The sequence below is a fragment of the Hevea brasiliensis genome, chromosome 2, assembly GCF_030052815.1.
Source record: "Hevea brasiliensis isolate MT/VB/25A 57/8 chromosome 2, ASM3005281v1, whole genome shotgun sequence".
In the NCBI taxonomy this organism is placed as follows: domain Eukaryota; kingdom Viridiplantae; phylum Streptophyta; class Magnoliopsida; order Malpighiales; family Euphorbiaceae; genus Hevea; species Hevea brasiliensis.
In genome coordinates, this window is record NC_079494.1 from 94,701,738 (window position 1) to 94,845,916 (window position 144,179).

Genomic DNA, 144,179 nt, shown 5'->3' on the forward strand with positions numbered 1-144,179 from the left:
AACATTCTTTAAAATTTCTTTGTAAAGTGCATGAAATGATTTGTGGTTTATTTGTATTGCAAAATAATGATTGAAATGTGCACTATGCTTTTGATCTAAATTGTTAAAAATTTGATGATATGTGATTTAATTGTCAGTAAATGTTTGATAAATTGATAAGATAGTTTTGAAACCATAGTGTCATGACCATATATTTAAATGTCTCACTAGTATGACTAGTGGGAGAAATTAGTTTTGAATTTTGATTCCCTCTCTAGCTGAAGTGTTGAGGTGTGTGCCAGTAGAGGAAGAAATTTGAATGGGTACCCATAGATTGAGCTAGCTAGTCTTGTGTTTTCTCATAAGCCTCTGATTATTGAGATGAATATTATTTCGAATGGCATGATATAACTGTGTTTTTATGAAATTTGTTTTAAGACTTCCTAAATGAAATTGTTTGGACTAAAAGTTTATAAATCATGTTTTGTATCTATCTTTCATTTTCAGTACTGTATTTGAATAAATGTGATTTTGAATTATGCATAAATGTTATTTTAGTATGTTGTGCACCACTGAGTCATAGTACTCACCGATGGCTGTTATTACTATCGCAGATATAGAAACTAGAGGAGCAGCAGAGTGAGCTGCTGAGGATTTTGGAGCTACGTCCCTGAAGTTCTGTCGGGTATATTTTATACCCTGCTTGTAATACTTATTTTGATGTATGTAAATGTATGTACATATATAAACTGGTCATGAACAGTTGTATAGAGTTTGTAATAATATTAGTTTGGATTTTCTTATGTATATTTTGGATGATGAATGTAATTTGATTTTACTTTAATGAAAAATGAATGAAGTTATTTAGTGATATATTTTGAAGACAATTGATATGAGAATTATTTGAATTTTGGAGTTGGGAAAAAATTGATGTTGATTTGTTATGGTAATGTTTGATTTGATGAAATGAGATATTAGAAGTGTTTTTTACAAATTTTTGAAGAACTATTTTCTCAAAATACAGACGGCACTCTGCCGAAATTTTTCCAAAAATTTGCGTAAAAATAAAATGGACAAAAATTTTAGCTAGCTTTTAAACTTCTATTAAATGTAAAAAAATGCTCACCACTTCCAAAAAGTAAGAAAATGGTTTTTAATATCCCTTGTAGGGCACTTAATGAGTTATCGGTAGGTGAAGTTCTGTAGTTCATTAGGTATTCTACGGGATCATGCTATGCCTTACAGAGGGGTAAAGTGTGATATGTTTTAGTGGTATCAGAGCAAATTTTTTGAAATATGTTTTGATTTGTGAATTTGTGTCTTTTATTTGACAAGTATAACTACTCAATGTCCTTATTTGTTACATACAGTACATTACATCATAAATATTAACTAACGGAGGGAAACCTCCTTGTGTATTTATTCAGGAGATATCTTAACTCTAAACTAAAATGGAAGAAGGGGATCGCTCAGTTGAGCAGTCGGTAGAGGTTGACGCCCAAGGGGAAGCCCCCGCTCTTCAAAATGTCAGTGGTTCGGTGGCACCAATCCCACAAATACCACAATTTCTGACACAGTTCGCCCAGCAAATGGCTGCGATGTTCCAATAGATGGCTGGGGGTATGCCTGCTCAAGCTCCACCCCAGACTCTATGGTACAACCTCAAGCTCCAATCAAACAATATGACAAGATGTTGAAGTATGGGGCGATAGAATTCAAGGGTACAGTAGACCCTTTAGAGGCAGAGCAGTGGCTAGAGAGGATAGACCAAGTGTTCAAGAAACTGCACTGCCCGGATGAACTAAAATTCGAGTATTCAGTGTCTTTGTTGCAAGGGGATGCGTATGAATGGTGAAAAACCATCCCCCACAGTTTGGCAAAACCACCAGTATTGACCTGGGACGACTTCATCAGAGAGATCATACAAAAATATGTCCCAGATGCATATGTAAATCAGAAACTGCAAGAATTTCTGAGTCTGAAGTAAGGCAACAGATCAGTAGCAGAGTATGAAAGGGAGTTCTCCCACTTAAGCCACTATGCTAGGAGTCTCCTGTCTACCAGCAAAGAAAGGTGCAAGAGATTTGGGACGGGTTTGAAGCCCAGCCTACAGATGCAAGTAGTGGGATTCAAACACAGTAACTTCTCAGAGCTCATCTCTCAAGCACTTGAGTTAGAAAGAATTGAATTAGAAGCAACACCAGTGAAAGAGGAAGCTGAGAAGACTGAAAAATCAGAGAAAGAAAAAGGTGAAAAATCAGTTGAACAAACTCCTAGTGGTACATCTAGAAAAAAGAAGAAATTTAGGGGACCTAGCAGAGGTAGAGGTAGAAGGTTTGGAAGGGGCAGATTCTCTGGACAGAGACCCCCTAGATTTGGTCAGCAGTCGACTAGGGGTTCATATCCTCCCCGCCCCTGTGAAACATGTGGCAAGATTCATGGGGGAGAATGTTATTGGGCAACAGGAGCTTGCTTTAATTGTGGAGGTAAGGGCCATCTTGCTAAGGACTGCACTAGTGCCCCTAGATTTGGTCCAACTCTTACTACTGTAAAAGGATCCTTTCAGAGTCCTTCTACTAGAGGTTCACAATCGATTAGCAGAGGAAGAGGCAAAGGTAGACGCAATGCTTCTGGCAGTCAGGGTACTATTAGCCAGTCAGCACAAGGGAGTGCTCCAGTCAAGGTTTACACGATGAGACAGTAGGAAGAGGCTGAGACTTTCGATGTTATAGCCGGTACATTCTCTATCTCTGATCAAGATGTATTTGTACTGTTTGATCCGGGTTCAACCCACATGTTAGTGGTAGCATAGTCAATTCACTTGCTGTTCGTGTTTCAAAATGGGTTTTGAAGTGCTAGTAACTAGTCCGTTAGGACAAGAGGTCTGGGTCAACAAAATCTATAGAGACTGTCCTTTAGTGATCCAAAGACATGTTTTTCTGTCAGATTTGATTGAAATGCCCTTCAGAGATTATGATATTATCTTGGGCATGGATTGGTTACCTAGGCATCATGCCATGATTGACTGTAGACTAAAGAAAATCACTTTTAGTCTCCCTCTGTACGGTGATGTGGTAATACATGGGGAGAGGCAGTTACTACCATCAAACATCATTTCGGCTGCACTAGCCAGAAGGATGATCAGAAAGGGGTGTGAAGCATATTTGGCACATGTGATAGACACTCAAGTGGGGAGTCCAGCACTGAGGGACATCCCTACAGTATGTGACTTTCCGAATGTATTTCCTGATGAATTGCCAGGATTACCTCTAGAAAGAGAGGTGCAGTTTGAGATTTATGTTATGCCTGGTGTGGACCCAATCTCGATAACACCATATATAATGGCACCTGCAGAATTAAAAGAGTTGAAAGTGCAATTGCAAGAGCTGTTTGATAAGGGATTTATCCGCCCTAATGTGTCACCTTAGGGAGCGCCAGTGTTGTTTGTAAAGAAGAAAGATGGCACTCTCTGGTTATACATTGACTATCGGCAGTTGAATAAGGTGACAATAAAGAATAGATATTCATTGCCCCGCATTGATGACTTGTTTGATCAGTTGAAGGGTGCAGCTGTGTTTTCTAAAATTGACCTGAGATCTGGTTATTATTAGCTGAAAGTACAAGAGCAGAGTATTTCTAAAACTACCTTTAGAACCCATTATGGCTATTATGAGTTCTTGGTCATGCCATTCAGGTTAACTAATGCTCCAGCTGCTTTTATGGATCTGATGAATACTATCTTCAGACCATACCTCGACCAGTTTGTTGTGGTATTCATAGATGATATATTGGTCTACTCGAGGAGTGCAGAGGAGCATGATAAACATCTGTGGATTGTACTACAGATTTTGAGGGAGAAACAACTATACGCCAAATTGTCAAAGTGTGAATTTTGGCTGAAGGAAATATCCTTCTTGGGGCACGTAGTATCGGTAGAGGGCATCAAGGTAGATCCAAGTAAGATAGAAGTTGTTCTTAATTAGAGACCACCCAAAAATATCACAGAGATTCGCAGTTTTCTGGATTTAGCTGGATACTACTGTCGATTTGTGAAAGGGTTCTCCATGTTGGCATCTCCATTGACCAAATTACTTTGAAAAGATGTGAAATTTCAGTGGACGGATAAATGCCAATAGATTTTTGATGAGTTAAAGAGGTGTTTGACTGAAGCTCCAATCCTTACTTTACCTACCCCGGGTAAAGAACACACAGTTTACAGCGATGCTTCTCATAATGAGTTAGGTTGTGTACTGATGCATGAGCGGAATGTCATTGCCTATGCATCATGCCAACTGAAACTACATAAGAGGAACTATCCGACACATGACTTGGAGCTTGCAGCTATTGTGTTCGCTCTTAAGATCTAGAGACACTATTTGTATGGGGAGAAGTGCTACATTTACATATATCATAAGAGTTTGAAGAATCTGGCACTCAGAAGGAGTTGAATTTGAGACAAATGAGATGGTTAGAGTTGATAAAAGACTATGATTGTCTGATAGACTATCAGCCAGGGAAAGCTAATGTGGTGGCTGACGCCTTAAATCACAAAACTATGGCAAGTCTACGGGTTTCTCCTTTGTCTATGGTACATGAGTTGAGAATATTGCATGCCAGCTTAGAGATTAATGATGAGGGGCAGACAGCAATTGCATGGCATGTACAATCAGTATTGATTGATCAGATCAGAATGGCTGCTCAGAATGATCAGAAGTATCAGAGGTTGTTAGAAGAAGTCAGTCAAGGCAAGAGACCAAAATTCTCAGTAAGAGATGACAGTCTACTGCTTCATCGGGGTAGAATGTGCATTTCTAATGATGTTGATTTGAGGTAGATCATTTTGAGAAAAGCACATGAGTCTCCTTTTACTATGCACCCTGGTGGCACAAAAATGTATAGAGGGCTGAAAGAGCACTACTAGTGGATGGGTATGAAAAGAAATGTAACAGAATTTTTTCCTAAATGCCTAACTTATCAGCAAGTAAAGGCAGAGCATCAAGTATCAGCTGGTTTGTTACATCCATTACCAGTACCGAAATGGAAATGGGAGAGAATAACTATGGATTTTGTGATGGGACTTCCGAGAACACAAAAGAGCCATGATGTAGTATGGGTCATAGTTGACAGACTAACCAAGTCTGCTCATTTTCTGCCAGTCCAGATGGACTACAGTTTAGAAAGATTGGCCAAGTTGTACATTAATGAGATAGTAAGACTGCATGGAGTGCCAATATCCATCGTATCTGACAGAGATCCTAGGTTCACTTCTAGATTCTGGGGTAGTCTTCAGGGATCCCTAGGAATTAGATTGAACTTTAGCACGGCATTCCACCCACAGACAGATGGCCAGTCTGATAGAGTAATACAGATATTGGAGGACATGCTATAGGCTTGTGTGATTGAGTTTGAGGGCAGTTGGGACACACACTTGCCTTTGATTGAGTTTGCTTATAACAACAGCTACCAATCAAGCATTGGAATGTCTCCATATGAAGCTTTGTATGGCAGAAAGTGCAGAACCCCGTTGTGGTGGGATGAGATAGATGAAAGAAAGATGATTAGGCCAGAAATTGTTCAGCAAACTGAAGAGAAAGTCAGATTGATCAGAGATTGACTTAAGACTGCATTAGACAGTCAGAAGTCCTATATTTATCTGAAGAGAAGGGATATTGAATATGCAGTGGGTGACAAAGTATTCCTCAAGGTTTCCCCTTGGAAGAGAATTATGAGATTCAGCAGAAAGGGGAAACTGAGTCCTTGTTTCATCGGGCCATATGAGGTTCTGGAGAGAGTGGGTCCCTTGGCATATCGTTTGGCACTACCTCCAGAGTTGGAGAAGATACATAACGTCTTCCATGTGTCTATGTTGAGGAGGTACAGATCTGACCCATCTCATGTACTACCACTAGAAGAGATTGAAGTGAATCCAGACCTCAAATATGAGGAAGAACCCATAGAGATTTTGGCTTATGAGGTGAACAACTACGGAACAAGCAGATACCGTTAGTGAAAGTGCTATGGAACCATCATTCGAGCCAAGAGGCTACTTGGGAATGAGAGGAGGACATGATGAAACAGCACCCATAGCTATTCAGAGATTGATACCAGGTAAAATTTTGAGACTAAATTTATTTTAAGGGGGGGGGGGAGAATTGTAACACCCCTATTTACATAGCCTGGTACATTTTACTATTCTGATGACCGGTGTCGGTCCGAACAAGTAAGAGAAGTAGAACCACGTCTAAGACACCTAGTTAAGCCCTGAACGCAAATAATTAGTAATTGCCAAATAGTTAAGTATAAATAAGAAAAACAAAACACAAGAAGTTAAATGAGCCGAGAGTCATAGCGATGGGTTACCTTCTCGGGAATGACTGCGAGGTCAGTCTAAACTCAAATTTCGAATTGTAAAATGTGACACCACGGTCCTTAAGACCATTGTGAACACAGTGGAAAAGAGAAAATCACAAAAAAGAATTGTTAAGCAGCTCAAATAATTAGGTCAGGGATCTAGAAGAAATATTAAATTACTTGCAAACTAGATTGAACTGGCGAGGGGCAATTTGGTAAATTCACCCCTAGAGCTGACTCCTGACCTAACTGTCCAATAAAATCGGAGAAAAGAAAATTTTGGGATCAAGAATTAAATTAAAGAAGTAAATGGAAAAGAAATGAAAAAGAAATCAAAAATCCAAAAATAAAAAAGTTTATGACATCATGCATGACATAAGCATAATGCAATAAATCAAATATTTAAAATTTGAAATTTGTGGGATAATTAGGTATTAATATAGTTAAAATTCAAAAAAAAAAAAAAAAGAAATTACATCTTCTTCCTTTATCCATTTCAACCGCCCCATTTCTCCCTCACATCTCCATTGATGACCACCATGGATGAATTAACCAAGCTTGCATAACTTGATTTTAACCTCCCAAAGTGAACCCTAAACACCAGAAAGCTTGCTATCTCAACTAGACAAGAGGACTGAAGAAGAAAAAGGGAGGAGAAAATGAAAGAATTGAGCAAGTGGAACTCCAAAGTTGAGGTAAGAATTTAAATTAGAATTTTTAGTTTAAAACACATGTTTTGAGTTAATTTAACTTAGATTTGAACTTAAAAATCAAAACAAAACAATTGTTGGGGGAGTAAATAGGAAATTCGTCTAGCTAGGGTTAGGGTTTAATATGAATGAGTTTGATGGTTTTGAATGGTTATTTGAGGTGAATTAGGTGTGTAGAACATGAATACACACTTTAAATTGTATTAGATTGAACTTTGTGTGCAGATAGGGTTTTGAACATGTGAAAAATTGAAAAAAAATTTAAGAATTGGGCAAATAGGACCCATTCCACCCTTTCGTAATAATACTGGTGGAAATAAATCAAGTTAAGCTATTTTAGGTTTGCCTAATTTCAGTTTGATTTAGTTTGTTTTTTAAATAAGTCAAGTTTGAGATTCTGCTTCTTAAAACTCGCGAGCCGACTCGTTGAACAAGCTTGCGAACTAACTCGTTCAATAGACTCATGAATATGCTCATTTCCAAACTCGTGATAAAGCTCATTTGTAGACTCATGATAAAGACTTGTTTATAGACTCAGATGAAGCTTGTTAAAAAGGCTCATGAGTCGGTTCATTTGCAAACTTCAAATGTTGTAAATATATTTATTATATTTATGGTTGTTCTAGAAATAATATGTGATTTAAAATTATGATAGAATAAATATATAAAATATGTTTTGTAAAAAATAGTTGTTTGTAATTTAAATTTATAAGTTAATTTTTTTTATGAGAATATAATTAAAATATTAGATAATAAATATTTTGTCAATATAAAATAATATATCATTAAATATTAATTATACTATTATTTAAATTATCATATAATCAATAAAAAAAATTGTATTTACAAAATATAAGTATTTGTAGTTTAAATTTAAATTTTGGCAAAAGGCTTATTATGGCCCTTAAATTATTGCCCACAAGTTAAATAAGCCTTTAAGCTATTTTTGGATTCAAAGAAGTCCCTCAACTATATATTTAAAATAAAGGCAAAAGGCTTATTTTGGCTCTTAAAGTATGAGCCCATAGTCATATAAGTCTTTAAAAATATTTCAAGGTCCAAACAAGCCATTCAAATTTTAAAAAATATTAAATAAGTCCTTCAAATTTTAAAAATATGCCAAATAAGTCATTTTACTATTTTAGGAACAGATAAGACCTTTCATTTTTAAAAAAAATATTAAAAAAAAAAACTAAACTATAATTTGCCTCTATTATAAATCCAACCAAAGCCGTGAATGAACATCTTTCAATGTGTAGAGTCTCATCAATAATCCTACGTACTTAATTTGAAACATTCCTATAAGTATCTATTACATCCTGTAGTATGTTGATAAGTTATTATTTGCCAAATGATTCAAGAAGCTTCTCTATGGATTCATTATCTTTGTCATAGTTTCTGTAGATAAGTTTCTTGAATCATTCTATAAAGAATAACTTATCAATCCATTACAAGATGCAACAAATATCCACTGGGTTGCTACAAATTAGATATGCTAGATTGCTGTTGAGGACTTATGCACTAGAAGACCTTTGTGCACGGCCTCAACTGGATTTATGTTAGAGATAAATTATAATTCAATTATTTTTATATATTTTTAAAAGTTAAATGACTTATTTGTCTAAAAGGGCTTATTTGATCTATTTTTAAAAAATTTGAAAAATTTATTTGATCTTTTTAAAAGTTCAAGGACTTAATTAGACCCTGAAACACTTTAATGATTTATGTAACTATATGGCATAAGAACCTAAATAGGTCTTTTACCAAATTGAAACATTTGAAAGTAAATTTAATAGAAATACATATTGTTAACTTGAAAAATGCTAGCACCAATTGCTATCACTGTAACACCCCCGTTTGCATAGCCTGGTAGATTTCACTGTTCCGATGACCGGTGTCGGTCCGGACAATTAAGAGGATTAGAACCACATTTAAGACAACTAGAGAAACCATAAACACAAATAATTAGTAATGTTCAATTAGTTAAGTATAAATAAGAAAAACAGAACATAAAAAGTTAAACGAGCTGAGAGTCACAGCGATGGGTGACCTCATTGGGAACGACTGCGAAATCATTTTAAACTCAAATTTCGAACCGTAAAATGTGACGCCGCGGTCCTTAGGACCCTTATGAACACAGTGGAAAAAAATCACAAAAAAGAACTATTAAGTCAGTCAAATAATTAGGTCAGGGAGCCGAAAGAAATATGGAATTATTTGCAAACCGGGATGAACCGGCGAGGGGCAATTTGGTCAATTGACCCCGAGAGCTGACTCCTGACCTAACTGTCAAATAAAATCAGAGAAAAGAAAACTTCGGGATCGAGAATTAAATTAAAGAACTAATAGAAAAAAATAAATAGAAAAAAAAAAAAGAAAAGAAGAAGATGGAAAAGTCAAAGGTGATGACATCATGAATGATGTCATAAAGAAATTAATTAAGTTACTTATTAATTTGGAATTTTTGGTCTTCTTTAAGCCAACATTAGATAAAAGAAAATAAAGAAAAAAAATTTTCATTTTAGTCTTCTCCCTTCCCAACTTGCTGCCCCACTTCCTTCCCTAAATCCCCCATGGAAGCTCTTTCTTTAAGCTTACACTAAGCTTAATTTCTCCTTACTCAACCTTAATAACCCTCATAAAAACTTCATTAGAGCTTGTTATTGCAACTTAGGAAGAAGAATTACAAGAAGAAAGAAGAGTTAAAGATAGGGTTTGGAGGATTTAAGAAAGGTTAGTGTGCTAACTTACCATTTTACTTCTTTAAATGCATAATTAGTTGTGAAAGTGAGCTTAGAACTTGATTAAATGAAACAAATATGGGAAAGGACCATTGCTGAAATTTTGGCCTGGTTGAAGGGAGTATGAATTGCATGAATTTAATGGGTTTGAATGAGTTAGAAACCTTCCTTAGTTGAATGATTAGCATTAAAACCATTAAGTGTGATTGATTGCAACAAAGTAGTGAGATTAGGGTTTGAATGTTAGGGTTTGTGAACCAAATTTTGGAGAAATGCATAAATGATATCTTTGACCAATTGTGGACTGAAAAATGGTCAATAATGACCAAAGGAAATGTGTGGGAATTGTTAGAATGGAAGTCAAATTCGTAGGTCAAATGGTCATGCTGCTGGCAGCATGACCAAACCAACTTTGAAGGACCAAAACGGAAATTTTACAAGTCCAATTGATATGCCACCAATTGGGGATGAAAATAGACATAAAATAGCACAATTTTCATTGAGGAACCATGGCCAAAAACTGACTAAAACTTGGTGAACCAATTGACCAAAGTGAAATGAGAGCAAGCTGCCACTGCACCAAACTGACCAAATGAACAATAACTGTTCATTTGGTCATAATTAGAGCTAGACAGGTCAAATTGACCTAAAATTTTACCATCAATTAGATAAGATATAGATCTAAAACCTCCATGAAGAACACCAACTCAAATTATGCCATTAACCCATTCAAATTATTGAGCAAAGTTGAGTTACTGTACCTGCAAAACTGCAGGATTGCCATTTGAGCAATAATGGTTGAATGGCTATAACTCTCTCTAGAAAACTCTGATTTAGGTGATTCTTAAACCGATGGAAACCTAAGACATAGTAGAACATTTCATATGAAGAAAGTTAGACCAAATTATGAACTTAACTTGATCAAATTACTGAACAAAGTTGGATCAAAAACCTGCCAGAACCATAGTTGCAGTATGAGCGATTGCGTGAGCGATGGCTGTATTTTGGCTATAACTTGAGCTACAAAACTCCGATTGGGGTGATCCAAAAATGAGAATACACTTAAGACAATAAGGAACATTTTCTATGAAGGAAGTTTTGCCAAATTCCAACAGTAGATTGACCAATGGAACAGTGCAACTTCGGAGCACCAAAACCGAAAATTGGCAATTTTGCCAAAATGACCTAAGCTTTGAGAAAATGACCAAAACCAACAATTTTAGTGACCAAGATGTGGTATGTGGGTGAAGTTGGAATTCTCATACCTATTAAGCCTTAGAAAGTCAACTATTTGACTTGAATAGTGCAGTGAATAGTAACCCGAAACACAAAATTTAAAGAACGTCGAATTTAGCACGTTAGAGCTAGGTAATTGTGAAGCTAAATTTATTTTGGATTTATGTTGAGTTCTAGTACTGAAACATTGTAAAATTGTGTGTTTCAGTTGAAAAGAATATCGGGAAGGAACCCGAGGAACCGAGTCGAGGCTAAGGGACGACTCGCTTGAGGTTTGTGCACAATAAACCCTATTTAAGCATTTTATCCTTGAAAATTTGATTTAGTACGCATTATGAATTTATGAACTTTTGTGTTGCCACCTTGTGATCAAATTGTAACTTTGGAAATTGATTTGATTTTTGTATGCAATATTTGAATGAAATGTTTGAAATGGATTTTTGATTCACACTTAGCATGACAGTTACTTATTATTCCTCCTCCATTTATGGGGTTGAGATCGTTTATTTTCCTCCCTCTCTGGCTTGCCAATTGAGGTTGTAGATCGGATGAGTATTCATTAGCTAGCTAGCCACCTCCCTCATTGATTTCGATTAATGGGGTTGAGATTGCTTTGTCGTGGTGTACAACGCGGCATTGATCGGAAATTTTGTGTCATGGCTTAAGTTGTATATGACTTTGGCAACACTGTGTTTATGAAATTGTTTGACTGAACTGTGTTTAATAGATTATTTGACCAAATGATGTTATTATGAACTTTAATATTTGTGAAATGCGATTGAGAAACATTTAAATTGTGTTTGGCAATGAATGATTTATTTATTGCATTTTAAATTTTTATTGTGCACCACTGAGTATTTTTATACTCAATGACTTTTATTTATCATGTCGCAGATAAGAGCAAAGAAAGCAGTGAGTCATTAAATCGAGGACTACTCTGACCATTTTGTATGGGTATTATTTTATACCCTTATAGATAATCTTGATGTAAATATAAAACTGTTGTATGTATCAATGTAGTTGAGCAGTTGTAAATAAATTGTAATAATATTTTTTTTGGATTTCCTTCTATAAATTAATATTTGTACTTATGAATTTCTTACTTTATGCTTTGTGATTGGAGATATTAAATATTTTGAGATGATAAGTCTTGAATTGTATTGTGAAATTATTTTAAAGTGTGTTGAACTGGGTTGATTGAGTTATTGAAGGTTGGGAGTTGTGAAATATTTTTGGAAGTGTTTTTTTTTAGGTAATTGAAGAACTGTTTTCTCCAGTTTTCAAACAGAACTCTGTCAAAATTTTTATAAAATTTGCGGCAAAATTTAAAATGGACAAAATTTTTACTAGTATTTAAGCTTTGAATAAATGGTTTTTAATTCTCACTAAAATGCTCACCACTTCCAAAATGTAAGAAAATTGTTTTAAAATCCCTTGTAGGGTACTTAATGGGTTATCAGTAAGCGAAGTTCGGTAGTTCATTAAGTATTCTACGGGATCATGTTATGCCTTACGGAGGGGTAAGGTGTGACATGTTTTAGTGGTATCAGAGCATGGTTTTTCAATAAATTTTGACTATATGTATGAACATTTTATCGATAAGTACAACTGCTCAAGTGTCTTTAATTGATACATATGACATATTTACATCATGAATATGCACTAACTGAGGTCAACCTCCTTGTGTTTAATCTCAAGAAGTAGAAAAATTTGAGAAAACGGAATGGAAGGAGGAGATCATTCCGAAGAACAATCTGTTGAGTCTAAGGTTCAAGGGGAAGCCCCAGCACTCTAGAACGTGAGTGGGTCAACCACTCCAGCTCCTGCTCCAGCACCGCAGTTCCCTGCTCAATTTGTACAGCAGATGGCTGCGTTCTTCCAGCAAATGGCGGGTAATGTGCCACCCTAATCTCAAATGCCAGTACCTGTAGCACAACCACAGCCCTCAGCTCGGTAATATGAAAAGTTGATGAAATTTGGGGCCACCGAGTTTAAAGGCACTGTGGATCCACTGGAGGCAGAACAGTGGTTGGAAAGAATGGAACGAGTTTACAGAAAACTGCAGTGTACGGAAGAGATGAAGTTTGAGTATTCAGTATCTCTTCTTCAAGGGGACGCATATGGATGGTGGAAGACCATCCCCCACAGCCTGGTCGAGCCACCTGTGTTGACATGGACAGACTTCCTGAGGGAATTCAGGCAGAAATAGGTTCCTGATGCATATGTAGATAAAAAATTACAAGAATTCCTGAGTTTGAAACAAGGGGACCGAACCATAGCAGAGTATGAGAGAGACTTCTCAAGGCTAAGCCACTATGCTGGAAGCTTAGTCTCCACCCCCAGAGATAGATGCAAGAGGTTTGAGTCTGGGCTAAGGCAGAATTTGAGAATGCAAGTAGTGGGTTTCAGACATCAGAATTTTGTTGAATTGATCTCACAAGCCCTAGAACTGGAAAGGATAGAATCAGAAGGGGCAGTGAAGAATGGTCCTCAAGAGAAAACTGAAAAGACTACGGGGCAAGCATCTGAAAGTGGTTCTGGGAAGAGGAAACAGTTTGGGGGATCCAGCTCCCATAGATCCGCGGCAGATTTTACGGCCAAAGACCACCGATGCAGTCAGCAGACCTAGCAGACACCCCGAGGAGCTCTATCAGTCCGACAGTGTGAGACTTGTGGGAAAACTCATGGCGGGGTTTGTTTTAAAGCTACTGGCGCATGTTTTAACTGTGGAGGGAGCGGACATTTCGCGAAGGATTGCACTAGCCCGTGCCGGTCTGGATCTTTCACTACATCTGAAGGATCAGCCCAAGTCTCTGCACCCGCAGGGTCACGATCACCGCTAGAGGCGAGGCAGGTAGGGTCTGGTAACACCCACGGAAGTCAAAGCAACATTAACGGCCCGGTACCCAGTGGCGCACCAGTCAGAATGTATACCATGCGCCAGAGGGAGGAGGCTGAAACATCAGATGTAGTAGCTGGTATTTTCTCCATCCTTAACCAAGATGTGTATGTGTTATTTGATCTTGGCTCCACACATTCGTATGTTATTGCTAGTGTGATGTGTTCTACTACTGTTCAATGTGTACCAATGGACTATGATGTGCTAGTAACTAGTCCATTAGGCCAGGAGGTCAGGGTAAATAGGCTATATAGGGACTGTCCTTTGGTGATCCAAGGACATACTTTTCTATCTGATTTAATTGAAATGCCCTTCAGAGATTATGATATTATCTTGGGCATGGATTGGTTAGCTAGGCATCATGCTATGATTGACTGTAGACTGAAGACAGTCACTTTTGGTCTTCCTCAGTATGGTGATGTAGTAATACATGGGGAGAGACAGTTATTGCCTTCAAACATCATTTAATTTGCTGGCCGGAAAATGATTAGAAAAGGGTGTGAGGCGTACTTGGCACATGTGATAGACACCCAAGTGGGAGTCCGGCGAGGACATTCCTACTGTATGTGACTTTCCGGATGTGTTTCCTGATGAATTGCCAGGATTACCTCCAGAAAGAGAAGTGCAGTTTGAAATTGATGTTATGCCTGGTGTGGACCCAATCTCCATAACACCATACAGAATGGCACCTATAAAACTAAAAGAATTGAAAGTACAATTGCAAGAGTTGCTTGATAAGGGCTTCATCCGCCCTAGTGTGTCACCTTGGGGAGCGCCAGTATTATTTATTAAGAAGAAGGATGGCACTCTCCGGTTATGCATTGACTATCGGCAGTTGAATAAGGTGACAATAAAGAACAGATACCCATTATCCCGTATTGATGATTTGTTTGATCAGTTGAGGGGTGCAGCTGTATTCTCCAAAATTGACCTGAAACCAGGTTATTATCAGCTGAAAGTACAAGAGCAGAGTATTGCTAAAACTGCCTTCAGAACCCGTTATGGCCATTATGAGTTCTTGGTCATGCCATTCGGGTTAACTAATGCTTCGGCTGCTTTTATGGATCTGATGAACACTATCTTCAGACCATACCTCGACCAGTTTGTTGTGGTATTTATTGATGATATATTAGTCTATTCGAGGAATGCAAAGGAGCATGATAGACATCTGCGAATTGTACTGCAGACTTTGAGGGAGAAACAGTTATATGCCAAATTGTCGAAATGTGAATTTTGGCTGAAGGAGATATCCTTTTTAGGGCACATAGTATCAGCAGAGGGTATTAAGGTAGATCCTAGCAAGATTGAAGCTGTCCTTAATTGGAAGTCACCCAGAAATGTCACAGAGATTCGCGATTTTAAGTTAATGGATACTACCGTCGATTTGTGAAGGGATTCTCCATATTGGCATCTCCATTGACCAAGTTGCTTAGAAAGGATGTGAAATTTCAGTGGACAGACAAATGCCAGCAAAGTTTTAATGAATTAAAAAGATGTTTGACAGAGGCTCCAGTCCTGACTTTACCTACAAGTGCAGAATATACGGTTCTGATGCTTCTCACAATGGGTTAGGTTGTGTGTTGATGCAAGATCGAAATGTCATTGCTTATGCATCACGCCAGCTAAAACCACATGAGAGGAATTATCCGACACATGACTTGGAGCTTGCAGCTATTGTGTTTGCTCTTAAGATCTGGAGACACTATTTGTATGGGGAGAAATGTTACATCTACACAGATCATAAGAGTTTGAAGTATTTGGGAACCCAAAAAGAGTTGAATTTGAGACAGAGAAGGTGGTTAGAGTTGATAAAAGACTACGATCGCCTGATAGACTATCAGCCAGGGAAAGCTAATGTTGTGGCTGACGCCTTAAGTCGTAAGACTATGGCAAGTCTACAGGTTACTCCCTTGTCTTTGATACATGAGTTGAGATCATTACATGCCAGTTTAGAGATTAATGATGAGGTGCAAACAGCAGTTGCATGGCATGTACAGCCAGTGTTAATTGATCAGATCAGAATGGCTGCTCAGAATGATGAAAAGTATCAGAAGCTGTTGAAAGAAGTCAGACAGGGCAAGAAACCAAAGTTCTCAATCAGAGATGATGGTCTATTGCTACACCAGGGTAGAATATGTGTTCCTAATGATGTTGATTTGAGGCAGATCATTTTGAAGGAAGCACATGAGTCTCCTTTTGCTATGCACCCTGGTGGTACAAAAATGTATAGAGGGCTAAAGGAGCATTACTGGTGGATGGGTTTAAAAAGAGATGTGGCAGAGTTTGTATCCAAATGCCTGACTTGTCAGCAAGTAAAGGCAGAGCATCAAGTATCAACTGGGTTGTTACATCCACTACCGATCTTGAATGGAAATGGGAAAGAATAACTATGGATTTTGTGATGGGACTTCCGAGGACACAGAAGAGTCATGATGCAGTATGGGTCATTGTTGACAGACTAACTAAGTCTGCTCATTTTCTGCCAGTCCAAATGGACTACAGTTTAGACAGATTGGCCAGGTTGTACATTGATGAGATTGTGAGACTTCATGGAGTGCCAGTATCCATTGTATCAGACAGAGATCCTAGGTTCACTTCTAGATTCTGGGGTAGTCTTCAGAGAGCCCTAGGAACTAGATTGAACTTCAAGATCTTGCATTCCACCCACAGACAGATGGCCAGTCTGAGAGGGTAATTCAGATCTTGGAGGACATGCTACGGGCTTGTGTAATTGAGTTTGAGGGTAGTTGGGATACACACTTGCCTTTGATTGAGTTTGCTTACAACAACAGCTACCAATCAAGCATTGGGATGCCTCCATATGAAGCTTTGTATGGTAGAAAATGTAGAACCCTGTTGTGTTGGGATGACGTGGGTGAAAGAAAAATGATTGGACCCGAAATTGTTCAACAGACTGAAGAGAAAATCAGGGTGATCAGAGATCGACTTAAAGCTGCATCAGACCGTCAGAAGTCCTATATTGATTTGAAAAGAAGGGATATTGAGTATGCAGTGGGTGAGAAAGTTTTCCTCAAAGTTTCTCCTTGGAAGAGGATTATGAGATTCGGCAGAAAGGGGAAACTAAGTCCTCGTTTTATTAGGCCATATGAGGTATTGGAAAGAGTGGGTCCTTTGGCTTATCGTTTGGCACTACCTCCAGAGTTAGAGAAGATACATAACATCTTCCATGTGTCGATGTTGAGGAGGTATCAATCAGACCCATCTCATGTACTACCAGTAGAAGAAATTGAAGTAAATCCAGACCTCACATATGAAGAAGAACCCATAAAGATTCTAGCTTATGAGGTGAAGCAGCTACGGAACAAGCAGATACCATTGGTAAAAGTGTTGTGGAACCATCATTCAGGCCAAGAAGCTACTTGGGAAAGAGAGGAGGACATGAGGAGACAACACCTACAGCTGTTCAGAGATTGATACCAGGTAAAAATTTCGAGACGAAATTTATTTTAAGGGGGGGGAGAATTGTAACACCCCCGTTAGTATAGCCTGGTAGATTTCACAGTTCCGGTGACCGGTGTTGGTCCGGACAATTAAGGGGATTAGAACCACACTTAAGACAACTAGAGAAACCATAAACACAAATAATTAGTAATGTTCAATTAGTTAAGTATAAATAAGAAAAACAGAACATAAAAAGTTAAACGAGCCGAGAGTCACAGCGATGGGTGACCTCCTCGGGAACGACTGCGAAGTCATTTTAAACTCAAATTTCGAACCGTAAAATGTGACGCCACGGTCCTTAGGACCCTTATAAACACAGTGGAAAAAAAAATCACGAAAAAGAACTGTTAAGTCAGTCAAATAATTAGGTCAGGGAGCCGGAAGAAATATGGAATTATTTGCAAACCGGGATGAACCGACGAGGGGCAATTTGGTCAATTGACCTTAGAAGCGACTCTGACCTAACTGTCAAATAAAATCAGAGAAAAGAAAACTTCGGGATCGAGAATTAAATTAAAGAACTAATAGAAAAAAATAAATAGAAAAAAAAAGAAAAGAAGAAGATAGAAAAGTCAAAGGTGATGACATCATGAATGATGTCATAAAGAAATTAATTAAGTTACTTATTAATTTGGAATTTTTGGTCTTCTTTAAGCCAACATTAGATAAAAGAAAATAAAGAAAAAAAAATTTTCATTTTAGTCTTCTCCCTTCCCAACTTGCCGCCCCACTTCCTTCCCTAAATCCCCCATGGAAGCTCTTTCTTTAAGCTTACACTAAGCTTAATTTCTCCTTACTCAACCTTAATAACACTCATAAAAACTTCATTAGAGCTTGTTATTGCAACTTAGGAAGAAGAATTACAAGAAGAAAGAAGAGTTAAAGATAGGGTTTGGAGGATTTAAGAAAGGTTAGTGTGCTAACTTACCATTTTACTTCTTTAAATGCATAATTAGTTGTGAAAGTGAGCTTAGAACTTGATTAAATGAAACAAATATGGGAAAGGACCATTGCTGAAATTTTGGCCTGGTTGAAGGGAGTATGAATTGCATGAATTTAATGGGTTTGAATGAGTTAGAAACCTTCCTTAGTTGAATGATTAGCATTAAAACCATTAAGTGTGATTGATTGCAACAAAGTAGTGAGATTAGGGTTTGAATGTTAGGGTTTGTGAACCAAATTTTGGAGAAATGCATAAATGATATCTTTGACCAATTGTGGACTAAAAAATGGTCAATAATGACCAAAGGAAATGTGTGGGAATTGTTAGAATGGAAGTCAAATTCGTAGGTCAGCAGCATGACCAAACCAACTTTGAAGGACCAAAACGAAAATTTTACAAGTCCAATTGATATGCCACCAATTTTGGATGAAAATAGACATAAAATAGCACAATTTTAATTAAGGAACCATGGCCAAAAACTGACTAAAACTTGGTGAACCAATTGACCAAAGTGAAATGAGAGCAGGCTGCCACTGCACCAAACTGACCAAATGAACAGTTTCATTTGGTCATAATTCGAGCTAGACAGGTCAAATTGATCTGAAATTTTACCATTAATTAGATAAGATATAGATCTAAAACCTTCATGAAGAACACCAATTCAAATTATTCCATTAACCCATTCAAATTATTGAGCAAAGTTGAGTTACTGTACCTGCAAAAGTGCAGGATTGCCATTTGAGCAGTAATGTTTGAATGGCTATAACTCTCTCTAGAAAACTCTGATTTAGGTGATTCTTAAACCGATGGAAACCTAAGACATAGTAGAACATTTCATATGAAGAAAGTTAGACCAAATTATGAACTTAACTTGATCAAATTACTGAACAAAGTTGGATCAAAAACCTGCCAGAATCATAGTTGCAGTATGAGCGATTGCGTGAGCGTAATAGTATTTTGGCTATAACTTGAGCTACAAAACTCCGATTGGGGTGATCCAAAAATGAGAATACACTTAAGACAATAAGGAACATTTTCTATGAAGGAAGTTTTGCCAAATTCCAACAGTAGATTGACCAATGGAACAATGCAACTTTAGAGCACCAAAACCGAAAATTGGCAATTTTGCCAAAATGACCTAAACTTTGATAAAATGACCAAAACCAACAAGTTTAGTGACCAAGATGTGGTATGTGGGTGAAGTTGGAATTCCCATACCTATTAAGCCTTAGAAAGTCAACTATTTGACTTGAATAGTGCAGTGAATAGTAACCCGAAACACAAAATTTAAAGAACGTCGAATTTAGCACGTTAGAGCTAGGTAATTGTGAAGCTAAATTTATTTTGGATTTATGTTAAGTTCTAGTACTAAAACATTATAAAATTGTGTGTTTCAGTTGAAAAGAATATCGGGAAGGAACCCGAGGAACCGAGTCGTGGCTAAGGGACGACTCACTTGAGGTTTGTGCACAATAAACCCTATTTAAGCATTTTATCATTGAAAAATTGATTTAGTACGCATTATGAATTTATGAACTTTTGTGTTGCCACCTTGTGATCAAATTGTAACTTTGGAAATTGATTTGATTTTTGTATGCAATATTTGAATGAAATGTTTGAAATGGATTTTTGATTCACACTTAGCATGACAGTTACTTATTATTCCTCCTCCATTTATGGGGTTGAGATCGTTTATTTTCCTCCATCTCTGGCTTGCCAGTTGAGGTTGTAGATCGGATGAGTACTCATTAGCTAGCTAGCCACCTCCCTCATTGATTTCGATTAATGGGGTTGAGATTGCTTTGTCGTGGTGTACAACGCGGCATTGATCGGAAATTTTGTGTCATGGCTTAAGTTGTGTATAACTTTGGCAACACTGTGTTTATGAAATTGTTTGACTGAACTGTGTTTAATAGATTATTTGACTAAATGATGTTATTATGAACTTTAATATTTGTGAAATGTGATTGAGAAAAATTTAAATTGTGTTTGGCAATGAATGATTTATTTATTACATTTTAAATTTTTATTGTGCACCACTGAGTATTTTTATACTCAGCGATAGCTTATTTTGCTATCGCAGATAAGAGCAAGGAGAAAGCAGCAGAGTGAGCTGCTGTTAAATCGAGGACTACTCTGACCATTTTGTACGGGTATTATTTTATACCCTTTTGGATAATCTTGATGTAAATATAAAAATGTTGTATGTATCAATGTAGTTGAGCAGTTGTAAATAAATTGTAATAATATTTTTTTTGGATTTCCTTCTGTAAATTAATATTTGTACTTATGAATTTCTTACTTTATGCTTTGTGATTGGAGATATTAAATATTTTGAGATGATAAGTCTTGAATTGTATTGTGAAATTATTTTGAAGTGTGTTGAAGTGAGTTGATTTAGTTATTGAAGGTTGAGAGTTGTGAAATATTTTTGGAAGTGTTTTTTTTAGGTAATTGAAGAACTGTTTTCTCCAGTTTTCAAACAGAACTCTGTTAAAATTTTTATAAAATTTGCGGCAAAATTTAAAATGGACAAAATTTTTACTAGTATTTAAGCTTTGAATAAATGGTTTTTAATTCTCACTAAAATGCTCACCACTTCCAAAATGTAAGAAAATCGTTTTAAAATCCCTTGTAGGGTACTTAATGGGTTATCGGTAGGCAAATTTCGGTAGTTCATTAAGTATTCTACGGGATCATGTTATGCCTTACGGAGGTGTAAGGTGTGACAATCACGACCCAACTTCGCCCTCCCTCTCACTCAGTCACTTCATAGCCCCTCTTCAACTCCACCATCTCCATTTCCCTGCAAAAATTTGAGTACCCTAGTAAAATTAGTAGTAGCCTAACACTCCAAATTCTTGATTTCGCATAAATATTCCCAAAATCATTTTTTAATCTCGGGGGAATCTCATCTACATGCAACCCTTATGTTTTTTTGTGATTCTTTCTATACACTAATAACTTATTCATCAACTTAAAAAGATTGGAAGCCAATTAAGTGTATATGTGTCACTTTCTTGAAAATTTCTTACATGAGAACTGAAGTGAAGATTGATGTGCATGATAAGGGATGAAGCTCATATATATATATATATATATATATATATATATATATATATATATATATATTGATTTCGCATAAATATTCCCAAAATCATTTTTTAATCTCGGGGGAATCTCATCTACATGCAACCCTTATGTTTTTTTGTGATTCTTTCTATACACTAATAACTTATTCATCAACTTAAAAAGATTGGAAGCCAATTAAGTGTATATGTGTCACTTTCTTGAAAATTTCTTACATGAGAACTGAAGTGAAGATTGATGTGCATGATAAGGGATGAAGCTCATATATATATATATATATATATATATATATATATATATTGTTAAGGGTGTCCAGCATCTCTGCTGTGGCGAAGGCTTGGTGGGCCGAGTCACATTCGAAACATGGTGCTAGCTGCTATACAATAAGTAAATTGGTTGCGCCTCTGCTAACAGCTTAAGCTTTTGGCACGGTGGTAAGCGCACGATCCTACAATTGGTATCAGAGCAGGTCGCGTGTTCGAATCTCGAAAGTGTGCTGGGGGAGAGATTGTTAGGGGTGTCCAGCATCTCTTCCTTGGCGGAGGCCAGGTGGGCCGAGTCACATTCTAAACGTGGTGTTGGCTACTATGCAATAAGTAAATTGGGTTGCGCCTCTACTAACCACTTAAACTTTTGATACAGTGGTAAACGCTCGATCCTACACACACACAGATATGTGTGTGTGTGTGTGTGTGTGTGTACATATATATATATATATATATATATATATATATATATATAAGATCAGTTTCATTTAGGATCTTTGTCAAAGCACTCAACAATGGCAGCCAAAGTTGGTCACAGGCACAATTAGTTAATGTGCTTCAATTTTTGTTTTTGATTGTCTCTGTGTTTTTTAGCTTAATGGTTTTGGATTTTAGTTTAGTTACCATATGGGTTTCATGTGAACTTCTAAGCAATGAAATTTTGCTCTGAAAAATCTCTCAAATCCGCCATTAATGAGTAAAATCTTCTAATGTTCGGAGAATATAATTGAGGAATGGAGCTAAGAAATCCCTAATGGCTCTTTCAATCTACCATTATCAATTAAGGAGGTGATGGTAGCTCTTTTTGTCGATTGTAATATGACCACATGACTCACTTCTGGTTCAAGGGGAACTGATTTCTATTAAGTTTGGGTTTGAATGTTCCATTTTAAATAGTTAAGGGGTTTCTTTGGGCCCAAAAATAGTTTAAAAGGTTATTTAACTTTTGGACAATAGTTTAAGGGCCAAAATAAATCTTTTTCCTTAATTTTTTTATGTAAATCAAGTTAATTTTTATATGAGAAAATATATTTGAATTAAAAATATATAACCATAAAAAGAAATATTTTAACACATTTTATCCATATTAAATTACTTAATATTTTAAAACTACAGAGTTTTAATTGTGATGGAATTTGAAACATGAACCCATCTCTTTCTCTATAAATTTTGAACTTCTAAAAGTGATAGTCTTGAGATCTAAAGCGTATTTAGATGAGTGCCATGTATGCAAGAACTATTAAGTGATGTATGTAAGGGAGTCCACCATTCTAATCAAACTAGTCGACCTCTTTTCAACCTCTTCTAAGGGTGGATCTTGGGGTATCTGCAAGACAAATCAAAGTTGGAGGGTTTAGTTAAGTGGGACTCTCTTACTTGGCACTTCGATCTTTAAGTTTATGGATATAAAGGTTTGGGACAAACTAAATGCTAGATAATAAATGAACTAGAGATTATGGGAGTTAAAGAATGAATATTTACCTAATATTTACAAAAAAAAATGTATTTCTTCTAAAACAATAGTGTTGTGCCAAGTGTAATGTCAATGCAAGTGCGCAACTAGTGAGTGGCTTAAAGTTTGGCAACTTATCAGCTTGTTTGGGTGTTGTTAGGATCATATCAAACTTTCTCTCAGACAGTTAAGCAATCAAATACGTAGGGTGTCTAAAACTACAACACATTTAATATGTGCTATTAAATGTTTAGTCTTAGTCAGCTAGAGAAGACTTACTAAGCAAGGTACCAACACATAGACATTAGGATACTCATTGATTTAGGTAGACCTTATTGGCACATTAATTAGGTCAAGGTTAGTTGAGAAAGAACTCAAAACTAAGCATATGGACCCAAAAATCCTTCCACAACCTATGGCCCTATTTTAATGGCTTATAGATCATTGAGAGATCATAGCCAGGTTAGATCTACATTTCTCTCAATCTAGTCATATTTCTTGACCTGTGGATGGTCATACGATACAAAGGCACATGTCATCATTTAGAGGGTTATTGATTTCATGTTATATTAAAAAAATTAAACTTCAAGTTTAGCATTAAGTTATCTAATTATTATTATTATTACTATTACCTTCTCTTTCTGTGAATTTTAAACCTTTAAAAGATTAAGTTTCAAGTTTAATACTAAATTATATAACCATTACTATTTCTCTATCTCTATCCCTCCTTATCTCTTTGAATATTTCTCTTTGTGCCTTAAACATTTTAAAAAAATAATATTGAAGTTTAACACTAAATTACACAACCATTACCATTACTATATCTCTCTTCCTCCTTATCTCCTAGACTATGTCTCTTGTTGCCTTAAAACTTTAAAAAAATTAAAATTCATGTTTAACACTAAATTATACAATCATTACTATTACTATATCTCCCTCCCTTCCCATCTCTTAGACTATTTCTCTCTTAGCCCTAATCCTTTTAAAAAATTAAGATTCAAGTTTAACACCAAGTCATCCAACTATTATTATTACTCTCTTTCCCTCTCATTATTTGCCTCTCTTTGAGCACGTACTCTCTTTCTCTCTCAAACCTTTAATAATTTCTGCCATGATCCTTTAAATGTAACACTCAAATTATGACATATTTATATAAATAAATTAATAAATTAATAGTAAAAAGTAATATATTTTATTAGAATAAAATTAATAAAATAATAAATTTTAATTATTAAAATTAATATGTGGGAAGGAGGGGCAATGATAGGATGAAAAAAAAAATGACAAGATTATTTTGGATTATGACAAATTGTCCTCTGTTTTAATTGGCTACAAAATAGTATAGAAACTTATTATTATTTAAAAGTTTTTTTAGTTTAATTGTTTGAATTGATTTTCTGTTTAATCTAAATTCTAATAGTATAATTCTATTAAGAATTTTTTTGGCCCGGGAGCTGGGTCGTGTTATGGACTACAAGCACCCCATTCGTGACATGTCTGCCATTCCATGTTGATCGTGGTATAAGTTCTTTGCCACAATAATAATAATCTTGGTTATTTCATGTATTCTCACCATTCTAGTCCTCGATTTTTCACTTTCTTGGTGACTCGATCGTTCTCCAGCAAGGCCAGGGCAAACCGTTACGCATCCCAACTTCAATTATGTTGCCTTCAAAGCCCCATATCTTGTTCCTTTGCCCGTACTGTCCATGCCCACATGATAGCTTCTGGGTTCAAGCCATGCGGTCACATCCTCAATCGTTTGATCTATATCTATTGCAAATCATCAATGCTCGCTTACGCTCGCCACCTGTTTGACGAAATTCTCCAGCCAGATATTGTTGCAAGAACGACGTTGATTTCTGCATACTCTACCACTGGGAATCTAAAACTTGCGAGAGAAATATTTTGTGAAACTCCGTTACATGTGCGAGACACTGTTTTCTACAACGCCATGATCACTGCCTACTCACACAACAATGACGGTCATGCTGCTATCGAACTATTTCGTGACATGAGAAGGAATGACTTTAGCCCTGACAATTTTACCTTTACCAGTGTCATTGGTGCATTGGCGCTTGTTGCTGAAAATGAAAGGCAGTGCCTGCAGCTGCATTGCGCGGTGGTGAAGTCAGGGACGGCGTTTGTTACTTCAGTGTTGAATGCGCTAATATCTACTTATGTTAAGTGTGCATCCTCGCCGTCTGTGATATCATCGTCCTTGATGGGCGTAGCTAGGAGATTGTTCGATGATATGCCTGAGAAAGATGACTTGTCGTGGACTACTATTATTACTGGATATGTGAAGAATGATGATCTCGATTCAGCAAGAGAGCTTTTTGATGGGAACGGGATGTGTGAGAAAATGGTGGTGGCGTGGAATGCAATGATTTCCGGCTACATGCATCGTGGGTTATATAAAGAAGCGTTAGAGATGTTTAGGAAGATGTATTTATCAGGAATGCAATTGGATGAATTTACATTTACTAGTATTATTAGCGTTTGTGCGAATGCTGGTTTCTTTCAACTTGGTAAGGAGTTGCACGCTTACATATTAAAAACTGAGGTCAACCCTTCACCAGACTTTTCGTTGCCTGTGAATAATGCATTGATCACTTTATATTGGAGATGTGGTAGAGTTGATGAGGCCCGAGAGATATTTAATTATATGCCGGTGAGAGACCTTGTATCATGGAATGCAATTTTATCCGGCTATGTGAACGCTGGGCGGATAAAAGAAGCTAAATCCTTTTTTGAGGAGATGCCTGAGAAAAACATATTGACATGGACTGTAATGATATCGGGCTTAGCTCAAAATGGGTTTGGGGAAGAGGGTTTGAAACTGTTCAACCAGATGAAAATATTAGGCTTCGAACCATGCGATTATGCATTTGCTGGAGCAATTACTTCTTGTGCTGTGCTTGGAACATTGGAGCATGGACGACAGCTCCATGCTCAACTTGTTAGGTTTGGGTTTGATTCAAGTCTTTCAGCAGGAAATGCACTCATAACAATGTATGCAAGATGTGGTGTTGTTGAAGCTGCTCATTCTTTGTTCCTTACTATGCCTTGTGTTGATTCTGTATCATGGAATGCTATGATTGCAGCACTAGGGCAACATGGCCATGGTGGTCAAGCAATTGAGCTTTTTGAAGAGATGTTGGCAGAAGGCATATTGCCTGATCGGATAACCTTTCTTACAGTACTCTCTGCTTGTAGCCATGCAGGTTTAGTTAAAGAAGGTCACCATTATTTCAATTCAATGTATGCTGTTTATGGTATAATCCCAGGTGAAGATCATTATGCCCGTGTTATTGATTTGTTATGTAGAGCTGGAAAATTCTCAGAAGCAAAGAGTGTGATGGAGTCAATGCCTGTTGAGCCCGGTGCTCCAATTTGGGAGGCTCTTCTTGCTGGCTGTCGGATACATGGGAACATGGATATTGGCATTAAAGCTGCCGAGCAGCTTTTTGAGCTGAAGCCTGAACATGATGGAACCTATGTACAGTTGTCAAACATGTATGCTGTAGCAGGCAGATGGGCTGATGTGGCGAAAGTGCGGAAGTTAATGAGGGACCGAGGGGTTAAGAAGGAGCCTGGTTGTAGTTGGCTCGAGGTTGAAAATATGGTCCATGTCTTCTTGGTTGATGATGCTGTGCACCCTGAGGTGCATGCAGTTTACAATTATCTTGATAAGCTGTGCCAGGAAATGAAAAAATTAGGGTATGTCCCTGACACAAAGTTTGTGTTGCATGATATGGAGTTTGACCAAAAAGAATATGCCTTGTCTACTCACAGTGAGAAGCTTGCAGTTGCTTTTGGGCTTATGAAACTTCCCCGTGGAGCCACCATTAGGGTTTTCAAGAACCTTAGGATCTGTGGTGATTGCCATAATGCGATCAAATATATGTCAGAAGTTGTTAGGAGAGAAATTGTTGTGAGAGATGGAAAGAGGTTTCATCACTTCAAGGATGGTGAATGCTCTTGTGGTGATTATTGGTGAGCAGTTTCTTATAAAATGTGAGACAGTTAGGGTTCAAATAACAAATTTGTTTGGCTTTTGATGGACTTCTGAGGTACAACCTCGCCTTCAACTACATTTCAAAAGTAGTATGGGGGGAATTTTTGTGAGAGATAGAAATAGGTTTCATCACTTTAGGGATGGAGAATTGCAGTTATTATTTGTAATAGGTTGCTGTTAAATCTGAGACTGTTAGGTTTCAAAACAGAATTTCTTTGGATTTTGGTGGAATTGCAAAGTGCAATCTTGCTAGTTGTCATCAACATTACAACTTCTGATGTATGAAATTATTTTCAAAGGATCATACCACAATGTGAAGCATACCAAAGGTTATTTTCTGCCTTTCCGTTTATTTTCAGAGTTTCTTTCAAAAAAAAGTAGAAGCTCAAGAAGAAGTAACTTCTCATACCATCTCCAATATGATGATTAATTCTATCCAATACTTCACTGGCATTTTGGTATTGTAACTGAATGGAATATTATAACTGCTTGGTAAAAGTCTTTTTTCTCAAGTAATGCATTTCACACATCATTTCTACCCATTGCAATGATTGCATATGTTATAGCTTTGGTCACACTGGAGTAAGAATGCTCTTTGTCAATGCAGAAAGCGTGATAACTATCAGAATGATCAAGGGCTTGTTTTTGCAATTGCCTCTCAAGGATAAGTAAGAATGATTCTCGCAAGTATGAAAAGGTTAGAATTTAGATATATGGAATGTGAATCAGGTAATAAATCTGATTGTAGCTTAATCTCTAAAATCGAATCAGCTGAAGAGTATATATGTATATGTTTTCTTAAGCATGTTTAATCATTCCTAGATGCTTTCTAGCAGACTTATCCATTTAGTTTTATGTTTTTCCTGTTCATGTTCGTAAATCGATTTTTCAGTTTTGTTTGCTGCGATTTGAATAAGGTATATGTTACTTTTGCTTGCTTTGATAAATTTGCTTTTGTTTGCTTTGATAAATAATCTTACTTTTGCTGGTGTTAACTTGTACTATCCATTAATTGTCTTTTTATAATCGTGCCTAGTTACTGGTGATTTTAGATGTACTCTAAATATGTTGTTGAACTTAGTGACCTGTGCCTCTCCAGTATGCCTTTGATTGTGTAGTATTACTTATGAGTTTGTTATCTAGATTTGAGCTTGAATTGAATTTCATGTGGTGTACAGGTTTTATTTTGATTGTTCTAGTGACATTTAAGGACTAGCATGTTCAGTTTGTTTTGTATCCATTAGAGTTACCTTTTTTTTTTGGGTGGTTCAATTAATGATCCTATTTACTGGTTTACTTGATGGTTTATTTGGAACTGTTCTTGTTTGCAGAAGAACTTCACCTGGCAATATGCATGAAGGATTCGAACCCTATTGTGTCCTTCCATGAGGCTGTCTTTGAGAAATCTTGCTGTAGTGCTGTGTGGTGATGAGCAAGTCTCCCAATAAACACAACCTTCTTTACATGGAGGCAAGGCCTACTGAGAAGGGGCTTGCTGAGTCCATTGATGAGAGTCATATTGGTCCAAGGGATGATCCCAAGGCACGAGCAAAGATATTGTCTGAAGAATTTGGTCGGGATAAATGATCTTGCCAAGAAAATTTGGTGTTTTGGTCCTGAGACTAGTGGACCCAACATGGTTGTCGATATGTGCATGGGAGTACAGTACCTCAATGAAATAAAGGACTCTCTTGTTGTTGGCTTCCAGTAGGCTTCAAAAAGAATGTGCACTGGCTGAAGAAAACATGAGGGGTATCCGTTTTGAAGTCTGTGATGTGATCCTTCATGCTGATGCTATTCACAGAGATGGTCGTCAGATCTTACCCACTGCTAGGAGGGTTATCTATTTTGACTGTGAGCATAGATAACTGGACAAATTTGAAGATTTAACATTATTTAAAGATAATTTTAGACAGCCAAGGAACTAAATTCTGTATGTACATGTTACTGCAGAGCAAGTTATTCAGACACTTGCAGTTCCATTCACCAAGAGGGGATTGTTGCTCAAGTTCTTCATCCTGGGAGGTGGCTCCACCCTACCTTACCCGAGTGCTACAGCTTCTGGTGACATTATACCAATCAAGGACCCTCAACTTCCACCAAAGCTGGGGCTGCTGGCAAGATCTAATTTAGCTTTTTCATTTGTTAAATTGATTACCTTAAGTTTTATTATCATTAATATCAAGCTCATTTAAGTGAAGAAGCCAACATTTTGCATTCTCAACACAAAAATAATTTAAAAATAAAAAAAAAGGTATCCGTCTTTTTATGAGAAAATGATAAAATTTATTTTATTTACAAATAAATTTTATAATAGAATTCATTTACAAATAAATTTCTTTACTTACTATATTTTATATTAAATACAAAATTCATTTCATAATTTTGTGTTTATAATAAATAAAATAATATATAATAAAAAGATTTATTACTTAAAATATATATGATTTTAAATTTAAAATTCATTTATAAAGTTTATCAATTTTGATAAAATTTAATGTAATTATAATAAATTTTATTAAATTGATTATAAAAAATTTTAAATAAATTTTTATTTAAATTAAATACTAAAATTTTAAATTTATAAATAAATTTTATAAAATTTTGTAAAATTCTTTTATATTAAACATTATTCTAAATATTTAATTCAAATTATTCATGAATTTTGATATCTCCAACTCTCACCATAAGACACCTGCCAGCCAGAGATATTCATCTGCAAAGAAACTCTTTTTCTATGCCTAGAGGCCGTTTGGATAGTTATCTGTTTTTAATTTTTAATTTAAAATATTTTTTTAATTTATAAATTAATTTAAAAATAAATAATTCATCATTTAATAAATTATTTAAAAATAAATTATTTTATCAAAATCACAAAGGATAAGTGACGGAATGTTGTAGTTACTAAAATATGACAATATTAATATTTTAAAAATTATTATAATAATATAATCTCTTACTTAGATAAAAAATAATTTTAAAATAAGTAAATAATTTATTTATAATTTTTAATTTATTTTAAATAATTTTTTTAAAATTAAAAGTTAATATATATATATATATATAAATGAAACTTTTTATTTTTTATATTATTTATAATATTAAAATTTTAATTCTATAAAATATAATTAAGCTAAAATATTAATAAAAAAAACTAAAATAAATACATTACTAAAATTTAAAACAATTGAAAATTATTTTCCTAATGTAATTCTATTTTAACTTGATAATAATACAAATAATATTTTAACTTGAATATAATATAAAAATATTTTTACAAAAAAAATTAAATACTACCAAACTTTTAGCTAACATCAAGTTAGCTTATTAAATTAATCATTCCATTTAAAAAAAATACATATTAAATATATTCAATAATGCAGTAAATAGGTTTTAAAATTTTTTACCTTCTTAATCTTGCTTTCATATATGCTAATATGGTAAGTATTATTATTATTATTATTATTTAATGCATAATTTGTTGATAATTATTATTTAAAATTATTTAAATAAATATAAAAATTAGAATTATAGAAAATTACTACACATAATGTACATAGTGATTAATAAAACTTTTTATTTAGTGTTATTATTTTTTATCTTTATGATAATATGAAGTAAATACAATTTTTTTTAATATTTAGCATGAGAGTATTTATATAATTTTTTTTAAAAATAAAATCTTCTCCATTTTATTATATCATTACATGAACTATTTGTGAATATAAATATATTTTTAATAAATAAAAACATTATTTTTATATAACTTAATTATTTTTATATAATAAATTTATTTTATTAATTAACAATTCATCACAAAAAAATTATACTAAGATTTAGACTATAATTTTAATTTCATTTAATATTTCTTTTTAAGTAAATAGTAATTAAAACTTTTAATATTATTATCTGTTACATCATTTTATTATTTTAACATATAACTCCTTATCAAAATATAACATAAAGCTACAATAATTTAAGTTAATTAATAAACATTTTATTTATATGATAAACTAATAATATTAAAATTAATTTTAAATTTATTTAGCTAATTTAATTTTTAATATTTATTTTTTTATATAAATAAAATAATATAATCACATATTATAAAAATATCTGATGCAGCAAAAAAACTAGTTATATATTAAATTACCCTTTTCCATTCCTGTGTTTAAGAATCATGACTGTTAGTGTCAGCTCCAGTATCAGTAGTGGTTTTCCAACTTCAAAAACTTTCACTGAAGTTCTTCCAAAGATCAGGAAAGCATAGCATTTAGCAGATCTGAATGTAGTGAAACAGGCAGCCATACCTAAAATCGACGTGGATGCAAAGAGCTTTTAAGGGACACGAAGAAGGCTTTAAAGTGTGTAGCCCTCACTCTCACAAAATGGGAACCCATCATTCATCCATCAATTCAAACCAACATCAATATTACAGCGGAAACTCCTTCTGCAGTAAGTCTATATTCCAACGATCACAAGCTTCCAGCATGTCATTCCTAGAAGCACAGCTGCAAAGAGAAAAGGACGTTTGATATTGTTAAACTAAACATAAATTACAAAAGAATCATCATATCTCAAACTCAGTAGCATACCTTAATGAAATTCTCAAATATTGCCAGGCATTATCTGCCTTGGGATTCATAGCAAGTGCACGCACATAGTAACGAATGGACTCCTCGTACATACCCTGGAGGCAAAAGGAAACGCTTGTCTGATCATTTCACTACAATATACAAATCCCATATGGCAGTGTAAATAGTCATTCAGAACTTCACATGTTCTGATAGTGACGAATGATTACATTTTTAAACTAGACATGTGAAACTAAAAGTACACATATCTTGTCCTGAAAATGAAATAAGAGGTTGATCCTGAAAATAAAATAAGAGGTTGAATATCTCATTAAAACCAACTGAAATGGGAACAAAAATGAACATATTCACTCGCATATTCTGTCCGCAGAAGCACAAATACAACTCAGTATAAATGAGAGTCCACTCTGCATTTTCCTGATATGAGATGAGCTCAACAGTTTAGGATAGCGCTCTGATGTGGGACTGTTGCAGATTTTATGGCCACATATTTTGGAAAGAGATCTAGAAACATTTGGTTTACCTTTATATTTTAACTGTTTAGGGTATTTTTGGCACTTTAACTCTGTTATTAGGGTTGTAGTTTATCTTATGGTACCTATATAAGTAATTATTATAACCTCTTCTGAGTTCTAATCTTAGGTTGTATTTTGGATGATTAAATCTCAACTTCGATTTCTGTTTTATGTTTTCAACTGTCTTCTCGTGATTCTACACACTTTCAGTACTAGTAATAATTATGACTAGTTTACCATCAGATTCCAGTAATCGCCCTCCCCTACAAAGTGTTGACACGATACTAGATCTCTTTGACCAATGCTGAGTGACTTAAATAACTAAGATGACTGGTATTCTAAATTCTAACACAAGAATATTGTCATTCATAAGATTTGCCCTAGTGCCAGTTCCTTCCCGTTCTATTCTACATCAACCTTTAATACCATTCGCAGTTTACAATCTTTCATTTTTAAATTGTCATTTCTTCATTAAGTATAGCAACCACAAATTTGTTCAGCATGTTTATCTTTAAACTCTTTTAAGGAAAATTATTTTCATATTAATACTGCCACAAATAGCTGTCCTGGTCCAAAAATGACAGTCTCACCCAATATACATGAAAAACTTTAAGATCATCCGTTAGACAGACATTCCGATCTTATAAAATGCCAAAGATGACAATAAGAGCGGACAATCAAGCAAGGGTAATAACCTGGTTGGCATAACTGATTCCCATGTTTGCCCATGCACGAACATAGTTGGGCTTCAAATCAAGTGCCTGGAAAACCAGAAAGAGATGCTCAGATGTATAAACAAGAAATAGATTAACAATAAAAACAAAGTTGATGCCAAGTACTAAAGACATGTTGCAAACAATATGAAAAATCACCATACTGATAAAATACATAGTTTTCGCCATGCTTGTCCCCTACCAAGACAAAGCCATTAAAAGGCAAGCAACCAAACTCTAAAATGGTATTCCCCTACTTCAAATAATAAAATCATTGTTAGAATTGATGAGATTTTACCTTAATTTATGGGATATGCTTATGAGAAAATCATGTGATTGATTAACTTAATTAATGCTTATATTAAAAAGCGATTAATTAACTATACCTAACTAGTTTGTGCTTAGTCAGTCCCAAGCCAGGATAAAAGAGGAGAGTTGTGGTAGATGACAACCAGCGTAAAAATTTTGTCACACCTCATTATATGGATTCAAATGATATAAACGTTGGAGCGTTCTCTACTTACGAAGCGTTACATCGAAGCCCGGGTACAGTGAGAAATATGTAAGGGTGTAGGGCGTTCACCGAAAGCGACGCGCCATGCTGGCGCCCGGGTATGGTGTTAAATGAGTAAGGGTTCCCACATCATTGATGGGTGTGGGTAAAGAAGTTAGTCCATAGGACAGATAGTAGAACAGATAGTGGAACAAAACACAAGATAAGCATAGAAAACAATAGAAGATATCATAGAAGGAGATTAATTAGGAAGGAACAGGATAAAAGGAGAATCAAGGTTGATACTTGGGATGTTGGATCACTTACAGAAAAATTAATGGAGCTTGTGGATACCTTGAAAAGGAGAAGGGTAAATGTTGCTTACATGCAGGAGACTAAATGGATAGGAAAGAAAAGTAAGTAAGTGAGTAATTCAGGATACAAACTATGATTTACTGAAAAGGAGAGAAACAAGAACGGAATGGACATAATCATAGACAGGTCATTAAAAGGTGCTGTAATAGCTGTGAAAAGAGTAAGAAATAGAATTATACTAGTAAAGCTAGTACTAAAAGGAAAAATAATAAATGTAGTTAGTGCTTATGCCCCACAAATAGGACTAGATAGTGAGAGTAAACAAAGGTTTTGGGAAGTTATGGATGATCTAATGCAAAGTATACCGAATGAAGAGAATGTTTTCATCGGTGGAGATTTGAATGGACATTTAGGAAGTGATAGGCAAGGTTATGAGAATATTCATGGAGGTTTTGATTTTGGCAGCCGAAATGAAGAGGGAAAAAGTATCCTGGGTTTTGCTATGACATTTAACCTAATACTAGCAAATACCTACTTTATAAAAAGAGAGCCACATTTAGTGACTTTTAAAAGTGGACAACATAAAAGCCAAATTGACTTCCTCTTAACCAGGAAGAAAAATAGAGCTCTATGCAAGGATTGCAAGGTCATTCCAGAAGAGGCCTTAACAAGTCAACATTGGTTAGTGGTCTTGGATGTCAAGTTTAGGAATAATTCAATTAAGGTTAGAAAAAATAGTGTAGCTCGAACAAAGTGGTGGGAGTTCAAAGGAGTAAAGCAAGTGAAGTTCAAAAATGAGCTTCTCGAGTCCAAAGCATAGAAGCTGGATGTGGAGGCCAATGATATGTGGATACAGATGGCATTAAAGATTAGAGAAGTAGCTAGAAAAGTACTTGAAGAGTCTAAATGACATGGACCACTCTTAAAAGAGAGATGGTGGTGGAATGAGGAAGTCCAAAAGGCAGTGAAGAGAAAGAAAAAATGGTATAAGAAATTATCTAAGTGTGATAATAATGAGGCATATGAACAGTACAAAATAGCAAAGAAAGAGGCAAAAAAGCCAGTTAGTCAAGTAAGATCGCAGGCCTTTGAAAAGTTATATGAGAAACTTGAAACTAAAAAAGGGGAGAAAGATATTTATAGATTAGCAAGGAGCAGAGAAAAGAAATGTCAAGATCTCAATCAAGTTAGCTGCATTAAGGATAAAGAAGGAAAAGTATTGGTGAAAGATAAGAACATTAAAGAAAGATGGAGAAATTATTTTGATGAACTCTTTAACAATAGTCAAAGTGGTAATAACGTAAATATAGACAACAAATCAATAGAAAAGAATGTAAATTATACTAGAATTATTAGAACTTTAGAAGTAAAGGAAGCACTTAAGAGAATGAAAGTGGGTAAAGCCTGTGGACCTAATGGAATACCAATTGAAATGTGAAAGTGTTTGGGAGATATAGGAGTGGCATAGTTAACTAAATTATTTAATAAGATTCTAAACTCAAAGAAAATGTCTGATAAATGGAGGAGTATTTTAGTACCTATTTTTAAAAATAAGGGAGACATACAAAGTTGCTCAAACTATAGGGGAATTAAACTCCTAAGCCATACTATGAAGTTGTGGGAGAGAGTTGTGAAACATCGACTACGTCATGACACTTCTATCTCTCCCAATCAATTTGGCTTCATGCCCGGTTGTTCAACTATGGAAGCGATCTTTCTCATTAGAAGCTTGATAGAGAAATATAGAGATGTGAAGAAAGATCTACACATGGTTTTTAACGATTTGGAGAAAGCTTATGATAGTGTTCCAAGAGATGTCTTATAGAGAGTGTTAGAACAAAAGAGGGTATCTATTAGGTACATACAAGTGCTAAAAGATATGTATAAAAAAGCAACTACTATTGTGCACACAGTGGGAGGGGACACAAGAGATTTTCCTATCTCAATTAGATTACACCAAGGTTCAGCTATAAGCCCTTCCCTTTTTACATTAGTTTTAGATGAATTGACAAAACATATACAAGAGAGTATCCTTTGGTGCATGATGTTTGCAGATGGTATAGTTCTAATATATGAGACGCGACAAGGAGTCAATAAAAAGCTAGAGCTTTGGAAAAGTACTCTAGAGTCAAAGAATTTTAAGTTAAATAAAACGAAGACAGAATACATGCATTGCAAGTTCAGTGAAGACCGAACTGATGATAGAGAAGGAGTTAGTTTGGATGGAGTGGTACTGCCCCAAAGTAATCACTTCAAATATCTCGGCTCAATCCTTCAAGTAGATGGGGTATGTGAGGAGGATGTTAGTCATAGGATTAAAGCTGGATGATTGAAGTGGAGAAGTGCCACGGGAGTTTTATGAGATCGCAAGATTCCCAATAATTTGAAAAGAAAATTTACCGTACAGCCATACGACCGGCCATGTTATATGGTAGTAAGTGCTAGGCACTGAATGAGTCGTATGTGTCTAAGATAAGAGTTGCGGAGATGAGAATGTTAAGGTTGATGAGTGATCATACTAGACTAGATAAAATCCGTAATGAGAGTATTAGAGAACAGGTAGGAGTGGTACCAATTAAGGATAAGTTGAGAGAGGAGATTGAAGTGGTTTGGTCATATGAAGCGTAGACATACGAAGACTCCAGTTAGACAAGTAGAGCACATTAGATTAGAGGATAGAAAGAAAAGAAGGGACACATAAATTGACTTGGAGGAGAGTAATACAAAATGGCCTAGAAGCATTACAAATTTCTAAGAATTTAACCCAAAATCGTTTAGAATGCAGAAAGAGAATTCATATAGCCGACCCCAAATTCTTAGGATAAAGGCTTAATTGAGTTGAGTTGAGTTGAGTATTAAGAAGCGATTAATGGCATGCCATATATCTTTTATCTCCCATTATAAATATAGACTCTTATGTTTTATGCTAAAACACAAAAAGTAAATGAAAATGTAGCCATTTAAGGTTCATTCCAATTCTCATCCCATTCTCTTCCCACTCTTTCTTCTCATTCTTCTTCTTCTTCTAAATTTTAACATGATATCAGAGCCCACCCTGTTTTAATGTTGGGCAACCCATAAATATTCATGCTTGTAAACTTCACACTCCAAATGTACATATCTAAGCGTGAGGGAGAATATGTTGTCCCACATTAGTTTGAGATAAGAAATTTGAGCTAAATATAATATTTGGGCATACCTCCTCCCCTTCAGCTAGCTTTTAGACTAAAATTAGGCTTGATCCATTTTCTCTACATTCCATCAGAGCCTGCAAAAAATTCTATGGTTTCTTTTTTTCTTATTGTCGTCCTTCACAAAGCTATGAGTTTGGGTCCCAAAAGCTATGGGTTTTCCCAAACTATTCATCTTACCCTTCTTCTTTTTCTTCTTGATTTGCAAGCCAAGGGTTGAAGTCCCTACTTTCTTCTTCTCCTTCATTAGTGCCTAGGTTTTGAGTCCTAGAGCCATTTTTCTCTTATATTCTCATTCTTCCTCATTTTAGCCTAGGGTTTGAGTTCCAAAGCTATTTTTTTGCCAAATTCTCTTTCTTCTTCATTATAGCCTATGATTTAAGTCCCAAAGCTATTTTTCCCCTTAAAAACAAAAAAGGAAGCTTGATGATGGATCCATAACATCAACAAAACACTCATCAAGGGACAAGGGGGAGTGTTAGAAATAGAATTGATGAGATTTTACCTTAATTTATGGAGTATGCTTATAAGAAAATCATGTGATTGATTAGCTTAAAGAGTGATTTATGGGATGTCATATATCTTGTATTGTATATTATAAATATACTCTCATGTATCATGCTAAAACACAAAAAGTAACTGGAGCTAACCCTTTGAGATTCATTCCAATTCCCATCCCATTCTCTTCCCTCTCTTTCTTCTTCTTCTTCTTCTTCTTCTTCTTCTAAATTTCAAAAATCACTATTCATGAAGTGCTAGCTCAGCACTTGCTTGCCTCAAAAGGGCATGGTATTTTCGGGCAAAAAGCCCAAAGCCTCAGAATTTAACAAGAAGACAATTCCCCACTGCTTGATGGCCAAACATAGCACCTTCCCAAGGCTAGCAACTGTGTGGAGAAAGCCAAAAAATTACAGCAGTCCAGAGGTATATAAGAGGAAGAACAATGCTGAATAAAAGAAAAAAGAAATATTTAATTCAAGAAAAGCGATTGAAGCAGCACATGTATAAATGGCTCCTAGGTTATCAAGCTTTGACGGGACCAAAGAGGTGGAGTTATTATAGTTTGCAAAAACTAATACATGGTACACCCGACTGCAAATACCAAAAGAAAGTGAAAATGGCTCTTGAGCCGGCACCTAAACCACATTCACATCCCCACAAATTAAACTATGGAACCATCTGTATTACATCCATATCTCATCCACATAGCACCTATTACTCTGTATCTCATCTACATGGCACCTATTACTTTACATCTCATCCACATAACACCTATTACCTGACATCATAATTTATGGTCCCCTCATGTCACATGTGAATGATGTACTTAAATTCTTGAACATAAACAATAGTGATGGAAGAGAAATCTAAACTGAACAAGCCAACGTTAGCAAAAGCCACTATATTTTCCTATCGTAATCGAAGTGCATATATTCTGCAAGATATGGAAATACTAAACCATAATAAGGCAAAAGTACAGTTTATTATATTTACCTGTTGATAAGCCAATATTGCATCAGCACTCTGAACACTGTTGGCTTGCGTTGCACCAAGCTTGTTCCACAGGGAGTAATCCTGTGGCTTGAGCTTCAAAGCCATTTGGAAGGAAGCAATGGCTCTGTCATATTCCCTGGATAAATTATATAGCACGCCAAGTACAATGTGTACATCAGCATCCTCAGGTGACATCTGAGAAGCTTCATTGAATAATCTAGCAACCTGCAGAAAAAGGCAGAATTTTGAAAAGCACCATAAAGTGAACAACAATAACTAAGCCTTAGTCCCAAACTAGTTGGGGTCGGCTACATGGATCATTTTTCGCCATTCAACTATATTAGACACTAAGTCCGCATCAATAAGCACCACAAACTGAACAATAGAGTAAAATAATCAGAAGATCCCAAATAAAAACAGAGAATTGTTGTTGTTAAGATATGTACCATAAATAGCTAGGATATGTGTATCTGCAGTGATTGTGTGAATATATTTAGATGCTAGAATCGTGGCTATAATTATGCATTTAATTAGAACTGTATTTCCTATTTAGTTGTCCTGTACAAATTATAAATTGACACCATTAGCTTGAGAGAATAATCAAGCTCTTCAATCATTCTCAATATTCTTCTTTTGTTCTATTTTCTCACATGGTATCAGAGCCCTCGGTGGGTCTGATTTGAAATCTGAAACAAAGTCCTCACAGGAAAGAACTTTCCCTCTTGATTTGAAATCTGAAACAAAGTCTCGTCACCTGTTTCTTACTTTTTTGGTCACTACCTCTTCATACAGTAGGCTTTTCTGATGTATTTCAGTGTGCTTCTCTTGCCAATATGTCTGAGATTAAGGAGTCCTCCAATACAGCCTCCAACACAAGTTCTGAGACTCTCAAACCCATATCTAACACAGGTTCTGAGATTCTCAAACCCATATTTTCTTCCATTGGTAATTCATCAGCTATTACTACTATTAAATTAGTAGGAAGTCAAAATTATGTGTCTTGGGCTACATCAGTGGAATTATGGTTTATGGGGCAGGGGTATGATGACCACTTGGTTAAAAATGCCATAGACATAGCTTTAACAAATAGAGCTAATTAGACTAAGATTGATGCTCAATTATGTAGTCTCTTGTGGCATTCTCTAGACCCAAAATTACTTAATATTTTTCATTCTTGTAAAACCTATTGCAAAATCTAGACTAAGATGAAAACTTTATATACAAATGATGTGCAACGTATTTATAAGGTAGTATCAGATATAGTTCATCTACAACAAAATCAACAAGATATGTCTAGTTATTTGGGACAGGTAGAATCACTGAGAGATGAATTTAATTCTGTCACGCCAAGTACTGATAATATTTCTGAGCAACAGCGGGACAGGTTCTTCAAGGTTTTAGCATTGATTGGGCTAAAACCTGACCTTCATTCTGTTAGAGATCAGATATTAACTAGTCCGGTTGTTCCCACTCTAGAGGATGTGTCTGCCAGGCTTCTACGCATCTCACTCAATAACAATAATTTCTCCGGAATTGAATCTTCAGTTTTAGCTGCACAAAGTGAAAACCAACCGAGACAGGGTACTTATCAGAAAGGCAAGGGTAAAAAGCTCCATTGCACTTATTGTGATAAGAGTAATTACACTCGAGACACTTGTTAGACCCTTCATGGCCGACTACTACGCTCCATTCAGTCAAATAATGTTGGCCAATCAACTGCTCATATGGCTCAATCTGGTGAAAGTGGTATTCTTCCATTACCTGAGGAAAAGGATCAGGTGTCAGATTCTATCTTATTAACTGGAGCTGATTACAAGGAGTATTTGCAATATCAAATAGCCAAACAATAATCTTCTAGTAGTGCTCATTCTGGTAATCCCTTTGCTTGTCTAACACAATCTTCGCTAACTGCTCCATGAATCCTAGACTCTGGTGCTTCTGATCATATATCTGGTAACAAAAGTCGTTTCTCATCTCTAGTTTCTCCTTCGGTTTTGTCTAAAGTTAATTTGGCTAATGGTTCACAAACTTTAGTTAAAGGCATAGCAAAAGTAAAAATATTTCCATCTATTCCTTTAACCACAGTTTTGTTCACTTCAGAATGCCCATATAATTTAATCTCCATTAGTAAATTGACTAAAAACTCCGCCTAAGTAATTTGCGCTTAGCCGGTCACAAGCCCGGATAAAGGAGGAGGATTGCGGTAGGTGACAACCAGCATAAAAATTTCGTCACATCTTATGATATGGATTCAAATGATATAAACGTTGGGGCGTCCTCTACTAACAACGCGCTACATCGGAGCCCTAGTGTAGTGAGAAATATGCAAGGGTGTAGGGCGTTCACCGAAAGCGACGCGCCATGCCGGCGCCCGGGTGTCGTGTTAAGTGAGCAAGGGTTCCCACATCATGGACGGGTGTAGGTAAAGAAGTTAGTCCATAGGACAGATGGTAGAACAGATAGTGGAACAGAACATAAGATAGACATAGAAAACAATAGAAGATATCATAGAAAGAGATCAATTAGGAAGGAGCAGGTTAGGAGGAGAATCAGGGTTGGTACTTGGAATGTTAGATAACTTACAGGAAAATTAATGGAGCTTGTGGATACTTTGGAAAGGAGAAGGGTGAATATTGCTTGCATTCAGGAGACTAAATGGGTAGGAGAGAAAAGTAACGAAGTGGATAATTCAGGGTACAAACTGTGGTTTACCGGAAATGAGAGAAATAAGAACGGAGTGGGCATAATCATAGACAAGACATTGAAAGACGCAGTAATAGCTGTGAAAAGAGTAGGAGATAGAATTATACTATTAAAGCTAGTACTAGAAGGAGAAACAATAAATAAAGTTAGTGCTTATGCCCCACAAATAGGACTAGACAGCGAGAGTAAACAAAGGTTTTGAAAAGATATGGATAATTTAATACAAAGCATACCGAATGAAGAGAATGTTTTTATTGGTGGAGATTTGAATGGACATGTAGGAAGTGATAGACAAGGTTATGAGAATGTTCATGGAGGTTTTGGTTTTGGAAGTCGAAATGAGGAGGGAAAAAGCATCCTGGATTTTGCTATGGCATACGACCTAATGCTAGCAAATACCTTCTTTATAAAAAGAGTCACATTTAGTGACTTTCAAAAGTGGGCAACATAGAAGCCAAATCGACTTTCTCTTAACCAGGAAGACAAATAGAGCTTTATGCAAGGATTGCAAGGTCATTCCAAGAGAGGCTTTAACAAGTCAACATCGGTTGGTGCTCTTGGATGTCAAGTTTAGGAACAATTCAAGTAAGGTCAGAAGAAATAGTATAGCTCGAACAAAGTGGTGGGAGTTCAAGGGAGTAAAGCAAGTGAAGTTCAAAAATGAGCTTCTCAAGTCCAAAGTATGGAAGCTGGATATGGAGGCCAATGATATGTGGATACAGATGGCATCAAAGATTAGAGAAGTAGCTAGAAAAGTACTTGGAGAGTTTAAAGGACATGGACCACCCTCAAAAGAGAGATGGTGGTGGAATGAGAAAGTACAAAAAGCAGTGAAGAGAAAAAGGGAATGGTATAAGAAATTACCTAAATGTGATAATAATGAGGCATATGAACAGTACAAGGTAGCAAAGAAAGAGGCAAAAAAGGCAGTTAGTCAAGCAAGAGCACAGACCTTTGAAAAGTTATATGAGAAACTTGGAACTAAAGAAGGGGAGAAAAATATTTATAGATTAGCAAGGAGGAGAGAAAGGAAATGTCAAGATCTCAATCAAGTTAGGTGCATTAAGGATAAAGAAGGAAAAGTGTTGGTGAAAGATGAGGACATTAAAGAAAGATGGAGAAATTATTTTAATGATCTCTTTAATAATAGTCAAAATGGTAATAGTGTGAATATAGATTATAGAGCAATAGAAAAGAATGTGAATTATACTAGAAGGATTAGATCTTTAGAAGTAAATGAAGCACTTAAGAGAATGAAAGTGGATAAAGCCTGTGGACCCGATGAAATACCAATTGAAGTGTGGAAGTGTTTGGGAGATATGGGAGTGACATGGTTAACTAAATTATTTAATAAAATTCTAAACTCAAAGAAAATGCCTGATGAATGGAGGAGAAGTATCTTAGTACCTATTTTTAAAAATAAGGGAGACATACAGAGTTGCTCAAACTATAGGAGAATTAAACTCATGAGCCATACTATGAAATTGTGGGAGAGAGTTGTGGAGCATCGACTACGTCATGATACTTCTATCTCTCTCAATCAATTTGGTTTCATGCCCGGTCGTTCAACTATGGAAGCGATTTTTCTCATTAGAAGCTTGATGGAGAAATATAGAGATGTGAAGAAAGATCTGCACATGGTTTTTATTAATTTGGAGAAGGCTTATGATAGTTTTAATAAAATTATATATATTATATGCAATTAAGATTGTTATATATATAGTTTAATTTGTTATTAATTATAAGTGTGTATATGTAACCTAATATTAACTTATTATTTTCAATTATAAATATATTGTAATTTGAGGTATTTTCTCATATATTCAAAGGTGTTAATACACAGATATATATATATACAATCACCTCCTATTCTATATGGATTGAAATCCTACTTCTACATGGATTAGGAGTCCTTTTCTTACAAGGATATCCTATAGGAGTCAGTCTCCTAATTGAAAAAGACTTCTATAACACTCCCTCTCAAGTTGGAGCATAGATATTAATCATGCCCAACTTGTTACAAATGTAGTCAACTTAGAGCTTTTGTAAACATATCTCCTCATTGCTCTCTAGTTTTGATGTGTTGTGTTGAGATGATCCCTTGTTGAAACTTTTCACAGACAAAATGACAATCAATTTCAATATGCTTGGTCCGTTCATGAAACACAGGATTAGAAGTAATATGGAGAGCAGCTTAATTATCACACCATAATTGCACAGGCAAAGAGGTCTTAAGGCCAATCTCATCTAATAACTGAAGTATCCACACTATTTCACACACTGATTGTGCCATAGTCCTGTATTCCAATTCAGCACTAGATCAAGAGACTACACTCTGTTTTTCACTTCTCCAGGACACCAAATTACCTCCAACAAAGACACAATATCAGGTAGTTGATCTTCTATTAGCCTTAGAACTTGCTCAGTTTGCATTTGAAAAACATTCAACATTCAAATGCCCATGATTACTATATAATAAGCCTCGCCCTGGAGCTCCCTTCAAATAACACAAAATTTATTCCAAAGCTTCCTAATGAGCAACAGTTGTAGAAGACATAAGCTGACTTACCACACTAACTGAGTATGCAATATCAGGACGAGTTATTGTAAGACAGTTCAATTCACTGTTACGTATTATAGGAGAAGGAGGAGGAATAAGTAGTTAAGAGTAATGGATAAGGATAAGGTTGGAGGGAAATATTGTTAGTTAGTCAGTTACACAACTGATAAGATACTCTATTATAAATAAGAGATATTGCTTGTATCAAGGTATTCAATTGTAAAATCAATAACAAGATATTTTTCTTCTCTCAAGATTCTATTCTTTTCTCATCTCATTCTTCTTCTCTCTCTCATCTCATTCTTCTTCTTCCGAGAATTCTGTTCAATGTCTATGTTCAGTAACTAATCTTGGACCGATATCTAACATTTTGGTATCAGAGCCAGGTTGCATGAGGGATTGATCTGATTCTAGATCTGGAGCTGCTAATTGTAGATCTGGAAACTGCCGAGATGACCAGATCTGGAGTAGTGGCTCAAGAATTGGCTAATGCAACCAAGATAACTAGTTAGAGGAGCAAATCAAGGTTATGCAAGAAGTTGCAAAAAAAGATAATGATAATATGATGGAGAAAATGAGGCAAAGTGCAGAGGAAACTAGAAATGTGATATTGGAGCAGATGCGATCTTTATTTGGGACAAATTTGGTGGATAAGAGTAAAGAAATCAATTCTGGAGAAAGTGCAAGGGCAGCCGCTTCTACTGGATCTTTAGGAGGCAAGGGTATTTTACCTATACCTAAGGAGAAATGGAAATCAGCCTCAAAAGGAGTCCCACAGTGCTAGATCTATGATTGCAACTGATGGTATGCCTAAGAATTTACCTAAAGTCAAACTTGTTACTTTTGATGGTAAAGAACCAAGTGCTTGGATTAGGAAGTGTATAAGTATTTTGAGGTCTATAGAATACCCAAGGATCAAATGGCGGGAATTGCTAGTTTGTTTTTAATGGATAGGGTTGATGCTTGGTATCATAATTGGGTTAGGGGAGTTGGATCTCATAATTGGGAGGATTTTGAGAGGGAATTATGTGCAAGATTTGGGGAAGATGGATTGGAGGATGTAATTGAGGAATTTATGAGGATAAGGCAGGAAGGAACAATTGAAGAATAACAAGATAGGTTTGAAGATGTAAGGATTGGACTTGAGAGGGTTATGCCTATCTTGGGTGAAGCCTATTTTCTTTTTGTATTCATGGGGGGATTAAAAGATGATATCAGGCCTATGGTTAGACTGATGAAACCTTCTACACTTTCCCATGCTTTTGAGATTGCTAAGTTCCAAGAACAATTATTGAATAGTAATAAGAAAAATTTTGTTTACACCAAACCCTACCAAAATAATTTTAGATTTGCTTCTTATACTTCTTCAACACCTTCTTACAGATCTGCACAGTCCCATTTCACCAATTCCTATACACCTAAACCAATCAACTCAGATCAAAATTCTGTCACCAAACAACCTATGACTGTCTAGAAACCTTTACCTACAACCAGCCAAGTATCTGTTACTCAATCTGTATCAAAACCCAACCCTGTTGCTGGCACCAATAGCAATACTATCAGACAACCCAGGCCATGTTTTAGATGTGGAGAGAAGTACTTCCCTGGACACCAATGCAAGCAGCAGAAATCCGTCATGGCTATGCAAGGATGTGAAAATGATGGAGCTACATTTCAGTTGGAAGGACAGGAAGTGGGTGACGAAGGTGAAGTGTGGCATGATGTGTCTGAGGGTGACAATTTCAGTCCCATGGATGAGGTGACTCTGTCAGTACATGCGATGGAAGGCAATCAAGGATCAAATACAATTAGAATGAGAGGGCTATATAAAAATAGGGAATTACTGATTTAATTGACAGTGGAAGCACTCACAGTTTTCTGGATGCAAGGATAGCCAAGGAATTGAAACTTTCTGTGGCAGATGTACCTCCATTTGACGTAGAAGTGGCGGATGGAAGGAAAATTTCTAGCACCAGCATGTGTCTTGCATTCAGTTGGAAGATCCATCATTATCCCTTCAACTTTGATTTCAGGGTACTGAAAATGGGCAGCTTTGATGTGATATTGGGGGTAGACTGAATGAGAACCTTCAATCCTGTATTGTTTGACTTTGACAATTCTACAATATCCTTTCCGAAAGGGAATATTAAGGTAGTTTTGCAAGGAATCACTGACGTGGCCTCTTCTTCCAAGCTATTGCATTGTCTGCATAGTGGGCAATTGGGTATTGAGTATGGAGGAAGTTTTCAAACTCCATTATTCTACATTCACTCCTCTGAATTACAATACAATGATTATCAGCAGTGTATGATGGATGGAATTTCATTTGCTGTTACTTATCCCTCTGATCTGCAACTATTGTTAACTAAGTATCATTGTACTTTTGAGGATGCAAAGGGTCTCCCAACATTTAGATCTCATAATCATTCAATTCCATTGCACCTTGCTTCTCAACCAGTGAATATAAGGCCTTACAGATATCCACATTTTCAGAAAGCTGAGATTGAGAAGCTTGTAAAAGAAATGCTGGATAGTGGGGTCATTTAATCTAGTAATAGTCCTTATGCCTCTCCAGCGTTATTAGTTAAAAAGAAAAATGGAACCTCGAGATTTTGCATTGATTACAGAATGCTTAATGACCTTACTATTAAGGATAAGTTTCCAATACCTATTATAGATGATCTCCTTGATGATCTTCATGGAGCAACAGTATTTTTCAAAATTGACTTGAAGGCTAGGTATCATCAGATAAGAATGAATCCTGTGGATGTGCATAAGACTGCCTTTAGAACACACCATGGACACTATAAGTTCATTGTCATGCCCTTTGGACTGACTAATGCCCCTGCCACCTTTCAGGGACTTATGAATCATATTTTCCAACCCTTCTTGAGGAAGTTTGTCTTAGTTTTCTTTGATGACATTTTGATATATAGCAAATCTTGGGAGGAGCATTTGAGACACTTAGAAAAGGTTTTCAAAGTGTTGCAACAACAGCAGTTATTTGCCAAACTGAGCTTTGCTCCTTTGGCAAAGCTGAGATTGATTATTTGGGGCATATTATTTCTGGCAAAGGGGTTGCTACTGATCCTACCAAGGCTCAACCTATGGTTTCTTGGCCTACTCCAACATCAGTAAAAGATTTAAGTTTTCTTGGACTGACTGTATACTATAGGAAATTTGTGCATCATTATGGCATAATTAGTAAGCCTTTGACTGATATGCTTAAAAAATATGCCTTTCAGTGGGATGATAAGGCTCACTAAGCATTTGAGCAGCTTAGTGAAGCTATGTCCACAGCACCAGTGCTAGCCTTACCAAATTTCTCCAAACCCTTTGTGGTAGAGACAGATGCTAGTGGCATTAGGATGAGGATTGTGTTACAACAAAATGATTATCCTATTGCTTTTATTTCCAAAGCTTTTGGAACAAGAACTAGAGCTTTATTAGTATATGAAAGGAAATTACTTGCCATTACATTTGCTGTCCCCCTCAAGTTGTTTGCTCCAGTACCTTAACACCTCTTGAAGCTTATTGTAGATTGGGTCATCCTTCTTTGTCTACCATGGTATCAGAGCAGGTCATCAATCTAGGGTGACTATTTATTCTCACCACCTAGCTCAGGAGAGACCTTTGCCGCCGCTCGACTGTTTCAACCCTGATCAACATCGCTGGCGTCGCCTCAACCCCATTCCACCACTGTGTGTTGTTGCCTAATCCAGTACACCATTAAAGGACTTCTGAGGTTTGGCTCGCAAATCCTATTTCGGTATTTGCTTGATTTGTGATTTTGAGTTATTTTGCTGCTATAAGCACTTTGGATTAGCGTTTCGGTTAGTTTTCTTTGTCTCAACAAATGGCAGACAATAAGAATGTTATTTCTGATGTGATTCCGGTGATGACTAAGATCACGGAATACAAACTTAATGGATCGAATTACCTGGAGTGGAGTAAGACTGTTAGGGTCTATTTGCGTAGCATTGATAAGGATGATCACCTTACTAAAGATCCACCCACTGATGATACACGACAAACTTGGCTAAGGGAGGATGCTCGGCTGTTTTTGCAGCTTTGGAACTCGATTCACAGTGAGGTAATTAGTTTAATTAATCACTGTGAATTTGTTAAGGAATTGATGGATTACTTAGATTTTCTATATTCTGGTAAAGGGAATATCTCCCGTATTTATGATGTTTGTAAGGTATTCTACCATGCTGAGAAAGAGGATAAGTCTCTCACGGCTTATTTTATGGATTTTAAACGGGTATATGAGAAACTTAATGTATTGTTGCCTTTTAGTCCTGATGTGATAGTTCAGCAGGCCCAACGGGAGCAACTGGCTGTTATGAGTTTTCTTGCAAGCCTTCCTTCAGAGTATGAGACTGCTAAATCTCATATTCTCTCCAGTTCTGAGATTTCCTCTTTGTATGAAACGTTCACACGGGTCCTTCGTACAGAGAGTACCCAATCTTCACAGCCTGCCAGTAGTGCTCTTATTAGCCGTAATCCAAATGGACAACAGGGTAATAGAAGAGGAAGTAGAGGAGGAATTAAGGACTCAAGAGGAGTCATTTGTTATTATTGCCATGAGCCTGGCCATACAAAATATAATTGTCCGCAACTTCAGAGAAAAAAATCAGCGATCACAAATGGCAAATATGGCAACAGAGAATTCTACAGTGTCTTCCTCTGAGAAAACTATTTTGGTATCTGCTGAGGATTTTGCACAATTTTCCCAGTATCAGGCATCTCTAAAGCCTACCAGTTCCCTTGTCACTGCGATCGCTAAGTCAGGTAAATCCACTACATGCCTTGTGTCTTCCTCATCCAAATGGGTTATTGATTATGGTGCGCCAGATCACATGACAGGTAATTCTAGTCTTCTATCTGCTTTTCAGTCTAATCTCACTTCCTCTACTGTTACTTTAGCTGAGTTCTACTTCTTGTGTCATGGGTTCTGAAACTGCGAACCCGACTTCGTCAATTTTTTTATCTTTTGTTTTGTGTCTACTAAAATTCTCTTTTAATCTACTTTATGTTGGTAAACTTACTCGTGCCTTAAATTATTCTGTTTCCTTTTTTCCTGACCAGTGTTTATTTCAGGATCTTACTACGAAGCAGATTATTGATAGAGGACACGAGTCAGGTGGTCTCTACATTCTGGAAAATCATGTACCGCGGTCGCTTGTTTGCTCCAGTACCTTGACACCTCTTGAAGCTCATTGTAGATTGGGTCATCCTTCTTTGTCTACCATGGAGAAGCTGTGTCCTCAATTTCAGTCTTTATCAGTACTAGAATGTGAGTCGTGTCAATTTGCAAAACATCATCATTTGCCTTCTGTGTCTAGAGTCAATAAACGGGCTTCACCCCCTTTTGAGTTAGTTCATTCTGATGTTTGGGGTCCTTGTTCTGTTACCTCTAAAACTGGATTTCGTTATTTTGTTACTTTTGTTGATGATTACTCTCGTGTTACCTGGTTATATTTAATGAAGAATCGTTCTGAGTTGTTTTCTATCTTTTGTGCATTTTGTAATGAAATCAAAACTCAATTTAATATTTCTGTGCGCATATTAAGAAGTGACAATGCCAAAGAATACTTTCAGTACAATTTCAATCTTATATGACACAAAATGGCATTCTTCATCAGTCTTCCAGTGTGGATAGCCCATCCCAAAATGGCGTAGCCGAAAGAAAAAATCGGCATCTTCTTGAGGTAACTCGTGCTCTTCTTTTTCAGATGAAAGTTCCTAAACACTTTTGGGCAGATACAGTTTCTACGGCATGTTTTTTTATCAATCTTATGCCGTCTTCTGTCCTTAATGGGGATATTCCTCATACTGCTTTGTTTCCTACAAAATCTTTGCTCTGATACCATGTAGAAAGAGATGATTCTCCTTAATTTCAATTAATCTGTACATGGGTATATATATACAATTGATTCCCATAATTGTGTTCTACTAATTAGGAAGAAATCCTAAATAAGAAATCCTAAATAGAAATACAGAATACAGAATATACAGAGAAATAATATAGTGATTGACTTTCCATAACATTTATTAAGACAGACCATGAGAGAGTCAAACATCTCTTGGAACAGAGATTGCACACTAATTTGCAGCTCAGAGGAGTTTCAAAATTGCTAGGGCTGCAATACAACATATTATATAAGAGAGGGGTTGACAATAAGGTTGTTGATGCTTTATCCAGAAGGCCTGGAGATTCTGATAGCAAACTGATGGTTCTTACTTCTTCTTTACAACCCACTTGGATGGTTCAAATTATTCAAAGTTACTCTGAGAAAAAACAAGCACTTGATTACATTGCTCATTTGTCTATTGATGATAAGGCATCTTGGATTTTCTTTCAAGAATGGACTGCTATTCTATAAGGACATATTATATGCAGGAAGCAGTGGTAATCTTAGGAACCAATTACTGACACTATTACAACTCTCAGTTGGGAGGCCATTCTGGCATTAATGCCACCTATGTCAGACTCGGTAGACATTTCTACTGGCCTAATATGATGAAAGGGGTATTGACTTGGATTAAAAGCTGTGACATTTGTGCAAGATGTAAAAGTGAGACTTATGCTTCTCCTGGACTCTTACAGCCCCTTCCTATTCCATCTCAAGCTTGGCAGCATGTCACTATGGATTTTATAGAACAATTGCCAAAATCCAAGGGAAAGGATACTATTTTGGTGGTGATTTGTAAATTCACCAAATATGCTCATTTCGTGGCCTTGCAGCACCCTTTTTCAGCAAAAGATGTTGCCAAAGTCTTTCTAGACAACATCTTTAAGTTGCATGGATACCCTGTGCTTGTGATTTCAAATAGAGACAAGTTGTTTACTAGTCTCTTTTGGAAAGAACTTTTTAAGATGATGGGTATTCAGCTAGCTTTTAGTACAACTTATCACCCCCAATCTAATGGTCAATCAGAAAGATTGAATCAATGTTTGGAAGGCTACTTGATGTGTTTATGCTTCCAAAAACCCCATTCTTGGGAGCATTGGTTGTCATTAGCAAAATGGTGGTATAATACTAGTCACCACAGTGCCTTAAAGATGGCTCCATTTGAAGCTTTATATGGGTATAAGCCTGCTCCTCTGAATTTTTTGCCAATTGATTCTACTTCAGTAGGAGCCGTATCTAATTTTGTGAAGGAAAGATGGCAAGTGTCTCAGTTGATCAAGGAAAACTTATTAGTGGCTTAGAACCGGATGAAACAGTATGTAGACAAGAAGAGGACTAACAAGGAATTTAATGTGGGGGATTGGGTGTATCTCAAGCTCCAACCCTATAGACAGATTTCAGTAGCTATGAGGAAGAATTTCAAGTTGGCTGTAAGATACTATGGACCCTTCCAGATTGTTGCTAGAATTGGGAAAGTGGCCTACAAGCTTCAGCTTCCTGATTCAGCTACAATACACCCTATTTTCCATGTTTTCTTATTGAAGCAAAAGGTTGGTGATGGAATCACAATAGTGCAGACCATGCCTTCCCTACAAGAAGCCAATATGGTGGTTCCTCCTGAAAAAGTTCTTCAGACAAGAGTAATTTCTAGGGATTCTCAAAAGATCCTTCAAGGACTCATCAAATGGATTAATTTGCCTGAGGAGGAAGCTACTTGGGAGGACCAATCCTTTATATTGGCCCAATTTCCTGACTTCAAATCTTCTTGGGGACAAGAAGATTCTCTTGGGGAGCGTATTGTTACGTATTATAAGAGAAGGAGGAGGAATAAGTAGTTGAGAGTAGTGGATAAGGATAAGATTGGAGGATGTAGAAAGAGATGATTCTCCTTCATTTCAATTAATTTGTACATGGGTATATATATACAATTGATTCCTATAATTGTGTTCTACTAATTAGGAAGAAATCCTAAATAAGAAATTCTAAATAGGAATACAGAATACAGAATATACAAAGAAATAATATAGTAATTGACTTTCCATAACACTCTCCCTCAAGTTGGAGCATAGATGTTAATCATGCCCAACATGTTACAAATGTAATCAATCCTAGCTCCATTCAGAGCTTTTGTGAAAATATTTCCTAACTGCTCTCCAGTTTTGATGTGTCCTGTTGAGATGATCTATTGTTGAATCTTTTCACGAACAAAGTGATAATCAATCTCAATATGTTTGGTCCGCTCATGAAATACCGGATTAGAAGCAATATGGAGAGGAGCTTGATTATCACACCACAATTTCGCAGGCAGGGAGGTCTTAAAACATGTCTCATCTAGTAATTGAAGTATCCATATTACTTCACATACTGATTGTACCATGGCTCTGTATTCGGATTCAGCACTAGATCGAGAAACTACACTCTACTTCTTGCTTCTCCAAAATACCAAATTTTCTCCAACAAAAACACAATATCCAGTAGTTGACCTCCTGTCAACCTTAGATCCAACCCAGTCAGCATCTGAAAAACATTCAACATTCAAATGCCCATGATTACCATATAACAAACCTCTTCCTGGAGCGCCCTTCAGATAACACAAGATTTGTCCCAAGGCTTCCCAACGAGCAACAGTTGGGAAAGACATAACCTAACTTACCACACTAACGGCATAAGCAATGTCAGGACGAGTAACTGTAAGAAAATTCAATTTTTCTACCAATCTCCTGTATCTCTCTGTATCTTCAAACAACTCACTATCATCTGCTAATAGTTGTAAATTTAGAGTCATTGGTGCATTACAAGACTTAGCACCTAATTTTCTTGTCTCTGTCAATAAATCGAGAACATTTTTTTTTTTTTGAGACAAGAAAATACCCTTCTTACTTCTCATAACTTCAATACCCAAGAAATACTTTAACAATCCCAAGACTTTGGTCCGAAACTAGGTTTGGAGGAAGATTTTAAGAGATGAAATACCTGTAGAGTCACTCTCAGTTATGACAATGTCATCCACATAAACTACTAAGAGAATTAGACCAGCCTCAGATTGCCTATAAAATACTAAGTGATCACACTTACTCTTTTGCATACCAAATTCCTGTACTGCTTCACTAAATCTCCCAAACCAGGCCCTAGGACTTTGTTTCAAGCTGTAAAGAGACTTCCGAAGCCTACAAACTTTACCCAACTCTCCCTGAGCAACAAACTCAAGTGGTTGCTCCATATCCAATTGGTGCAGGAGCCAATCATATGTAGCTGCTAAAGAGATAAACAAGCAAACAGAAGTAAGTTTAGCTACAAGAGAAAAAGTGTCAGAGTAATCAACCCCATATGTCTGAGCATATCCTTTTGCTACAAAGCGTGCTTTTAATCTATCCACAGAACCATTAAGATTTACCTTTACTGTAAATACCCATTTACAACTAATAGCTTTCTTACTAGTGGGCAAAGGCAACAGTTCCCATATACCATTAGCATCTAAAGCCTCCATTTCCTCTTTCATAGCAGCACACCAGCCAGGATGAGACAATGCCTCACCAGCAGTATTAGGGATAGGAACAAAGTCTAAAGAAATAACAAAACACCAAGAACAAGAAGACAATTGATTATAAGAAACAAAAGAAGAGATAGGGTAAGTACATGAACGTTTACCTTTACAAAGAGCAATGAGTAAGTCTATATCAGAATCATGATCAGTATGAGGTACAAGATCTCCTAACGAAGTAGCTGGTGGAGGATCTGAGTCAGGAATCTCCAATCTCCTGGAATAAACATTAACAACAGGAGGTCAAGTAGGTCTAAAGACAGAAGGAACAGGCTAATGAAGAGGACTAGACATTGGTTGGATAGACATTGGTTGGACAGTATATATTAAGAGATCATCCTCCTCCCCCTGACTCTCATACACAGATGATTGAGGAAAAAATGAAGTTGACTAAAAAAATGTGACATCTGCAGAAACAAGATAACGATTAAGAGTAGGAGAGAAACAGCGACACCCTTTTTGCAACCGATAGTACCCAAGGAAGACACATTTGAGAGACTTTGGATCAAATTTAGTAACCTGTGGACAAACATCACGCACAAAACAGGTACAACAAAAAATACGGGGTTCAACAGGGAACAAAGATTTTGTAGGAAACAAAGCAGTATAAGGAATATCCCCATTAAGGTCAGAAGACGGCATACGATTGATCAAAAAATATGCCATAGAAACTGATGAAGAATGCCATTTTGTGTCATTGGAATACAGAATACAAAATATACAGAGATATAATATAGTGATTAACTTTCCATAACAGAGGAAAATATTGTCAGTTAGTCAGTTACACAACTGAATCAGTTAGCAACTGATAAGATACTCTGTTATAAATAAGAGATATTGCTTGTATCAAGGTATTCAATTGTAAAATCAATAACAAGATATTTTTCTTCTCTCTCTCATCTAATTCTTCTTCCGAGAATTCTGTTCAATGTCTATGTTCAGCAACTAATCTTGGACCAATATCTAACATTTACCTACCAATCTCCTGTATTTTTCTGGATCTTCAAATAGCATACCATCCTCTTATCCAAGTTGCAGATTCAGGGTTATTGGTGCATTACAAGGCTTAACACCTAATTTCTCAGTTTCTGTCAGTAGATCAAGAACATACTTCTGCTGAGACAAGAAGATACCTTTCTTATCTTGAGTGGGCCTAAGTCTTTTGTTTGAAACTGGGTCTGAAGGAAGTGTTTAAGGGATGAAATACCCGTAGAGTCACTCCTAGTGATAACAATATCATCAACATACACTACTAGTAAAATTAGGCCAGCCTTAAACTGTCTATAAAACACCGAATGATCGCACTTACTCTTTTGCATACCAAAATCCTATGCTACTTCACTGAATCTCTCAAACCAAGCCCGAGAACTTTGTTTCAAGCCATGAAAAGACTTTCGAAGTCTGCAAACTTTATCCAACTCCTCCTGAGCAACAGACCCTGGTGCTTGCTCCATAAATACCTTCTCCTGAAGATCACCATGAAGAAAGGCATTATTTATATCTAATTGGTGCAAAGGCCAATCATATGTAGCTGCTAGAGAAATGAACAATCAAACTGAAGCTAATTTAGCTGCAGGAGAAAAAGTACCAGAGTAATCCACCCCATATGTTTGAGCATATCATTTGGCTACAAGACGTGCTTTCAATCTAGCTATAGACCATGAGGATTCATCTTTACCGACAAAACCCATTTGCATCCAATAGCCTTCTTAGCAGTGGGCAAGGGCACCAGTTCTCATGTATCATTTGTATCTAAGGCCTCCATTTCCTCTTTCATAACGGCACACCAATCAGGATGGGATAATGCTTTAATTACTGTTTTAGGGATTTTTATAGAATCTAATGAGGTAACAAAACATCGAGAAGAAGAAGACAAATGATTATAAAAAATCAAAGAAGAAATAGGGTAAGTACATTCACGTTTACCTTTGCGAAGAGCAATGGAAAGATCTAAAGTAGATCATGATCGGTGATAGTAACTAGATCTTTCGACGACGAAGATGGTGGAGGATCTCAATCTGGAGTCTGCAGTCTCCTTGAATAAACATGAACAACAAGAGGTCTAACTGAAACTGGGATAGGGACAGAAGGAGCAAGAGGAGGAGGACGAAGATTTTGTTTAACAGTGTAAACTAAAAGGTCATCATTCTCCCCCTGATTCTCATACATAGATGTTTGAGAAAATAATGGAATAGACCCAAAAAATATAACAGCAGCAGAAATAATATAACGATTAAGAGTTGGAAAAAAAACACCTGTATCCTTTTTGGAGTCACGAGTATCCAAAGAAAACACATTTAAGAGACTTTGGATCCAATTTAGAAACTTATGGATGAACATCTTGCACAAAATAGATGCAACCAAAAATCCGGGGTTCAACAATGAACAATGATGTAGATGGAAACAAAATAGTATAAAAAAGGTCCCCATCAAGGATAGAAGATGGCATGCGATTAATCAAAAAACATGCTGTATAAACTACATCAACCCAAAAATGTTTAGGTACCTTCTTTTGGAAAAGAAGTGCCCTAGCTACCTCAAGAAGATGTCGATTTTTTCTTTCAACAACACCATTTTGAGATAGTGTATTAACACAGGAAAACTGGTGAAGAATACCATTTTGAGTCATATAGGTCTGAAAGTGCTCAAAAAAATATGCTTTAGCATTATCGCTTCTTAACATACGTATAGATTTTCTAAATTGAGTTTTAATTTCAACACAAAAAGCATTAAAGATAGAAAATAACTCAAAACGATTCTTCATTAAATATAACCATGTAACACGAGAGTAATTATCTACAAAAGTAACAAAATATCTAAATCCAAGTTTAGAAGTAATAGAACAAAAACCCCAAATAACAGAATGAACTAATTCAAAATGGGACAAAGCCCGTTTATTAACTCTAGACACAAAAAGTAAACGATGATATTCAGCAAACTGACATTCATATTCTAGTACTGACAAAGACTGAAACTGAGGACATAATTTCTTCAAGGTAGATAAGGAAGGATGGCCCAATCTACAATGAACTTCAAGAGGAGTTAAAGTACTAGAGCAAGCAATAGATCGTGGTTCACATTTATGAAGGATGTAGAGACCACCTGACTCATACCCTTTACCAATAATCTTCTTCGTCGTAAGATCCTAAAACAAACAATGGTCAGGAAAAAAAGAAATAGAACAATTTAAGTTTCAAGTGAGTTTACTAACAAAGAGTAAATTAAGAAAGAAGTTAGGTAGACATAAAACAGATGACAAAGACATAAATGTTGTTGGATTCACAGTTCCAGAACCAATGACACACGATGTAGATCCATCAGCTAAAGTAACTGTGGAAGGAGTAGTAAAAAACTGGAAATCAAATAAAAGATCAAAATTACCTGTCATATAATCTGTAGCATCATAATCAATGACCCATTTGGACAAGGAGAACACAAGACATGTAGTGAATTTACTTGACTTAGCGATAGCAGTGATTGAGGAATTGGTAGACATTAGAGATGCCTAATATTGGGAGAACTGTGAAAATTTTTCTGCAGACACTGAGATAGTCTTCTTAGAGGAGATAGAAACTTTAAAATTTTCTACTACCATATTTGCCACCTGGGATCGCTAATTTTTCCTATTAAGTTTCAAACAGTTACGTTTTGTGTGTCTAGGCTCATGGCAATAATAACAAATGACTCCTCTTGAGTCCTGATTAGAATTAGCCTCCACATTACGTTGATTATTTCTGTTGTTAGTAACCCCTCCTCTATATCCTCCTCTATTTCCCTATTATCCACTTATATTTCGACTAATAAGAGCATCGTTAGTGGGTTGTTAAAAATGAGTGCTTTCTGTATGAAGGACACGTGTAAAAGTATCATGAAGAGAGGAAATCTCAGAACCAAAGAGAATCTGAGATTTAACCATTTCATATTCTGAGGGTAAACTAACAAGAAAACTTATAACAGTCATTTGCTCACGTTGAGCTTGTTGCACCTTTACATCAAGATTGAATAGTAATAGAACATTAAGCTCTTCATAAATACGTTTAAATTCCATAAAATATGTTGTAAGAGTCTAGTCTTGTTTTTCAGGTCGATAAAATGCTTTGCCAATATCATATATGCAAGAAATATTGCTTTTGCCTGAGTACAAAAATTCTAAATATTCCATCAATTCTTCAACATACTCACAGTAATTAATGAGGCTCATTACCTCATTATAAATTGAATTCCGAAGCTGTAAGAACAAACAGGCATCTTCCCTCAACCAAGTTTGCCTAGTATTATCATCTGGTAGATCTTTTGTGAAATGATGATCTTTATCAATGCTCCTCAAATAAATCCGAACAGTTTTGCTCCACTCCAAGTAATTCAAGCCATTAAGTTTGTTTTCGGTGATTTTAGTCATCACCAGGACTACATCAGTAATTATAGACTTGGTCTCACCCTCAGCCATTGCACTTTAACTGTCAACGGTCCACAAATAGCCCAAGCTGTCGAATGTTAACAGATCCAGTGACCTAAAAGAGAGGATCTTCAAGCACCACCAAGAACGAAGCCTCAAAACCAAACACAGCCTGCAGGGATGGAATCACAACGTTGGGGTGATGTCGGGGAAGGGGGTTCGGCCATCGAACGTTGCCAGAAAACACCAAGCGGACGTGCCAGCTCGTGGAATAGGAACCAGAACAAAGAAGTGGCGCGTGGAGGCCACTCACTCCAAGTCCAATCACCGTACTTTTCGGGAGGTCGATCGGCACTTGGGTCACCTCCTAAGGGTGGCTGTGAGGTACCGTGATAGCCCTAGGGAGTTCTCCTAGGTTACAGTTAGTGGAAGGAAAGAACAAGAGAACGGGAGGAAATTCTCAAAAAAAGGGGCTTCGAGACCAGGCTCTGATACCATGTAATTTGAGGTATTTTCTCATATATTCAAAGGTGTTAATACACAAACATATATACAATCATCTCCTATTCTATATGGATTAGTATTTAGGAGTCGTTTTCTTACAAGGATATCCTATAGGAGTTAGTCTCCTAATTGAAAAAGACTTTAATAACATATGTTAAATCACTTTATAGTAATTAATTATCTTATTAAATCACCTTTTAATCATGTAGTATACTTTCTTGTTAAAAATTATACAATTAAAAAATATATATAATATAGTAAAATATATTATTAAGATATATATTATGAAGTGACTTAATTTATGTATGTATTGTTTCATAGGATTGAATTATGACCCACCGATCCAAATAAAATATTGTGATGTCTACGGTGATAGTAGAGAGCATAGGCCAAAACAATATTTGAAAGTGAGTATTAATAATTGAATTCATTAATTTTAAAATTACATTAGCTATCTTATTTTTAATTTGAAAAAATTTTAATTATAATTTATAAAATTTTTATAAACATCTACTATATTAAAATTAAATTTATTTTTAATACTTAGTATTGTGAATTAAAATTTAAATTAGTAAAAATTATACATTATGCAAAAAAATTTTAACTTTAAAAAGTTGAATGAAAATATAATAAAAAATTTCTCTAAAGCCAAAAATTGCATAGTTTTGTGCTCTTGGCTTAAGTTACGTTAATGCTAACTCATATAATACTCGTTGATTTATATTATTTTATAGTTTTTATAGAAATATTATATAACTTACCATGTGCAAGATCAAGCGCTTACCACCCTATCAACAATTTAAAATTTTAGCAAAGATGCAACTCTAACTTCTTATAACGTAGTAACCCAAGCACAATGGGTTGAACGAATCTAGGCAGACTCACTGAGCTATCCTCACTCAGTGCCAACAATCCAACCCCAATACCTACCAGGGATTCGAATCCATGACCTCAACTCTGATACCAATCATAGGATTGAGCGCTTACCATCGTGCCAAAAGTTTAAGCTTTTAGCACAGGCACAACTCTATCCTCTTGTAGCATAATAACCCAAGTGCCATAGGCTGAAGGGATCTAACTAAAATTCTGGCCCACTGAGTTATCTCCACTCGTTGCCAAAATTATAGATATTTGGTGTTATTTTGTATTTTTATGTGAGAATTGTTATTTTAATTTTAGTATTTCTCTTAAATAAGTTATTATATTTATGTTACTTTATTGATATTTTATTTTGATATTAGTATTGATATTTTAATATTAGTACTATTATTTTTATTGATATTTTGATGCTAAAAATATATAATTGTTTTTATTCTTTTAAAAGAAATACAATAATACTGCAATTTTAAGCGTAGGAACCAAGAATTAAACCGAATTGGAACTAAAATCGAAACTAGAACCGAACCAAGACTGAAAGCACTTAGAACCGAACAAGAACTGAAATTTGGTTCCAAAAAATGAAAGAACCGAAGTTCGGTTCTGATTTTAGTTCTTACAAAGAACCGAACCGAAAACCGAAACTACATAGCCCTATTCCCAGTGACAAATAAGATGATCATTTTGGGAAATTTACCTATTAAAAAGTTCAAAACTTACCAAGAAAATTATTTAAATAATAGTTCCCACTGAATAAAATGTGAAGTACAAGTAGGACCAAGAAAGAGAGATACCAAAAATAACACTTACATTTGCATAATGTAATGAATTAGCAAGCTCTGTAGTGGCAAGCGTTCTATACTTTGAATGATTATGTAGCCATCCATATAAGTACTTCAAGGCAGCTGCTTGCTCCAACTCTACAATTAAAAATACAAGTAATTGTTCGTTCATTCTCTTAAATTCAATACTTTAACAACTATTATATAATATAATATATTTTCAAGAGTTCTGATACAAAATAATAATAAAATAAAAATATAAAAAAAAAAACCCTAATGGCCCCAAAAATCCAAACCTTTGAGACTTTTGGCGTTTTAATCTAAATCTTTAAATTCTGGATTGATTGTTTGAATTTTGAAAATTTGTTAAATTTTATCCAATTTTAACATTGAAAATGGGGGCAGAGTGCACTTTTGCTGATGTGGATTAGCATGTGGTATTTTTTATTATTTATGGGTAGGTCCCACATAACAAATAAGATTAAAAAATATAGGATAAAATTGTAAAATGAAAAATTACATAAACCCTAAATTAAAAAATTCTCTACAAATTAGTTCCATCTTTGCTTGTTTTTTCTTTTATGTTGAAGTTTTCTATTCTTTTTGATCAATGATCTGGAAGTTAATCATGGGGTAGAGAAAGTGTGGATTTTTATGTTGCTTGGCATTCCAGTATTTCAAAAACTAGCTAAATTGGTGGGGATCCATTCCTGGATTTGAGGTCTTAGGTAGATTCTGAATTGTGTTTATTATGCAGCTTTCCAGATGCAATTTCTTTTTTTTTTTTTTTTTGCTTCTTTGCTTCTAGAGTTATGTGCGACCTTTTTCTAAATTTGAATTTCCACTTATGTGGTCTCCTTTGGACTCGAGCTCAAAATGTATTGAGTTATCTAGTCATGAACTTTTCATATCTCCATTCAGTAGCTTTCTCCACTTTAGGCAGGTAGATTGCTGTTCGTGCTCTTCTGTTCCACTATGCATCAATTATTATCACAACAGATCTACAATGCTTAACCAATTGGGTAGTTCGTCAACTTAGGACAAGCTAAAAATGCTCGATAGCACTTGCGTTTTCACGAGCGATAACCAGGACCGAGTTGCAAAAGTTGTAGTCATTGGAGAAGCATGTAAATCCTTTTGCAAATGCACAAAAGATTGGAAATTGGAAGAGTGCGCTTAGGGATAGGGGTGTTCGGTTCGGGATTTGGCTAGGAACCGAAACCGAACCGAAATTTTGATACAGTTCTCGATTCTTCGATTCTGGTTCGGTTCGATACTGTTTCGGTTCGATTCTCCTTTCTTAAAATAATTTTCTATAATTATTTCTTGAAAAAGTCATTCTTGAATTGACATTTAAGTTTTAAATTAGATTATTAATATATAATATATCATATAATATATCTTTTGGCTATACCTAAACTATATAATTTTTAACTATAAAGTGTATATATAATTTAGGTTAAATATATTATATAATATAATAGTATAAGTATATCATATAATCACTAAAATTATTGAGAAAATATAGAAAAATGAAATATAATATTAGGTTGTATTTAGTTTATAATTATATGTACATATATAAATATATATAATTATATTGAAAGTATATAATATATCTAAAAAAATATAGAAACACATATGTATAAGTTCGGTTCTCAGTTCGATTCCGGTTCAGTTTCAGTACGGTTCTGGTTCGGTTCTTAGTGAAGAACCTAAAGCAAACCAAAGTATCAAAATAAATTTGGTTCGATACGGTTCTTCGGTTCGGTATGGTTCTTCGGTTTGTTTCGGTTCCCCCAAGAACCGTGCACAGCCCTACTTAGGGAAACTTATTACATTTTTCTATTTGACCAAGGAAGCAATTTGGATTCCTCAATTTTTTAGGATGTAATTTACAGCTTATTGCTTGTTAAGCAAAAGCCTTTTTGAAACTTCACCAACTTGAAGATGCAAATTCAACCATATCAAACATTCCTAATTTTGAATATTATCCTCCACAAACATAGCTTTCTTTATGTAATTTTTCATTTTATAATTTGGTTAGTTTATTTTGTTAATTTTTTTAATCCTACGTGCCATATGCGACCCACCCATACAACTCAACTCAACTCAACTAAGCCTTTATCCCAAAAATTTAGGGTCGGCTATATGGATTCGCTTTTTCCACTCTGAACGATTTTGGGTTAAATCCTCAGAAATGTGTAATGCTTCTAAGTCATGCTGTACTACTCTCCTCCAAGTCAATTTAGGTCTACCCCTTTTTTCTTTCTATCCTCTAGCCTAATGTGCTCTACTTGTCTAACTGGAGCCTCCGTATGTCTACGCTTCACATGACCAAACCACCTCAATCTCCCTTCTCTCAACTTATCTTCAATTGGCACCACTCCTACCTTTTCTCTAATACTTTCATTACGGACTTTATCTAGTCTAGTATGGCCACTCATCCACCTTAACATTCTCATCTCTGCAACTCTTATCTTAGATGCATACGACTCTTTCAAAGGCCCAACACTCACTACCATATAGCATAGCCTGGTCGTATGGTCATGCGGTAGAATTTTCCTTTCAATTTATTGGGAATCTTACGATCACATAAAACTCCCGTGGCACGTCTCCACTTCAACCATCCGGCTTTAATCCTATGACTAACATCCTCCTCACATCCCCCATCTACTTGAAGGACTGAGCCTAGATATTTAAAGTGATTACTTTGGGACAGTGCCACTCCATTCAAACTAACTCCTTCCCTATCACCGGTTTGGCCTTCACTGAACTTGCAATGCATGTATTCTGTCTTCGTTCTACTTAACTTAAAACCCTTTGACTCTAGAGTACTTCTCCAAAGTTCTAGCTTTCTATTGACTCCTTCTCGTGTCTCATCTATCAGAACAATATCATCCGCAAACATCATGCACCAAGGAATACTCTCTTGTATATGTTTCGTCAGTTCATCTAAAACTAATGTAAAAAGGTAAGGGCTTATGGCTGATCCTTGGTGTAATCCAATTGAGATCGGAAAATCTCTTGTGTCCCCTCCCACTGTGCGCACAATAGTAGTTGCTCCTTCATACATATCTTTCAATACTTGTATGTACCTAATAGATACCCTCTTTTGTTCTAACGCATTCCATAAGACCTCTCTTGGAACACTATCATAAGCCTTCTCCAAATCAATAAAAACCATGTGTAGATCTTTCTTCCCATCTCTATATTTCTCCATCAAGCTTCTAATGAGAAAGATCGCTTCCATAGTTGAACGACTGGGCATGAAACCAAATTGATTGAGAGAGATAGAAGTATCATGACGTAGTCGATGCTCCACAACTCTCTCCCACAACTTCATAGTATGGCTCATGAGTTTAATTCCCCTATAGTTTGAGCAACTCTGTATGTCTCCCTTATTTTTAAAAATAGGTACTAAAATACTCTTCCTCCATTCATCAGGCATTTTCTTTGAGTTTAGAATATTATTAAATAATTTAGTTAACCATGCCACTCCCATATCTCCCATATACTTCCACACTTCAATTGGTATTTCATCGGGTCCACAGGCTTTACCTACTTTCATTCTCTTAAGTGCTTCCTTTACTTCTAAAGATCTAATCCTTCTAGTATAATTTACATTCTTTTCTATTATTCTATAATCTATATTCACGCTATTTCCATTTTGACTATTATTAAAGAGATCATTAAAATAATTTCTCCATCTTTCTTTAATGTCCTCATCTTTCACCAACACTTTTCCTTCTTTATCCTTAATGCACCTAACTTGATTGAGATCTTGACATTTCCTTTCTCTACTCCTTGCTAATCTATAAATATCTTTCTCCCCTTCTTTAGTGTCAGGACACATCAGCATGGGCACACTCCCCTTAATTCCAATTTTAATTTTGGATAAAATTTAAACAAATTTTCAAAATTTGGTCAATTGATTCAAAATTAAAAGATTTTGATTAAAATGCCAAAAGTCGCTAAAGTTTGGATTTTTGGTGCCATTAGGCCTCAAAAAAAAAAATACATACAAAACACGAATGTTGTAAAAGCACTATGACCAAAAATAGCTTAGAAATTTAAGATTATATGTCTTGATTCTAAACATGTGAAGAAGCAATGGCTTACCATTTGTATGACTCACACCAAGGGCAAGAAGCACTTCAAGATTTGTGGGATCAGCCTCCTGTGCACGCATCATTGCTGCAATAGCCTGTACAGATATCAATGTATTTTATCATAACAATACCACATCGAAACCTCAACTAGGCAGACTCTTTCATTTAACAAACAGAACAATACTTGAATTCAGAATACAGGATTGATGAAAAATCAAGTTTTTGCAACTTGTACCCCTTTACTAATTATTAGGTCAAGAATTACCAAGTCGGCTAAATTAATTAATTATGCCTATTACATTAAGATAAAAATGATCATGACATCAAACATGTCTAGTTCTTGCAATGTTAAAATTTAATCACCCAAAACCAACATCCCCAGGAAAATTTTAGGGATTTTAGAAACTCAAATGCTCCACATAAAATTTATGCCAGATAAACATCCAAATAATTAGAAAGGCTTCAAAATTCAATGCTGATTGAGAAGTATTTATGGAAGTTCATAGAGGAAAACAATAGATGAGGTAGAAAATAGCTGCAGATGCATACAAAATATACAAGAACAGTGTAAATCGTCACCAAGCAGCCACATGATTATGGACATATTTCCAAGACAAAATATGATTCTAGAGAGAAAGCCAAAAAATGAAACAAATTTGGTATGTCTCCTAGCAAAACTTAGCTTCTTGTCATAAAAACTTCTCATGAATGGAATATGAAATATTGTGTTTGTTGCAACTTGATACACCTAAAAGGCAAAGGATTTTCTACATCAAGGATTGGAGGAAACAGCCGATAGGTAAAAATGGAACTCCCTCTAATATTGCTGTAGGTGAGATTTCTGGATCTGTTCCACTTTCTAGTTCATAATAATGACAAATATATCCTACGACAGACAATATAGAAGCCCCAATATAATCAATAGCAGTGCCTTCATGAAAACAAGGCCTACGACATAACATTACATGTCAACTTTGCAAAGACAAAGAGATATAATAAGGAAATGATAGGGGCAAGCCTGTGGTAACTATTTTGAGAAGTTATTGTAAAGTAAGAGAAACCAACTATGTTGACGATTACAGAAGATGTAAAGAAACTTCATAATCCAATAATTTAGATTATAAGTTGAATAACCTGTTGATCATCATCATTTTCTGCATGTGCTATTCCAAGTAACCTCCAACCTTCAGCGTTATCTGGGTTTTTCAAGACTTCAGCCTCTAAAGCAAGCACCGCTTCACTCAAAAGCCCTTTGCGGAATAGCTCCTGGCCCTCTCTTAAGGGATTGGGGTGACCAACATAAGGATTCATATCAGAGAACACATAAACTCCCCTTGAAGCTTCTGACTGCTTCTTGACAGCTACTTGTTCATTGAGGTACCTGTACATTGTTATAATACACTCATCACCAAAAACAGAATAGAAAAGAAATTGCACTAGCAATTGGCACTCGGTCAAAATTTCATTCTCTTATATTATATCATGACCAAATATTTTCAAAACAAAGCAATTCCTCTAAAAAAAACTGATAAAAACAAAAAACATATTCAGGTAACAGAGACCCAATGCTCAGCATTCGTTTGCGTGTGTATCAACACCTTCGAAAGTAAAATAGTGAAAATAAAAAGAAAATAGCAATACACAAGTTATCCAACGATGCAAATAATGACTTAAAAAGCAGAAATTAACAAGAAAAGTAACTAAAAGGATGAACGGAAATGTAGCACCTAATCTAGAAGTTCTCAATCAGTGGAACTGGAGATTGCCCCCAACCTGGCAAGTAATAACTATAACAATAACTCAGGAAAAGAAAAAAAAAATTCATTGCCCTTATTCAATGTGGACAGTGACTCTAGTTGAAATGGTTAAAGTAGTAGGACAATGCAGATGTTTAATATGAGATAAAAGAGGATCTTCACTGAACACCACCAAACCCACAAAAAATCCTGCTCCCCCCCCCTCCCCAACCAACCTACCATGATTAAATAACACAAAACAGCCTATTAATTGCCATGTTTGAGTGTCGATCCATATGAAAAACTAATTTCTCATAAGTTTCTATTTTACTTACTCATCATAGGCATTTGCCCAGGCATCAGCAGAACTATCCCCCAATGCTCCTTCCTCTACCTGCTGCCCAAATTCTTCTACCCAGTCATTAACATGCAACTTTGAGAATTCATTTACCCATTGATCATCAACAGACCCATTTTGCTCTCTTTCAGTGGCAAACTCATTCACCCATCGATCAGGTCCATGTGAAACCTAAAAGAGATAAAATTAGTTGCTAGAAAATATAAACAGAGGCCAACTAATAATTAAAAGGTACATGCTCTTTAAACAAATTACCGACAAACAGGCCATCACACATACATAGAACCTTAGCTGCCCCACACAGTTCTGCCCTCAAAAGTAGAAGTTTTAACAACGACTACCATAAAATTTCAAGTTTGATAACCACTCTGCTCTGCTCAAGAAAGCCATATCCCAATTACTTTTCAGTTTCAAAATTAGACTTTTCACCTCTCTGATCTTGAAGAGGAAAAAAATACAAAGAAGTAGAGAAAGATACATTGCCTAATTTGCTAACATGGTAACAACTATGTCTTGCTAGCATTGCTAAATGAGTGCTCCAGCATGTCTTGGTCTCTGTTATTAGAAGAATTTAACTAATTGGTTACTTCAGCAGGATATTTGTTGAATCAAATCACACTTGCATTTTTAGGTGCATAAAATAGACATATTTATACAATTGTTGCATCATCTCCCCACAGGTGTATGGCAATGGTACTGTCAATGTGTCTTGGGTTTGCCTAAAGCTCAAACCCAAGACCACCAAGACTTGGATAGGGGCCTTGCATAAAATGAAACTTTAGCACCTTGCAGAACACAGAATTTCATGCATATATTAATTCTCAAGCTAAGCAACAGCAATATCTGCTATCTCTTTCTAGGTCTCATTCCCTTCTGCAATTGTCCGACTGTCCATGTGCCAAAACTGTAGACCTGATTTCTTGGTCAATAAACTTTGACTTTCAAGCGTGACTATTAAAGAATTTGAAACTGGAATGCAAAAGGCGGAATAAATTAAGAATACCCTCAGTATTTGATAATATTACAGATATTCCATGTAGGCTATTAATAACAACTTAATGGAGTTTCCCAGGCATATCATCTTCTTGTTGTATAACCCCATCCAGCATTGAGATTCAGGGTGATAAAAGCACCATTTTAAATGATGTTGAAAAAAATATATTTTGTTATTTTATTGTTCTTATGGCTAAAACATATCAAATTCAATTTTAAATCAATTTTTAGTACTCTTTAACTAATATATTTAAAAAGGTGCTTCTTTTAATAGTAGATCCAACAACAATGCCAAACAGACCCTATGTTAATTGTATTTCTATCATGGCCTCTTCTTGCGAAGAAGAAGATAGGAGGAAACAAATAAAAATAAATATATATGTGTGTGTGTGTGTGTGTGTGTGTGTGTGTGTAAGAAAGTTATTTTCAAGAAAATGAGAAGGATAATGGAAGAAAGTTCTTTAAAATTACAATTTTTGACCTTAGCTTTTTGGATAACAAATGGCTAGTACAGGTTAAAGAAGTAATATTCAAAGTCCCCATCCCCTTTCTCTAGACTAGTTTTTGTGGGCCATAGAGAAAATTTTGAGCTCCAGTTTCTCTCCCCTTCCCAAACTAGGTAAAGTGACTTTCCTCTCTTCCAAACAGTACAAGAGCTGCCATATCAGGGAAAAAGCCCACACCTGTAGCTTACTTATTAGTTAAGTACCTCAATGAAGCCCACTTCACTCTATGCAAAGCGAAATCAAGAGAAAAGAGAACACTCCCAAATCCCAATCCACCAAAAGGATGGAAAAAGATAGGGAGAACGGAGAGGAGAGCATGACAGCTATTACGAGAAAAAATCTTATCTATTATGAACTTCAATATAATTTAATACTGCAAAACTTTTTGCAAATCATACAAGTCACACAGGATTACTATACATACACCATTCTCTTAAGTTTTAATATTTAGGCTTCAAAATGTACATTGTTACATTCAAGTGTATGAATAAGTACGTGCATACGATTTGGCAATCAAAAAACATAATAAAAATCCCTTTTTTCGTGCTATCTGTAAATCTTTACTTGCCTCATCACGTACATATTCATCAGCCCAAGAAGTACCCCCAGTATACTTTTGTTGATATTCTGTTGCCCAGTCACTAGGTCCAGCGGCTGGCTTGACTTGATTATCATCAATAATAAGTTCACCACGACTCATCTTTGACACAAATTGAAGAAACTTTGAATTCTGCATGCCATTGGCATTTGATAAATATTCTAGCATAAATAGCAATAAAGACAGAAAAAGTACACATACAAATACATAATATAAGTCCTTCAGTGACGAATATTTCTTAATGCATAGTGATGTAACCATGTTTAAGGCTTTTGTTCTCAAATATGATTGTGCCAATCACGTGTTATAGCTGGTTTGAAGTCAGTTGACCATTACCAATCAATCACTAACAAAAAGCTACCAATCCAAATCCACTTGTTTCCATCATCCAATAACATCTTCTTCGGTATAATACAATTAATGCAATTGCTCAAAAAAAATACAAATAAGGCCTCAATCACTTTTCACTACCACTTTTAGAACTGGAGAAATAAATGGCCATGCAATAATGCATGAATAAGACAGGATCTAATTTCCAGTCTATGGACATCTAAGAGTGTAAAACTGGTGGCATATGCATACATGACATATAATTAGTTGAATAAAACCTACTACACCATTTTAAATGACAGTCTGAAATACACTGTTCTTCACCACTAAAATTATTAACACTTAGAAATGCCCCAGCATTGATAAGCACTAAATAAGACTCAATGCTTGAATTTCAAAACAATAGGATCAAAGGTTGCTCTAATTTTCTCAAAGAAAAAAAAAATGAAGGTTTCAACAATTCCAACTTAGGTGCTATCACGCTGATTGAAAAGAGGGAGTCCTTTGCTTAAATTGATTCCACCAAAAAATGGATCATATACAAGATGCAAATGTTTATTAGGAACCAGAGTATACTGTTAATTCTAATGTGCATATCCGTTATTGAGTCTCCACAATACAAAAACCATAAGCAACCAGAAACAGGAAAGAAAGTGCACACAATGTGGAAAATTTGCGTGATCATAGAGCATAAAAACCTGAAATTTAGGGTCATTATTTTGAGCAAGTGTGTGGGCAAGCATACGAGTCTGTTCCATTGCTGCTAAGTTTGGGATATTTGCCCCTCTTATTTGATCCATTGATGCCAACAGTTGTTCCTATAACCAAAAATAAATAAGACAAGATAAAATACATCATTCATGCCATGTCCAAATATTCATACAACCAATTTTCAGGAATCATATCTTAATGAACCTACAATTTCAAGTCCACCTTTGACAAATGTATAAGTGAGAAGATTCCAAGATCAACCATGTGATGTTCAAAACAATGAGTGTGATCCATCTGCAAATTTAAAGATTAATGCCAAATGCAAGTACCTGCTCAAATTCAGAGACACAACTATTAGCACCATGTTGCCGTTCAAATGCATGAGCCCAAGCATCAGGATCACTATGGTCTAATCTGTGCTGGCTAAATTCTGAAATCCACCCATCAGCAAGATGAGGACCTGGTCTCAAACTACCTTGTGACTCATTCCAGTAATCCTCCAAGTCTCGAAATCTCCTAGGTAGACGCCCCTTTGCATGGGCATCACTATCAATGTCTAATGAAGACAATAGCGCATTCACCTGGAGATAAAACCTAAGTCAAGACATGCCTATAGTTTTGCTCAAAGAATGAGAATGAAAATTTAAGAGAGAATAATAGCTTGCATACTTCCTATAACAAATAAAAGGAAAAGGACCTGTGCATTAATGAAATCTTCATTCTTATCAGCAAAAAAGTGCCTAGCCATTATGCTGCTACGATCACGTATGCATTGTTTGTCGCCTTCAGATAATCCTAACAATGGCAGTGGAGCAGGACGAAAAGGGATTCCACCATGGCTACTTTCAACAAACGAGTGTAAGAAGTTTGACAACACTCTTTGGGGTGGTCCTGCAATATATTAAGTACAAAACATACCCCAAAAAGAAAAAAAAAATGCACATGAGAATTCTTTCTCAATCCTGTGCTACAGTGTTTATTTAATACTAGACACTAAAATACTGCCACAGCTGATATAGATGAACGGTATGTAATGTAGATATAAAAATATTATGTTATGCAATATTTTGTTACTGTTTTAATGGATCCTGTGGTGTGAGTGGTGTGAGTGATATAGTGGAAGCGCTTCCATGATATGCATTGAATTTTAAATCATTCATACAACTTGGGCGAATTTCTTACTATGGCACAATGGTGACTTGGTCTAGCATGATCTTGAAAGAGACATTCTTTATAAATTATATAAGTCATGACCCATGAATTTAGCACCAAAATAATCTATGCAACTCAGAGAACCTAATTTGATATTATATTGAGATAATTTCCCGTTCATCAACCATTACTTTTCTTCGAACTTGCAATCATATAGAACTACAAGCACACATAATTCCATCCTCTCATCACTCAATTCTGTACCTCCATGGCTATTACTTCAACTTCTCTAAGGAATATTCTACTTTTAATATGATACCAGTTAATCTTCTAGTACAAAACATGATTTCTGAAACTTCAAATACTCTATCCTCCTAATCACCTTGTCTTACTTCACCATCTGTTAGTTTCAACTCTTTAATAAGCAAAGGTAATGGAACTAATTCACACCTTTAAATTTCTTTTATCATGAAACTCTTCAGCAATTTGCACCTCACCTCGTCTAGATTACTTATCACTTGACAAACCATTTAAGTTTTCTTTCTTTCTTAATCACTCACTAACTTATTTAGCTATGAGCATATGGTGTTTGGTTCAAATCAATTACAAAACTATAATCCATTTGAAAATGAATTCCACTGTTTAGTATGACACAACTTAAAATACAGAATTCAATTGAATTCATATAATTCACATTTGGTATAATTTTATAATTGAAAATTATTTTTCCTCACTTCTTAAACTACTCTTAAAATAATTCTTTTAAAAAAAATTGTAATTTCCTCCTTTATAAAAAATGTCTAAAAAATTTATATCAATTAGCAAACAAATAAATCAGTTAATAATATTTAACAACAGAAATAGTATCATCAATTAAGTGCATAATTATAGAGAAAGGTAGGAGAAAAATAGGGGGAGAGAGAGAGAGAGAGAGAGAGAGAGAGAGAGAGAGAGAAGGAAGAAAAGAGAGGGAGATAGAGTGTGTTTATGAGGAATACATGGGCATTTTAGGGCATTTTAGTCCAAAAATAAAAATATTGCTGTGTTAGTTTTGTGGAATTCATTTCAAATTCCATCAAATTCTATAAGAATTAGTTTTAGTTATAATCAATTATTGAATTTCTGGAATTGAAATCCATTTTTTTTTCAAACCAAACATACAAAACATGGAATTCAATTCCACAAAAATTTATAGAATTCATTTGAACCAAACATAGTTATGAAATCCAAAATGTTCTGATAGGATTAGTGAATAAGATGAGCTTATAAATTGGGAAATCATAGTATTACCATACACAGTCGGTTGAAGCTGAGGTCCACGATCATATACATGATCCAATTGAGGAACGTTAGCCTGAGATGGACGAGGAACATGAGACCGCTCTATCTCATCCCAGGCATCTGCGAGTCCATTCTGATCCGTAGAGCGAAACCCCCAAAGGAATTCCGAACCCTGACAATATAGACAAAAGTATATGAGAAAAAAACAACCCAGTTGATACTAACATGGTAGCAACAACAAAACCTTTCACTAAATGCTTCGTTTAGCCAAAACAACATATCAAACCTGACCACCAGGGTGAGAAAATGGCTGTTGTTCAAACTCAGCCCCTGGAAGTGCTCTCAAAGGGTCCTCAACATCCTGGAAAAAACGATTCTCCGAACTTGTAGCGGTCGCTGTAGGGATTTCCTTTAGCCTTTCCTGTTTACAGAAAAATCCAAAAGTTCATAAATAAGTACGCGTACCCACAAACACTAAACATAAGCCAATTGAAGACGTTACCCTTTGTTTGGATTGAGAGAAATGAAGAGATAAAAAAAGAAATGAAATTCGGTTTCCTTCATTAAGAGAAAGAAAAGGGCAAAGCAAGCTATTACCTGAGTCTTAGAAGAGGAGCCTAGAAGAGTATTGGCAAGAGCGCCAAGAGGATTGGAAGATGAAGAACCCGGAACCGCACACGCCGCTCCTCCTGCAACTAGGTCCCGCATCGCCATATCTCTTTTATCTGCTTCTAATTTTCCGTAAGACGGTGGCGGTATAGTCGACGATTGGTTTCTCTTCTTAAATCATTGAAATTGAAGAATCGGGTTCAATCGGAGAAGCGGTCAACAACGACGACGACGATAAAGCAAAAGCAGAGCTAGGGGGCTATATATGGGAACAAGCGAAGAAGATAAACTCCCAACTCGTTTGTTCGTTGCAGAGCTGTTAATGTTGCTAAAGGAGAAGGATGACACCATCCATATGTTTTATACTAATTAATTAATTAACATATAAATGATACGTTTTGTTCGTGATGCTAACCCTTTAGGACTAACTATACTAAAAAATAAAATTTTTTGTCTCACAGGAAAATAAATTATTTTTATAATATAAAAAATAAATTTTATATAACTATAAAATATAATATATGTACACAAGACGTGCCCAATAAATTTTTTCTCATCGTCTAGAGTGGCACACATTTTTAGGCTGCTAGTTATTATGTACCGAAAAATTTTGTTGCGCAATTTAGATTTTGTAGAGGAATATTAATAGAAAGGAAAACCGTTGAGGGAATAAATGTGGATAGGGGTGAGCATTTGGTTGGTTCGGTTCCGAATCGAACCGAATCGAAATAATCGATAATCAAAAATCTCATAAATTGTAAACCGAACCGAATCGTTTATTAGAGAAAAATCGAACTGAATCGAACCAATTATTATCGGTTCGGTTAATGAAAAACTGAAATTTCAATTTTTTTTCAAATGCCAAACGGACCTGCTTGACCTGTAAATTGCACATTTGCATTTGTTCACACTTCATGGTATACAATTCATATAAAATCAATTGTGTAGCATCAAATAAACAATCAATTTAATAAAATGTCACTATGCCAAATAAACCATAAAATAAATAAAAGTACAAAACCATTAAACCAAATAATAATCCAAGCATCAAATGCCAAACCATAAAACAAAACATAATTGAAATAAAAGATAAAATAACCACAATCATACTCTAAATACAATCCAGTTCAGTTATTATTAAAATCCATAAAACAACATAATAATAAAATACCAAATCTCCAACAAGATAAAAGCTAAATACAATCCATATTAAAATCCATCAAATAACAACAGAATTAAACATAATATTAAAATCCATCAAATCTCCAATAATTTGATTTTGAGCAGTCCAACCAAATCCAAAAACATCCTCAAATGAAGAGGCAACAGGCAATAGCTTTGGGAACCTACACAAATAAAATAATAAAAAAAAAGACAATTGATATATAATAATTAATGAAAGCATAAAATAATATAAAACTTTAAACAATCAAACTTACATCTAAGAGTTAAGGGTAGGGGTTGAACAACTTGATCCCCCTAATTGAGTTAGGCCAACACTTGGCAGTACTGAAAATTGAATTATATAAGGGGAAAAAAAAATCAATCCATATTGAAATAAAAATATTAAAAGATAAAAATTATCTAAATACATGTATTTATTACATACCCTCTTCAAACTTTTCAAGTTCCTTTAAATCTTCCTCAACATTTATTGGACAATTTGAGGAACGTGTCCAATCTTGTGCACATATCAAAGCTTCCACAATTCTGGGAGTTAAAGAACTCCTAAAGGGATCTAGTACTCTCCCACCAGTACTAAAAGCATTCTCTGATGCAACAGTTGAAACTGGGACTATCAATATATCTCTTGCCATTTTTCCAAGGATGGGAAATCTCTCAGAATTGATTTTCCACCATTTTAAGAGATCAAAATCATCCTTGTCCTCTTGAATTGCCTCATTGAGATACACTTCCAACTCTGTTTTTGAATCTAAACCTCCATTTTTTTATAAGTTTTGCTTCTTGTAGTGATGCTTCAAGTACAATTTGGGCTTTAGATTTATTATACTACCACTACCACTTGAGAGCTGTGAGCTAGTGTTATCACTTATTTGCTCACAATCAGTTTGATACATTTTCTTATACTCATTAAATAAGTCAATCAAAGATGACTTCACCTTCTGGAACAACTGCTCACCCTTTTCTTCACCATGCATTTGGCAAAATTAAAACTCCATATATTCAAACTTATCACGAGGGTCAAGAACAGGAGCAAAATAAATCAATTTATTCATTTTATCTATATCCCCCCAGTACTTGTCAAATTTTTTCTTCATTCTGTCCCCCATATTTTTCACCTCAACATTAGTACTATCCACCCATTGATTTAAAATAAAAGCCAAGTCACTTATCTCACCAAAAAACATGTTAGATGTGATATACCGAGAACCAGAAATACGCAAAGTAAGCTCATAAAAATGAGATAAAATTTCAGCCATTTTCCTACATTCAGACCAATCATGAAAATCAGGCACTCCATTCTCTCCCAATTCAAGCCTAAACATAGGTTCTTGTGACTCATACCTCTCGAACGCCCTTTCATATTTTTAAGCTATATTCAACATCAAATAAGTTGAATTCCACCTAGTTGGCACATCTAAACACAAAGAAGACTTGCCATCAATTTTTTTCATATTCAACACACTCCTTAAACTTTTTCAACCTAGCTGGAGAACTCCTAATGTATCTCACTGCATTCCTTACTTTCAAAGATCGACTCACCAACATCTTTTAAGCCATCCATGACAACCAAATTAACTATGTGTGCCATACACCTCATATGAAGGTAATCAGAATTAGAAACAGTGACACCCCAATTTGCAAGCTTTTTTTTCAAATAAGAAATGGCTATATCATTTGAACTGGCATTATCAACTGTAATGGTGAATATCTTATCTAGCCCCCACTCTAGCAAACAAGTTTCAATAGCTCTACCAATTACATCACCTTTATGACTTGTAATAGGACAAAAATTAATGATTTGCTTATGTAACTTCCAATCATTATCAATGAAATGAGCAGTGATACACAAATAATTAATTCATTGTAATGATGTCCATGTATCCGTAGTAAGACTCACCCTTTGACAATTTCTCTTCAAATAAGACTTCAATTTTGACCTCTCCTCAACATACACTAAATAACAATCTCGTGAAATAGTCCAACGAGAGGGAATCTTAAACTTGGGACATATAGCTCTCATAAATTTTCGAAATCCCTCACCTTTTACAATTTTAAATGTCAACTCATCAATGATAATCATGGAAACAAGAGCCTCCCTAATTGCATTTTCATCATATTTCCAAGTAGTAAGTGTGCCTACTTCACCCTCTACATTGTTTGAATTTGGTTGCAAATCCAATAGTGCTTGCCTAGTCTCAATGGCATGTGGATGCTTTTTGCAAGTATTCATATGATTCCTAAGTGCAGTGGTTCCATTTCTCTTAGGATCACAACAAAATTCTTTATTACAATAATTACACTTGCCTTTGGTGTCACCATTATCAGTTTTAAACTTGGTGAAGTGATCCCAAACTGTAGACCTTGGCATGACTGGCTTTCTTTTCACTTTTGATTTTGAACTTATTGTAGTTTCTTGTTCACTTTGAGTGGAATCAGTTGCATTTGTTGGATCATTTTGCCCGCTAGAACTAGAATCCATGTTCAGCTGCTACAAGAGTACACAAATAATTAACATTAGAACTCTAATCAATATTATTGTGGAGCACAAGCTACCATAGAAAGAGTAATTTCAATTCACATTAATAATATAAATTATTAGTATATTGAAACCTCAATGCGATTTTTAAGTTTTCTAAATGCATATCCCCACCCCTGAGAGCCCACTATAATCACACCCAAATTTAGGAGGCTTTTACTAGCACTAAAAAGGTACAATTCAGGATTAGTAACCTTTTAAGCTTTCAATTAATAATATTTAACAATTGAATCTACATGGAGAATTCTTTGGAAGTTGGGTATGTTGCATTCAGGGACTACTGTTGTGACTTGTTTCATTTAAACTTGATTGCTGATGATATATATACCCATCAACTAAGCCATCCCAAGACCAATAGTTTAATTTCATCAACAGAAAATAGCCCATTCCAAATCCAAATTAAGCCCACCAAAGAAAGAAGACCAAAAACAAAATATAAAAAGATATTCTTAGCTCAACCTACCAAATACAAACATAAATATAGTCAAACATGTGCATCCGTCCTCAATGAGTTTTAACTCAGTAATATTAGAGCTATCTCTAAGACTGTGAGATTTCTAGTTCGAGTTTTAATCAGAGTCAATTATATTAGAAAACATGCAGATCAGTGGGCTATAAATCTACAGTGTCTTGATCAATCATGCACATGGAATTAAAATACATGAAATATAGAAATGCAATAGAGCCTAAAACAATGAAGCATAAAAACAGTTACTTTTGACTAAACCCGTAAATAAAATTGCCAAACAATGATAGCCCAAAATAGGAAGCAAACAATTAAAGCAAAAACAAACGAATTCAAGAGATATCCAGAAGATTAAGAATACCAAAAAAGACGAAAAATAAATAAATAAATAACAACCTTAGAGAAAGCATCTTTGAAGTCATAGAATACCCCAAAAGTCCATGTCTAAGCGTCAGTGCCATGCAAATCCATTGTAGATTAAATTTAATCTAATTATATAACAAAATCAATTAGATGAAGATAATTTACATAGAGGTTACTCAAGTTGACCGAGAGACTGAATATAGATTGAATGAAGATTGAATTAAGATTAAACGAAAAACCACCAAATTAAATAGATAACAAATGCTCACCTCGAATGAAGATTGAAGAAGATGCACACCACACACAAGCAAGGAAGAAGAGAGACGAAGAGGAAGCTTGGGATTTTAGTTTTAAGAGGTTGAGCGGCGGCAGACTGCAGTAGGCAAATGGAAAGAAAGGTTAGGGTTAGGGATTTTAGTTTTAGTTTTAGGTTACATAAGCAATTATGGGCTGGGCTGGGCTGTGTGAAAGGGTTGGGCTTAAATCAATAAAGGCTTGTGTTGATTTCGGTTTTATTGGGTTCTTCGGTTATAACCGATAACCGAACCGAAATAACCGATAACCGAAAAATTTTAAAAGTATTAACCGAACCGAACCGAACCACTAATTTCGGTTCGGTTCGGTTCGGTTCAGTTAATCGGTTTAACCCGTAAACTGCTCACCCCTAAATGTGGATGAAAGGAGATGGTGAAGAGATTTCATTCGTAAGAGATTTAAAATTTCCACTCCACACTGCTCTATTTTGTTGTAGTAATAAATTTTAATATAAATTACAAGTAGCAATATAAATATACCATAAGTTTCAGTATATATTTAACTACTTTTTATATATATCTAAATAAATGAATTTTTCTTTATTCTTTAAATAATGATTTATTTATGTAAATTAAATTTATTTATGTAAATTAAAAATATATTTAAAAATAAAAATAAATAACATATATTCATGTGTGGCGCTTACGAGAAAGAAGCACTGAAAGCCAAGTACCGAAAGCCAAGCACCGAAAGCCAGGAGGAATGAGGAATGAGCTCGAGTTTATTCTGGAACCAAAATACTAGTGTCACCTTGGATGCTTCACTAAATGGAATTGGTCATGAAAAAAAAAAAAAAAACCTGTTTAGCATTGAGTTTCAAAGTTTGAAACTGTTTTTTTAAATAAAAGTATCCTCATTCCTCCTGGCTTCTAGCGCTTGGCTTTCGGTGCTTCTACCTCATAAGTGCCACACATGAATATATGTTATTTATTTTTATTTTTAAATATATTTATTCTGGAACCAAAATACTCGTGTCATTGGATGCTTTACTAAATGGAATTGGTCATGAGAAAAAAAAAAAAAAAGACAAACCCTGATTAGCATTGAGTTTCAAAGTTTGAAACTGCTTTTTTAAATAGAAGTATCATTTTAGATACTGTTAAGAAAAGTAGTTTAGAAAAAGTTATTTTATTATTTTAGTGTTCTCATGATTAAAATTGGTCAAATTTAATTTTTAATTATATTTTAACTGTCTCTAATTAGTATATTGAAAGGAATAATTTTCTCAATAGCAGTTTCAACAACAATGCTAAACAAACCCATAATATTCTAACGAGTACCTGTAGGCTATAAAGTTTTTTAGATTTGTTAATATAGACTTAGAAACATCGGCCAAGATAATTAATAAAAATAATGTATTTTTATTTAAATATGTGAATTAATATTAAAAAAATAATATAATATATATTATTTTATTATATTTAAACAAATGATTGGCCTAAATTTAAATGAATTCAATTGATTTAATTAAAAAAAATTCATTTCATATAAATAAATAATATATTTTTATTTAATTTATTCAATTAAAAGTTTAAATAATTAAAATATATAATGAGTCTGATATGTCACAGGCTTAAATTAATTTAATTAACTCAAATATATATATTTAATTGAATTAATTAAATAATAATTATTACAATTGACTTAAATATATATGATTAATGTAAATTGTGCATAATTAATTGACTCAATTTGCTCAATTGGATACTCAATTGACCAAAATATATTATCAATATGACATATACTCATATTGATTTAATTAACTTAAATATATATTTAATTAAATCAATTATAAAATATAATTATTGCAATTAACTCAAATATATATGACACATATTCAAATAAATTCAATTGAATTAATTAAATGATAATTGTCGCAATTGACTTAAATATATATAATCAATGTGATATTACATATAATCAATCGAATTAATTAAAAGCTCAATTGACTAAAATATATGATCAATATGACATACCATACACTCAAATTGATTTAATTGACTCAAATATATATATAAATAATATGACATTGAACATAATCAATTGATTCAATTTGCTTAATTAAATGTTTAATTGACTAAATTATATTATTAATGTGATATGTTACATACTCAAATTATTTCAATTAACTCAATTATATATTTAATTGAATCAATTAAATGATAATTGCCACGATTAACTCTAATATATATATCAATGTAACATTCTATAAAATTAATTGATCAATGTAGTCAATTAAAGTCTCAATTAACTAAAATATATTAAAATACAACATATTACATACTCATATTTATTTAATTAACTCAAATATATATGACACATACTTAAATAAATTCAATTGAATTAATTAAATGATAATTGTCGCAATTGACTTAAATATATATAATCAATGTGATATTACATATAATCGATCGAATTAATTAAAAGCTCAATTGACTAAAATATATGATCAATATGACATACCATACACTCAAATTGATTTAATTGACTCAAATATATATATAAATAATATAACATTGAACATAATCAATTGATTCAATTTGCTTAATTAAATGTTTAATTGACTAAATTATATTATTAATGTGATATGTTACATACTCAAATTATTTCAATTAACTCAATTATATATTTAATTGAATCAATTAAATGATAATTGCCACAATTAACTCTAATATATATATCAATGTAACATTCTATAAAATTAATTGATCAATGTAGTCAATTAAAGTCTCAATTGATCAAAATATATTAAAATACAACATATTACATACTCAAATTGATTTAATTAACTTAAATATATATGACACATACTTAAATAAATTCAATTGAATTAATTAAATGATAATTGTCGCAATTGACTTAAATATATATAATCAATGTGATATTACATATAATCGATCGAATTAATTAAAAGCTCAATTGACTAAAATATATGATCAATATGACATACCATACACTCAAATTGATTTAATTGACTCAAATATATATATAAATAATCTAACATTGAACATAATCAATTGATTCAATTTGCTTAATTAAATGCTTAATTGACTAAATTATATTATTAATGCGACATGTTACATACTCAAATTGTTTCAATTAACTCAATTATATATTTAATTGCATCAATTGAGTGATAATTGTTACAATTAACTCTAATATATATATCAATGTAACATTGTATAAAATTAATTGACCAATGTAGTCAATCAAAGTCTCAATTGACTAAAATATATTAAAAGATAATATATCACATACTCAAATTGATTTAATTAATTTAAATATATATTTCATTGAATTAATTAAATAATAATTATCGCTTTGAAAATTTTGTTACCCAGCTCCAAATCTTCAACGTAGGCACCTACCATTTTTTTCTTGCTATACTAATTGAAAGATAGACAAACATCCAAGAGAAATAAATAATTTGGTTTATTTTTAACCCTTCATCGCGTAAATTCAGAATTAGGCTAACCTTATTTAGAGAGTTTTTAACCTTTATATCAAATGTGTGTCTCTGTGTGTGCATGCATATACATTTAATAGGGGTGTTCGTGTAACACCCCTAAGTTCGGTAGTGCGTTCTACTGCTCCAGTGACCAGTGTTGTCCGGACAGCTAGGATGCCTAGAACCATACTTCGATATGAGTGAGGAGACATAAAATAATGAAATACAAGAAAAGAAAATACAAGAAAAACAAAGGAAAAATCATAGCAAAGAAATGTAACCAAGTTAAGCGAGTCGGAAACCCTAGCGATGGGTGACCGCACCGGGAAGTCACGGCGTGGACCGTTGACTAGCCCTGGACCGCGGGGAACCCTGAAAAATATTTTTAAAACTCAAATAAATATTTATTGAAGTATGAATATCATTAGAAAGATTAAAGAAAAATTAAATAATTAGTACAAAGAAAAGTGAGAAATCGAAAAACAGACAAAATACGGTTTTACCGAAAAATCGGGAATGCAACCCGAACAGGGGCATTATGGTCATTTGACATCCCGAAGTGTCTTTTGACCTAAATGTCCATTAAAAATAAATAGTATTACACTTAGAAAATAAAATGAAAAATTAAATTGGTGGTACCTAAAATAAATAGTGGAAATAATGGGTTAAATGTGGAATAAATGGGAATTTGGCTTATTATATTGTTAAATGGGTGAGTGGTCCACTAATGAATAAATTAAACATGTAATGGGGCAGGTGTAAGTCAAAAATGCCATCTGAAATTCCATCTCCCTCAAATCCTCTCAAATGGCCGAATTGAAGAACCCTTGAAATCTCCATGAACGTTTTCTTTGAGCTTGATTTCCTCCCTCCATTTCAACTCCATTCACTTAGGTTCTTTCATGAAAAATGGTCTACACACCACAAGGAAGATATTGATACCAATTTTGAGAAGTTTAGTGAAGGTTTAGCAATTTACAATTAAAGGTAAGTTTGCATTTTTGAGAAGTTCTTTGTTAAAGTTTATGTTTATGTTATGGGTGTTAGTTTGGTGAAGGAAAATTTTGAGTTTGAAAGGTTATTGTTATTTTCATTTTGGACAGCCATGGGTCACGTTTATGATGAGGTATTTGTGCATATAATTGATGGGAAAGAATGTTAATAATGGTGATTTAGTAACTTAGTGAGTTATTGCATGTTTATATGGTGAATTATGCACTTTGATGGGAATTGGCATATGGTACGGCAATGTGATGTTGATGAATGATTTGTGGCAGCTTGTGGACACTTGAGAAATGGTGTATATTGAAGGAAGAGTGGGCAGAATATTGACCTAGAAGGATTGATGATATGTATGTGAATGAATGTTGTAAAGTGTATGTAAAGTTTGTAATGTTTAGGTGTGGTTGTAATGGTATTTAGAAATTGTAATTGTGAATGATATTTGGTGTGTTGAGGGTGATTGGAATCTGCCCAAAATAATGTTAATGTAAAGTAGAAAGTGCTTTTGGTAATGTACCAAAACTGATTTGGTAGGGTATGGAAGTAAACCTTGCAAGGTGAGTATGTGTTTGAAGTTGGGGTGTGAAATGCATATTGAGGGCAGTGTATATTTTAGCCTATAACCTTGAATGTGTAACCTCAATTTGTATGAGACCAATTTGGGGTGAAACTAGGCACAAAATGTGCCAACTTTCATTGAGAAACCATGCCAAAATTCTGCTTGCAAGGTGACCTAAAAATTTGACCAATTCGGATTAGGTGCAATTAGGACCTGAAAAATGACCAATTGGGCAGCAGTGAGTATTTAGGCCATAACTCACTCAAACCAGGTCCAATTGACCTGAAATTTTAACCATGAATAGTTAAGACCCATACCTACAAGTCTTATGAAGACACCAAAACCCAGAAATGACCATAAGCAAGTCAAACAACTTGCACAAGTTCGGGTCCAAAAACTGGCCGAACCAGAATTGACCAATTTGACCTAAAATTGACCTAAGATGGTACCATTTGACCAGCAATAGTATAATGACCATAACTCGGTCTACTTAACTCGGATTGACCTGAAATTTTGCCCCGCGTGCAATAAGACCTAGATCTACAAGTTTGTAGTTTCGACCGAGACCCAAAAACCTAGGGAACTAGATCGTCCGGTTAGGTCAAACCAGTGTCCCGGAATCCAGCAATTTGCATTAAAATGCACTAAACAAGGAAATGACTTTGGTAAAATGTACCAAACCTAAAACCCTATCAAATGTGACATATTAACGACACTAAAACCTAATTTACCTAAAACGCAACGAGGGTCGATATATTAGGTGATTAAGTGAATAATTGAGTTCAGTGCATTATTTACCAAACACCATCGTTAGAGGCAAATTAAATTAGCACTGAAACACTTCAAATTGTGTTTCTCAGTTACAAAAGACTCAGGAAAAGAGAAGGAAACACTGAGTCCAGACCAGGGAGACAGTCATCAGAGGTTTGTGCACAACAACTGTTTCTTTTGAATTATTTTCAATTGAAATAAATATTGACTATTTGTATATTATTGTTTTAAATTGTGTAAATGAGTTTGATGGACACTTATTGATTTAGAAATATTGTGAATGATTTGAAACTGTGAAAAATTGTTTGAATGACATTGATGGATACTTATTGATTGAAAAGCACTGTAAATGGTTTTTGTGGAAATTGAAGTGAATTACGAATTGTGTTGCCATTTTGTGAATGAAATTATGACTTTGGAAATTTATTGGATTCTCTCGAATCATTTGAATAAAATGTTTGGAATTGATTTTGTGTTCACACTTAGCATGATAGTATCGTATCATTCCTTCTCCAATTATGGGGTTGTGATCGTTTATTTTCCTTCTCCATTTATGGAGTCGTGATCGTTTATTTTTTCCTCTCTGGTTTACCAGTTGAGGTGATCGGATGAGTACTCATTATATAGCTAGCTCCCCTTCCTCATTGATTTCGATTAGTGAGGTTGTGATTGCTTTGTCGTGGTGTACAACACGGCATTGATCGGAAATTTGTGTCATGGCTTAAGTTGTGAATGAATTGGCAACACTGTATTCTTAAATTATTCGACTAAATTGCGTTATTATGTATTGTGAGATTGTGAAATTGATTTAAACTCTTGTTGACATATACTGTCTATTGAATTCAACCATGATCTGACTTATTGAAAATTATTGTGATATTGAAAAATGGAGTTTAAATTCTTGTTGACAATTATTGTCTTGAATTTAACTATGATTTTAAGTATCCACTATTTACATGACTTATGAATTGTGATTTAAATTGTATTTGGTTAATGTTGTGCACCACTGAGACATTGTCTCAGCGATAGCTTTTTAATTGCTGTCGCAGGTAGAGAGACAGACAAGGCAGCAGACTAGGCTGCTAGTACATCCAGCGAGGGATTTCCTGGTATAATGAGTATACCAATATTTTGCATTTTGTACTGTAATGTATGACACTGTATGTATATTTTCTTTCTGGTTTTGAGCAGTTGTAAATTAAATTGTACCTTGAAGTTGTAAATTAATTATGAGTGTTTTGGATTGTAAAAGTTGTATTATATTTCCTTATCTCGGACTTTGAAAAATTCCTATGGAATTGTGTTGATAAATTGTTGTGTTGAGAAATGTATTGGAGTTGAGATTTGGAAAATTATTGAAGTGTTTTTTTTTACAGGTTTTCTGAAGAACTGTTTTATCCAAAATACAGATGGCACCTTGCCAAAATTTTTACAGAAATTCTAAATAAATCAAATGAGTTAGTTGTTTCACCTCAGTTCACCAAAGTTTTTAACACCTGTAAATAGTGTTCACCACTGTAAAAGAAGTAAGAAAAGTTTTTAAAATCCCTTGTAGTGTATTTAATGGGTTATCAGTAGACGGAGTTGGTAATTCATTAGGTATACTACGGGATCATGTTATGCCTTACAGAGGGGTAAGGTGTGACAGTTCGGTTCCAGTTCAATTAGGAATTTGCTTAGAAATCAGAACCGAACTGAAATTTTAAAATTTCGATATGATTTTGGTTCGGTTCTTTATTATTTCGGTTTCAGTTTGGTACAGTTCTCGATTCTTTAGTTCTGATTCAATTCAATACAATTCCAGTTCAGTTCTTAGTTCTTAAAATAATTTTATGTAATTATTTCCTTAAAAGCCATACTTGAATTAGCATTTAAGTTTTGAATTGAGTTATTAATACATAATATATCATATAATATATCTTTTAGCTATACCTAAATTATATAATCTTTAATTATAAGGTGCATACATAACTTAGGATTAAATATATTATATAATATAATAGTATATCATATAATATACACTTTAACTATTTATTAATCATATAATATTTAATTATAAGATACAAATATAATTAAGAATTAATATATATATATATATATATAAGATAATAGTATATTTATAATTAAGAATGATAAAGTAATTTAATGTATTTTTAACTAAAATTATTAAGAAAATATAAAAAAATGAAATGTAATATTAAGTTATATTTAGTTCATAATTATATATACATTCATAAGTATATATAATTATATTGAAAGTATATAATACATCTTAAAAAAAATATAGAAAAGTATATATATAAATTTGGTTCTCGATTTGATACGATTTTGATTCAATTTCAGTACGGTTCTGGTTCAGTTCTTAGTGAAGAACCAGAACTAAACCAAAGTATTAAAATAAATTTGATTCAGTACGGTTCCTGTCTGTTCGATATAGTTCTTCGATTCGGTTCCGTTCCCCCAAAAACCATTTACAACCCTAATATTTAACGTGCTTTGCGCGTGTATATACTCATGATTTAATTCTTTTTGTATGTAATTTTTTTTTTCATAATTTGTTAACTTTCATATATGATATAATATTATATAATGTATTATTTTTCAATTATTGAATCATTATTATAATATATATATTTTTTGTTTAGAATTTATTAGTACTTCATTATTATAATACTAAATTATTATAATTGTATTTTATTTGTAATTAAAGTTGCTTAAAAAAGTTATAAAGAAATAAATTAATATGATATATTAATTTAATCAATTAAAATATTATAAATAAAATACAAAAAATAAAATTAATAAGATATATTACTCTAATTAATTAAAATATTATAAATATATGATATGAAAATATGAATATTTAATTTAGTCTTTATATGTATGTAAAATTGTAATTAAATTTTTAATTTGCTGCTTTCACCAGTTCTTAGATCATACTGAATCTAAAAACCTTAGTGGAATTCGTACATGGCCCCATAATTTACAAAACAATATTTTAATTATAGTTACATGAGCCCACAATTTTAGAAGTAAGTAATATTTTCATTCCTATTGATTATTATGTAAATACCCCTAACTTCAATTTTAATATAAGATAAATTTTTAATTAATCTTTTAAACAGGTATAAAATTGCCAAAATTGAAAAATGAGATATAAATGCAAAAACACAAAAAAAAAAAAAAAACTCTTTATTACACTTTTTTTTTTCTCTTGATTAGCTAAAGAGTCTAAATTGTATGATATTTATAAACTCAGATAACTTAAATTTATGTTAAAATGAAATGGGATTCAAATATCTAAACATTTTCCATTTGCGAGATGAAATATAACAAATTTTATTCAGCTAAGCTTTTATTTCAATTTGCTTGTATTATGGTCATTATTTATTAAATAACATACCCATAAATAATAATATGGTTGTTCGAGTAAGAAAGGGTCATCTACTACCAAGATACTTGCTTGGTTAGTCCAGCTTTAGTAGCTTGAGTTAAAAGTGATTGCTTTATAGGTTGTATGTCCACGATCTTTCTCAATACCAATCCTTAATTTAATATAGGTACTAAGTACTAACAGCGAAATTTGCTTTTGGAGTCACTGCTAGAGCTTCAAATCTTATTGGATCCATTATAGGTATATTTCAATCTTAAACATCAGAACAAAATTTTGTCATGCTCTCACCCATTATGCTTGGTTTTCAACATATCTAACAACATCTTGTACAAGAAAGCAATTCAAGTATAAGAGGAATTGCCAAATCATATGTGAGGGTTTATTGTACATAGGGATACAGCTGCCAGAAAGATACTTCTCAATGTTTGATGCAATGATAGACAAGTTACATCCTTTCAATTAACTATGACCTCAAACTTCTCAATAAGAATGATAGAAGAATAATTAAAGCCGGTGTCCAGGGAAGAAAGAAGAACAAAGAGAAAAATAAAAAGCTTATACTTATTACCCGCTTCATGATACATTTGTTTTATTCCTTTGGCAAATGTTGCAAGCCTAGGTTATACCTTTAGATTTTAAATCCATTATAAATGTGTATTATGCTAAATGCCAATAGTGATTTGGACATCCAGTTACTGTACATATACAATTCCCAGTTTAGAATTACAATCTTAACTTACAAGCATTAAGATACTTCATCATAATTCAAATAGATAAATTTAACAAAATTCAAACAGATAATCATATCAAATTTCAAATAGCTTGGATATACTAGGAGGACATAACACCCTAAGGCAAGAATCCATCTCCATTTGCAAAAAAAGTTACCAAAAAGCTGAAGAGCAGATAAAAATTCAAGAAAAATAAACTTGTAAGAAATTGAGTGTGCACAAGAATCACAACCTTCGAATCAAGTTGAAAGAAACCGATTCAATTTCTGAACATTTGTGATCATATGACATTAAATAATGAAGTCTTGCTTTCACCTCACCATTAATAATAGATAATTCATTTAAGGATTACGCACAATATGGCACTATAGTGCCTCACTTTACAAGTGTTGCTATTATTCATCAAAAGGAACAGAAGCTAGATGGGGAATTCACCTGATCATAGTTAAGTTCTTCCATAGAATGATCTAATGCGGCAATACTTCCAATAGGTTGAAAATCTAAATCAGATAAAAATCTACCAATGCATTGTTTACACATCAAAATTTCAATTCTTGAACATTCACATGTAGTTTAAGAACCAACACTTCAAGCCATTGTAATTTCATTTCAAACATTCTACTAAAAATATTTACCTTAGCCCAAGAAAAGTATTTAAGCTAACCTTATATAGCAATTGAGATAAACATAGAATTGAACTTATACATAGCAAATAAATAAAACCTCTTTATACAGTTAAAAGCATAAAGATTACATAACTGTATTACAGAAGGAAAGAAACGGACATTGTAAGCCTGAGAGGTACACGAAGAGACCTGCACCACCTACATGAGAATCAACCAATGAAAGGAACATGCTTCATTGGTGGAACTAAAATGGATGTCTTGTATTCTTGCAAAAGTTGGCTACATCTAACAATGATTTTCCACTCATCAAATCTTTCGCCATTAAAAATCCAACCATTCCTTGCTCTCCAAATGCCCCTGATAAAGTGGTAAATAACTTCATGTACTCCATGTCTATAGATGTACGTTTCTTGTTATTAAGATATAGTATTTGTATTACTTGTAAAGTTAGAATAGGATTGTATTAGTTTAATGATTGGTAATACGTTTTTTTTTAGCTTAATTGGCAAATATATTATCTTTTTGTTTTATATATATATATATATATATATATATATTAAATATAAATTAAAATAGAATAAAATAAAATTAGTTCCTTATTATCATGGTTTATTATAGACATTATTAATGGTATTTTTATAAATAGTATAGACAATAAAGGGCATTTTGGACAATACAAATGTACCCCTCATACATTTATATATATATATTATAGATAGATTATAGCTAGGTATATATATCATTTATTATAGATAGATCATAGATTAATTATATTTTTTTATTTTTCACTTATTAATTTCTTATTTTAGTTAATTATTTCTTATAAAATTTTATATTTAATTGAAATTACAGTACAATTAGAATTAGAAATTTTAAAATTACTGGTTTACAAAGCACGCATGTCTTATCAATTTTTTGAGAATTTATTTAATATAATTGTTATATATATAATATGTACACTATAAATGCTGAATATAATAAGATCTTTTATATATATAATCAATATTCACAACAAAACTATTACATATATTTAATAATTTTTTCAATTTATAATTTGTGATTTATATATGTTATGTATCAATATTAAAAATTTTAATTTTAAAAAAATTTTGTATAAGGCTTATAAAGTTATAAATAAATAAATGATACAGTGAATTTTGTAAATAAATAAATAAATGATATACTTTTTATAAGTTTACAAATTATATAAAAAAAAACTAATTAAAATATTTGTGCCTTATTAAGTTTTAATCTAGTGTTTTAATTTTGATAATTTAGACTAAAATTGTCAAATTGAATGTAATTTTATCAAATGCGTCAAATCAAAGGTTTCAAATGGATCAAGTTGGACAGTTTAGATTATTTTAAGTTGTGAGTTAGTCGGAGTTATCTATCAATTTGCTATACACAAAAAAATTTAAATAATATACTTGTTATAAGTTTATAAATAAAAAATCTAACTTGATTTGGTCTAGTGGATGAAGGCAGATTACTCACTTGGCAAAATCAGGTTTCAAGTTCTCACTCTTTAATCCTCCTGCCAAAAAATTTTATAAATTAAATGAAAACTAAATAAAAATAAATAAATGTTTGTGTACCATTACATTTTAATCTAAAGCCTCAATTTTGATAAGTTAGACAAAATTTCCTCAAATTGGATGAATTTTAACTAATGACTGATATTAAAGGGGGTAAATTGGTTAAGATGGACAGTTTAGATTATTTCAGGTTATGGGTCAGTTTAGATCTCATTTTTTTCCTTTCCTCCTTGGGGCCTATTCCTATATTTTTTTTATGTTGTCTTTTGTTGGTTTTTTCTAATAAATTTTTAGATATGTATTTGTTTGGAATAAATCTGAGTTGATCTTCTCAAATTTGTGTTTAGTATGAATAGATCTAATGCTCTCTCTCAATATTAGAGTCCTACTGTCCTTATTATTGGGATCCTATTCTCTCTCTTGGCGATGTTTTATTTGTTTCTTATCGCATTTGATGAGTTTTTTGGTGATTCAAAAGAATAGTTTATTTCTTTTGTTTGAAGAATTTAAATTTTTTAAGTAAAAATAATAATTTTCTATCAATGGAGAGTCTGGCAGTATAGCTTGTTTCTCCATTGAAGTTTGGTGATTCAACATTTTCTGTGAGCTACATAGGTGATTAGATCTTGAAAGAACAGTATTATAGAAAGTTTCTTTAGTCGACCAAAATGAAAGAACTGGTTAATAACCGAAAATTATTCTTTTTTGTCCAGATAATCTCTAAATAAAAGTTTTTATTATATATATATATATATATATTTTTTTTTTTCTTTTATGAAAAAATTATATTGTAATTATCCTATTATGCTTATTAATGAATTATCAAATTTTCAATAAAAAAAAAAGTTGAGTCAATTGAATTTATCCATTAGTTTGCTATACATGAAGAATTTTGTATTAATTTGAATTAATTTACACATTATTGTGTGAAAATATTAATTTTTATTAAGAAATTTGATTTTATTAATTTAACTTTCAAATCAAAATTCAAGTTGACAGATCAATTCAAACATGTTTATTTTGTATTAGGTCATTGGATTGACACTCAATTTCTTGATTTTTTTGAGCCATTCAAGTTTGCTTATTTCATATTTTGTGTGGATTGAAAGTTGATCAAATGTCACTTTGGATAGGACAAATTAATATTGAGTTGATAAATCGTGTAAAAATTTATCACCTCTAAGTGAGGAAGTGTTTTATAAATGACATTATTGTGACCGACATAACAGATCACATAAAATATTTTTATTTATTATAAATAAGGCTCGAATAATATGAATAGCTTAAATAATATATATATATATATATGAGAGAGAATATCTATAATAAAATTTTTTATAGACAGAATTGCATTTATAATATTATTTATAAGATTAAAATTAAAATTTATATTAATTATATAGTTTAGTTTTATAAATAAATATATAAACATATATTTTTTTTTGGTCTGATATATAAACATATTTTTATTTATTCATAACTTTATTTTTGATTTATTTTTTATTTAAATTAATTTTTAAAATACGTGCATTCAGGTGCATTTTATGATTTTTTGACTTAAAATAATTATTTTATTTTTATTTACATATAAACATTTTTAATATGTCTTCCTCATTATGAGAATTTTAAACATTTATTTTCAATTTTTACACAATAATTAGATTTTTTTTAAATAATGATAATAATGCTTTATTTTTAAAATAAAAAAAATTCTCTCTGTTACACATTTATGAATTATAATAGATAATGTTTTTTTGTTACTAATAGAATAGACATATTATAGTTGCTAATTAATATTATAGTAATATTATAAAACTTAAAAGGGCTCTAGTATATAACCATTCAACACATCAAAATTTCAAGAAAGTAAAATCTCAATTATTTTATAATTTACGTTAGTTAATAATTATTGTTTAATTTAAGAAAATATTTAATTATTAATCCTATAGTAATAAAAAAATTAAGGATATTCAAACATTGATTAGATTATAAAAAATCACAAATTAAAGTTAAAATCTCATATAAGATTTTATAATAGCTCTTTATATATATATATATATATATATATATATATATATATATATATATTAGTTTTATTTCTTTAGTACTAAAATTTGTAACATATATTTTTTAAGTAATATATATTTTTAGTATTATTAGCATTTTTTTATATTATGATAAAGTAATAAATTTTAAAAATTAAAAAAATGGACCTTGAAAAAGGAAAAAAAAAAACTAAGTTTATATCCAATTGAAATTGGTCATATGGTTTAGATTTATGATTTTCTTGAAGGAATATAAGCGTTTTGGTAAAATTTTAGAATAAGTTTTATAATATAATTGAAATTTTAATTTATATTATTGATATTATTTAATATTTTTATCTATTCATAAATTTGCCCCCTCATTTGTACATATATACATTATATATATAGATTATAAATTAAAGATTATTGATGATAGATAATAACAATTATTATTATTGTTATTATTATTATTATTTAATATTTTTTAAATTTAATATAATTAAATAATATATGAACTTTTATCATAACAAAGCAAAAGTTTAATTGTTGTGCGAAATTTTTTTACTATGATTTTCTTTTTTACGAAGGATATATCTATTAATTTAATTTTTGTTAAGCTTTTATTTTTTTTATTAATTTTCAATTAATAATCATATTATATTTTGTTAAATATAAATAAAAATTCCTAATAATAGTGGACTTCTTATTAGATTAGTATTCTAAGTTTTATTTAATTAGGTTTTCATATTAATTAATTAATTAACATTGTTATATTAATTAAATTGAGTAATTAGATTAAATATGTAAGAGTAATTTAGTCAGTTTAAAAGTTCGTCATCTCATTCGTACATTTATTTATCTTATAAATTATTGATACAAATTTTTAAATTAAGAATTTTAAATTTATTTAAATATTAAAATTAATTTAAATAATAAAAAATATAATTATAATTAATTTAAAAAATAAATGACATTTTTAGCAAAACCAATGTTCCCCTCCCACCACCCCTCTACACACATATATATTATGTTTTATAATAAGGCTTGATTGTAATAGAAGAATGACTATATACATATTCTTAATTGTTTTTTAGCAAATAAGAAGTTTTTTTTTATTATTTTTTTTCAATCTTATTGTTGCCTCTACTTTTCACTTTTATATATTTTATATATAGAAATTTTAAATTTTAAAATAAATAAACAAACTTCAAATTAAAAATTTTTACTCTTAATCTAGGAAAAAAACCATCAAAAAACGCAAAAAGATGACCCTTTCTCATTGACCCAAATCATTATCTAGACAAAAATGTAAAGATTACTTTATTTTAATTACAGCTGATGCTATTTGTAAAAGAAAAATAAACACGTTTTTAAAAAACAACAATGAAATAATTTTTGTAACACCTTCATTCTACTGTTCTGGTGATCGATGTCGGTTCAGACAGCTAGAAGTTTGGAAAAATATTTAAACTAAAGTGAGAAGTCATAATTAACTCAAATATTAACAAGAAAAATTTAGGAAAAATTTTAGAAATAAAATACAACCAAGTTAAATGAGTCGGTGTCCTAGCGATAGGTAAACCAGTGGAAAGTTGCGGTCTTTGCAGCTAGAAGCCCTAGACCCGGGAGAAAATTAATGAAATAATTTTTGGGACTCCAGAGTAGAGTTATTGAGGTTTTTATGGCATTAGAATGCCAAGAAAAGGCTTAGAAAAATTTTTAGATCGGTACAGACGATTTTGGCTCAATAAGCCAAACGGAGGGCATTTTGATCATTTTGTCTTTAGAAATGATTTTTGGCCAACTTGTCCAGTTAAATAAATAATTATTATGACATAACATATGAATAAATATTACTAAAAATTAAATTGAAAATGAGTAGAAAAGAAAAGAAGAGAAAATAGAGAATTATGACCTCATGCCTATGTAATTAAAATATTTCCACCCTATTACAACTTAACAAAATGACTAAAGGGATAAAAATGAAATAAAATAAGATAAAAACAAAAAGAAAAAAAATCAGCAGCCATCTTCAACCTTGGCAGTTGAAATTGCTTGAGAGAGAGAGAGAGAGAGAGGAGAACTTCCATGAAAGCTTTGATGGAGCTTTGGTTAACCCACTAAATAACCCCAAAACCCTAGCTTCCCTTCACAAATATTTACCCTTACACCTAGAGCAAGTCTTGGGTAGCAAAAAGAAAGAGAAAAAGAGGAGTTCTCAAGCTTTGGGAATTAGCTAAATCAAGGTTAGTTTTAATTAGTCTTAATTACTTTGTGTATACATCATGGAGAACATGAATTGAGTATGAAACTAAGCTAATTTAAATAAATTTTGCATGGCTGAATTTCACCAAATTTTGGCAGCCTTAGGGTACATTAGGGTTCCTTTAATTTGAATGAATTATAGTTGTACATGGCTACCACTGAATATGAACTTGATGCCTTAACTCATTGATTGCATGTATATAAAGCATTGAAGTTGTTGGAGTTAGGGTTTTGGGGAAAACTTGGGATTCTGCTTATGTGTTGGTAAATGGATATTCTAATGGTCAATTAGTGACCATTTGGCTGAGTATAATGAGGAATTGAAGTGTGTAACATCCCCGCTGTACGTGTTCTGTACGTTCAATTGCTCCAGTAGTCAAATAACAGTCCAGGCAAGTCAGTATGTCTGGAACTACACTTCGGTGATAGTGAACAGACATATAATGATGAAATAAATAAAAAGAAAATACAAGAAAAATCAAACAAAAATGAAAGAGAGAAAATGAAGCTAAGTTAAACGAGCCGGCACCGTAGCGATGGGTGACCGCACCGGGAAGGCCGTTGCCGACCCCAGGACCGCGGGGAACCCTCTGAATTTAATTTTGAGACATAGATAAAGGTTTATTGAAATGTAATTGACACTAGAAATATCAAAGAAAAATTAATAAATTAGTACAAAGAAAAACAAAAAATCGAGAAACAGACAAAAATCGGTGTTACCGAAAAATCGGGAATGTAACCCGAAGTGGGGTATTTTGGTCATTTGACACCTAATGTTGCCTTTTGACCTCAATGTCCATTAAAAATAAATGATATTACACCTTAGAAATGACATGAAAAATTAAATTATGATACATTATGTAAATTGTGAAAGAAAAGAGGTAAATGTGTAAATAAAGGAACCTTAACCTAATTAAACATTAAACAACTCATAAGTGCTCCACTAACTATATTATAAACTACATAAAATAAGCATTAGTGGGCAGAATTGGGTCATCTTCAACCTTGAGAAAACCTTGCCGTAAATCCTCTCAAAGTCCTCCATGGCCACCATGCATGGAGCTTTCTCTCTCCATCATCAAGCCCTCATTTCCACTTCCTTCCTTCATTAAAGTTTGCATACTCACCTTGGGGAAGATATTGGCAGCAAGAAAAACAAGATTTGGTGAGGTTTGAAGGAAGCTTTCAAGTGGTAAGTGTCCAAAATCCCTCCCTTGCTTTAGTAAAGCTTGTGTTTAGGTTGAGGTGAGTATTTTGGTGAAGAAAAATAAAAGAAATAGTGAGAAATGGACTTGTCCATTTTCAGCAGCCATGAACCCTTGTTGAGCTTGAGTTATTTTTACTTCTAATGAATGAAAATGAAGGTTGATTGATTCAAATGAAAGTTAGAGTAAGTTTGTGCATAAGTATGTACATGTAGTGTTTAGATTTAAGGTGTGAAATGGAACCTTGAAGCCTTGAGCAAACTACCATGTTTGGCAGCCCCTAATAGCATGAATTTGTGTGTGAATATATGGTTATTAATGATATATGTTAATGTCAATTTGTGGGCAGCAAGTGTAAGTGATGTTGAGGTATGAATATGTTGAAGTATATGTGTAATATTAACATTGAAGTATGTTGAATTTTGGTGGAAGTGAATGTTGAACTTAATGATGGATTGTGTGCATTGAGCACTTGAACATTCTACCCAGAATTGTTGCTGAAATTGTGTACAATATATGTATATAAGTGTTGTTGATTGAATATTGTAGTAATGAGGAGGAGGAGGAACATTAAATTGGAAGTGTATGAGCTTTGTGCAGGTTATGTATTGAAGGCAACACCTAAATGAGGCCATAAGTGCCAAACTATGAACCCAATTGGTATGAGGCCAATATGGGGTGAAACTAGACACCAAATAGGCCAACTTTCATGTTGAAAGGTTGCCAAAATTCTGCCTAGAAACTGACCTTAAAAGGTGACCAAATCTGGATTAGTGCATTTGAGGCCTGAAAACTGACCATTTGGGCAGCAGTTAGTATTTAGGCCATAACTCACTCAAAACAGGTCCAATTGAACTAAAATTTTGACCATGAATAGTTAAGACCTATATCTACAAGTCTTATGAAGACACCAAAGCCCAGAAATGACCATAACCAAGTCAAATGGCTTACAAACTTTTGGGCACAAAAACTGCCGAACCAAAAGTAACCTAAAATTTGACCAAATTGTGCACTAAAAGTGCAATCTGTCCAGCTTTAGCAAATTGACCATATCTTAGTCTACACAATTCGGAATAATCTGAAATTTTGCCCCGCGCGCAATAAGACATAGGGCTACAATTTTGCTTCTTTGACTAGAAGCTAAAAACCAAAGGAAATAGGACTTTAAGCTAGACCAATCTAGCACACAAAAATTGAGAATTTGACATTTTGCATACAATGATGCTTGAAGCATTTTAGCAATGAATGCCAACTTGTAAAAATGGTAAATTGCACTATATTGGCAGCATATTGAGATATAAATTGTGACATATTGATGCTAGAAACAAATTGTCCATATTACCTAAAAAGGTCAACATATGCATTGACTTGTGAATTATACAATAGTTAGTAAACTCCAAAGATTGAAGAATTAAACAATTAATTTATAATGTGCCCTAGTTTGCCTAGTTGACTAGTATGGATAGGTTGGCATGCCAATAGGATTCTGACAGCTGTTTTGTAAATGACTTCATGCCATACTGTGTTTTTACAGCTTATTATGCCGTACTGTGACTTTAATAGCCTACGACTATACATATTGTGTATTTATTTTTGGCTTATCGCCAGATTAAGCTATTTGCACACCGGGAGACACTTTGTGACCGATGGTGTGACGGCCCGAGGTACTAGGTACCCAGTGCCAGTATATCCGTTTATCCAGTCTGGTCAGTATATAGGCTACACGGGCAGTAATTCAAGTACTATTAAAAATTCAAATACATAAATCCAGTCTACTGACATACAGCACCACTAAAAATTTGTAAATACTTTATTTACTTTATTTTAGTGTATATTTCTTTATATATTTGGCACCACTAAGCAAAATTGCTTAGCGCGTTGCTTTTGTAACGCGTAGGTATTGGAGATACAGCTAGGGAGCCCAGCAGACCTACGACCGGGTGAGACATCAGATCTGCACAGGAGTCCAGAGTCATCTGCATTGCATACATGGTAGGACTTAGGATATCTTGTATTTTGTACTTTTGTTGTATATTTGAAATTCATCCCTGTATTTTGTAATGTTATGAAAGCTCTAAAGTTTGTAATATTTTGTACATATTAAATAACATGGAGATTTTCTGTATATATTTAAATTATTATGGACTGTATTATGGAACTGTTTAATGACTGTAAAAGTCTATCAACTTTACTGAGAAATAAAGACTGTGAAATATTTGAGATTTTGATATCATAATATTAAACTATTTTCAACAGGTTTGGAAGGACAGTTTGTCCAAAATACAGACGGCACCTTGCCAAATATTTATTACTATTTTAAAACACTGACTTTATTAAAGTGTGAAAATAGAACCAGTATGCTATACATAGCACATAAACACTTCTTAAAATCAAATTGAGTTTAGAAAATGTGATATTCACAGACTAGGTGCTCCGGCACGCCGTGTAGCATGCCTTGCTGGGCTATTCTGTAGACGAGTAAGGGGTGTTACATTTAGTGGTATCAGAGCACGGTTTAGGCATTTCTGGACCTAGATAGATTGCACATCATGCATTGCATTGTAAGTGTTAAGATGACTCTAATGCAGATCTTTTGATTTGTTTTGTTATTTTGATCAGAATATGGACTCCACATCGCAGAGAGCGGTCGATGAGGAAGTGGAAAGTCATGCTCCATCTATGACGAAACCCGGAGACAGGAGGGAACCTGTTCCACCAGTACCAAATGCATCAGCCAAATTTCAGCAAATGGCTGAGTTCTTTAGACAGATGGCAGGAGTTATGCCACCACCACCACCTCCACATCAAAAATCTCATATGGAGAGACTCAGGAAGTTTAGAGCAGTGGACTTTATGGGCAAAAGAGAAGATGATTCTGTCACAGCTGAAAACTGGTTGGACAGAACTGGAAGAGTCTTGAAACAACTTCATTGTACTTCACAGCTGAAAACTGGTTGGACAGAACTGGAAGAGTCTTGAAACAACTTCATTGTACTCCAGAGCAGAATTTGGAAGCTGCTGTATCACTACTGCAAGATGATGCATACCAGTGGTGGGATACAGTAACTAGTGAGGTGCCACCAGAACAGATAATTTGGGATTTCTTTCTCACTGAGTTCAGAAAGAAGTATGTGAGCAGTGTATACCTGGAAGAGAAGAGAAGGGAGTTTATTACCCTACGCCAGAGACAGCTGACATTGGCTGAATATGAAAGAGAATTTGTCAGATTGAGTCGCTATGGGCGGGAAATAGTCCATAATGAGGCAGAGAGATGCAAGAGATTTGAGGAAGGACTCAATGATAACATTAAAGTAATGATTACAGCCTTGGGGATTACAGAGTTTGCCAAATTAGTGGAAGCTGCACTGAAGGTTGAAAAAGTAAGAATGAATGAGCAGAACAGAAGGGACAGATAGCAGAAAAGAGGTCAGGGTCAGACCGGTACATCTTTTGCCCCTAGCAAGAAATTCAGAGGTTCGCCTACTCAGAGTTTCAGTAGAGCACCAAGTCGAAGTCGATCCACAGAGGCCCAAATCTCGGTTGCACCAAGGAGAGGCCACCACCCTTCAATGGCTAGCTCTCCGGGGATGTGGTTGAGGACCAGGCCCAACGGTATCTGTTACTTGCCCACATTGCCAAAAATGGCATAAGGGTGAATGTTGGAGGATGACAGGTGCATGTTTACGGTGTGGATCTACAGACCACCTAGTCCGAGATTGTCCACGCAGAACTGCTACATCCACTCTGGTATCAACTGATAGGCCTGCCCCTCCAGCTCTAAGGGGTAGAAGGCCGGGTAAGGCTGAGGCGGCAGTACTTCACGTAAAACTCGTGTCGTGGAGAGAGCGAGAAAACCAGCCAAAGCCTATGCTATAAGGGCACAGGAGGAACAGTATGCTCCAGATGTCATCAAGGGTACGTTCCTCCTTTATAATACTTTTGTGCATGCATTAGTGGATCCTGGATCTACTCATTCATATATTTGTATCAAGATGCCGGTAGAAAAGGGAATACTAGTGGAGGAAAGTGACCAAGACATCCTGGTCACAAATTCGTTAGGCCACAGTGTGATAGTAAACAAGGAGTATAAGGGCTGTCCATTGAAGATTCAAGGGAAAGAGTTCTTAGCAGACTTAATCGAATTACCTTTCCATGAGTTTGATGTGATTTTGGGAATGGACTGGTTATCCCATCATCAGGCAATAGTAGATTGTAAATTGAAGAGAATCTCTCTGAAAATCACGAGAACGAAGAAATAATAGTTGTGGGTGAAAGGACAGATTTCTTGTCCAATGTCATCTCAGCTACAGTTGTAAGGAGATGGTTGAGAAAAGGGTGTGAAGCCTAGCTGGCACACGTGGTTGACACTAGGCAGGGTAAACTTAACTTATCTGACATACCCACAGTAAGGGATTTCTCTGAGGTGTTTCCAGAGGAATTGCCTAGTTTGCCACCAGAAAGGGAAGTTGAATTTGCTATTGAGATTATGCCGGGTACAGCTCCAATTTCAATTGCTCCATATAGGATGGCACCTGCTGAATTGAAAGAGTTAAAAATCCAGCTACAAGAATTACTAGACAAGGGGTTCATATGCCCCAGTGTGTCACCGTGGGGAGCTCCGGTACTGTTTGTAAAGAAGAAAGATGGGACACTGAGGTTATGTGTTGACTACCGGCAGTTAAACAGAGTAACAGTGAAGAACAAGTATCCGTTGCCTAGAATTGACGATCTGTTTGATCAGTTGAAGGGAGCCGGTGTGTTTTCTAAGATTGATCTCAGATTAGGGTATCATCAGCTAAGGGTTAAGGATGCAGATGTGCCTAAGACTGCATTTAGAACCCGGTATGGGCATTATGAATTCCTGGTGATGCCATTTGGGTTAACAAACGCTCAAAGAAGATTCATGGACCTTATGAACCGTATCTTCCATCCATATTTAGATCGGTTCGTAGTGGTCTTCATTGATGACATCCTGGTGTATTCCAAGGATAAAGCAGAACATGATGAGCATTTGAGAATTGTTCTGCAGACTCTAAAAGAGAGAAAATTGTATGCTAAATTGTCCAAGTGTGAGTTCTGGTTGAACGAGATTGCATTCCTTGGACATGTAGTATCAGCTGAAGGGATTAGAGTGGATCCCAAGAAGATTGAAGCAGTGATGGAATGGAAGCCTCCCAGAAATACAACTGAGATCAGAAGTTTCTTGGGGTTAGCTGGATATTACAGAAGATTTGTAAAGGGATTTTCCCTGATAGCTGCTCCAATGACCAAATTATTGCACAAGAATATGAAATTTGGCTGGAATGACAAGTGTTAAGCCAGTTTTGAGAGGCTGAAGGCTATATTGACAGAGGCACTAGTGTTAACACAGCCAATGTCTGGAAAAGACTTTGTAGTCTACAGTGATGCCTCACACAATGGATTAGGGTGTGTACTCATGCAAGAAGGGAAAGTGGTCGCATATGCTTCCAGGCAGTTAAGGCCACATGAAAAGAATTACCCTACTCATGATTTGGAATTAGCAGCAATTATCTTCGCATTGAAGATATGGAGGCATTACCTGTATGGAGAAAAATGCTACATATACACAGACCATAAGAGTCTGAAGTATCTGCCAACCCAGAAGGAACTTAATTTGAGACAGAGGCGATGGATTGAGTTCCTGAAAGATTATGATTGTGTGATTGACTACCACCCTGGGAAGGCAAATGTAGTCGCTAATGCTTTAAGCAGAAAATCTATTGTAGCATTAAGATCTCTAAATGCCCAACTATCCTTAACTCATGATGGAGTTATTTTGGCGGAGTTGCAAGTGAAGCCGAATCTGTTACAACAGATACAGGATGGGCAGAAGACAGATGGGAAATTAATGGCTGTTATGGGCAAAATCACTGAGGGGAAGGAAACTGAATATGAAGTGAAAGAAAACGGGTGCCTGTACTATAAAGATAGAGTATGTGTACCAGATGATAAAGAGTTGAAAATCAGTATTCTGAAAGAAGCACATAACAGTGTGTATGCTATGCACCCAGGAAGCACAAAAATATACCATAACCTGAAACTCCGATACTGGTGGCCAGGTATGAAGAAGGACATAGTTGACCATGTAACTAGATGCTTGACCTGTCAATAAGTCAAAACAGAACATCAAGTTCCATCAGGTTTGTTCCAGCCCATAAACATACCTGAATGGAAATGGGACCGAGTCACTATGGACTTTGTCAGTGGTTTACCTCTCACTTAGAAGAAGCATGATGCAGTATGGGTGATTGTGGATAGGTTAACCAAATCAACACATTTTCTGCCAATCAGAACTGACTACTCACTGGAAAAGCTAGCAGAATTGTACGTCAGTGAGATAGTTAGACTACATGGAATTCCACTTTCCATTATATCTGATAGAGACCCGAGGTTTACATCTAGATTTTAGAAGAAATTACAAGAATCTTTGGGTACACAACTGTGACACCCCTTACCCGTCTACAGTATATCCGAGTAAGTTATGTCACACAGTGTACCGGAACACTTTATTTTATCTTAATTAATTTTCATCATAATTTTGAATATATCTTGTGAAATATAATCTATTTAAGTCATTTGTTGAAATTTTAATTTATTTGAGGTTCCGAAAATTTTATAGAAAATCCGGCAGAATACCGGCTAAAAATGGAGAAAACAGTTCTTCGGAACCTGTGAAAAACACTCCCAATAATCATATTCAATCATTTCAAACTCCAATATCAAAATCTCAACATTTTTCAATTTCATTTCTCAATCATTAATCTCATGTGATAATCATGTATAAATCACAGATAAACATTCACTTTTCCATTCACAAACACACTTCTCATTATTTACATGAACATCAAAATACATTTTATAAGTTCAATTACATATGAGAAAATAAAAATTAGTTACAAAATATCAAAATGAAACCTAGTGTCCTACCAATGCACTGAAGATGGTGAGGTGACACGGACACTATGCAGAGTCGCAGGATGGTCTCACCCAGTCTGCGGTCTACTGGGCTCTCGATCAGTATCTCCAAAACCTACGCGTGGCAAAAGCAACGCGCTAAGCAATAATGCTTAGTGGTGCAATAATAAAATAAAAGGAAATTACAGAAAATAAATATGTATTGAATGTATCGATGTTTTACTGGTTTTTATACTTGTTATAATCATTTATTTCGTTAACTTTATCCACTTTCATTCTTTTGGTTGCCCAAGTAACCTATACTGGACGATTGGACTGGATAAACGGGTATACTGGCGCTGGGTATCTAGTACCTCGGGCCGTCACACCATCGGTCACGTATGCATCTCCAGCGGCAATGTACGCTAATGACAATAGGCACAAGGCCAAATATCAACACAAGGTCAGAATGGCTAAAAGCCATAAAATCACAGAATGGCATAATGCCATGTGCAGTACTGCTAACTGAACCCTATTGGCATGCCAAACTATCCAAACCAATCTTGTTAGGTATACTAGGGCATTAGATACTTTTGAATTCTTCAATTTTTGAATTTCAAGTTTTGATGTCACTATTTACCTCATTGGTCAACAAAAATGTTGACTTTTGGATAGAAAATAGGTACATTGGTTTTAACACCCCCAATGTACCACATTTTGCATTCAAAACTTGTTGGAATTAATCACCAATACCATTTTTAAGCTTAGAACTAAGGGAGCAGAATTTTTAGTTTTTGTACCCCAACTTTACTATTCCATTTGTGACTGTTATAGTGGGAATTTGAGGAAATGGTACCAAGGCCAAATATCAACACAAGGTCAGAATGGCTAAAAGCCATAAAATCACAGAATGGCATAATGCCATGTGCAGTACTGCTAACTGAACCCTATTGGCATGCCAAACTATCCAAACCAATCTTGTTAGGTATACTAGGGCATTAGATACTTTTGAATTCTTCAATTTTTGAATTTCAAGTTTTGATGTCACTATTTACCTCATTGGTCAACAAAAATGTTGACTTTTGGATAGAAAATAGGTACATTGGTTTTAACACCCCCAATGTACCACATTTTGCATTCAAAACTTGTTGGAATTAATCACCAATACCATTTTTAAGCTTAGAACTAAGGGAGCAGAATTTTTAGTTTTTGTACCCCAACTTTACTATTCCATTTGTGACTGTTATAGTGGGAATTTGAGGAAATGGTAAACATGAAAGTTGTTCCTTATTTTGTCTAGTTGAATTTCTTTTTTTGAATCACTCCATTTAGAGTTTTGTAGCTCCAGATATGGTCCAAAAACCACAGCTGGCCGGATTACAAAACTGCAGAATTGACCATATCTACAAGCAGTTGAATAAGGATCGCGCCTTTATTGGCGTACAGATGGGAAATTAATGGTCATATGGGCAAAATCACTGAGGGGAAGGAAACTGAATATGAAGTGAAAGAAAATGGGTGCCTGTACTATAAAGATAGAGTATGTGTACCAGATGATAAAGAGTTGAAAACCAGTATTCTGAAAGAAGCACATAACAGTGTGTATGCTATGCACCCAGGAAGCACAAAAATATACCATGACCTGAAACTCCGATACTGGTGGCCAGGTATGAAAAAGGACAAAGTTGACCATGTAACTAGATGCTTGACTTATCAACAAGTCAAAATAGAACATCAAGTTCCATCAGGTTTGTTGCAGCCCATAAACATAGCTGAATAGAAATGGGACCGAGTCACTATGGACTTTGTCAGTGGTCTACCTCTCACTCAGAAGAAGCATGATGCAGTATGGGTGATTGTGGATAGGTTAACCAAATCAACACATTTTCTGCCAATCAGAACTGACTACTCACTGGAAAAGCTAGCAGAATTGTACGTCAGTGAGATAGTTAGACTACATGGAACTCCACTTTCCATTATATCTGATAGAGACCCGAGGTTTACATCTAGATTTTGGAAGAAATTACAAGAATCCTGGGGTACACAACTCCATTTTAGTATGGCTTTTCATCCTCAGACGGATGGACAGTCAGAAAGAATAATCCAGGTAAATTTTAAAAATCATTGAGTTATTGTAAACAATAATTGAACTGATAATGATAATAATAACCAAATATATGTGATAGGTCCTCGAGGATATGCTGAGAAGTTGTGTTATTGAGTTTAAGGGAAGTTGGGACAGATACCTTCCACTGGCAGAATTTGCATATAATAATAGCTATCAAGCTAGCATACAAATGGCACCCTATGAAGCACTGTATGGGAGAAAATGTAGAACACCTGTATGTTGGACTGAATTGGGTGAAGATAAGCTAGTGGGGCCAGACCTGATAAAACAGACAGAGGAAAAGGTGAAACTGATAAAGGCCACTTTGAAAGTTGCCTCAGACCGACAGAAATCTTATGCTGACTTGAGGAGAAAAGACATTGAGTATGAAGTTGGCGAGAAGGTATTTCTCAAAGTATCACCATGGAAGAAAGTGTTGAGATTCGGGAAAAAGGGAAAATTAAGCCCTAGGTTCATTGGCCCATATGAAGTGATAGAACGTGTGGGACCAGTAGCCTACAGGTTAGCCTTACCACCTGAGCTGGACAAAATACATAATGTGTTCCATGTCTCGATGCACAGAAGATACAGATTAGATCCTTCACATGTCATCTCAGCAGAAGAAATTATGGTACAACCTGACCTGATATATGAAGAAGAACCAATTAAAATCTTGGCAAGAGAGATAAAAGAGCTCAGAAACAAGACAATTCCACTAGTGAAAATCCTATGGAGACACCACAACACGGAGGAGGCAACATGGGAGAGCGAGGAGACAATGAGACAACAGTTCCCTCAGCTCTTCACATCAGGTAAATTTCGAGGACGAAATTTTTATTTAGAGGGGAAGAGTTGTAACATCCCCACAGACGTGTTCTCAGACGCTCAATTGCTCCAAGAGTCAAATAACGATCCAGCAAGTCGGTATATGCGGAACTACACTTCGGTGATAGTGAACAGACATATAATGATGAAATAAATAAAAAGAAAATACAAGAAAAATCAAACAAAAATGAAAGAGAGAAAATGAAGCTAAGTTAAACGAGCCGGCACTATAGCGATGGGTGACCGCACCGGGAAGGCCGTTGCCGACCCCAGGACCGTGGGGAACCCTCTGAATTTAATTTTGAGACACAGATAAAGGTTTATTGAAATGTAATTGACACTAGAAATATCAAAAAAAAAATTAATAAATTAGTACAAAGAAAAATGAAAAATCGAGAAACAGACAAAAATCGGTGTTACCGAAAAATCGGGAATGTAACCCGAAGTGGGGTATTTTGGTCATTTGACACCTAATGTTGCCTTTTGACCTCAATGTCCATTAAAAATAAATGATATTACACCTTAGTAATGACATAAAAAATTAAATTATGATACATTATGTAAATTGTGAAAGAAAAGAGGTAAATGTGTAAATAAAGGAACCTTAACCTAATTAAACATTAAACAACTCATAAGTGCTCCACTAACTATATTATAAACTACATAAAATAAGCATTAGTGGGCAGAATTGGGTCATCTTCAACCTTGAGAAAACCTTGCCGTAAATCCTCCCAAAGTCCTCCATGGCCACCATGCATGGAGCTTTCTCTCTCCATTATCAAGCCCTCATTTCCACTTCCTTCCTTCATTAAAGTTTGCATACTCACCTTGGGGAAGATATTGGCAGCAAGAAAAACAAGATTTGGTGAGGTTTGAAGGAAGCTTTCAAGTGGTAAGTGTCCAAAATCCCTCCCTTGCTTTAGTAAAGCTTGTGTTTAGGTTGAGGTGAGTATTTTGGTGAAGAGAAATAAAAGAAATAGTGAGAAATGGACTTGTCCATTTTCGGCAGCCATGAACCCTTGTTGAGCTTGAGTTATTTTTACTTCTAATGAATGAAAATGAAGGTTGATTGATTCAAATGAAAGTTAGAGTAAGTTTGTGCATAAGTATGTACATGTAGTGTTTAGATTTAAGGTGTGAAATGGAACCTTGAAGCCTTGAGCAAACTGCCATGTTTGGTAGCCCCTAATAGCATGAATTTGTGTGTGAATATATGGTTATTAATGATATATGTTAATGTCAATTTGTGGGCAGCAAGTGTAAGTGATGTTGAGGTATGAATATGTTGAAGTATATGTGTAATATTAACATTGAAGTATGTTGAATTTTGGTGGAAGTGAATGTTGAACTTAATGATGGATTGTGTGCATTGAGCACTTGAACATTCTACCCAGAATTGTTGCTGAAATTGTGTACAATATATGTATATAAGTGTTGTTAATTGAATATTGTAGTAATGAGGAGGAGGAGGAACATTAAATTGGAAGTGTATGAGCTTTGTGCAGGTTATGTATTGAAGGCAGCACCTAAATGAGGCCATAAGTGCCAAACTATGAACCCAATTGGTATGAGGCTAATATGGGGTGAAACTAGACACCAAATAGGCCAACTTTCATGTTGAAAGGTTGCCAAAATTCTGCCTAGAAACTGACCTTAAAAGGTGACCAAATCCGGATTAGTGCATTTGAGGCCTGAAAACTGACCATTTGGGCAGCAGTTAGTGTTTAGGCCATAACTCACTCAAAACATGTCCAATTGATCTGAAATTTTGACCATGCATAGTTAAGACCTATATCTACAAGTCTTATGAAGACACCAAAGCCCGTAAATGACCATAACCAAGTCAAATGGCTTGCACAATTTCGGGCACAAAAACTGCCAAACCAAAAGTAACCTAAAATTTGACCAAATTGTGCACTAAAAGTGCAAAATGTCCAGCTTTAGCAAATTGGCCATATCTTGGTCTGCACAACTCGGAATGATCTGAAATGTTTCCCAGCGCACAATAAGACATAGACCTACAATTTTGCTTCTTTGACCAGAAGCTAAAAACCAAAGGAAATAGGACTTTAAGCTAGACCAATCTAGCACACAAAAATTGAGAATTTGACATTTTACATACAATGATTCTTGAAGCATTTTGGCAATGAATGCCAACTTGTAAAAATGGTAAATTGCACTATATTGGCAGCATATTGAGATATGAATTGTGACATATTGATGCTAGAAACAACTTGTCCATATTACCTAAAAAGGTCAACATATGCATTGACTTGTGAATTATACAATAGTTAGTAAACTCCAAAGATTGAAGAATTAAACAATTAATTTATAATGTGCCATAGTTTGCCTAGTTGACTAGTATGGATAGGTTGGCATGCCAATAGGATTCTGACTGTTTGCTCAGTAAATGGCTTCATGCCATCTTGTGTTTTTACGGCTTATTATGTCAAGATCAGTGACTTTAATAGCCTACGCTATACATATTGTGTATTTATTTTTGGCTTATCGCGATTAACTATCCGGCTTTTAGCCACGCTATTTGCACAGGAGACACTTTGTGACCGATGGTGTGACGCCCGAGGTACTAGGTACCCAGTGCGAGATATCCGCTTATCCATGTCAAGATATAGGCTACACGGGCAGTAATTCAAGTACTATTAAAAATTCAAATACATAAATCCAGTCTACTGACATACAGCACCACTAAAAATTTGTAAATACTTTATTTACTTTATTTTAGTGTATATTTCTTTATATATTTGGCACCACTAAGCAAAATTGCTTAGCGCGTTGCTTTTGTAACGCGTAGGTATTGGAGATACAGCTGGGGAGCCCAGCAAACCTACGACCGGGTGAGACATCAGATCTGCACAGGAGTCCAGAGTCATCTGCACTGCATTGCATACATGGTAGGACTTAGGATATCTTGTATTTTGTACTTTTGTTGTATATTTGAAATTCAGCCCTGTATTTTGTAATGTTATGAAAGCTCTAAAGTTTGTAATATTTTGTACATATGAAATAACATAGAGATTTTCTGTGTATATTTAAATTATTATGGACTGTATTATGGAACTGTTTAATGACTGTAAAAGTCTATCGACTTTACTGAGAAATAGAGACTGTGAAATATTTGAGATTTTGATATCATAATATTAAACTGTTTTCAACGGGTTTGGAAGGACAGTTTATCCAAAATACAGACGGCACCTTGCCAAATTTTTATTACTATTTTAAAACACTGACTTTATTAAAGTGTGAAAATAGAACCAGTATGCTATACATAGCACATAAACACTTCTTAAAATCAAATTGAGTTTAGAAAATGTGATATTCACAGACTAGGTGCTCCGGCACGCCGTGTAGCACGCCTTGCTTGGCTATTCTGTAGACGGGTAAGGGGTGTTACAAAGTGAATGGTAGCTTGGGATTTGAGGTTGGGTGTGTTGCCTTGAGTGCCCTGCAGGTCTGGATGTGAGTCCAGCATGTTTGGGCAGCTATAACTTGGGTTGTGTCGGTTCAATTGGTGTAAGGCCAATTGGACATGAAATTAGACACATAATGGCATAATTTTGGTGAAGGAACTCTATCTAGAAACTAAACATAGAATGCCTTAAAAATTGACCAAATTCGGGTGACTTACATTTTACCTAGGCAAAATGACCAAATGAACAGTATTCATTCATTTTGTCATAACTCAGTGTAGAAAGGTTCAATTGACCTGAATTTTATACCGATAGAAAGCTGAGACATGGCCCTACAACTTTTATGAAGAAAACAAACCCAAATTTTGACCATAACATGTCCAAAAACTCACCTGCAATCAGTGTACAAAAACTACAGAATTGATTCTGCCCAGAAATTCTGAAAAAATTACAATCCAGCTAGTTATGGTATTTAGGCCATAACTTAAGCTACAAAACTCCAAATGGAGTGATTCAAAAAGTAGAATATAACTAGACACAATAAAGAACAACTTTGATTAAGAACACTTTGCCAAATTTTCACTATAGAATGGCCTAATGGAACAGTGAACTCTAGCACCTAAAAACTAAAATTTTGATTTATTCTCCATTGGTTAGGAGTATGGATTGGCAACTAATGCCAACACTTTTGGGAACCAAAATGTGGTAAATTTATGTGATTAGGACTTATGTAACTATTATCCATTTGAAAGTCAATAATTTGACCTAAATAGTAAAATGAATAGTAACCTTACATGTAAAGCATGAAAATTCAATCAATAACTTTGTAATGTGCCCTAGTACACCTAGTAAAATTGGTTTGGATAGGTTAGCATGTCAATAGGGTTCAGTTAGCAGTACTGCACATGACATTATGTCATTCTGTGATTTTATGGCTTTTAGCCATTCTGATAATATGGTGATACTTGGCCTTGTGCCTAATGTTTATTACAGCTTATCAGCTGTTCTAATGCAGACCGGGAGACACAGACGTGACCGATGGTGTGACGGCCCGAGGTACTTGGTACCCAGTGCCAGTTTACCCATTTATCCAGTCCAGTCATCCAGTATACATTACTTGGGCAACCAAAAATGAAAGTTGATAAATTTAATGAAATCATTGATATAACAAGCGCCAAATAAATAGACTATAAATAATTATCGAAAATTTATCTGCATGAGACATCAATATATACACTGCATATTTATTTTCTTTTAGCTCTTTTTATTTTATTATTGGCACCAATAAGCATTATTGCTTAGCGCATTGCTTTTTGCTACCCGTAGGTTCTGGAGAGACTGACAGAGAGCCCAGTAGACCATAGACTGAGTGAGGCCGTTTACAGTTCTGCATAGTATCCGTGTCACCTCTCATCTGCAGTGCATCAGTGATAGGACCTTTAGGTTCCTTTTGAAATTTTGTACTTGCATTTGGTAATAGGTGGTAGTTTGTGATTTTTAAATTATGAACTTATGTAAATAGTAAATTTATGTAATCATATGTTGATGCACATATTTTGTAAAAATTCGTTAATTAATATAATTTGAGAATATCTTCATGAAATTAAATTTGATTTTGATTTGAAGGAAATTGTGGACTTATGTTGAAAACTTGAGATGGTTGTGAATGTTGAGAATTATTGAGGCCATGTTGATGGTTATTGGAGTTTGAGAATATGGATGAATATTTGGGAGTGTTTTTCACAGGTTCCGAAGAACTATTTTCTCCATTTTTAGCCGGTACTCTGCCGGATTTTCTATAAAATTTTCGGAACCTTAAATGAATTTATAATTTCAATAAATGACTTAAATGAGTCAAATTTCACAAATTGCACTTCATAACCATGAAGAAAAAAAAATTAAGGAAGGATAAAAATAATTGAGATAAAATATGGTGTTCCGGTACACTGTGTGGCATATTTTGCTCGGCTATACAGTAGACGGGTAAGGGGTATCACAATTTTTGGCCACGTAACCTAGACTTTTCCTTTTCAGTGAAACAAGAACAATCCAAAAATGACCCTGTTGAATCTTCTATACATTTAATTTTTGTTTTTAAAAAATAAAGTATATATAATAATATATAAGTGTAGAGAAGAAGTTTTTTTTTTGTCTTGAAAATGAAAACAATCAATAAATTTAGTTAGACGGAAATTGTAGGAGAAGGAAAGACTATAAAAAAGGAGAAAAATTTCACTTCTAAAAATATAAAAGGTAAATAAAGCATTTCATATTATTGAGAACCCATTAATCCAATGAAGTTGATCCTCAATCAAAGTCCACTTTTAAATTGGTGAAATGTTAATTTTTTTTCCTTTATCAAAATGGAATGATAATAAAGAATACCATTCCAAAAGAATATTTATCATACAACACTTTGGTCTACTATTTGTTCAGTACCTGTGAGCTTCATTATAACCCTTATGTTCGTTGAGAGAATAGAGAAATAAAATAACAAACAAAATTATTGAAAAAAAAAGGGAATTTTATTAAAAGGTCAAAATAGTGATTACAAGCTTGGTCAAGGTTAGATCAACATATATCCATGTTCTCCTATACATTTAGCCCCGAAAGAAACTAGAAAAAGAGGAATGATTGCTCTTAAAAGTCAGCATCTGAGCCTTAAACCCACTGCTTCATCTCCTGTCACCCATTCACTGCACACTAAAGGTGTCTTGATTCATCACACCATTAAATGTCGTTCCAAATGGGTTTAATCCATAGCTCATTGCACCAGCAGCATGATAAGGGGCCATATATCCTTTCAAACCCACCTGCCCACTAACCCAGTATGGATTACATGTATAAGAACCAATTGTTAGTAGTATGCCCTAGAGCATATCATTTAGTATGTATCTTGTATATATTTTATTAATAAAAGGCATTTTCATTTTTCCGTTTACATAATATATTTATGTGTAATAGAAAAGGTCCATTGATATTTTGTTAGAAATTTTATTCTTAAGTTGTTAAGAATATGAGTGACAGTATTTCTAGCACAAAGTATTATAAATTAGTTCACAATCGAGGATACTTCACAATAAGGACATGACTTATCCAGAAAGATTGTAATCATGTTTGTTCCTAAGTTATTTATATGAGATGTAAGTAAGATGGAATGGTGAGTCTCATGCTATATAACAAACATGATAGACACTTATACATGATAAGTAGGCCGAACCAGTGACATTTATGACAAGCACATGGAGTTTACTCTTATCAATGCATTGTCATAAATCATATCAGTGCACATAATCTTTAGACCTAAGATAGCACAGTTATCTTACATATAGGTGGTTTGAGTTTGATACTGCTTTCATACTTGTACTGTGTATGGGTATATGGGCATGTGTTGGCTTCTATTAGTTATATATCGAGGTAGGTATTGATCAAGATGGAATCTATTACCCTAAGTAAATAGGGATAAAATCCTATATTCATTTAATTGTTCTTGATGTTTCAAGTTCCTGGCCAGGACAGATAGATTTAATAAGAAAAGAGTTTCTGATGAGAAAATCTTTTTAATCAAGAATTGGAATTAAAAGAGAACATAATATTCATAGCAAATGGGGTTTGACATAAACCATGACTCCAGCTCGAATTGGGATTTTGTAACAGAGAGATTCTAGTGCATGGTAACATATGATTGAAGGTTCATTTAAGGTATTCCTTATTACTAATTGGGTGGCCATGGCATGCTATGTTAGGTGTTAACCATGGTCTATGAGATGCCGAAAATGACTTAGAGAAATCATTTATGGTAAGAAAGAGTTCTGATGATATTAAGAGTTAATATCATATCTCATTGCCAATTAGTGATAAGCCTAGTGAGTCACACACATACACAAGTACTCACCAAGTTAAATGTGATTTAATTAATTAGTTAAAGAGTTTAATTGGTTAATTAAATAGGTTTGATTTGCAATTAGATTGCAAAATCCCTAGCATGACTTGAAACTAAATCTAGGTTATTGGATGTATAGTATAAGTTAAATTTATATTTAAAGTGTTTAAATATGAATTTAATTATGAGAAATTAATTAATAGAGATTAATTCATTAATTTATATTTGATATAAATTGATTAGAAGAGGAGAAATAATTATTTTGGGTTGAGAACTCAAAATTACAATGCAATGGTAATTTGGTCATTTCACAGGGTGACATGTAGCACAATGAGATGGTGACACATGGCACCATATAAGCTTGTCATTTGTCTTCCAATCATGTAAGATGATCAAAGTCAAGATTAAATCTAGCTTTGACACTTGGCTTAATGTGATTAGGTCAATTAAAATTCTGAGCCAATCAGAAGATGACATGTGGCAAGGGTTTTAAGTGATGACCTAATTATATAATGTGATGTTATGAAAGAATAACATAGCAATCTACTATTCTCTCTTTGGTGCCGCCACCTTTGAGCCTTTCATCCTCTCTTCTTCTTCATCTCTCATCAATTCAAAGAGAATTGCCAACATTCTCTTGAATTAAAATTGCTAGAAATTGTTTCTAGTGTCCTATATACATCTATAACATCTCTAAAGGCAAAACCTTAATTTCTAATTGATTGGAAAGGCTTGAAAAGCTGTTCAAGGTGCTGCCATTGGTGATCTTAGTGTGGACAAGCTAGAGGGACAATATCTGGTGTCCTAGGTGCATCCCAAAGGTACCAAACACAACTACAGTGCATTAAAAGGTTAGTGCACATATTCTTGATTTAATCTAGGGTTCTAATGAATTAATCTGTTAATTCTAAAATCTTAAATGGCAAATGTAGATCCAAAAACATATTAAAAGTGTTTTAATATGCTGTTTAACATTGAAATCAATTAGGTAAATAATGAATCTTGCATGATGCATGAGATCCTAGAAGAAAATTTTTGAATTTAATGTTCTAAATTAATATTTTTCATGCTTCTGCTCCTTCACCAATAGGTATCATATAGCTCTCAGTCTCAACATCTTGACAACTTCTCCTCCCTCTCTTTTCCTTTCCTCTCTCGCTAGAAACCACCTTTTGCTTGACTTCATCCTTGACCACTTCTCTCTCTTTCTTTTTCTTCTCTACCTCACTAGAAACCACCTTTTGCTGGACTTCTTCCCCAACCCCCATCACACTTCCTTATGATGTTATATCTTTCATTCTCATTGACCCAATAGTAGCTTGAGCTATATTAGTTGCTCCTATAGTTCTAGCTTTCTTAGTTATCTGGTGTGGAGCGTCAACAAGTTTTCTTTTATTTGCCCCATCTTCTACATTAGTAGTTGATGGCTTATGCTCTTTCTGAAATGATTCTATAGATAGTTTTGTTGTAGAGATCTCAGGTTGTGAACAATGAGCCAATTCCATATCCTTACCTCAGAAAGAGTTGCTTTCGGCATTTTCATCTTTGCTGCTATAACCAAGACCAGATTTCAACATGCAATTAATTGTATCCCTAAGCGTTATGTTGGAAATCAAATAATCAACAAGGATATTTGTTGCTCCACAAACACATTTCAACTTAGAAGTGATTAGATGGACCCAAATACACTTATCACAAAAGCTCTTAAAGCAACATTTGCTAGTCAAGACAACATTTCTAATTACTTGCTTGCACAAGACACAAAGCATAACACCCTTCACTCGACTACAGTGTAGCCGAGCGAAATGTGCTATATTCGGTGCCGGAGTACCCTATCTTGTCTTACTTTATTATTTTAATAATTTGATCTCGTAATATTTTAATGTCAATTATTTTTACAAAGAGAAACCAGCGGAGTTTCCCCTATTTTATTATTATTTGACGTATTTTACTATTCACCTGCTTGAAATTTTAAATAATATTGTACAATAAAAATATCATTCATGCTCATCATATTCATCTCACATTCAATTCTTGTAATTCACATACTCATTTGTACAAATCTATTCATACTCAATTAATATGTAAACATTCTCAAATTACATAAGCAAAACTTTCAAATTTCCTTAATTTATATAATTTACAAAATAATTACATAATTTCATAATTTACATGATCTACAAATTAATTACAGTTCCATAATCTATATTTAAACATACAATTCATAGTTTACATTACAAATAATAACTAATTATAATGTATAAAATACATAATATGATCTATATAGGCCCTATCTACATGCATTGCCAAGGAGGTGACAACCTTGAACACTCTGCAGATCAGAACTCCAAAATCTTTGTTCAGTATTCGCTAGGCTTTAACTTCAGTACCTGCGCGAGGAAACAAATCCATCGCGCTAAGCATTGCTGCTTAGTGGTGCAATAATATAACAAGAAATAATATAACAAGTAAAAATAATTGGAGCATATTTTCTATAATCAAGAATTTTACTGGGTTCATATGAAATTTTCCATACAATATATCTTTCATCATTTATGTTGTTCTCTAGAATCACTTCTTTCATAAGTTTACAATAATCATTTACATAATGTACAAATAAATCTAAAATTTATACTTATACTTATATTCTTATGAAAGTCACATTTATAATATTATTTAAGTTATAATTCTTATACTAGTCTTTTTATCACTTCCTTGATACTTTCTAAGTTATTTACAATCATTTTGTAATATTTAAAATTTTTAGAACTAGTTTAATTTACTTCAAATCATTCTAAGGAATAAATTTTTGGATCTAATCTAATTTATTTCAGAATTTCTTCTCATTTATTTACTTTCTAGCATTTTTAATTGCTAATATTCATAACTTATTTTAATAAATTAGACTGCCCAAGTAACCTACGATATGCTGACTAAACTGGATAACGGGTCGTTGGCACTGGACACCGCGGTGCCTCGGGCCATAATACCATGGGACGTAGAACGTCAACCACGTATGCAGTTAGTATGGCTAAAAAGCCATGATAACACATAATCTGGCATTAAAGCCATGAGTGCCGGCATAAAGCCATGAATGCGGGCATAAATCCGTGAATACGGGCATAAAACCTTTTGCAGTACTGTTAAAACAATACTTTATTGGCATGCCAATCTATCCAATCTGACACACATGTCTAGGCAATACAAGGGCACATAATATCATTAAATATTAATATATTGTGTTTTATGACTTCATTATTTCATGGTAAATTTCAATTATAATTTATACATTTATTTGATCATTTATATGATCACAATTCACATCAATTATCCTTTTATACCATTGTACTCAAAGTAACTTTCCTTTCTACAATAATGAGAACTAATGTCTTATTCATCCATTAATATGGTTCATTTATTCATTTATTATGTTATTCATATTGATCATAATTTTAAACAATGGTTCACATGTACCATTGTATTTAAAACATTTTTCATTTCTCTCTTGATGGGAACTTAAATCCCAAATGGCACTTTTATCTCATTTATACATTCAACAATCCATTCATGTAAAGAATATTTCATACTTCAAGTTGTTTTGCTAATATATTATGAATTCTACTGGTGTTGGGAGTATAAATCTCAATTACCTATTCCAAGTAATCCATGAACATTTCGTGGATTCCAAATTTCATGCCTTAATTTCCTCTACCAATTTAGTTCTTACACTTTGTGTCTTTGTATTACTATTCACCTTACTATTCACTCAAATTGTTGACTTTTTAATACATAATGAATTTATTGAACCTAAGTTCACCAAGATACCACATTTTGCATTCTAAAGTTGTTGGCATTGGTTGCCAATACCATTTCAAAGCTTATTTGTTGTTATTCAAAATTTTCAGATTTCATACCTTAGGTTTACTGTTCTATTAGTCATTTGTACAGTAGGAATTTGATAAAATTGTCTTCATGAAAGTTGTTCCTTATTGTGTCTAATTACATTTATTTTTTTGAATCACTCCATTTGGAGTTATTTAACTCAAGTTATGGTCATTTTACCATAATTGGCCGGATTGACCTGTACCCAGAATTTCTGGGCAATTTGGTTTTGTCAGATTTGGTAACCTAAGTTTGGTTGGTAATTTGACTATGTTATAGTCAGAATTTGGATTTGTGTTCTTCATGAAAGTTGTAGGGCTATGTCTCAACTTTCTGCTGGTAAAATTTCAGATCAATTGAACATTTCTACACTGAGTTATGATCATTTGAACAATTACTATTCATTTAGTCATTTTCCAGGGATAGCATGTTGGTCACCCAGATTAGGGTAATTTTTAGATCAACTTGGTTTGGTTTTCTGGGCAGGGTTTCTTCACCAAAGCTGTGCCATTATGTGTCTAGTTTCATGTCCAATTGGCCATGCTCAATTGAACCTATACAACTCCAGTTATAGCTATCCAAACCTGCTGGACTCACACCCAGTCCTGCAGGTCACCAAGGGCAGCATACCTAACTTCAATTCCCATGGAACAAATCACTTCACTTCTTAATCATACATAGCCAAATGGTCACTAATTGACCATTAGAACTTCCTTTCACCAACACATAAGCAAATCCCTGGGTTTTTCCCAAACCCTAACTCCACAACTTTAATTTGTTCAAAGAATTTACATGCAAGTGTTCTAATCATCAAACCATATTCTATGGCATCAATAAACAATTATAATTCACTTGAATCATGGAAAACTTATAAGACCTTAGAGCTACTGAAATTTTAAAGGGACTTTAACATGCCTATTTTTCTTCTAATTTCACATTTTCTAGCTTAAATTGATGTTGTAACAAGGAATATAAGAGGAAAATAAACTAAAGTAGCACTAACCTCTTGAGTGTAGAATTTTTCTAAGCTCTAACTTCACTTTTTCCTTTTCAAATTTCTGCCCAAGTATTGCTTTAGTGGTAGGGACAAATTTTCATGAAGGGAAGTTAGGGTTTTGAGGTTGTTTGATAGAGGTTTGGAAGATTGGGTGAAGTTTTAATGGTGGAAAAGTGTGAAGTGGTTCTTGGATAAAGGAAGAAGAAAGAAGGGAGCAGAATTTTCTTTTGATTTTTCAGCCCATTTTTTTGTGTTTTAAGTGTATTTAGTGAATGGTGATTGGTTGAGGCATTGTAATGACATAAGCATGAGGTTATAATTCCAAATTTCCTTCATTTTCTTTTCTTTTCTTTTCTACTCATTTTTAATTTAATTTTTAGCAATATTTATTCATATTTTAGATCATAATAATTGTTTACTTAACTGGACAAGTCGGCCAAAAATTATCTCTGAAGACAAAATGACCAAAATGCCCTCCATTTGGCTTAACAGACTAAAATTATCTGTATCGATTGATAAATTTTTCTAAACCTTTTCTTGGCATTCTAATGCCATAGAAATCTCAATAACTCTTCTCTGGAGTCCCAATAATTATTTCATGAATTTTCTCCAGGGTTTAGGGCTCCTAGCTACGAGGACCGCAACTTCCCACTAGATTACTCATCACTAGGGCACCGGCTCATTTAACTTGATTGTATTTTATTTCTAAAATTTTTCTTACATTTTTCTTGTTAATATTTGAGTTAATTATAGTTCCTCACTTTAGTTTAAATATTTTTTCAGATGTTCTAGCTGTCCGGACCGGCACTGGTCACTGAAACAGTAGAATGTACGGAATGGATACAATGAGGGTGTTACAACTCTTCCCCTCTAATTTAAATTTCATCCTCGAAATTTACCTGACATAAGCAGTCGATGAACTGCTACCTCCTTACTTCTACACTTTTCCGTGTTATCATACTTCACTTTCTCCTTAACCTCAATCATATCCTTAAACAGTTTTGTACTCATCCTTTTTCATCTTAAATACAGTCTCCTTCTCATCTCCATTCGCTATCTCGTTGTCTCTTCACTCTCTTATTCCATGCCTTAACCTAAAATAAATTGGAAATACAGATCTGCAATAGTGTCACCTCAACTCTTATGAATGCAATGCATGATATGCAGTCTATCTAGGTCCAGAAATGCCTAAACCGCGCTCTGATATCAATAAATATAACACCCCTCACCCGACTACAGTGTAGCCGAGCGAAGTATGCTATATTCGGTGCCAGAGTACCCTATCTTGTCTTACTTTATTATTTTAATAATTTGATCTCGTAATATTTTAATGTCAATTACTTTTACAGAGAGAAACCAACGGAGTTTTCCCTATTTTATTATCATTTGACGTATTTCACTATTCACCTGCTTGAAATTTTCAATAATATTTTATAATAAAAATATCATTCATGCTCATCATATTCATCTCACATTCAATTCTTGTAATTCATATACTCATTTATATAAATCTATTCATACTCAATTAACATGTAAACATTCTCAAATTACATAAGCAAAACTTTCAAATTTTCTTAATTTATATAATTTACAAAATAATTATATAATTTCATAATTTACATGATCTACAAATTAATTATAGTTCCATAATCTATATTTTAACATACAATTCATAGTTTACATTACAAATAATAACTAATTATAATGTACAAAATACATAATATGATCTATATGGGCCCTATCTACATGCATTACTGAGGAGGTGACAACCTTGAATACTCTGTAGATCAGAACTCCAAAATCTCTATTTAGTATTCGTTGGGCTTTAACTTCAGTACCTACGCGAGGAAACAAATCCATCGCGCTAAGCATTGCTGCTTAATGGTGCAATAATATAACAAGAAATAATATAATAAGTAAAAATAATTAGAGCATATTTTCTATACTCAAGAATTTTATTGGGTTCATATGAAATTTTCCATACAATATATCTTTCATCATTTATGTTATTCTCTAGAATCACTTCTTTTATAAGTTTACAATAATCATTTATATAATGTACAAATAAATCTAAAATTTATACTTATACTTATATTCTTATGAAAGTCACATTTGTAATATTATTTAAGTTATAATTCTTATACTAGTCTTTTTATCACTTCCTTGATATCATCTAAGTTGTTTACAATCATTTCGTAATATTTAAAATTTTTAGAACTAGTTTAATTTACTTCAAATCATTTTAAGGAACAAATTTTTGGAGCTAATCTAATTTATTTCAGAACTTCTTCTCATTTATTTACTTTCTAGTATTTTTAATTGCTAATATTCATAACTTATTTTAATAAATTAGACTGCTTAAGTAACCTACGACAGACTGACTAAACTGGATAACGGGTCATTGGCACTGGACATCGCGGTGCCTCGGACCGTCATACAATGAGATGTAGAACATCAACCGCGTATGCAGTCAGTATGGCTAAAAAGCCATGATAACATATAATCGGGCATTAAAGCCATGAGTGCCGGCATAAAGCCATGAATACGGGCATAAAGCCTTTCGCAGTACTGCTAAAACAATACCCTATTGGCATGCCAATCTATCCAATCTGACACACATGTCTAGGCAATACAAGGGCACATAATATCATTAAATATTAATATATTGTGTTTTGTAACTTCATTATTTCATGATAAATTTCAATTATAATTTATACATTCATTTGATCATTTATATGATCATAATTCACATCAATTATCCTTTTATACCATTGTACTCAAAGTAACTTTCCTTTCTACAATAATGAGAACTAATGTCTTATTCATGCATTAATATGGTTCATTTATTCATTCATTATGTTATTCATATTGATCACAATTTTAAACAATGGTTCACATGTACCATTGTATTCAAAACATTTTTCCTTTCTCTCTTGATGGGAACTTAAATCCCAAATGGCACTTTTATCTCATTTATACATTCAACAATCCATTCATGTAAAGAACATTTCATACTTCAAGTTGTTTTGCTAATATATTACGAATTCCACTGGTGTTGGGAGTGTAAATCTCAATTACCTATTCCAAGTAATCCATGAACATTTCGTGGATTCCAAATTTCATGTCTTAATTTCCTCTACCAATTTAGTTCTTACACTTTGTGTCTTTGTATTACTATTCACCTTACTATTCACTCAAATTGTTGACCTTTTAATACATAATGAATTTATTGAACCTAAGTTCACCAAGATACCACAATTTGCATTCTAAAGTTGTTGGTATTGATTGCCAATACCATTTCAAAGCTTATCTTTTTTTATTCAAAATTTTCTGATTTCATACCTTAGGTTTACTGTTCTATTGGTCATTTGTACAGTAGGAATTTGACAAAATTGTATTCATGAAAGTTGTTCCTTATGGTGTGTAGTTACATTTATTTTTTTGAATCACTCCATTTGGAGTTATGTAGCTCAAGTTATGGTCATTTTACCATAATTGGCCGGATTGACCTGTACCCAGAATTTCTGGGCAATTTGGTTCTGCCAAATTTGGTGACTTAAGTTTGGTTGGCAATTTGACTAGGTTATGTTCAGAATTTGGATTTATGTTCTTCATGAAAGTTGTAGGGCTATGTCTCAGATTTCTGTTGGTAAAATTTCAGATCAATTGAAGTTTTCTACACTAAGTTATGATCATTTGAACAAACACTTTTCATTTGGTCATTTTCCAGGGACAGCATGTTGGTTACCCGGATTAGGATAATTTTTAGGTCAGCTTGGTTTGATTTTCTGGGCAGGGTTTCTTCACCAAATTTGTGCCATTATGTGTCTAGTTTCATGTCCAATTGGCTATGCATAATTGAACCTATACAACTGCAGTTATAGCTGTCCAAACCTGCTGGACTCATACCTAGTCCTGCAGGTCACCAAGGGCAGCATACCTAACTTCAATTCCCATGGAACAAATCACTTTACTTTCTAATCACACATAGCCAAATGATCACTAATTAACCATTAGAACTTTCTTTCACCAATACATGAGCAAATCCCTAGGTTTTTCCCAAACCCTAACTCCACAACTTCAATTTGTTCAAACAATTTACATGCAAGTGTTCTAATCATCAAACCATATTCTATGGCATCAATAAACAATTATAATTCACTTGAATCATGGAAACCTTATAGGACCTTAGGCCTACTGAAATTTTAAAGGGACTTTAACATGCCTATTTTTCTTTCAATTTCACATTTTCTAGCTTAAATTGATGTTGTAACAAGGAATAGAAGAGGAAAATAAACTAAAGTGGCACTAACCTCTTGAGTGCAGAATTTTTCTAAGCTCTTACTTTACTTTTTCCTCTTTAAATTGCTGCCCAGGTATTGCTTTAGTGGTAGGGACAAATTTTCATGGAGGGAAGTTAGGGTTTTGAGGTGGTTTGGTAGAGGTTTGGAAGCTTGGGTGAAGTTTTAATGGTGGAAGAGTGTGAAGTGGTTCTTAGCTAAAGGAAGAAGAAAGAAGGGAGCAGAATTTTCTTTTGATTTTTTAGCCCATTTTTTTGTGTTTTAAGTGTATTTAGTGAATGGTGATTGGTGGAGGCATTGTAATGACATAAGTATAAGGTCATAATTCCAAATTTCCTTCATTTTCTTTTCTTTTCTTTTCTACTCATTTTCAATTTAATTTTCTAAAATATTTTTTCATATTTTAGATCATAATAATTGTTTACTTAACTGGACAAGTCGGCCAAAAATTATCTCTGAAGATGAAATGACCAAAATGTCCTCTGTTTGGCTTAACAGACTAAAATTGTCTGTATTAATTGAAAAATTTTTCTAAACCTTTTCCTGGAATTCTAATGCCATAGAAATCTCAATGACTCTTTTCTGGAGTCCCAATAATTATTTCATGAATTTTCTCCCGGGTTTAGGGCTCCTAGCTATAAGGACCGCAACTTCTCACTGGGTTACCCATCACTAGGGCACCGGCTCATTTAACTTGGTTGTATTTTATTTCTAAAATTTTTTCTACATTTTTCTTATTAATATTTGAGTTAATTATAGTTCGTCACTTTAGTTTAAATATTTTTCCAGACGTTCTAGCCGTTCGGACTGACATTGGTCACCGAAACTGTAGAATGTACGGAATGGATACAGTGAGGGTGTTACACAAAGAAGTTTTGGTGGAAGATTACTAACAGACTAGGATCTCTTTGAAGGTAGGCAGCCAAAAATTTCCTTCTCAAAAGCATAATCATTTGGCTGTAAAATAGTAATTGCACTAGTTGACAATGCATAACATCCATCTGGGTTTGGCATCAGCATCGACTTGGGAATACCAGTAGGAGGCCTCAATCTTTTGAAATCATAATTTGGATCTCCATTTGTTGGGCAGTGCTGAATAAAATGTTCTGGTACCTTACAACTGTGGCATGCATAACCCTCTGGATGTATTTTCTTTGACAATCCACCAAAACGCCTACCATTTTTCACACCACTTGAACCTTCAAGTTGCCAGTCCAAGGCTAGAGTATTGACTAAAGCCTTAATCTTGCTGTCCTCATCAGATTCTACATCTACAGTTTGTAACGCTCTCACTTTAAGTAGTCTATATATTCTATTGTTCCGGTGACTAATGTCTGTTCAGACAGTTAGAATGATTAGAACCAGACTTAAACTAAAGTGAGGAGCCATAAATAACCTAAATAATGACTAAGAAAACTTAAGGAGAAATTAAAGAAATGAAATGCAAAGAGGTTAAATGAGCTGAGGCTCAGGAGATGGGTAACTCGAACGGGAAGCTACTGTGAATATAGTTGCTAACCCCAGACCGGTGGGGAACCCTGTGAGATAATTATTCAGAATTTAATTGAAGAATTATTGAAGGTTGATGACGATAACATGTCAAGATAATGTAAGGAATTTTAAAGCCAATCAGTAAAGGCAATTAAGGTATAATGAGCACTAAGAAGGTCATTTTGGTTATTTCACCCTCAAAGTTGAGTTTTGACCAAAATGTCCATTTAATTAAGTGAGATTTATGTAATGAAATATGATGAAATATTGATAAAAATTTAATTAGAAATGAGTAGAGAAAAGAAGAAAAGAAAAATAAATAGAAAAGAAATTAAATTCTAATTATGACATATACATGATGTCATGATGACTCAATTAAAATTTCTAACGAATTAAAAATAAAACAAATTTTGGTCTCATCTTCTTCCTCTCCACAGTTGGTCGAACCTCTTCCCATTTCCCTTGCCACCATTTTTAACTTCATCTAGCTTTATTTCCCTTCAAATTCCCCAACACAAAAATTTCATATTTTCTCTTGGAGGAGTGATTAGTAGCAAAAAGAAGTAGAAAGAAAGAAGGTTTGGCAAGCTTCAAATTGGCTCAAGTTAAGGTTAGTGCAAATTTAATTCTCTCTCTTATTTGATTATTGAAATTAAGTTGAAATATGTTAGAATTGATTGAAAAATTGAAGAAATTAGTGCACCATGAAAACCCTAAAATTTCAGTCAACCTTGAGGTAATGAGGGATTGATGTGTTTGATGAATTAAAATATGTTTATGAGTATTGATGAATGCAAATATGTGATTTGTAATGGAAGTTAGGTGATTGACATGAGATTGGGATATGACCAATTAGGGTTTTATGAGAATTTGGGGATTTTATGCTTTGATGCCTAATTAATGTTATTAAGGTCAATTAATGACCATTTGATGTGGTTTGACCTTAAAATGAAGTTGGTTTTGGAGTTGTAATGCTAAAAGGAGAAGTGCTCCTCTGTGTTGGAAATTATGGCTTTTATAGCTATTTTGTGATTTATGGCTTCTGGCCATTCTGTTATTCTTTGATACATGTGGCTTTATGTCCGATTGATGTCATGGCTCTTTAGCCATTCTGTTGCACACCTGGCAGACATTATGTGACCAATGCTGTGATGGCTCGTGTTACTTGATATCCAATGCCAGTTTACCCATTTATCCAGTCCAGTCAACTTGTATAGATTACTTGGGCATTAAAATAAGTCTTAACACTTTATTAATAAATAATAAATAGAAAAACCATTAAATTAAATATCTTATAAGTAGTTATTAAAAATACATCCTGTGTGACATATTAGTATAATTTCTTTACTTTAATTATTTAATTTATTTTTATATTACTATTGCACCACTAAGCATTATGCTTAGCGCGTCGCTTTTTGCTACGCGCAGGTACTGGAGATCAGGAGAGAGAGCCCAGTAGACCTTTAGACTGGGATTTTTGGGAGTCCAGATCTGCATTTGAGTTCAGTGTCACCATCCTCTGTAGTATATTTTGGTAGGACCCATTAGGCTTTATTAGTGATTTTGTATTTTGTATCCAGACATACATTTTGTCATGTAAATTATGAATTCATGTAATTATTTGTAAATTATGTAAATTAATGAAATTTGAGTATTTCATTTGTGAAATTGAGCAGGAATGATATTATGGAATGGAGATCAAATGATTGTTTGAAAAATATGAGATGATGTTTGAGATTGTGAAAAATTTATATGTTTGAAATTATTGTTGAGATTTTAAATAGGTGGGAAATCGTCAAAATGTTAATAAATTAGGGAAAACTCTGTCAGTTTCTCTTATTGAATAATTGAACTTAAATTAATTAAATTAAATTTAATTACCGAAAAATATAATAAGACAAGATAAGGTGCTCCGACACAGAATGTAACATGCCTTGCTCGGCTATACTGTAGACGGATAAGGGTTTTACACAGTTGAGTTACTATACTGAACTGGCTTCATTATAGGAATCACGAACACATCATTCCCAAACCCATCGTCATATTGAAATACATTGTCTCCACTAGATTTTGTCGAGGACAAACTTGTGACAGTACATGAATAAACAGAACTAACTCCAACATTTGCAGGATTGCTTTTGGATGAAGCAGTGACAGTAGTTTCAGAGCTAGTCTTGGAAGAACTAGAACTAGTACAATAAGAGGAACTGAGTCGCTGTTGCTTTTCACTAACAACAATAATTGCAGTGTCAATGGGCTTACGACGCCGTGATTCAGGAACATGACGAATCAAAAGTATTGTTAGGAATTAACATATCATTAGCATAACAATTATTGGTCTGGGCATTAGCGACCACAAGGTCCAAATTAGTACCCAAACATGAGCCATTAGATTTAGGTTTATACTTTAATTCAGCAATTTTCTGTTTCATAGCATCAACAGAAATAACAGAGCCATCCATCAAGATGGAATCATACTCTTTGGCACTAAAACATTTAAAATAAATTGGCATTGAATTGGATAGAAAGTGAAGAATATTATAAGATTTGTTATGAATGAAATTGATATTTGACTAGTATACAAGAAGGTCAATATGTATGATTAAAACACAATCAAATTGCGAATTGAATACAATGTCTATAAAACTGAAATTCTGGTTCACTAATCTATAAGATCGATGATTTTTACAATTTTCTGATGTGTAGAGTGCCAATCTTCAATTGTCGATAATGCCAATATTGAATTGTCACTGCTAAGGTTTTTCCTTGTTGCCTCGCCACGCCACCGCCAAAGTGTTCTTGAGATCAAGAAACGAGCCCACCAAAGCAAAGATTCTCCAAATATCGAAAGTGAATAAGCTTCAAAAATCAATGAATCAATATCAATGTCCTAGTGCATCTTGGTCCTAGAGGATTTTTTTTTTTCGTGTTTCAAACTTCGGATGCGATTGTGACCGCGCAATGCAATTTAACGATTAAAAAAAAATAGACGCATTAATTAAAGCGGTTGAATTTTATTTTTTTATTTTATGGCAATTCATATCTTACAAAATGAAGTAAAATATATATATATATATATATATATATATATATATATATATACACACACTCTAAATTGTTTTTCTCTTTAAAAGAATTATCTCGTTGTAATTATTTGATAATCATATTTAATAAATGAATGTTTAAATTTAATTATAAAGTTAATTTTTCAATAATAATGTTTTCTTAAGTTTAAATAAATTATTTATACCCAAATTAATATAACTTTTGCAATGATATAAATAGTAAATACTCGCTGAAAAAGATACAGAATATATGTATATTTACCTATCAGTATATTTTACTAAAAATATAAATTTACAAATTAAGCTTCATTTAAGATCTCAATGGCATTTTTTTATTTACTATGGAATGATATTATCAAACATTAGTCTTTTTTATTATTACCTATGATATTCCAACTTTTTTGAATAAATGAAATTTCGTACTTCAAAATTATAAGGCATAATACATAAATTCAGCCCTAAACTTTACCAAAATAGTATCAGGACATCCCAAACTTTTAAAACATCCTATTACACACGTTAAATCGTAAAAAGTGGAATTAATATAACATTACAATCCCAAGACCAGGAGCATGAATTTCAAGTGCGCTGATGTGTCAAGATGGCATTGACGTGAATTAATTACTCAATAATTGCCTTACATGTGCTACTATGTATAGATTTTTTTTTAAATTTTTAATAGGTATTTTTATTTAATTATTATATTATTACCATAATATTATTAATAAAAAAGAATCTTCTGGAAGAAACTTCCCTCCATTAGAATTCCTCACCATTAACGACACCCTTCCCTTTCCATGGCAACATTTGAGGTACTACCCTGCATAGGTGTATTTATGGCAACTCGCTTTATATGATCTTTTTGTGCATTACTTGCATGAGTCATTGATCGAAAGATGCGAGCTTATCCAAGCACTGTGTGAAACATGCCCATCTTGTCTAGCTTCTTGCTTGCGAGGTTGTTGCCATTTAAGCACTTCTTTTCTTTTTGTATACCAAAGATCAACTGTGTCCTTAGCTTCCTTTACTTTCATCTCTTTAAATGAAAATACACTAGCAATGGTTTATCCAATACAAATTTGGTGCATTCTACAATAGTTAATTCTAAAGTAGATTTTTTTTTTTTTTTTTTTTTTTTTTGTGTTCAGATGCCATTGTGGCCGTGTAATGCAATTCAGTGATTAAAAAAATAAATGCTTTAATTAAGGCGGTTGAATTTTATTTTTCATTTTAAGGCAATTTTTTTTCATAGGTAGATTTTCCTAGCCAAAGAAGGTTTGAGACCCATTACAAATGTAAAGAATCTAACTAAATGCAAACATAAAAGCAGATCAGATCCATAATCTATATAAACAAAATACTAAACCCACATTATAACTCATATTAGAAACAACAAGCCTAACAAAAAAGGGCCTTGTAAGTTACTCCAAACTATAGAATAAGGGTTGAAAGCCCATAATCAGTCCACCCTAATTCTTTATTTGTCTCACATGAGTTTAAGCCATAAATCACAGCAGTGCCACCAACCAGTAAGGAGCAACCCAAGAAGGCCAATTTGAAGGAAATGGTGACAATGTACAGAAAACACAAGTGAAATATAGAAAAAAACAAAACAAACATCAAGGATTTCGCTTCACAAGCACCCCCCCTGAATTCAAGCAACCAATAGAGCCCACTCCAATTGAAGAACCTAAAAGCCATGGCATGTACAGATCTGATCTCTAGGGAAACAATCAATTGCATGACAGAGCTCCCTAGCTCATTTAGGCTCGTGAGAGTTTAGGTGCCAGGCAAGTGACACTGGTAATGACCCTAAGAGATGCATCATCGATAAAAGCTTTGAACCCATCGTTTCCATCTCTTAGCATCAAGGCATTACAAGACCATCTGTCACACCCGTCCTCAACTTATGGAGACTGATATAACCTGAAAAACTAACAGAGCTTCTCCTAAAATTATAGCTAAGAGAATATATGAAACTTGTTAAAATGCATCTGATATATAAAATATGGTTATATGCCAACCAAACATATTTAAATACACATATATACATATATCCTCTCTATGAGGATCAGAAGAAAACATTTGCAAACCAGAACTTCTAGTTGCCTATACATATGTTCAATGTTCTAAAACAACATAAATGTCCAAAAGAAACATATTGGCCTGACCTCGACTAGACTTTATAGCTGGTGAAGTGGAAGAGAGGATAATACTAAAAAAGAGGTTGTTAGTGCTAGAATCAACAAAAAGGATCTGAAATTTAAAAATTAAGGGTGAGTACAACTAATCAGTGAGAGAATAAATAAATAATAAAGGGAGAACAAATAAGGTTTTTGGTACTTAATATTACCATACTGCAATGCTAGAATAAGTCAGCTAAATAAACATTGATTAATCCAAATCATGTAACTGAGCTAAAATAAAAATTTACGCTGTAAAAATATTGCTGATTTAAAGTTGCTAGAATATCATAAAATCTGTAATATCCTTACACACTCGTAATATGCTTCTCATAGATAATGTTGATATCTCAGATGTATAAATAAACTCTGGCAGTCTGAGAGCAATGCTGGCATCTTGAACTCTATAATGACACAAATAACCCAAGAGCAATAAAAATACTCGTCAATACATGTGCAGAGCTACTCCCAAAGGGCGACCACCTAATATACCCTAAAGGCTATGTGTATATTAAATGTTATCCCAAAGACAGTATAAATATAAGCTGAGCTGAAAAATTAATTATCTATCATTAAGGTGCTATCTATTTGGTACATATATTGAGTGTATTCGGCTATTTATTCAACTGTAATTATAAATCTCATTTTATTTAATAATATAACATAAAGTTACCATTATCTATTCCCATTTACATAAGGAGAAAATAATATAAATAATTTACATTTAATAAAATATCAGTGTTATATATTTATCCACTCAACTGTGCTGAAGACAAACTAAAGCCTAGACCACTGGAGCACCCCCATTATCTATTATAGAAGCTAGATCTCTCCTAAAGTTAGAGAAAAGAAAAGTACATCAAGGAAGGAATTTAAATCCTAGGATGAAATTGTGAAATATAAAATGCATGGTCTTATTCTTAAAAAAAAAAATTTTAAGAAAAATCTGACAATATTTTTGCATAAATTAAATGTTTCCCAAAATTGCAACAGCTGTAATGAGCACTCAAAAACCATATTAATTTCCGAAACAAATTCTAATCTTCCACTATTATCAAATCCATCACTCCACTCACAAGGTTTCCTATTTCTAATAACACTTGTAATTTTTCACGAACTCATAACTTCCAACAATACTGTCACACCCTACTCCCCTGTAAGATGCAACATGATCCCGTAGTACACTTAATGAATTACCGTACTTCGCCTACCGATAACCCATTAGATATACTACAAGGGATTTTAAAATAATTTTCGTGAAATTTAAATCATCGGTTAAAATCTGGTGTTATAAATTTTTTTTTTTGAATTTCGGCAAAGTGCCGGCTGTATTTTGAGAAAATAGTTCTTCAATCCTGCAAAAGAAAATGCTCCCAATATGTTTTCTCAAATACAACTTCAATAACTTCATTTCAATTCACAATTCAATTCTCAATAAACAATCAATTCATTTTCAAACTACTCTCATCATAAAGAAACATTTCATTGATTACAAGACTCAAAATTTATAATACAAAACTGTTCAAGTAAATGAAATCTCAACTTTATATTTACAATAATTTACATTTAATTACATATCAAAATATTTTACAAGAGTTTTTATACAACTGCCCAAATAATTTAGATACATATTATTACATGCATACATTAAAACCTATGTACATGGGTATACCTATGATATACCTGGAGTTGATCTGAAAGTGTCTTCAAAAAACTTACTCACTGCTCTATGCTCTTCTTACCTGCGACAGCATACAAAGCTATCGCTGAGTGGTGAACTCAGTGGTGCACAACTATAATTTAAAACATAGTACAATATACATTGACAAAATTTATAGTAAATAATTTGGAAATCTGAATACTCATCAAATTCCAAAACTCAAAATATTCATGCCATTAATGTAAATCATTTGTATAAAATGACTTTGATCACGAAGTTCAATTTATCAAATCATGACTAACCATTTAAGGTAGTTCCAACAAAATCAATTATATATAAATCATAACTGAAATCACAATTCTTTACTGTTCAAAAATATTCTGTGTCTCAAAAGCCATGTTGTATCTCAAAAATCATTCTTTATCTCACTAACTATGCAAGACTAATCCGAAAGGGCCATATTCGATGTGATTCTAACTCCCTATGGTCGGGGAGGTCGAATCAGATTCTAACTCCCTATGGTCGGGGAGGTCGAATCATCGTGCACAGTACCATCACAATAATGAATCTTACGCAAGGGCCATAACGATAAAATAAACTTAGATCTAACCTCAAATCAGAGGAAAATCTAAGCCTGTGCACGTACCATGGTAATCAAAACACAACTAACTCCATTGTCTTCTCAACAAATGAGAGAGACGGGTAATAACCTAGTCAAGCATCTATAGTGAGATATAAAATAATATCACAATCCTTTTAGTGAGCATAAATCACAACATAATTCAATTCAAAGTCAATTCCAATATCCAATAATTTTTATGCTCATCACAATTCAAATCATAAATTTGCATTTTTCCATGAAAATTACCATTACAATTCAAAATATGTTCTATCACAATTTTTCAAAACATAATTTATTCAATCCATAACAATGCTTAATACTTGTGGAAATACCATTTCACAAAGCTAAATTCATACATATTATAACAATTTTCAATAATCATTGAAAAATCCAATGCTTGTTAAACATAATACAAAAGAAAAGTATGTCATTTAATCATATGAAATATTCAAACAAAATCAGTTAAAAACTAGTTGTGCACAAACCTCTGATAACTGTCTCCTGGCCTTGACTCAGTGCTTCCTTCCTTTTTCCCTGAGTCTTTGCTAACTGAGAAACACAATTTGAAGTGTTTCAGTACTCATTTAAACTGTCTCTAACGATAATGCTTGATAATTAATTCACTGAATGCTATTATTTGCTTAATCAACTTAATATATCGAACCTCGATGCGTTTTAGGTAATTTAGGTTTTAACGTTACTAATATGTCATATTCGATAGTCTTTTAGGGTTGGTACATGTTACCAAGTTGATTTCCATGTATACTGCATTTTCTTGCAATTTGCTGGATTCTGAGATACTAGTTTGACCTAGCCGGACGACCTAGTTTCCTCGGTTTTCTGGTTTCGGTCAAAACTACAAACTTGTAGATCTATGTCTTATGGAATGCGGGGCAAAATTTCAGGTCATTCTGAGTTATGTAGACCAAGTTATGGTCATTTTACTATTGCTAGTCAAATTGCATCAAAATTGATCATTTTAGGTCACTTTAGGTCATTTTAGGTTCGGCCAGTTTTTGGACCCGAACTTGTGCAAGCTGTTTGACTTGCTTATGGTCATTTCTGGGCTTTGGTGTCTTCATAAGACTTGTAGATATGGGTCTTAACTATTCATGGTTAAAATTTCAGGTCAATTGGACCTGTTTTGAGTGAGTTATGGCCTAAACATTAACTGCTGCCTAAATGGTCAGTTTTCAGGCCTCAATTGCACTTAATCCGGATTTGGTCATTTTTCAAGCTACCTTGTAAGCAGAATTTTGGCAAGCTTCCTTCATGAAAGTTGGCACATTTTGTGCCTAGTTTCACCTCCAATTGGTCTCATACCAATTGGAGTCACACACTTAAAGTTATAGGCCTAAAACTCAAATTGCCTTATTGAAATTCTTGCATACACATCAAGCATCACTTTTAACACTCACCAAACTTAACCTTCAAACCAATTCTGGTTGTACCACAACCTAAACATAATTTATAACATATTATAGGTCATTTTGGCAGCTTACAATTACATTCAATGTGCACCAACAAGTGCAGAATTTGTCCAACTCAATTTACAACAATTCAATCACCAATTCATGCCCATTTACATGTCCCACTTTACACCACCATTCATACACTCAAACTGCCATAACAACCAACACATTTCAACACCATTATTTCATAAACCAAGCATGAATTCCAGCATTCCTCAAGAGTTAGCAAACTGGCACAATGGTACATTTACATTCTATTAATTTCCAAGCTTTAAATTTCATTTCACATTTACATATACAAAGTATACATCACCCAAACAATTTCCTACACAATATACATTTAATCAATCATTTAATTCACCATTTACAAGCACAAATAAACTGCCTTCAAGGTGCTTCCATGGCTGCCAAAAGTGCACATTCCCATTCAACATCAAAACTCAAAAATTTCTTCATAAATCAAACACCCATAACATTCCTACTAACTTTAATGAAGTAATAACCCAAAAATACAAACTTACCACTTTGAAAATTCTTCAAAATCTCTCCAAAAATTGGTCTTCTTGCTGCCTATCTACTGCCCATGGTGTGAGGATTAACTTTAATGAAGGAAAGTGGAGAGAAAGAAGCTTGGATCACCCTTGCATGGAGTTCCAAAACCATGCGGCAATGGAGTTCTTCCCTTCTCCATTTTTGGCTGAATTTTTAGAAATGAGGAAGATGACAATCTGCTGGTCCAAGATGAAGATTAAATGGTCCACTTTAATGAGTTAGTGGAGCACTATTGCAAGTTTAATGTTAATTTATTCAAAAGTTTCAATTTCCCACATTTAACTCCCCATTTTTGCTATTTACATTAGGTACCCCTAAATTAATTTTTCATTATATTTTCCGAGTGTAATATTATTTATTTTTGATGGAAATTTAGGTCAAAAGACAATTCGGGATGTCAAATGACCACAATGCCCCTGTTCGGGTTGTATTCCCGATTTTTCAGAGTAATCGGGTTTTTTCCTTTTTTCTATTTCTCACTTTTATTTGTAATAATTATTTAATTTTTCTTTGATATTTCTAATGATATTTATAATTTAATAAATATTTATTTGAGTCCTAAAAATATTTTCCGGTTCCATGATCGTAGCTAGTCAACGGTCCATGCCGTGACTTCCCGGTGCGGTCACCCATCGCTAGGGTTCCCAGCTCGCTTAACTTGGTTGCATTTCTTTACTATTATTTTTTCTTTGTTTTTCTTGTATTTTCTTTTCTTGTATTTCATTATTTAATGTCTCCTCACTCATATCGAAGTGTAGTTCTAGGCATCCTAGCTGTCCGGACAACACTGGTCATCGGAACAGTAGAACGCATTACCGAACATAGGGGTGTTACAAATACTACAGCTATAATATTTCTCTCTATTTCTTATTTACGTAACATGCTAAAATTCTTGCATATTTCAATTTGAATTCACAATATTCAACTATCATGGAGACTTTAATGTGTTATCCTTCCTTGCAACTCAATTAATCACTAGATAAATTATCCACTTAAATTCTAGCACCTAACTAAAGTTTTAGAATTTAAGAATGTTTAAATAATTTCTCTTAACATTAAGTAACCACACACTTTCAACTTGATGAACAATTTATCAAAAGGGTCTCTTTCTCCTAAACATGTTACAACATAACCATCAAACACATAGGAAACTTAAAGAGATTTTAACTACCTTCAATTTCCTACAACCATATGAAAGTGATAGCGACTGTCCTCCTTTCTTTGTTTAAGAAGAATCATTATTATAATGAAAGAAAAAGGTTAGAGGTTGCTAAAGTGATAGGGACAACAACTATCCTCTTTCTTCCTTCCAATTTGTAGCAAGTTTCTTGTTTTGGTAGAGTACAAATGGTATTTGAACTTATAATAACTAAAAGTTGATGCTTGAAAGAGAACAGTGGATGTTGAGAACTTGATTTGGCCGAGGTAAAAAGTGGATTTTAGGTATGGCCACTCTTCTTCTTAATTCCTCTATTTTGATGTACAAGAGCAAAGGAAATCTTTGTTTCCTTCTTTTATTTTTCTATTTCCTTTATAACTTGTAGCTTCTAGAGAATTGTAAGAATTACTCTCTTGTCCCTTTTTATTTACTTATTTTATCTTTTTATTTTATTTTCTTTTAATGGAACCGACTATTCCAATTCTCTCGCCCTAAAAGAAATTTCATCCTTGAAATTTACATACCTTATGTTGCAAATAAGTGTGGGTACTGAGCTCGCATATCTCCTTCTCTCTCCCAAGTTCCTTTTTTGCTAGAGTGGTTGCTCCAACGAACTCTAACTAATGGAACCACTTCATTCCTTAAGACTTTCTCTTCTCTTTCAATAATCTCCACTGGTTCTTCCTCATACATCAAATCCTCTCTCAACTCAATCGGTTGCTTCTGTAGGACACGAGAGGAATCACTTTTGTATCTTCTTAACATAGATACATGAAAGACATCATGGATTTGTGATAACTCTAGAGGTAAAGCTAAATAATAAGCAACTGGTCTGATCCTCTCTATAATCTCATAAGATCCTATAAACCAAGGACTCAACTTTTTGCACTTACTAAAATGTACAACTCCTTTCCAAGGAGGGATCTTCAAGAATACCTTATCACTAATATTATACTCAATATATTTTCTCTTTAAATTTGCATAATTCTTTTGCCTTCCTTGTGTAGGCTTTAACCTACTTCTAATCATTTGGATCTTATCTATAGTGTGTCATACCACTTTTAGGCCCTCTAGCTTCTTTTCCCCAACCTCAGTCCAACTTATTAGGGTCCTACATCTTTTACCATACAATTGTCTCATAAGGAGCCATGCTAAGACTAGCATGATAACTGTTATTATAAGCAAATTCCATCAAAGATACATACTTCTCCCAACTTCCTTTAAACTCCATTACATATGCCCTAAGCATGTCTTCCAAAGTTTAAATAGTTTATTCTGATTGATCATCTGTCTGTGGATAGAAGGAAGTACTAAACTTCACTTTAGTTCCTAAAGCATTTTGCAAATTAGGCTAGAGCCGAGATATAAACCTTGGATCTCTATCCAAAATAGCTAGAGCACCATGGAGTCTCATAATCTCATTTACATAAATCTCTGCTAAATTATCCAGAGAAGAATCCATTCTAATAAGTAAATAGTGCACTGATTTGGTCATTTTATCAATTATTACCCAAATTACATCATGTCCATGTAGAGTACGAGGTAATCTAGAAACAAAATCCATAGTAATATGCTCCCACTTCCATTTTAGGATGGAGAGTGGTTATAACTTTCCTGCTAGATATTGATGCATTCCTTTACTTGTTGGCACACCAAGCACTTTGAAACAAATTCTGCTATTTCTTTCTTCATACCTAGCCACTAGTAATTTTCTGTAAGATCCCTATACATTTTTAGTGCTACTTAGATGCATAGAGTTGGCAGAATAGTGAGCTTTTTCCATAATCTCCCTTTTTAAGTTCTCCACATTAGGTACACTTAATTTGCCATCAAACATTAAAGTCCCACCTACACTAAGTGAAAAGTCTATATGAGTGCCATTTCTCACCTCACTGATGATCGTACTTAACTACTCAACTTGGCTTTGAACTTCTTCCACCAATATTGGCCTAACTCTAAGAGTTTCCAATAATGCCCCTAAATTATATTGAAACTCCACTCTTAGAGATTGAAACTGCAATAATAATGGAAGTCTAACTACTTTAAAATGAGCTAAAGTACTAAGGGACTTCCAACTAAGGGCATTGGCTACTACATTAGCCTTGCCTGGATGATATTCAATGGTGTAGTCATAGTCCTTAAGTAATTGGATCCATCTTCTTTGCCTTAAATTTAATTCTTTTTGTGTGAGGAGATACTTTAAACTCTTATGATCTGTATAAATCTTACAAGTTTCATCATAAAGGAAGTGCCTCTAGGTCTTTAAAGCAAATACCACTGTAGCTAATTCTAAGTCATAGGTAGGATAATTTAGTTCATGTGATCTAAGTTGTCGAGAAGCATAAGCTATCACCTTTCCATGTTGCATTAAAACACAACCTAAGCCCTTGTAGGAAGCATCACTATACACAATAAACTTGCCTACTCTTGAAGGTAGAGTAAGAACTGGAGCTGATGTCAAACATGCCTTAAGGTTCTCAAAACTAACTTGGTATTCTTCTGTCAATTCAAACTTTGCATACTTTATAAGCAATTTAGTTAATGGTGCTACAATGATGGAAAAATCTTGGATGAAATGGCAGTAGTACCCTGCTCAGCCCAAGAAACTCCTAATCTCTATAACATCAGTTGGAGAATCCCATTTGACTACTATTTCAATCTTCTTAGGATCAACAAATACTCCCTTTGCTGAAATAACATGCTCTAAGAAGACAACTCTATCAAGCTTAAACTCACACTTACTTAACTTGGCATATAATTGCTTGCTTCTTAAAGTTTGTAGTATAATCCGTAAATGCTCTTTATATTCTTCCTTATTTTGTGAGTACACTAGAATATCATTAATAAACACAATGACAAAGCTATCAAAGTAGGGATTGAACACTCTATTTATGAGACCCATAAAAGCAGCTAGTGCATTGGTCAACTTAAAAAGGATAACAAAAAACTCATAATGCCTATAATGAGTTTTGAAAGCCGTCTTAGGTACATCAGACTCCTTGATCTTCAATTGATGATACCTAGGCTGCAAATCAATTTTGGAGAACATGATATACCTGTATTATATAGATGTTTTTAAGCACATTTGTACAACATTTCATAGCATTTAGATAGGTATTTTCTTGTATAATCACCAAATTCATTAACTTTTGTAAATTTCATTACTCTGCACTGAATTCTATGTTTTTTTTTTGCATATTTTCAGGTGTTTTGAGGGAGTTCCAAAGCATAAGAGTAAAGAAGGAAGCTTGGAAAAACTAAAAAAGAAGAGCATTGTTGCTAATACACTTTACACGGGCCGTGAAAACATACCACAGACCCGTGTAACTTGCTACCAGGAGAAAACCAAAGAAGTCAAAGAAGAAACACAGTACATAGGCCATGTAACACGACCCGTGTAACCTGTGGAGACCCATGTAAGATTCTGCCTAGCAAAGCTTGAAGAATTCCTAGAAGAACAATAGAACATGGGCCATGTAATTGGACTCGTGTGACTAGCTAAGACCTGTGTAATCTTCTGTCCAAATACGAGATGCAGCTTTCAAGTTTCAGTAAGTTACACGGCCTGGGCAGTGCAGTGGTACACGGCCGTGTATCAGCCGACAGCTAGTTTCCTAATTTAAATCCAACTCTAGTTTTTTACATTAAGAACAGACTTCTGATGCCCTTGGGACTCTAAAAACCTAACCCTAGGACACTGAATATAAATGGAAGCAGCAGAAAATAGAGAAAAAATTTCAAATTCAATTATTGCATACATCTTCATCATTCTCTTCAAGCCGTTTTAAAGAACAGTGCATTAGCATCAGGGAGGAGCCCTTAGCCAAAGTTCCACAAGTTCAAAACTACAGATTCTTTTCGGTTCTTTAGTTCTATTTCTTTAGGCTGCTTTTATGTTCTTTTATTTCACTTTTGTTATGTTTGCTAAACTCACCATGAGTGAGTAGTTTCTTTATTATGGAATTAGGAGAGTAACGCTTGTAATCATTATGATGGACAAATATTGAGTTTTATCTATTGGATTTGAGTTTTATTCTTTGATTTAATGTTCTGTGTTCTTAATGCATGCTATGTGCCTGTACCCACTTAGACATGATATAAGATACTAATTGAAGAACTGAAAAGTGAAGGTTAGTATTGGAAAATCGGAGTATTAAACTTAGGAAATCTGACCTAGAGATAGGCTGAAATCCTTCGTGGAATTCCATAATTAATCACAGATCTTAAAAGGGTTTTTATTAGGACTAATCACCAATGAAAATAGGGTTTATCTCTAATTGAAACACACCTTAGGTGCCTTGAGAGAGAACCTAAGATACCTTAGGATTAATTTTCATTAAAGCAACGATCCTTAATCTAATGAATAGACAAGATTAAATCCATAATAAGGTTAAAAGTGTAAAATCTTAATTCTGAAATTGTTTTAATAGATTGTTTCATTTTAAGTTCATTATTCTCCTAGTCTTTAGTGCTCAAGATAAATTAGATTCACTCTCCCATTATATTTGGTAGCCTAGGTAGTCATAATTGCTGTGTAAGTTGGTACTTACTAATTAAATTCCTCGTGGGACGATACTCTACTCACTACTTTATTACTTATTAGCGATCCGAGTACTTCCAGGGTTGTAAACCAGCAAACAGAACACCTTAGCACCTTGGAGTTAATCAAAGAGGTCATTAATTTGGGGCAAAGGATACTTATTCTGCACTGTCACTCAGTTTAGCTATCTATAATCAATGCACAATCTCAAAGTACCATTTTTTCTTCACAAATAACATAAGAGCTCTCCAAGGTGATACACTAGGCCGTATTAAGGCCTTATCAAGCAACTCTTTCAATTGCACTTTTAACTCTTTCAATTCTACTAGAGTCATCCTATATGGTGCCATTGAGATAAGAGCTGTACCAAATTTCAAATTAATAGAGAACTCAATCTCTTTATCTGGAGGTAATCCAGGAAGTTCATCAAGGAATACATCATGAAATTCATACAGTATTAGAATGTCTTCCAGCTTAGGAGCTTTTAGGCTAGTATTAATCACATGAGCTAAGCATGCTTGATAACCCTTCCTAAGCATCTTCCCAGCAGTCATGGCAGAAATCACACAAGAAGGAAGAGACATTTCTCTCCATAAAAAGTAAACTTGGACTCTCTAGGACAATCAAACATTACATATTTCTCGAAGTAATCAACCGTGGCATGATGGCAAGATAACCAATCAATGCCTAGGATAGCATTAAAATTTTAGAGATTTAAAGGAATCAAATCTACCAATAACTCATGATGACCCATCTTAATCATGCAGTCTTTGTATACATGCACACATGTAATAGAATTCCTAACTAGAGTACCTATAACTAGTCCACAATCTAAAGATTTTAACTCCCTATCTGCATGCATTGAAAATGATTAAGACACAAAAGAATGAGTGGACCCAGGGTTTATAAGAATGTGTACATCTCTACCAAATATGGTTAACATACCCATCACAACCTCTAGAAATGCTTATGCCTCCTGTTGTGTCATAGCAAAAACTTTAGCTTGTGTGCGGGTTTACCAAGCTATGTTATAAGTTTAGACTAAGTAATTAAAGTAGGCCCACTAGCCCTACTCATAGTAAATCTAACATCTATTGTAGATTTACCTCGTGGTGGTGTTATGCCAATCCGCACATTCCTAAGCACTATTGAACCTTACCTAGAAACAATGTCCTTAGCCACAAGGGACAATTTCTTTTAAGGTGTCTTGGAGCACCACACTCAAACATCCTTTGTTAAACTTCCCACATTCCCCTTCACGGTGCTTGCCACAAGTAACACATTATGGATATGATATCTTCTTTTGATTTAACCTAAAACTATCTTCCTATACCCGTCTCTATCCCTATGCCCTAAAAGAACTGCCCACTAGTTAGACCACTAATCCTTAACTAGCTTGGGGCCGAGAAATTTACTTCCCTAAACTTAAGTATGAACCCTTGCCACTACTGCTAAACTTAGCTATAGGTTAAAATGAACTACCCCCTCTCTTAGCTAATCTCTCCCTGCTTCACTTTCTCTTCTTGCTTCATTTTTTTAACATTTAAACTGCTTCTACCAAATTACAAAAATTACTACCATTGAATTAAGTCATGGATGCCCTAATATCAATATGTAATCCCTATTTGAATCTGTCATACTTAGCCTCCTCAGAAGGCAAGATATCTGCAACAAAGTAATACAGATCTTCAAACCGAATGACATATTCCTTCACTGTGAGATTACCTTATTTCAGTCTGAAAAAGGCATCTTGTTTCCTTTCCTATAACACTCTGTCAGATATTCCTGTTGAAACTCAAACACAAATCTATCCCAAGTTAAATTAGCCCCATATCTATGGCGTATGCCATCAATCTAACTATTTGCCCTTCTTTGAAGTAATCTGTGCACATTATTCACTTTGTCTACATCAGCCAATTTTATAAGATTAAACACCTTTACTATCATCTTTAACAACTTTTTTGTAGCCTTTGCATCTAAAGAACTATCAAAATCATAAGCACCAAGCGTATGGCACATTCTACCACCTCCCATTGATCTCTAGTTTTGGCTGTAACAGCATCCTTAACTACTTGGGCCATAAATGTACCCAAGACAAGGTTTAATTAGAGAGGAATAGTTGGAATTATAGGTGGTACAAGATGTATAGATATTGGAGGAATAAAGGGTGCTATTGATGGAACAAGAAGTGCTGCTGGGGGAATAGGAAGTGCTACTATAAGTGCTAGTTGATGTGGTAGTGGTGGAGCTAGATATGCCCCTGATAAAATGCCATGAAAAAGCAGAATCACCATGCTCATTTCCTTCCTTAAGTAACTTATCATGATATGCCACCCCTATCAATGGTCAAGGTGGAATTGCAGGATCTCTATGAGGTCTGCCAATATCAGATAATCTAATTCTATAAGCATCATGGCCACGGTTGACACCTCTGCATCTACTACCAACTACTTTGGGCAGCATTATCCTATAAAAAAAAAGATAAGGAGTGGAATATCAAGATATAATCAACAACACTAACACTAGAAGTAGAAGGGCTTACAAATCCTATAAACCTATGCTTTTATGCCACAAAATGTCACACCTATCCCCAACCTATGGAGATTGATGTAACCTAGAAAGCTGATAAAGTTTCCCTTAAAATTATAACTAAGAGAATATATGAAACCTGTTGAAATACATATGATATATAAAATATGGTTCCATGCTAACCAAATATATTTAAATACACATATATACATATATCTTCTCTATGAGGATTAGAAGAAAATATTTACAAACCAGAACTTTTAGCTGCCTATACATATGTGCAATATTCTAAAACAAAATAAATGTCCAAAAGAAACATGCTAGCCTAACCTCCACTAGACTGTATAGCTGGTAAAGTGAAAGAGAAGAAAATACAGAAAGAGAGGCTACTAGTGTTAAAACTAGCAAAAAGGATATGAAATATTAAAAATTAAAGGGTGAATACAACTACTTAGTAAGCAGATAAATAAATAACAAAGGGGGAACAAATAAGGTTTTGGCACTTAAAAGTACCATACTGTGATGCTAGAATAAGTTAGCTAAATAAATATCAATTAATCCAAATCATGTAACTGAGCTAAAATAAAAATTTATGCTATAAAAATATTGTTGATTTAAAGTTAGCAAAATATCATAAGATCTGTAATATTCTTATATACTCTTAATATGCTTCTTGTAGATAATGCTAGTCTTTCAGGTGCATAAATAAACTCTGGCAGCCTGAGAGCTATACTGGCATCTTGGGCCCTATAATGACACAAATAACCTGGTCATACACATGCGTAGAGCTACCCCCAAAGAGCGACCACCTGATATATGCCCCAAAGGTTATGTGTATATCAAGCACTATCCCAAAGATAGTATAAATATAATTTGAGTTGAAAATAAATCACCTGTAATCAAGGTACTATCTATTTAGTGTATATATTGAGTGTAATCGGCCCTTAATTCTGTGACATCCTCACTTTAGGCAATCCGTATGTTCTACTGTTTCGGTGACTAATGTCTGTTCGGATAGCTAAAATGTCTGGAACTATATTTAAACTAGAGTGAGGAGTCATAAATAACGTAAATAATGACAAGAAAAATTAAGGAAAAATTTAAGAGATAAAATGCAAAGACGTTAAATGAGCCAAAGCTACGACGATGAGTAACCCTAACAGGAAGCGACTGTGAAGACAGTTGGCAACCCTAGACCATGGGGAACCCTATGAAATAATTATTTAGGACTTAGTTAAAGGAATTTCTATGAATTTATAAGTCAAGAAAATAAAAAGAAATAAGCACAAAGTAAGGGAAGGTTATTGGGTATTATGGAAGAGACGGACATAAACCGAGTAAAAGCAAAATTTGATTAATTAAATTTAAAGGTTCAATATTGATAAAAAAATGAGAGTTGTTAAATTTATGAAGCTAGATTAATTTAATTAATTGAGATTATGAAAATTAAATATAATTATTGAAAAGTCAAAATTTAATGATTATAAACTTCAAAATAATTACAAAATTGCCATTCCACTTGTTTACAATATTGCCATTAAACATTTATTTAATATATATGTCTATTATTGAGCTAAAATTTCAGCATTCATCTTCATCAATTCCCGTCCATTTTTCTTTCTCTCTCTCTTTCTTACACTTTCCTCCATTAACACCCAAATTTCTCACATGATTTCTTTAGGAAATCAATAGAAACCACCAAATTCAACCTTGAATTGAAGAAAACTCCTAAGAAATCACAAAAATTTAGGAGTTTGTAAAGCAAGGAAATTCAGCCAAGAAGTGGTTCAACAAGAAGAAGTGAAGTTTGAGCTAATTGAAGGGTGATTTGAGCTTGATTGAAGTTAAGGAATAAGGTTGGTGCTAGAAATTCTCTTGGAATTTAAAGTTTATGCAAGTTGATTTAGGGTTTGCTGAAATTGGGAATTTTAATTGTTAAGATCTAATTGATGTAATTATGCCTAAATTTAGTCAATTTGGCACACAATTGTTGATATTTGTTGATGAGATGACCAAACAATTGAATGAGAGCAATGTTATGTATTGAAACAGAATCTGGACAGCTTGAGTCCAGTAGTTTGATTTGCTTCTAACTTGAGCTACATAAATTCAATTGAGGTGAAACTAATTGAAAAATAAACCTAAGACATAATACTACAATTTTCATGTAGGGTACTTGACCTAGAAATGGCTAGAAGAGGTTGGAATTGGGGCTGGAATCCTGAAGTGAAATTCTGAAATCCAGGAAAATAACAAAATGAACAATACTTAGTAAATTAGTCATAACTCATTCTAGGAAGCTCCAATTGAGCTGATTTTTGAACAAATGAAAAGCTTAGACATATGAGAACATTTCATATGAAGAACTTAAAGCCAAATTCTGTCCCTAACCCAACTAATTTGCTAGTCCAAGTTGGGTCAACAAATCTGACGAGGACCAGAACCTGACTTTAAATTCTAGACATTGATCATACTAGATTAGTTTTGGCAAAAATGCCATAACTTGGTCTACAAAATGGCAAATGCAGTGAAACTAAAGCCAAATTCTCTATAAGACCTAGAACTAAAAATTTGGTATTTTGACCAAAACCCAGAACCTAATGGAACTTGGGAATATTGCTAGGACAATTTAGTATTCCAAATATTGAGATTGAACCAAATAGACACTTGACCCCAGAATAGTATTTAGACCATATCTCCTACTAGGAAACTTCAAATGGAATGAGCCAAACTGTTCTGGAAACCTAAGAAGTAGAACTTTAACTTTGATTTAGGAACCTTCCTCAAATTTTGAGTGCAAGTACCCTAAAATGGGAACCAAAGATGCTGACCTAAACTTGAAATCTTGAAGGTATAGAGTTCAATAGTCTAGGTCAGTTAATTGGCTATAACTTACTCTCCATAACTAGAAAAATTACTATTTTTGAACCTGAGTGATTCTAAGACATAGGGTAACAACTCATATGAAGGATATTAGACCTAAAAGTGATTGTAGCATGCCCACATAATTAGACAAAATTAGACTCCAGAATCTGCCTAGTTTTAGAACCAAAAAGAGTCAATGAACCAGTTGTGGTAAATTGACCATAACTTGAGCTACATAACTCCAAATGGAGTGATTCAAAAAGGGAATTAAAGTAGAGACATTTGGGAACAACTTTGATGAAGAAAAGTTAGCCAAAATCTCACTGTAGATTGGTCCAATGGAATAGTAAACAAAGGTGACAAAATCTAAAATTTTAGAAATAATCCTAGGAAACCTTGAATTACAATTGGAAATTAGTGCCAACAAATTTATAACCCAAAATGTGGTATAATCATGTGTTTGAATTTTCATACCTAATATTTATGAAATAGTAAAAAATTAGTATAAATAGTAACCACAATGATATTAAAGGCAAAGGAGCAAAACCTAAATTGCTAATGGTACCCCACTTAAATGATTTAATGTATACGTAAATTATGTGAATAGGTAGTTAGGATTTGTATTCTCATCACAAATAGAACTTAGGAGGCAATGCCAACATAACTTGAAATATGAGTTATAATCACCATAAATAAATTTTTGAATGTGTAAATGATGTGAAAATGTCACTTGGGACTTATGCTCCCATTATGAGTAAAAATGAGAATGTTTAAACCTGAAGGACATGCGAAATAGTATGATAAATTAGATAAGAGATTGTAAATGTTAAATATATGAGGTGATTAGTAAATTGTGATTCATATGAATGAAATCTATGAAAATATGTATTATGTGAAAATGAAATTTGGCATTGTGTTTCCACTAGGAATAGAATTGTAATGTGATAAATTATAAATAGAATTCATAATGAAATAATGAAATATATGAACATCTAAAGGTACTAATGTGCCCATGTATTGCCTAGACACGTGTGTTAGATTGGATAGATTCGCATGCTAATAGAGGATTGTTTGGGTAGTACTGCGTAAGGCTTTATGCCTATATTTATGGCTTTATGCCCACATTTATGGCTTGTATG

The 144,179-nt window shown here is 34.0% G+C and overlaps 2 protein-coding genes across 8 annotated transcripts; one reads left to right on the forward strand and one right to left on the reverse strand.

Annotated features, from left to right (window-relative positions):
* The first annotated feature begins 24,457 nt into the window (after positions 1–24,457).
* LOC110662736 (pentatricopeptide repeat-containing protein At1g25360) lies at positions 24,458–29,354 on the forward strand. 5 transcript variants are annotated; one of them, XM_058136074.1, is made up of 4 exons: positions 24,458–27,480; positions 27,759–27,848; positions 28,483–29,005; positions 29,105–29,354. In XM_058136074.1, the coding sequence occupies exon 1, from the start codon at positions 24,692–24,694 to the stop codon at positions 27,131–27,133; it is 2,442 nt and encodes an 813-aa protein (XP_057992057.1). In that variant the 5' UTR covers positions 24,458–24,691; the 3' UTR covers positions 27,134–27,480; positions 27,759–27,848; positions 28,483–29,005; positions 29,105–29,354. The 5 variants fall into 5 exon arrangements, with proteins under 5 accessions (XP_057992057.1, XP_057992066.1, XP_057992053.1 ...); XM_058136083.1 differs by having other exon boundaries at positions 24,458–24,649; positions 24,754–27,480; positions 28,483–29,354; XM_058136070.1 differs by having other exon boundaries at positions 28,483–29,354.
* A 1,917-nt stretch (positions 29,355–31,271) lies between these two features.
* On the reverse strand, positions 31,272–72,495 carry LOC110662737 (peroxisome biogenesis protein 5). 3 transcript variants are annotated; one of them, XM_058136092.1, is made up of 15 exons: positions 72,122–72,494; positions 71,811–71,945; positions 71,534–71,696; positions 69,789–69,982; positions 69,421–69,672; positions 69,079–69,198; positions 68,033–68,182; positions 65,931–66,124; positions 64,994–65,240; positions 63,870–63,954; positions 59,776–59,885; positions 38,468–38,692; positions 32,957–33,022; positions 31,747–31,841; positions 31,272–31,662 (listed from the first exon to the last, which is right to left on the reverse strand). In XM_058136092.1, the coding sequence occupies exons 1-15, from the start codon at positions 72,236–72,238 to the stop codon at positions 31,584–31,586; spliced, it is 2,232 nt and encodes a 743-aa protein (XP_057992075.1). In that variant the 5' UTR covers positions 72,239–72,494; the 3' UTR covers positions 31,272–31,583. The 3 variants fall into 3 exon arrangements, with proteins under 3 accessions (XP_057992075.1, XP_057992072.1, XP_057992079.1); XM_058136089.1 differs by having other exon boundaries at positions 68,021–68,182; positions 72,122–72,493; XM_058136096.1 differs by lacking the exon at positions 69,079–69,198 and having other exon boundaries at positions 68,021–68,182; positions 72,122–72,495.
* Positions 72,496–144,179: the final 71,684 nt, after the last annotated feature.

Excerpts from the sequence above, each read along its gene's own strand:
- LOC110662736 (XM_058136070.1), top strand. The coding sequence starts at position 24,692 with ATGTATTCTCACCATTCTAGTCCTCGATTTTTCACTTTCTTGGTGACT.
- LOC110662737 (XM_058136089.1), bottom strand. The coding sequence starts at position 72,238 with ATGGCGATGCGGGACCTAGTTGCAGGAGGAGCGGCGTGTGCGGTTCCG. Across the intron at positions 69,199-69,420 it reads GTGTCTCTGAATTTGAGCAG|GAACAACTGTTGGCATCAAT; the intron begins GTACTTGCATTT and ends TTTTGGTTATAG. Across the intron at positions 63,955-64,993 it reads AAAATGATGATGATCAACAG|GCTATTGCAGCAATGATGCG; the intron begins GTTATTCAACTT and ends ATATCTGTACAG.